This window comes from Watersipora subatra, chromosome 5 (genome assembly GCF_963576615.1).
Source record: "Watersipora subatra chromosome 5, tzWatSuba1.1, whole genome shotgun sequence".
NCBI classification, from domain to species: Eukaryota; Metazoa; Bryozoa; class Gymnolaemata; order Cheilostomatida; family Watersiporidae; genus Watersipora; species Watersipora subatra.
The window spans coordinates 47,960,017-48,070,620 of NC_088712.1; the positions used below are offsets into that span (position 1 = coordinate 47,960,017).

Consider the following 110,604-nt stretch of genomic DNA (forward strand, 5'->3'; position numbering starts at 1 on the left):
AACCAAGAAACCACACCTCATAGTGTATCATTCCAGGAAAAAAGTAAAGACAGTTTTTAATAGGGTGGTATTTATTTAAACTAAAGACCTTCATGATAGAAAGTCAATTTGCACACTTTTTAAGCTGAGCTAATTGCTTTGCTTTGTAGTTTTGCTCTGAAAGACCACTTCGTGATGAGGACTATTCTTTGTTGTCATACGCAAAAACAAGTTCATTTTTTTGTGAAATTTAGGTACAAATAACAAACTGAATATATATATATATCAAAAAATTTCCTCTTTCTGGTTTACTCAAGCTACATGTAGTTTAAATCTATATATATATATATATTTCTCAAAGTTTGTGTATATGTGTATATGTGTGTGTGTCCAGCTAAAGCTATGAAAATCTTGGAATAAAGAATCCGTAAAGCAGAAGATTTGATCTCGGAACCTCCCATTTGCCAGACCGACACCTTACTAACTAAACCACATGAGCTTGATATTTCGCTAGGCAATATACATGTATGTCCTTTCATGGGAGCAAATAGGCGACCGTTTTTGGCCTCAACACAAAATCATGGCATAACATAGGTAGCTCTTATTAGTAAGCTTACTCAAATTATCTATTGGCAATGTGCAAGGCTAATAACAAGTGGCAGGCAACTCTCATTACTTCTCATTGTTTATAAGCTGATTTTTAATACTCGGGCAACGCCGGAGAGCGCAACTAGTCTTTATTATAATATAAACAGTGGGGCCAGCTTATTAATGGTTACATGTAACGTTACACGTAAGGCTCTCTCATGCAAGTATGAGTTTTAAGGGCGCTAGAAGTAATCAGTAGTATTTTCTCAAGCACTTAAGCATGAGTATTTTAACCGATGTACCGAATATGCCCACAATTATTCCATTATGTTGCAACTTAGCTGGACTAGTGGATAGCATGTCTGCCTGCAGACCCGAAGGCTCCATGTTCAAATACAGTGCAAGCAAGACTTTTCATTCCTAAAACTTTATCACTATATTTGGACACGCAAAGACGGAAAAATGCGGAGATTTTATCACTATAATTAGACACAAAAAGAATAGACAAACAAGGAGATTTATAGATATATGCATAATAATTAATATAATATTATAAATAAGTGTATTATCTTTAATCTTTAACTACATATATTTCTCAAAGTATGTCTGTCTGTCATTCCGGCTGTAGCTATTATTAGAAAAGCTGTAGCTGGACAACAATGCTGACGCAACGTCATGGCCTACCACCATTAGAAGCCTAGCGCCTAATAACTAGCTTACTGGAATTACTAGCTAAGAATTAGTAAGCTTACTTAGTTTATAAGCTGATTTTTAACACCCGAGCAACACCGGGAGGCACAGCTAGTATTATTATTATAAATCTCAGCGTTTGTCTGTCGGCTGTCTGTCAAGTTATAGCAATAAAATTATAGCAACAACAAATCACTTTTGTACTGGTTTTAACCTGGCGACATTGAAATCTCAACTCTGCTAACAAGTGTGCGTAATTACAAGGCTAAGCCGTTCTTATCATTCCAATTGCTCTTATTATATACTGTATATCCTTCTCAAATTGCAAGCTAAATGTGCCCTATTTAATACACGGCATGCCCTCGGATTATGATGAGACTGTGCTACATTTTTTGCTTTGCGATGTGGAACATGATGCATTTTCACCCTCGTCATACGACATTTTTGTGCCATACAATAGCAACAAAAGATTTTCTCGAAATTCAAATTTGGCAGTCGGTGTGCTGAACACATCGGAATAACAAAGATGCTGATATGCTATTCACTGAAATCTCTCCCACGATGCATGAAAGAAATGCGATGTTTGCTCTGCTCTTTTTCTCAGTTCGGCATTATTCGTTATAGTGATAACGAAACCAAAAAACAAGTGATAAAATTTTAGCCGGTGACAAAGTTGAAGTTTAGTAAAATGCATTTCAAAACTTAGTTTCAAGTATGTCTTTAGCAAGCTAAACCTATTGAAGTTGAATTTGACATTGATTTTATACGTCTGTCTCGGAGGTAAAAACTTCCTACAGTATGTACGGCACATAGTACATTACCACATTGTAACATTACATTTTATTGCAGATGATAACCATTAATTACACAAAAGTTACTGTAGGTAGCTATAGTTATTAAGGTTAACATTATTTACTAGGTTTTATTATGTACAGAATGTATATAAAGTTTTGATGATTTTACCTGGGGGTGTTTGCATTAGATAAATACTGTGGGTTTCTATGCCCCTCTATATGACATTTTCGCTTTACGATGCCAATACTGGAACGAATTAAAAAGGTATGGCAAGGGTCCACATGTGTATTAATTAAGATTACTTTTTTTTTAATTTAATTTCTTTTTTTAAAGCTAGTCTTTTTACCATTACATCCTATTATTTTAAATTTGCAATTTTTTTAATTTGAAATTTTTTTAACTTGCAATTTTCAAATGTGCCATTGGGCTCCTAGTTTCAATTTCAGCAAGTCTATAAAAGCTAAATGCTTTTCACGTGGACAATTGTATTATCTGGAGTGAAAATTGCCTCTACATTTTCGTTCTGTTCGGTCAGACAAAGTATCAGATAAAGAAAATCTGATATCTTATTTTTATGTCTGTACAAGTATCGAGAGGTACAAGTATCGTCCATCAATACTTTGAATACAACGAGCTTCTGCTGCAACAGTAAACTTTTTTATACACAGATTTCCATGAACTCATCGTTTATTTTTTCTCTTAAATTGTTTGAGCTGCACAAAAATTTTTTTCTCATGATATGAAGTTTAAAAATTAGAATGGTAAATGTTGCACATGTTAAATAAAATTAAGTTTTCTGTGCAGACTTTTTTATTCGGGCAACGCCCGAATAGTATTGTTTTTATCATTTTTATTATTTTTTGTCCAGACAATGGTCTAGTATACAATTATAAAGGGAGCTCATAAAATGCATATCATACTTGGGCATACAACCATTAGAGGTCTGGTTGTAATCTAAGTCTATGATGCGTATAGCACAACTGACAGTGAATCAAGCATGGCGCTTACATACCAGTAAAATAAAGCCAGTTTTGCTAGAGAATTGTTTTTATTTTTAAAGATGGCTTAAAGAAAGAATGGTTTGAGTTCAATTTAACTACAGCAGTGGCAGCTTTGCAATGAGAATATGAAAAGCTGTACTAAAGATACTAAGATAAGTAAAAGGCTATCATTAAAGTAACGTAATACTCAAGCTAACTAGTTTTGCGTAGCATAGAATTGCAGTCTATTACAGAAATTGAATCTTCAAATATAATTTATTCAAAATTTTGGCAAATAATATATTGTTATAAAAGGTGTTAAAAAGTGAATTTATTTATTTTCAATGAGGCCTGATGAGAAGTTATAACTGCTCGAAAACGGCAATCTGTTGCAGTTCCGCGAACAAGACTTTAATTTACTTGTTTACAAGATTGAGGCAAAAAATAAAACCAAAAATAACATAGTTCCAAAATTAAAAAGGCATGTAGAAGGGTTTATGTAATGTTGGTGACTATCAGAGATTTACATAATTTTCAGATAGCCATGTTACCCTGGCAACCTCAACATCTATGATGGCGTCGGCTACCGGTACAACCATGCCTGCCACGTCTCCCATGGCTACCACAGCCATGCCTGCCACAACTAACATGCCAGCCGCCACTACCATGCCAGCCACCACCATGCCAGCCGCCACTACCATGCCAGCCACCACTAACATGCCAGCCACCACTAACATGCCAGCCACCACTACCATGCCAGTCACCACTAACATGCCAGCCCCCACTAACATGCCAGCTGCCACTAACATGCCAGCCGCCACTAACATGCCAGCCACCACTAACATGCCAGCCGCCACTAACATACCAGCCGCCACTACCATGCCAGCCGCCACTACTATGCCAGCTGCCACTACCATGCCAGCTGCCACTACCATGCAAGCAATCAGTAACATGCCAGGCACCACTAACATGCCAGCCGCCACTACCATGCCAGCCGCCACTACCATGCCAGCCGCCACTACCATGCCAGCTGCCACAACCATGGCAGCAATCACTAACATGCCAGCTGCAACTACCATGCCAGCCGCCACTACCATACCAGCTGCCACTACCATGCCAGCAATCACTAACATGCCAGCCGCAACTACCATGCCAGCCGCCACTACCATGCCAGCTGCCACTACCATGCCAGCCGCCACTACCATGCCAGCCGCCACTACCATGCCAGCCGCCGCTACAGTGCCAGCCGCCACTACCGTGCCAGCCGCCACTACAGTGCCAGCCGCTACTACCGTGCCAGCCGCCACTACCATGCTAGCCGCCACTACCATGCCAGCCGCCACTACCATGCCAGCCGCCACTACCATGCCAGCCGCCACTACCATGCCAGCCGCCACTACCAGGCCAGCCGCCACTACCATGCCAGCCGCCACTACCAGGCCTAGACTCATAACGTCAAAAGAGACAACCATAAAAAAAGAACAAACAACTGCAGACGACTTTGGTAAGTAATAAATAGACATTAGCGTATCTACCTATTTAGCTGGCAGACTACATGTACTTCGTGAAACCAACATTGGTTGCCAAGAATTGAGCTAGGCGCCTTACACATCACTGACAATGTTTACACCAGCAATCCCACCAAGAGTCAGGTTAAAACAGCAATGTAATGATACATTGACAAAACACATAAAATGGCATGTTTATGACAAAAACGAATGAAATACATTTTGTGAAATTTCCATCAACTCATGCTTCATACCTATGCAACTTTTAGACCAACTGCAACAACAATGCTATTGTAACTTGTGTTTGTTGGTGGTTTCACAGGGATATAAATAACTGGGCAATAAAATAAAAATTGAAAAGTCAATATAACCAGATTAGTATCAAAAGATGAAATAGTATAGAACTGCAATTAAAAGGAAACAAAATGGAACAAGAATAAACCAATGTTGATTCAACATAGCTGGCTCCTTACAAACTGGGTCTAGCTAACTATTAATACATGAGCAGAGGATGTATGTGTTCACCTAAAAGTATGATGGTGATATAATAAAAAATCTTGCGTCTAATATTTTCAGCGGCTTCGTCAATGAATATGTTATTATTAACAAAATGAATGTTCAAGGAAAAATGATTCAGACATTGACTATAACGTTCGCTAATTCACTTATATCACCATATGTGATTATACTGGATAACCAGACGCCACCACATCTGAATATACTAGATAACTAGATGTCACCATATCTGAATATACTAGATAACTAGATGTCCCCATATGTGAATGTACTAGATAACTAAATGTCACCATATCTGAATATACTAGATAACTAGATGTCACCATATGTGAATATACTAGATAACTAGATGTCACCATATGTGAATATACTAGATAACTAGATGTCACCATATGTGAATATACTAGATAACTAGATGTCACCATATGTGGATATACTAGATAACTAGATGTCATCACATCTGAATATACTAGATAACTAGATGTCACCATATGTGGATATATTAGATAACTAGATGTCACCATATGTAAATATACTAGATAACTAGATGTCACCATATGTGAATATACTAGTTGTCACCATATGTGAATATACTAGATGTCACCATATGTGAATATAGTAGATAACTAGATGTCACCATATGTGGATATACTAGATAACTAGATGTCACCATATCTGAATATACTAGATGTCACCATATCTGAATATGCTAGATAACTAGATGTCACCGTATGTGAATATACTAGATGTCACCGTATGTGGATATACTAGATAACTAGATGTCACCATATGTGAATATGCTAGATAACTAGGTGTCACCATATGTGAATATGCTAGATAACTAGGTGTCACCATATGTGAATATGCTAGATAACTAGATGTCACCGTATGTGAATATACTAGATAACTAGGTGTCACCATATGTGAATATGCTAGATAACTAGATGTCACCGTATGTGAATATACTAGATAACTAGATGTCACCGTATGTGAATATGCTAGATAACTAGGTGTCACCATATGTGAATATGCTAGATAACTAGGTGTCACCATATGTGAATATGCTAGATAACTAGATGTCCCCATATCTGAATATGCTAGATAACTAGATGTCACCGTATGTGAATATACTAGATGTCACCATATGTGAATATGCTAGATAACTAGGTGTCACCATATGTGGATATACTAGATAACTAGATGTCACCATATGTGGATATACTAGATAACTAGATGTCACCATATGTGAATATACTAGATAACTAGATGTCACCATATGTGAATATACTAGATAACTAGATGTCACCATATGTGAATATACTAGATAACTAGATGTCACCATATGTGAATATACTAGATAACTAGATGTCACCATATGTGGATATACTAAATAACTAGATGTCACCATATGTGAATATACTAGATAACTAGATGTCACCATATGTGAATATACTAGATAACTAGATGTCACCATATGTGGATATACTAGATAACTAGATGTCACCATATGTGAATATACTAGATAACTAGATGTCACCATATGTGGATATACTAGATAACTAGATGTCATCACATCTGAATATACTAGATAACTAGATGTCACCATATGTGGATATATTAGATAACTAGGTGTCACCATATGTGAATATGCTAGATAACTAGATGTCACCGTATGTGAATATACTAGATAACTAGGTGTCACCATATGTGAATATGCTAGATAACTAGATGTCACCGTATGTGAATATGCTAGATAACTAGATGTCCCCATATCTGAATATGCTAGATAACTAGATGTCACCGTATGTGAATATACTAGATGTCACCATATGTGAATATGCTAGATAACTAGGTGTCACTATATGTGGATATACTAGATAACTAGATGTCACCATATGTGGATATACTAGATAACTAGAGGTCACCATATGTGAATATACTAGATAACTAGATGTCACCATATGTGAATATACTAGATAACTAGATGTCACCATATGTGAATATACTAGATAACTAGATGTCACCATATGTGGATATACTAAATAACTAGATGTCACCATATGTGAATATACTAGATAACTAGATGTCACCATATGTGAATATACTAGATAACTAGATGTCACCATATGTGGATATACTAAATAACTAGATGTCACCATATGTGAATATACTAGATAACTAGATGTCACCATATGTGAATATACTAGATAACTAGATGTCACCATATGTGAATATACTAGATAACTAGATGTCACCATATGTGGATATACTAAATAACTAGATGTCACCATATGTGAATATACTAGATAACTAGATGTCACCGTATGTGAATATACTAGATAACTAGATGTCACCATATGTGGATATACTAAATAACTAGATGTCACCATATGTGAATATACTAGATGTCACCATATGTGAATATACTAGATAACTAGATGTCACCATATGTGAATATACTAGATAACTAGATGTCACCATATGTGAATATAATAGATAACTAGATGTCACCATATCGCTGGATGAGTTCTCAAACCAGTCATGTGGGACACAAAGCCAAATTCACAAAATGGATTACAAGTTTTGGTCTTCTGTAATTCCATTTTAATATTTGTTAGAATTTTAAAAATCTAGTAAACGATATCCTGACAAAAATGACAATGAATAAGTAGAATATTTTTATCTTATTAGTATTCATTGTGGCTAAAACTACTTTTCATAATTCCAGTTGACTGGTTTGTTCGCAAACTAGTTTAGAAGTTAGAGCACAAAGCAGCCAACTGGTATACCATTGATGTATAACAATGCGTCTGAGGATGCACAAACACATAGAATTACATTGGTTTATAATAGGTCCTATATAATAGTTTACAAATACTGTATTTGCTTTCTCTAGATGAACAACCAGATAATTTTACGACATTAAGGTACATAAGCTCAAATTTATGATAGTAACCTTAGTCTATTTTAGGAGCGAATTCACGTATGATTTGTCTGTTTCTGCCAAAAAAGGAAGCATTGACTCGAGATCTTTCACTTTTGCTGCAGCTAACGTTATCACCTTTTTTGTCTTCTGGAGCATTGGCTAATCTGGTCTCAGATGAGGATCCTCTTGACAGGGTTTTACTTATAACAGAATCCAATTTTAGACTAGGCTTATTCATTTGCTCACAATGAGAAACATTTTGAGGTTTAGCTGCGCGGTAAACAAGCCTCTTCACATTGGTATAGCGTACCAGATTATAATGCCGTTTTTGTCATTTCACTATACATTTTGATGTGTTTTTTTCCAAAGATGACTTCCATAGTTTTTTTTGTTTGGTTTCATATTGAGTAGGTGGCGAATAACATGACATTCTTTTGGTTGTGTTGGTACCAACATCATTGCAAGGTTTGCTACAACATACCATATTTAATGCTATATATAGAGGAGAACTGATAATAATACGAGCACCATTTTGCGGTATTCAAAAACAAGATTAATTATTGATGACGAAAAATGCTGTAAAAGTTTAGGTTCAGTTTTTTAAAAATAATATGGTTTAATGTACAAAACCTACTCACCTAGATCTCTGGTTTAAAACTTCAGTTTTTCAATACAATTTTTGTTTTGCCTCTTATTTGCAACCTCCATGCTTGTTCAAGTCTTGCAACGAAGCAGTGTTGAGTTGTGTGTTGCATATATGCAATGAAGCAATTTTACAATACGCTATATGCAATTTCTGTCTGAAACCAAGACTGCAAAGGAAAAGGGAATTTCCTCACAAAAAGCCTTTACTAATCACTGATAAAAATAAAACAAATCTGATTAACATATCTCAACCGGCTTAGTAATGAATTTTTCAAGTTTCATCATGACTTTACGGACACCCAGCATATAGTCTGTATTGAAAAAACCAGTTGATTGGTTTGAGCTCTAACGACATTGTGGAGTAAACCCATTTAGCTGATTTGTATGACTGAGATCTCAGAGAAAAACAAAAACTAGGCAAAGAAAAATTTGTCGATATATTTGTAACCCTATAAACACCCAAAAATGCAATAATCTCAATTTTTTCGTTTTCCCAGTTAGCTGATTTGAGAACTGAGACAGCGATATGTGAATATACTAGATGCTACCATATCTGAACATACTAGATAATTAGATGTCACAATATCTGAATATACTAGATGTCACCATATGTGATTATACTAGATGTCAACCAGATATGAACATATTTGGTTGACATTTAGTTATATTCATCACATTTACATTTAGTTATAGACATCATATTTCATCTTTTAGATGTTGGAAAAAATTTGAAATATGCAAGTGCCTACCTACTCGGTGCTGTTGGTGCTCTTCTCATCGTATCGGCTGGTATCTTTATTAAAGTATGGACTTCTCAAGAAACCCCCAAGATTGATCCTAACATTGAATTCATCTTTAATAAACAGAAAGTGTAGCCAATGCTCTGCGAGCTGCGCATCTACTTGCGCAGTTGACTGATGGACATGGGCATCTCTAGATAGAGTTTGGTGGGTTTAAGGATTTCAGGTGTATCCTCAGTTTACTGTTCCCTCCAACAGATTATCTCTTGGTCGCTTTATTAAAAAGCGCATTACATTTATCATTTTGGCATTGCCATGTGTTCTCCCCGTTAATAATAAAGATTTCAGCAGTGACCACAACAAGACAAAATTAGTGATATCAGCACTATTTTGAAACCATCATTTTTGATAGAAGTGCCATCATTGTTGCGGCTGGCTCAAGGTCATCGCATAAACATTATACCGTTAAAATTGTAAAGGTTGCAGGGCTTTTGTGTAGACAAAAATACTTCTTCGATCAATGTTGCTCTCATGTCACCAGATTCTGACAGTCATCAATACCCAGAAAACATGGTATTCAGATTTCTAGTGATCTAATACGAAACAACCATAGATATACCTACATGTATAAGGTTTATATATCTATGGAAACAACTGATGAGACACATTTTTAGGCCCAGAGTTGTCTACCCTTAATGCGGAATGATAATGAACTGTAACAACAAAGGCAGCAAAAGCTGCTGCCAAGGAATAAAAATATTGCAGTTATGCGAGCATTTAACGAGCATTCATAAATTACATCTATGCAAATTCATCGATGTAAATTATGAATGCATGCACATTCATAAATTACATCTATGAATGTGCATGCGTCGATATAATTTGCATCTATGCATGCACATTCATAGATATACTCATGAATGTGACAATCACAATGTTCACTCTCTTACACAAGTTATAATCGATACAAGTGCAATTTAATGAAACATGTGCTACAATGGTTCGTGTATCTTTTTATATGAGAAGACGATAGGAGCCTACAAAACAACAAAACTTAAGACTAACCACTTTATTTATAAAACGATGACAAAAATGTTACAATATTTGTTAATTCTGATAGTAAAATATGCCAAAGATCACAAAAACAAAGAGCAAAGCTAGCCAGCAAAAGAAAAGGAAAATATTTGATTACATGCTAAAACAGGAATAGTATGTGATCGTCAGCAACTGGAAGATTGCAGCAATAAATCAGTACTTGTAGTTAAATTTACACTTGACCAAATACTTGATGTTCAACTGGGAGACGTCATAGACAATATATCTGAAGGAGAGTCAGAGAAGACAACTACTGACATAACTCATCAATACTCATATGAGAATCGGTTTGGAAAAACAAGAATGTGTAGGAAGCTTTATGCATGTGAGATGGAAATGGTGTGTAAATGGATAAAAAATATGACAGATGATATATGCCTTATATAAGCAATAAACAACTGCAAGAAAATGATTTATTTGGCAGGCACGTTTTAGCTTAGCTTGTAACACTGACTGCAGCTATTGTCAACTACCAGCTATTATCCATTGAACAATCAATTTTCCACAATGACACTTCCTATTGCCCAACTCAAATTGCCGTACGGCAAGTGAGAACTATTATTACTGTCAAAGTACAAAAGCTTGTCAAAATATGCTGATTACATTGTGAAAAATGGAAAACTTAACCGATATTAAAATAACCGTTCCACACTCGTTGAATAAGTCGTCCGTAGATTGAACCATTAAATAAAGGATAACTTACTAACTAGTTTTTAATACAAAAAAAGTGTGAGATAAACTGCACACGTGACAGATGAGTTTTCGTAAGACATCCTGCAACACAACGCTATACATCATCAATCATATTCATTGTACATAGAGAGGTAAATAAGGTATAAAGCATTCCCAGCATGAAATTGACTAGAAACAATCGTATAGCAATGGTAAACATAGTAAACATATACTGTAAAACTGCTGTCACGCCTGGTTGAATGTACAGATTTGAAACTTTGTCAATGCTGTGATGAGCCAAGAAATCTGTGAATACAGCCAGATGAAACAGCCAGAGGCCCTTCAATGGTCTGCAGCACCCGCAACTGCATGTTTATTTACATTAACGAAGCTAATCAGAGAAAGCTAAAAAAATGACAAATGCGAGTGATAGCAAAAAGGAAAAAAGAGGTTGAGAAAGAGTGGCAGAATGAAGCAATGGTAAAGAGAAAGAAATAAGTGGAGGAGAAACAAAGGAAACAAAAGCAACAAACAAGAGGAGTGATAAAACTGGGATATTGAAGAGTAGGTGATCTGAAGAGCGCATAGAGGATGCAGAAGGTAAAATAAAGGTGAAAAGAGAAGACAACTGATACACTTCAAGACGATATTAGCTAGGAAAGAGTTTGGAGCTGAAATAGACAAAGGATACTCATTGTAGAGAAGAGATGTTGAAGGTACGGGGGGTTTCGAATCTACCCCAGGCCCCAGAGGAATCCTTACTCCATCTTTTGTGTCATGGAAGGTGTTTGGGTCAGGCTCCGTCCGTCCGCAACCCTTGACGCTGTGCTTGCCTTTAGGAAGTTTGGTTACGTACTCCGCGTGACCCAACTCATGCCTGCAGTTTATATAGCAGCAGGTGTGACGATACATATGCGTAACCGGTAGTTGCGTTAGACCTTACAAGTTTGACATGGTGAGCACAATATATTTCTATACTTCTATACACAATATGCATCTTTCGAGAGCTTCTTCTTGCTAGTAAGGAAATCGCCTGCTCTGCTAGAGTTGAAGGCTCTAAGATGAGAGGAGATACTTAAAGCAAAGAATCGAGTCCAGCCATTGGCCAAACTCACAACAAACAGAAACCAATGAAAACGAAAGCAGAAAGCAGCTACACTGCGCATTATAATAGCGCATTACTGTAACGAAGTTAAGTATCAAAAAACTAATAGCAAATTATGATATGGCAACAGCAGAAAAGATAAAACTTCCACAGAAGACAAGTGACGAATAATGCATGAAGGTTACGTACATGTTGCCAAGGGCGACCTCACAGAGTAACAGTAGACCATATGGGTTGCTGTGGTTTGCGTAGCAGTAATTCGCGCTTTTACTGACCATGTCCGCAAAGTAGATTCCTTTGCCGAACATATATCCCGTCTGCAATGAAAGAATAATGGCTGTTTATTTGGAGTGCTTAATAAATTAACACTAATTGTAAAAAGTTTCTATGCAATGAAATCTTTAAAACCTGCACAAATTGAGTCCCTGAAAGAAAAAAATACAATTAAATAAATAATACTGTCATAAAAAATGAATAAATCAAACAGTAAAAAGTAATAGAACGTTATATATATAATATCATATATCTGTATCCTATATTAACAATTAATATCAGCACATAACATAGTCTAGCCATGAAACTCCGTGAATAGCAGTTTTTTTGTGTTTTAGTCAGCAATAGAACCTGTCTCAAAACCAAGTTACCGCTGCAGGATGGATTAGACAGGAGTGGCGGAACTTGGTTTTGGGAGAAGGAAAATTGGCTCGTTCACCATGGGAGGTTCACCAATGCCCTCTAAACAACAGTAAATAATTTCTGCTATAACGAAAGTACAAGATCGCAACAGGGATAACGAAAGCACCCACCACAGGCGCTTCTGGAGGAGCAATCCTCAAACCCTGACTAAGAATACCAGCAAAGTTAGTAAGCCTTGATCCGTGCCAAAGGAGCTTCCTGTTTGGTAAGTCACGGAAGGGAGAATAGCCAGCCTTTTCGCCGGCTCGTTTGATCGTGAAAACCTGCGAAAATGTACCATACGTCTGCTATTAGACACTTACAACTGATGTATAAAGAGTCACGTACACAGAGCAGAACGAAACAATTATTTCTTGAAGATAAATTTACATAAAGTTGTCATAGATTTTATAAGAAAGTATCAGTATTTTTCTATCATTTGTGATTGTTTGATGTTCGAGGTGGTCTGACTGTCAGGATGTTTCAAGATTACGATCGACAAAACCTGATTGCCGTTCAAACTCTCAAAAGAATAATATGAGCGAAATGGCATCATTAGTTGTTAACTTGTTATTGAGATAGTTGATATCGGTTACTGTGTTCAAGTTGCAGTGTTATGTATCTCTATTCTGTCAGTCTCTTTGCAACTATAGACGTCATAACCGCACGGCAATTTCTTTCAAGTTGCAGTGTTATGTATCTCTATTCTGTCAGTCTCTTTGCAACTATAGACGTCATAACCGCACACTCAAAATGTTTAGAGATTTTATCAGCAAGTATTAGTATTTTTCTATCATTTGCAATTGTTTTTGAGGTTCTGGGTCATCTGATTGTCAGGAGGATGTTTCAAGATTGAAATCGATAAAACTTGATCGCGATTAAACTGCTCAAAAGAAAAAATATGGCCAAAAAACGTCACTAGTTGTCATCATTGCGATAGTTTATATAAGCTATTGTGTTCAAGTTAAAGCATAAGTCGCATCAATTCTGTCAGTTTCTTTGCAACTATAGACATCATAATCACACTTTTACTTTTCATTTGATCTGAGTGTTTTAAGTTTAACCACAATCAAGTTTTATCGATTTCAATCTTGAAACATCCTGGGAATCAGATCACCTCAAACATCAAACAATGACAAATGATAGAAAACTATCGATACTTTCTGATACATTCTACTAACAATTTTGTGCCAGTTCATCTGTAACCACTTTGATACAGGTCACAAATAAATATGCATGCTGAAGGTAAAACATTAATCAAGGAATCATTATAAATTACCATAAGGTACAAAAGCACACTTGATCACTAGCCAAATGAATGAATAGCACCACATCTAGAAATAAATGATGGAATTTTCATTAAACTGTCAAGTGTTTAAATATTCATATATATTACAAAAAACATGCTAGCCAGAGTCCATGGACAGTTCAGAGACTTCTATAGATTGATCTTGCATTTAATTAATTTGAAAGTTGTGTGCATATTGATGACAATTGAATAGAGTTGTACTAAACTAGAATGACAACATAGACTGCGAGTGTCTCATGGTAAAAATAAAAATGAGACATAAAAAACATTAATCTGCTTTGGAGGAAATGAGCCATTTTTTTGCTATTTTAATTAATAAAAGTAGATTAAAGCAATTTTATAAATCTGTAGCACTTAGAGAAAGAAGACAAAATAACATGTTTTCGCATGGTTCATTTTTGCAGAGCCAAACAACTTATTTCTGCGCTGTGCAATAACGATCCTGTATCCAGTAAACAAAGAGAATGTCAAGGGTGGGTGTTTTTGCTGTTAACCATTATAGAGCAGAATTTAACGATACAAATAGACACACTTAAATAAACCTCAGTTTAAAAGAAGTAAAGACAACTCCTAAAGAAAAGACAAGTGAATGATCTTTGTATCGACTATACCACAGACAGATCAGGCTAGATTGTCATCCCTTTAGGTCTAACAAATGACCCACAGGGCTGCTGGCTTTCCCTCATCAAATTGAGGGTACTCTAGAGGGTAATTGAGGGTAATTTAGAGAACCTCTGTCAATGACCTGAATTCAGACAAGCTTTAACATCGATGATATTTGTTTCCTGGTCCACTAGTTTAACCAGCTCCGCAATGCTTTATTCTACGAATTAATACAAGTTGAAGCAGTAATTTTAAGGAAAATCCAAAGGTCAAGGTCGGTAACTGGATGTACAGAATTATAAAATTGCACATTTCAATTTCACTATTTTATCTATTTGCAATTTCCAGTCATCGTATTTATTGCCATTAGCTGACAATTGCAGGGTCAACTTTCTTCTATATGAAATTTGTCTCGGTCAAAACGATCTTTGAACTTTTACCATTACAACCACCAAACTCATAATTAGTGATCTTCGCTGCCACTATATCATTCATAGCAATAATTTTAGCAATATTCCGATGTATCGACCAGAGTGCTACTGTAAGGTGAGTCACTAAACATCTAATAATTGCATTTGAATTTCATAAGAATGTGCTCAGGGTGAGAGACTAAGTACCTCATCAACATCCAGTGTATAGCCTGAGTGAGTTTTGGCATGTGTGTTCTTAGTATATTTATTAATGAGGTCAAAGTCCTCACTCTCCCTGTCTACATGCTCGATCTTAGTCTTCAGTGACTCATAGTGAGCATCAATCGGGTCCTTTCCTTCCCCACCCGCACTTGACTTGAGTAGATTGTAGGCACACTCTATCTCCTTTAGATTGTCCAGCATCTCAACCTTAGCCTAAGAGAACCGTTCAGAAAAAATAATTACTAAAACAAGTTTGACTACCCATGCATCCATCATACTTCAATAGTAATAGTGGACCCCAGGTTACGGCATCCCTGCCTTATGGTTTTTCCACCTAATGATGTGGAACAGGAAGTGTTTCCGGCCCCTCTTTATGGCATTTTCTCTACCAAACGACATCAACATGTATCTCTGAAATTTAAATTTTACCGGCTTTTTACTGGGTCTTTCTTGTCGAATTAGTTTGAAAAAAAGTTTTAATAAGGTCGGCTAAAAGTAATAGTGAATCAAAAAGCGCCAAGCTGGAAACCGGTTATAAAAAATTAGGAGATGACGTAAATATTGGTAAAATATTAAAACTTAGCTTCAAGTGTGTGTTTATTAGGCTAAATTCATCTAAAATAAATCCAAAATTTGATATGTTACGTAGTGTCATAAAAGTCAAGTGTATCGAACGCAATGCTGTCCAAGTCTCTTTCACACGGCAGTTAGCCACTGCATCTGTCTTGAAGGTGAGAACTCCATACAGTGCTGTACGTAGTAATGTTACCTTTTATTACAGATCACAACTGCCGAATATCTAACTATAGTTACTAAGGTTACTATACTATTTTGTTACTAATTTTTAATATGTACAGTACTTATACTGTACTGTATAAAAATTTTTGATGTGATTACCGTGGGGGGGGGGGGTGTATTAGATAGTTGCTATAGGTTCCTATACTACTGCATACGACACTTTTGCCTTGTGATCCCAACACCAGAACAACTTAATGTCGTATGGCGGAGATCCACTGTGATATAACATGGTAATATAATCGCTGTATAAGGCAGTATGACGGTCCACTGTAATATAACATGGCAATATAATCGCTGCATAAGGCAGTATGGCGGAGGTCCACTGTAATATAATCGCTGTATAAGGCAGTATGGCGGAGATCCACTGTAATATAACATGGTAATATAATCGCTGTATAAGACAGTATGGCGGAGGTCCACTGTAATATAACATGGTAATATAATCATTGCTCAGATATTACCCCATATAAGTAGAGAAAGTTTGCAAAAAGTAAGTAAAGTGCAAACAACTGTTTTAATCATGAATAATTCGCCTGAGGAATAGTTTAAAATTGTTTGGTATGCTTACATGCATGAGCTATTATATATTGTAGTGCAAAATATGTGGAAATGTGATTACAAGCTCTTGAAAGCTAAAAAACGAACAGTTAATCGCAGCCATCACGAAAACGTCGTAGTTTGGAATCGCTTTATTTCGATGACGCTCTCAAACATTGTGGTTATTGTTTCGACACATGATGCTATCACGTGAAATTAAAGGCCAATAAAAGGCTCAATATAAAACGTCTCATAGCACTAGTTTATGACAAACACTTCGGGCTCTACCGAAAACCCCGTGTCAAATATAGATGCTCGCTACTTTACAGTACTGTTTCGGCCTGGTCTAATTTGAGTATATTAAGAGGCTCATTGGTGGAATTGTTTTACTTGGTTTCTTTTTTGAGTAAAAAGATCGCAGGTGCAGAGGTCAGGATGGTCAAATCCTTGTAATTTATAACATTGGTTGCTCCGCTTTATTACAATATTATTAATAATAATATTATTATTAAAGGTTTACTTGCAACAAAATTCACATTACAGTTATTTGGTATCAAAAGATTCACCATGCCTTACTCTGCTGTGTTGTAGGTGCAGTGCAAGATATGTGGAAATGTGATTACAAGCTCTTAGAAGCTCAAAAACAAACAGTTAATCTCGAAAAAGCCAAACTACAAGCCGTAGTTTGGAATCTCTTTATTTCGATGACGTACTCAAACATTGTGGTTATTGTTTTGACACCCGATGTTATCACGCGAAATAAAAGGCTCAATATAAAACTACTCTAGAACTAGTTTATGACAAACACTTCGGGTTCTACAGGAAAGCCCGTATCAGACATAGATGCTCGCTACTTTACAATTTCGTGTCAGCTTGGTCAAATCATCAAGTCGTAATCTGATCATGTGACCCATAAATCCTGCCAAATAGCATGAACAATTTCTGTAGCATTTTTCAGCTATCACAGGTGACCAACAGGCTCGTCATGTTTATCAGAGGATGATATGCACTCCTTCGAGCTAAGGTTAAAAAATTAACGAATTGTTACGTTAGGTTTTGAGATATCAGTGCTCAAAGTGACAGCATTACGATGATGATGAAACAGACGCGTAAAGACAATAGACACGGTTTTATTGAATGCGTGAAGTATATTTGTGAAAATATTTCGACGAATGAGGTAGCATGAAAGTGTGAACAGAAGCCATTGTGTTCAGCTACATCCCATTTGAGGCATTTTGGAAAGGGATTCCAATCTACGACGTTTTCATGATGGCTGCGATTAACTGTTCGTTTTTTAGCTTTTAAGAGCTTGTAATCACATTCCCACATATTTGCACCTACTACACAACAGCGTAAGACATGGTGAATATTCTGATACTAAATAACTGTAATGTGAATTTTGTTGCAAGTCAACCTTTAAGATGAGAGTTTTGCACGAGTCTAAAATAATCTAATATTCACAAATTAATAATTCAAGCAATATAGTCATGCAGGCATCGCTGTCGACTTTATGGTGCAATGAGTAGACCAAAGTGTAAACTTTGTTTTAAGCTATATATAAACCAAATATAAATAATTACTGTAAAATGCTTAGGTCACATGTCCATGTCACATGTCACAAAAAGGTCACATGTCCATAACGCCTGATTCTAATAGACTTCTCAAGTTCTCATGAATGAAGCTGATGGGACACAAGAAACAGGAGTTGTGACAATTTTAAATCCTTATTATACACAGTTCTGCACAATGTTCAACCAGTTGAACTTGATCAAATGGCATCTATGAGTAGCAAGAATAGACATGACTACAATGATGAATAGGCATGACTACAGCTATCAATAGATATGATCTTTGCAACAAATAGCGAGTGAGTTGTGTTGACATACATTTATCAGCTCTGTGGTGTTGAGCACTGGGGGTTTCTTCATGCCAAAGTCATGAGGAATTAGAGTGAAGAACTGATTGGACATGTCAAGAACGCGAGCTGGTGAGGCTTTCTCCTCCAACAGCTAAAAGTCAATGAGAAGAAATTATTACATCCAACTTGATGAACCAGTAGAAAAGGTGGAGTAACTTTACAATAAATGCAAACTAGTACAAAGGGTGTACAAAGGGTGTTAGGGAGAGAGCCACAAACTAACATGAAGGTACAAGCCAATCCTTTATATTCCAAAATCCTATCACTTGATGTTATCTACTTATTTCTGCTGGTGGCACAAAACTAACTAACCACCTACTGACCAGTTGACCACCTACTGACCAGCTGACCACCTACTGACCAGCTGACCACCTACTGACCAGCTGACCACCTACTGACCAGTTGACCACCGACTGACCAGCTGACCACTTACTGACCAGCTGCCCACCTACTAACCAACCTTGTGACAGTTAGTAAGAATTTGGTAGGCCTGTGTCAGATTCTTCTTTGATATCTTTCCAAGTGGCATCTTCTTCATGTCGATCTACAGAATAAAATATATTTACTTTGGCGACTCATTGTTTCAGACTCTACAGCTTCAGTTACTTCCTGGTAACTGAAGCTGGAAGTTACCTCTTTCAGCAGCAAATAAAGATGAAAATATCTATTAAAATGTTCCAAAGAATATAAACATATATCAATTGAACGACTAAAGAAAAGATGACTACAGGCTCGAGGTAAGGGAATGAGCAGCTCTAATTGGTTGGCATATCAAGATAACTTATCGAACTATTAGCGCAACACCATATTATTTTGTTACACTAATTACCTGCTAATATGTCATTTTATTCTCGCTCATAACTGGTTAATATTGGGATATTTGATACTTGAGAATTTAATTAAGGTCAAGTTAAACCAGCCCAGCACTGCTCAAATAATTCACAATATTTATATGTTTAAAACCTTCCTGTAGGACACTTCGGTCTGTAATTAAAATATGCAAATACTCAACATTTACCAAATGCATAAAAATTTATATATAATTTTAGTTTTAATATATAATTGTAGTTTTAATACATAATTTGCTCAGTAGCATGGCATAGCAATAGAATACATAAGATAAAAGTGGATCTGACCTTAGCTTTACATTTTCAACAGCATTGTGAGAAATGAGGCATGGCTAACAACCTCACACCAGAAACGCAGAAGAGAATATATTGTCCATTAGCCTACCTCAAACTCTAGCATAGCCTTCTTCATGCTCTCAATATCAAATATCAGCTTGATAAGCTCCTGCACTGCCTTATCCAACTTGCTCGTCTTTCCTGATTCCTTTTCAAGAGCAAGAATCTTCTCCTCTTCATCCTGTCAAGAAATGAGCAGTTGTCCGTAAAACTCTTGTCACTTTTTACGAGTTCTCTTTAATCTTTTATGAAAAGAAATCCGAGTTATCAAAACTTAGCAGTTTGGCATCTTCTTTGCATAAATTTTTGTTTTCGTGTCTATGACATGCCAACACCTTTCTTTTTATTTTTTGTGTGGTACCTACTATAATGTTAAACATTTGAACAAAAATTAATTTGGAATTTCACATTATAATTCTAGTGCATAAAAATGTAAGAAAAGAGTCGTAAATACTACCACCACATTCTTAGATTAGTCTTTGATTTGCATAGACGTGATATGGTGTGTAGTCTACACAAGGTGGAGACAACTACTGCCTTTTTGTGTGGTACCATATGTAAACCATTTTTTCTACAAAAATGATTATGGACTGCCCAGTAACATTATATAATAGACTAGGACTGCTTTCGTAATCTCTATGAGTAGAGCCTCATTGTTACATTATCGTTGGTTCAAGTTATGACTTCTGACTAATATGCCCTATTATAAAGTTTCTTTGTACTTTCCGATATGAACTGCCCAGATATGCAATATGTGCTCGATATACGAGCGGAATAGTAAAGACGATTTGAATGTAAATTTGATAGAGTGACGACAGTGGCGCCACATCAAACTGTTGTGTCAAAGAAGTACCATGGCTTTACAGTAAACACTTGTAGACTTATAGCTTTATAAAATTCATTATGGCACTGTAAGTTAGTTGTACACATTCCACTAACAGATGATAAAATAGCTGTTATGATGAAAACACTTAATAGTAAATGTCACTACAATGTAAATACTCCATTCCAAGAATGTTTACATAATATGGTTTTTGTGTTATACGAAGCATAAAATATCTGTAGATAGCCTAATCCGTTCCAACATCTTCATCTGTTCCAATCACTCATCTGTCAGGTGTAAAGAAATTTATCACAGTTTTGCGATGATCGGGCACATGACGGCACGTGACAGCTAAACCACAGATCTCTCACTGGCAGCAGGCAGGTGTATGCCACTAGAAGCATTACTAAAAGCGGTGGCCTCCGTCGTATGCTCGCCTAACACAAACCTCCTTTTACAAAAATTCCAGAAAATGTAAAGATTTATTGTTAAGTAGTATTTGCACCATATTACGTAATAAATTCCACATGACGTAAAGTGTGAAGTTGGAGTAACTTGATTCAAACAACAAGAGTTCCATAGTTAACCATAAAAGTATCATTTTCCCTCTTGGTAGAGAGAATGACACATAGTGGTATCTGGGGTATCTTTTATATATTTTTAGTGTTTTAGACATTTACAATATTTTTTCTTTTTTAATAATAAAATAAAATGTTCGCTAGCCATGCTGTTTCTATAATGGTGACCTTCACCCGTACAGTGCATTTCAGGAAGGTTTTGCCTGCGGCCTTTTGCAAAATTTGAACAGCGCTAAACTATTGCGATGCCGCCGGTAACTACTGGCGGTACCCGGCGCGTAGGTTCCCATTTCACCGCTAATAGCCTGCGGTGCTGCCGCCGGTGCTTTACGACGTATATGGGAACCAGGCTTAAATAAATGTAAAATTACCGTAATCATGGACCCTACACCAAGTGTACCATAAATGGTAAGAAAGAAAATTTGTTGAAACAAACCAAGTATGAAATAATCGATAAGTATGAAAGTGGTATGAAATTAAGTGATGGTACAAGAATATGTCTGTACTAAATGGGTGAGTCGGGGAAGATGCTGGAACGGATTAGGCTATCTACAGATATTTTCTGCTTCGTATAACACAAAAACCATATTATGTAAACATTCTTGGAATGGAGTATTTACATTGTAGTGACATTTACTATAAAGTGTTTTCATCATAACAGCTATTTTATCATCTGTTAGTGGAATGTGTACAACTAACTTACAGTGCCATAATGAATTTTATAAAGCTATAAAGTCTACATGTGTTTACTGTAGAGCCACGGTACTTCCTTGACACAACAGTTTGATGTGGCGCCACTGTCGTCACTCTATCAAATTTACATTCAAATCGTCCTTACTATTCCGCTCGTATATCGAGCACATATTGCATATCTAGGCAGTTCATATCGGAGAGTACATAGAAACTTTATAATAGGGCATATTAGTCGGAAGTCATAACTTGAACTAACGATAACGTAACAATGACTCTACAGGACTGCAAACAATTTCATCAAATATGCTAAAAGTCATTAACACTGTTATACTCTGTCAAAGTAAAAAATATAAGCTTTTCAAGAACAGATTTCTATTGTATGGCAGGTAAAAGGGAAGTGAGTCATATTCATTTAGCACATGAATCTGTTATTTTAAAACTGAACAATTGGAAGACTTAAAAACTCAAAATATTTGTAATAGTTAAGTGAGAATAGTAAACTAATATGAGGAAGCAACAGAAATTAGGCAGCTGCATTTCTTAATAGGTATTTCTTAATAATATATATATGTCATACAGTAAACACTTCTACAACGTAAATAATCTGTTCCAGGAACATTTACGTTACAGGGATTTTACGCTATATCAACAGTAAAATACTTGTAAATTGCTCAATAGATTTTAAGATATTTCTCAACTCATCCCTTTGTCATATAAAAAAGGAAAAACTAGACTTAACTATTTTATTTGTACTGTAGTTGCAGTATTACTGGTTTGCATCAACAACTTCTCTCCTTTTTCTGATCAATTTCACTGGTTTAATAAACAATGATTGCGGTAATTTTACAAACAATTTGCTTATTTTTTTTAAACAGCAAAATCTATTCTGCAAAGCACAACTAACAACCAATACCTATACAATAGAGCGACACACAAAATATTTTTACTATAAAAAGAGTGGTACTACCAGTTAGTAGTTTATTTGTAATTACGGGTTAATTTTAGGATAAAAAATAACTTTCGACAATACTCCAACTCATGACATTCAGATTGATAGACCGACGTTGTAATACCTGCACCAATCAATCGCTTTTTAGCATTTATGAGCAATTGGGCAGCTACCTATTCTCTGTTTTGTCGACAAATCTGACGAGCTATCACGACAAACTAGAATGTCATGGAAGTTGTATATGTAATAGATATATAACACTATATGCACGCATATATTTCGCTCGCAAATGCCGCGAGACAGGTTACCATTCAAATTAAATTTGAGAACTCGTCCGACTCGACATTTTACGTTATATGGAATCTTTTATGTAGTATGAAGCAAAAGCTTCACACAAATTCTTTACGTTATCTGGAATGTATGCTATAGAAGCGTCCACCGTATAACGCTAAAATAACTCTCAATAATCTATTTCTGTGGTAAGTTTAACATCATTGCTACTCTGTGCTTATTTCAATAGTACAAAATACCACTTTGTTTGTCACTGAGGCAGTAGGGGGTAGAACATTGGCTAGACAACTCCAACAACAAAATAAGCAACTCAGGAACCACAAATGGTTACATTAATAAATCATATACCTGGCCATAGTCTATTTCAAGAGGGAAAAATTTGTTAGCCTTCTTGACCATGTCTTTACTGCCAAAGACATTGCCTGTCTTCTCCAGAAACAGTTCCTAAAAGTTTACAGTGAGCAAATGCACTAAGTTGACACAGTCCAAGGGGAGATAATAGAGAAGTAAAATAATAAGCGGAGAAGCAAACGACTCATCTTGCGCGATTTGCAATAGCAACTCAATAGATATAGCAGCCTGATGACTGATTAGATTGACAAATCCCAATGACAAAGTAGATAAATGAAAATGCAGCAAGGAGCTTACGATGAAGATTATTGTTAATGATCAACTTCCACAAAACTCTAGTAGAGTTTAACAGAAGGTATCAGTAATTTTCTATCATTTGAGACTTTTTTTGATGTTTGAGGTGATCTGACTGCCAGGACGTTTCAAGGTTAAAATCGACAACACGTGATCGTGGTTAATACGCTGAAATCAAATAATACGCTCAACGTTCAGATCAAGCATAAGTGCGATTATGACGCCTATAGTTGCAGAGACCTACAGATTAGAGACAGGTATCACTGTAAATGATCGACAATAGCTGATATCAATTATAGCAACGATAGCAAATAGTGACATCATTTCGCACGTATTTTTCTTCTAAGCGTTTTAACAATGATCAAATCTTGTCAGACTGGATAAAAGACTGCAATTAATATTAAGTTGACAGTTTGACTGAACCAAAGGCTAACCTTCATTTAAAAAAGTGCTAGTACTTCTACCATGTTAATTTAGGTGTGGGTTTGGAGAGGAGTGTAAATGCACCGCAGCTTCAATTTTATTCCGTTTGAAAACTATTATGAAACCCAATACTTTAGCTTTCACCTTCCATCCTTAAAGAAATACATGCAATATGATGGTCCGAATGTTTGATACGAGCAATGATCTAGACTCATTAATGTATGAATAAAAGATAACTGATGCAGAAAACTTTTAATGAAAAGGGATTTTTTACATCAATTTTATTAAATTAATATACATTAATTGAATCGTCAATGCAGTGAACTTTCCAAGAGAAGCTGTCAGCAGTAAACTAACAATAATAACAACCCACACCGTAAAGTTACTATAAACTTAAGGTAATCCATTGCCAAGGTTAGCAGCAGTTGGTCCTTATCGGCAGCGCATCATGAGTTTCATTAACTCAAAGCAACAAAAAAGGCAAAAAAGGATTCTGTAGAAGTATAAATATTATTACCAAGAAATGTCTTGTCTCACTTACTGATGCGCGGTGACAAAAGGCCGAATCTCACCTTAAACTTTAAAATGCACTCATGCTTTGATCCAAGGTTCTCGACTTTGTTTCCTCCGATCGTTGTGCCGATTCTTCCCCAAGACCTGAACAGCCAGTATCTGCAAGTACGCAAAAACAAACATACACAGAATGTTATACAGCGGCTGATATGATTACAACAGACTACATCAGGTGAACATGTGATACTCACTTTTGCTGCTTGTCATGTTGAAGGACTTGCAGTTTGTAGTAGGAGTTGCATCCACTCTTTATGTCAACCATGGATAGGACTGCATTCAGAGGCTGACCTTTCTCCTAAAAATCATATGTATGCATACAAATGCTAACATATCGCTATGACAACACAGTTACTTGTATATCGTCAACATATCACACGGGCTAATGTATCTCCTTATTAACACGATGCTGATATATCTCCATGACAACAAAATTGTTGAGATGTCTGACCGAAGACTGAATTGTTGAGATATCTCCATAACAACACAATAATTCAGATATCTCTGTAACAAAATAATTGTTGATATATTTTCATGACAACACAATTGTTGAAATAACTCCATGACAACACAATCATTGAGATAACTCCATGACAACACAATTCTGGATATCTCCAAAAATATTGTATAGCAATTGGTATGTTTGCAAAGCACTATAGTTGCTGATTGAGTGAGATAATGGCAGAAACAGTAAGGTAATGGCAAAGTTAAAATGGACAGTGCAATAAGCTTCGGCACACCAAGAAAGCTTTGAGTCACACCAGTTACTTGTGGTAAATTGAAAAGAAAAGCTGAAGAGAGTAGTTAACTCCCAATAAAGAAATGGAGGAGAGCAGCTTCTGCATTGTGAGTCAGGATTAAACATGAAGTGATTGGTGCAATTTTCACCCAATGATATATAACAATGCGCTTAAAGATGTGATTGCGTCAAATTGTAGCTGATTTTAATAGAAAGCATCGATGTTTTTCTATCATTTGAGATGTTGTTTGTTGTTTTAGGCGAGCTCATTGTCAAGATATTTGAAGGTTATAATCGAAAAAAATTGATCGCAGTCAAAACGCTCAGGCCAAAAAAACATGTCCAGACTTGCCCAAAATAATGTAACACGTGATACAACCTGTCTCTATCTCTTGTATTCACATCGGCTATTGCGATAAAAGTCTAGTCCTACACGGCTTTATTGGTATATATTTTATTTTGTATTTGCTCATGATTGCTAGGATAAAATTTTAAATCTAGCTACAAATACATTATTATAGATGTCTCAAATGTCTCAAATAAGGATATTAACAACTTGTCATATTAGCTTTCTCTAAATACTGTGTGAACATCTGAGTGCCGACTACGATTCTGCCAATCTATGGTAACTAGGTCGTCAAGTTAACTTATTTTATCGCGGCCTTTGTCTCAGTATAAATCAACATATGAATTCTCAGGTTTTTAGCTGTCAGTTGTCTGCTTAACTTATCTAAATAATAAGACAACTCTAACTAATATCTACAGAATAACATATACAACACTACATGACATTTGCAAGAGAATCTGTACCTGCAGTATGTGCGCTTTGCTAGCGAGTCCACTGTCGGGGTCAACAGCTGCTCCTCCTTTCACCATTTGCTTCTGCATACCTGAGTCTTCCTTCAAAAACTGTGACTCTATAACAAAAAATATACTCGTTTTTGCAATGCTTCAGTTGAATACAAATAATTTTAATAAATACACTAGAGTTGTCTTCTCCCATATATCTGTAAGAGTCATCAGTCATCAATGTGTGTAGGAACTAAAAGATTCAATTGACTAATGAGTGTACAAACTAACAAGCTTAGCTGGTCAACTGGAAATCAATAGCTCTCATTGGCCAATTACAGCTGTTTGCAGGAACTAACAGTTGTAATCGGTCAACAAGTGGGTGAACTAGTCGTTTTAATGGGTCAATGTGTTAGGGAACGAAATTTAAATTGGTCGTTACATTGGAGAACCAAGTTTTGTACTCTTTATTTACAAGATTGTTCTAGCTCTTTGGCTTTTTGATCATAAAATAAAAAATAAAAAGTAACAAACTTCCACAAAGACTTGAATAGCTAGCAGTGCTCGGATTATTAACCCCGATAGGAAAACAAGGTAGGAGTTGAATTATCTTGAAAAAGCTTCTAAAGGAAGTAGTAACGTACACTGAGTAGCCTAGAGCTTTTCAGTTAGGGAAGTTCATCTTTTTGCAAATACTTAGGCTACTCCAACGAAAATGATTAGAAATCATCCTTGACCTTCACCACTTGTCATACCCCAGAATGAAAAATGATTATAGATACTTGCTCCGATAGATATCACCTGATATACAGTAGACGCCCTTACAACATAAATAACCCGTTTATGCTATAGGGTTTTCACGTCATACAAAGCGTAAAATACATGTAAATAACCTACTCCACTCTAAGATCTTCCAAAACTCACCCCTTTGGCCCTTAAAAATAAAAAACTTAAATTTAGCTACTTAGTATTTTCTGTTTCAGTTCCATCAACAAGTTCTTCCAATATATGAAAACGCACAGAAAAGGCTGCAAAAAGGTGATAAAATCTTAGGCACCACAACGCCACAAGCGAAGTCTTGCTATGCATTGGGAGTATATACAAACTAATAAAAAATGCAATATACTAATATTACACAAAATATATATAATAGATACTTCAGATACTCCTATATGTTGTTTCTTCTCTAAAGTGCAGCAAGAGAGAAAACGATAATTTTAAAGGTAACTATGAGACTCTTATTATTCAAATCAAAATTGAGAACTTGCACTGACACTTTACGCTTTATGAAATTTCTTACATAATATGATGCAAAAACTTCACATAAATTCTTTACGCTCAGTGAAGTTTATGTGAAAAGAGGTTTACATTATGCAAGATACTATGTGACGACAGGCGATAGCTGGGCCAAAGGAGAAGAACCATCAGGATCGGCCGGCGATGCTAAGTCAGGAGGTCAGCTCGGCCCCCACAAGCTGATAGAGATTCAGACAGGCCTTGCCAGGCTAAGCCAAGAAATGACCGAGCCAGTACTCAGCTCAGCCAGCCGTTGGCTGGTAGGACAGCCGGGCCGACCACCAAGCCGGCAGAAATAAAGACCAATCTGCGACCGAGCCTGCAGATGACAGACCGACCTGTGACCGAGCTAGCAGATGAAAAACTACCTGCTACCGAGCCGGTTCTGGAAAAACCGACTTGTTCCCAAGTCGGCTTTCCCGAAAAAGGGGTGAAGCCCCTTTTCGCAAAAGCCGACTTGGGAACAAGTCGGCTTTTCACCAACATTCAGATCAAATGAGCCCGGATGACGCAAACAAGCCAGAGCACGGGAAAGACTCATTCCATGCAGTTGATTGTATGTGTACTCTTAACTGTATCTATTATATATTTGAGAAATCTACATTAGCCTTATATACTGAAAGTTGTGCGGTTCTCTGCGTAGTAGTAAAGGGTCGCAGTAGATTTCTTTATAACTACTGTCCATACCCGACACTGTAAGGCCTGCATCATTGCATAGTGAAGATTTGAAAGGGTAATGCAGAATAATATAAAATTCAATAGTATGAGACAAGTAAAAGAGTCTTCTCGAGTCTTATTATGACAATCAAAGGCCAAGTTGCCTTACTGATAGAGTTACCAAAGAATTAGCTCTATGGCTTTCTACAAAACCTCAAATATACTAAAACTATCGATGACACACGGTAAAAATCGTATTAGCTGTAAGTAACTTAAGATCCCAATGACCTATGGAAACGCTGACATCAGCAATTTACTAGCTCTAAGGCTAATTTCAAAGCTCACCAGCTCTAGCCTCGGCAGCCCTCACAGCAGCACTTTTAAGAGGTCGTTTGGCATCAACTACGCTAGTGAAAGCCTTTTCCAAACCTTTTCCCCAGTCAGAGATCTTATATGCTTTTACCAATTCAGCTGGAGAGCCCTCCTTGCACGCTTCCAGGAAACCTGCACAAGAGAATGATGCACTAGAATCAACCCCTCAACATATGTTACTCAAACGGGTAGACATGCAACATGAAGAGTTGTGTCCTCTCTCTGATTAACCATAGACAACTTCCTAACAAGATAAATTTCAGAATGAGAGAACTCATTATTTCGATACAATTCTCCATTCAGGCATTTAGTAAGCCTCTTTTTTCCGGTTATTTTCACTTTTGGAACTTCATCTGAAGGCCTTACGGTAGACATCATGCTTGTGCAATAGCAACTAACTATTTTCTGGGTAACAAGTAAAGATCTGGCTACACATATGAAATGCGTCATTTGTGTAGCTAACAATGTTGATGCATCACGTCTACAACCGACATATGGGTCTATGTCAGAACCGATGAACCTGTGATTGGCTGAAATAATTCATTATAATAATCTCAATTCAATTTTTTTTGTTTCCAACTTAACGAAATTGCGTACAAGGTTCTCAAACATCACTTGGGGATTCCAGTAGCGGGCTACACAGAGTGAAGCATGCGACCAGCCTTACCTTCATCGGAGCATTAAATAAAATATGTCCGATCATTCCCAATCTCTGATTAGCCTTAGATGTTATTGTATCGACCATATATTCATGCATATAAGCTTATCTCGTAAAACAGCCCTGAAATCAGGGAATTTATAGGAATTCCCATATAAACTGACCCTATAAACCGTAACACGTGGTATGTACCTATCAAAGCAAAAAACTGCAGAACTGAAGCGATTTTTGTCGGCTTGGTGCAAAACAATTCTGATTGGTGAGTAGTTGTATAATTAGCCTATCGTGCCATCGCTCAATTGAAAGGAAACAATCATCTGCTTGCGTTGAACCAATAGAAAACATGTTTGCATCTTACATTATCCTTGGTTTCGCTTTGCAAAAACACTATTTTATAGCTACGGTATTTCTTCTTCGCAATGATCAGATGCATTACAGCTACGCAGGTTTTACAAATTGTAGATCGATAGACTTATGATGATTATCTATAGCAATAGCAGTGGTGAAAGTGAGTATTTATTTTTAACAGTAATAATACTGTCGTAAGCTATCAAGCCATAATAATAGTGGTAATTCGTCTGACCCGGAACACTCAGCTTGTCAACCACGATAGTATGAAGAGGACAAAAAAGTTTCCCAACTCATTTTGCAACACATTAGTGGCCTTTTTATGACATCAGATGATGTAAAAATTTATGCTAATTAATTTGATCAAAGGTTATAACAACATATGCTCTAATGTCAAATAATGCAATTGCATGTGACGCACGTGAAACGCTAGCGAACACGTGTATGACTAACCAATCATTAAGCATGATACTATCAAACAAGAGCTGCTTTGTGTGGGTGCTTTGTGCAAGCTCTCAACGACAGACAGCTTTGGAGAGACAAAGTCTACATGCACCGGTCCCGTAGCCATCACTACTGTCCCAAACAGACTGTAAGTAAAAGGCTATCACCAACATGTTTAGCAAGGTTCGATTTGTAGTTGTTAAAATTAAGTTAGCATGTCATCTTGTTTGCTTTCAATCAATTGCTTTGATAAAAAAATTTATGTTCTAGAATTGGTTTATATGCGGGAATATACGTTAAATGTATTTCCCACCAAAATCGTCTGAAATGAAAACATCCAAGTACTTAGAACTGTTACTAATGTTGATATGGCCATTTAGGTGACTGGACTGCTACTGACCTTCCTAGAAAACCAGACATTTTGGCATTTATCAGTATTAAAATCCATTTTTCTTTTAATGAACTTTAATAAATATGAATTTTAATTTATATTCATTTTAACGAAATTTTTAAATTTATTAAAAGATTAGTGTGTGCTGCTGATAACCTCATATGTAGGATCAACAAGCGCTGCCAACATTCCAAAAGATATAACAAGGAAACATAATATTGCCAGGCACTATCGAGATGGATTTTAATAACAAGCCAAGGACGAGGTTTCTTTAACATGACTAACTTGTGACGAGCTAATACCGAAGCATCCTCTTGTCACAACTGCCTCCCATCCAATTACACAACCTTACAGCATTAAAGATGAACAGGCACCAAATTTTAATAAATACTACCGGAAAGTATCTATATTTTTCTATCATTTGCGATAGTTTTTATGTTTGAAGTGATCTGACTGCCAGGATATTTCAAGATTCAAACTGGCAAAACCTGGTCACGGTCAACCCTTTGACCAGGTATAGGCCCCCCAAAAACAACCGAAACTCATGTAATTTATTTTCGAAAATTCAATAAAATCGATATTTGATGAACATGCATAGCTCAAATCTTAAGTTTATTTCTATGAACAAAATTTTTTGCACATATACATTCATTCACATGTCTACTACTCAAAAAAAATACAACCATGTGCAATTGTCCCTGTATGAAATGCTTGGAAGCATTTTTTTCGGTAGAGTCAAACGCTATAACGTAGCCGTGCGAGCCACCATAACGATCGTTTTTTCTGCATAATCCAAGTATATTAAAAGTCCAAAAATTTCACACCACTTCTATCATTTGAATTATTTTTATTCTGATCAGACAAAAAATCACTAATGATCGCAGAATAAAATAATCTTTTATTTTACCGTTTTGAAAGTCGAGCCGATGTTGACTGGTTTTTCCAACTTTTAATCTTTTCCAAGGAATCGCGATTTGTTTAGCTTTTAGCACAAAGCAACGCCTCTCAGATAATCGTTTCCTACTGTAAACCATCGACCCATATATTGTTGATGATAATTAAAACTTACTAGTGTTCATATCCTTTGTTTAACGTTACTAGGCGACAGCTTTATAAACGTCTACCGAAATAGACATAAATGTCGTTTCCAAACGCAACCGGTAAACGACATTCTGGTTGTTTCCCCTGCCAAAGGGTTAAACCACTCAGATCAAGCAAAAGTGTGATTATGACATCTATAGTTGGAAAGAGACCAACAGAATAGTGAGGCGTAATGTTGCAACTTAGACGCAGTCGCCGATATCAAATATAGCAATGATAGCAACCAATGATGTCATTTCACACGTATTTTTTTTTAGCGTTGTAACCACGATCCAAGTTTGTCAATCTTAATCTTGATGTATTCTGGCATTCAGATCACCTCAAACATCAAAAACAATCGCAAATGATAGAAAAACATTGAGACTTTCCAATAAAATTTAACAAAACTTTCTGAAAATTGATCTTTGTCTTCAACACCGTAACACCTGAAGCGTGTGGCGGGTCTACCATAAAACCTGAAGCATGTGACAGGTCTACCATAACACCTGAAGCGTGTGACAGGTCTGACCTTCTGCTAACACCGGAATATCCAAGTCTTTTATTTCCTTCATTTTCTTGCCCATCTTATCTACATCTTCTTTGGTGCTGATCACCGCTGACACAGAGCTGTCTAACTTGTACACCATCTTGCCTCCCATACTGCTGATCAATGCCTTAATAGCCACTTTATTCCTTTCTATGCTGCCTAAAACAATAGCTTCAGGACTTCAGGACAACCATGACTAATTGAGAGCATGCGATAACTTAGCATCAGGCCCAAAAATAGCAACTAATTGAGCATGAGATCAGCTAGCCTAAAGTTGAATATTAGTATCTACTTGAGCGCATAATTGTCTAGTCTAAAATATGATGAAAAAAGAAACTAATTTGCAAATGTCTAGCCTGAGGTCCAACAGCAGCAGTTAATAGAGGATTATTCTGCTCAAGCTACAAATGTGATGAGAAGACAGGCAAATAGAAATATTAATTTTCAGATATTAAACCAAGAATGTTGCATTGAGAACTAAACTAAATGAAATGTAAATCAATTGATCCCTCGATTTATTAAAGTTATCTTGGTCTATGATAATATAATCCTCAAGTATCGTGAATTCTGGTGCATAAGTCAAAAGTTCGACACGAAATTTTAAGCCTAAAAATTCATCCTTGACTTAAAAGGCGGCGATATTTTTCATGCCACAAATTCTAGTATATTCAAACTTGAGAAAACCATAAAAAATAAACCAAATAAAAGTAATATGATATGACATACAGAGTTTTATGTGTATAATAGTAAAATACTAGTAATGCTATTCGACATGAAATGGATCAAACACTAAATCCCATTCTTTACCATTCAAATTGTCATAGCAAAGGTTTACTTGTGGAATAATTCGTAGTATCTGTATACAAGCCCACACTTCGATAATCCATGTGACACATCCGCCATCATTCATCCATATTTTTATGTACAGAAATCATGGTGCCCTGCAGTGTTGCTTTTCTTTTAAATACATATTATTAAAGGTGACAGTTTCGTTCTATTGGCGAAGCAGGCAGATGGTGAAAAGTTGTTTGTTGCGCAATGCGATGTTCATCAGAAGTATCTTCTCTCGTTCCTTTGATAATTGTAATGCCGACGATAACAAAAGATCTGGGCGTTTTTATTGATGACGCAATTTACTACTGAATGCTATTTTTTTAGCCACACATCACCTGTCTCTGATGTCAACTGAAATATTTTGATCAAGCGGTTTGTGCCAGAGAAGGGGTTGACTTGTATGGCAAGTACATGTCAAAACCGGGAACTTAAAATCAAACTTATAGACCTCGACTTCTACGGCGGCGCCTCAACTTGTACGCTGGAACTTACGGCACATAACTGAAGATTTATGTCTTCAGGTCTACCTGACTCAATGATAATATATATCGACACAAACCAAGCTGCGGCGAGTTGCTTATGAATTACGATCTTACATCCTAGCATGCCACCTAAAGAGCAGATTTAGAAAGGCCTATTAGCATTTTTTAATCTTGAAGCCAACATTATGAGAAGACGACTCTAAATCTGGACACAATGTTTAGCACAATGTGAAAGATGATGACGATGGTGAGTTCGGACACATGAAAACAACTTAATAATAATATTATTAATATTAGCATTAATAATATTGCAATAAAGCGGAGCAACCAATGTTATAAATTACAAGGATTTGACCATTCTGACCTCTGCACCTGCAATTTTTTTACTCAAAAGAGAAACCAGGTAAAACAGCTCCACCATTGAGCTTCTTAATATACTCAAATGTTAATCATCTCAAACTTATGCAAAATGTAGATCGAGGATATGTACAGGTTGTACCTTGTGGGAAAAAGGTTATGCCAGCAAGAGCTTCGTGGTTAACTTGGCTAGCAGCGAGGGTGGCCTTAGGAATTACCCGCTCTCTCTTTGAATACTTGTACGTTTTGAGAAAGGCTACATCCTTGTATTCGGGAGGCACTTTAAAAGCGTGCCTTTTAGGGGTTCCCGTCTGGTAAGAGCACCTGGTCCACTCAGAGAGATTACCAGTGCACTTGTATGCATCTGTCCTGTAATTGTAGCAAAGCTAAACTAACTTGAGTAAAAACCAGGATAACTTCAGTAAAAGTATACCTATCACAGTGTTCTAAGATATATATTTCCTATTACATGTATTAGCATTTAACCATTGCTGCCTGGTCCAGACTTCTGCAATGAGTTGTGAAGTTTCCATTGAGCTATTGATTGAGCCATAAAATTACTTCTACCAATTTGCTATTAAACAATTTAGGCTATTAACAGTGATAATTTTTACACTTTTTACATTAAACGGAATCCTCATGAAGCAAGGGTTCAGTTACAGTAACCTAAAAACTTTATAAAAACAATAATCCCACGACCAAACGAGCGGATGCGAAGTTAATGAGTTTTTATCCCACGACCAAACGAGCGGATGCAAAGTTAGGGAGTTTTTATGATAAATGCATGTGCACACAACTTACGAAAATTATTCATCAACAATGAGACGAACCCTTCTTTGAAAATATCATCAACAAATTTAACCATCGTTTTGTAGATTAGTTAAAGTATAATAACGATACAAAACACATATAGGCCTATTTAAATATGTTACCAAGTCTTTGTAAATTATCGAAATTCTCTAAAAACTTACCCATCTGATCGGATTATACACAAATAGACAGATTTATTAAGACAAAAATTGTCACAAAACGCTTGAAAAGCTTGGTTTAATAAAAGTTAAGACCGGAAATTGAAACGGCGGTCGACAGATAATAGAACGATCAAGTCGTGCGCATTTCGCGAAAAAATAACGTGCACTTTTCACCAGTCTATAGCATTGTCGAACTGCCGAAGGTTTCGGCAATTAACATAGGAGTACAGAAATCGTTTCATTTTTGCCGATTTCAATTTTTTCATTTTCTTATGAGATTATTACAATAATTAATTATAAGTTTGGATGACTACAGAACAATGACTACGTAGCACAGATTTTCTAAAAATCTAACGCAGTGTAAGTAAAGGGAATGACGATGATATTTTTTCTAACGGTTCTAATGAGATTATTACAATAATTAATTATAAGTTTGGATGACTACAGAACAATGACTACGTAGTACAGATTTTCTAAAAATCTATATAAATATCACAACTTCGTGATATTGATAGCTATGACGTTTTAGAATGTAAACAAAATTGTGCATTGGTTTTATATTATTACTATATTAATAATATTGGTTATTCTAATAATATCAGTGCATTTTACTTCTAATATTGGCCAATATTGCATTTCTCCTTTTGCAGGAGGAGAGATATAAACATATAATCTTTTCCTTTCATTATTGCTATTTGTTGTATATAATAACACCAACACCCAGTACATTACAGCTACCATTGCAGTTATCCTATTTGACTGCTAATATTGCATTTCTCAACCATCAGTACCCTTTCTTTTTTCCACTATCACTTTGGTCGTAGGCTGTATGACAGTGGTATTTCTAGTTATAAGTACCTTGAGTCAGCATTTCTGCTGTCAACATGTGCAACCAAGAGAAAAACAATCATATTTCTGTTGAAATAGTGAGAGATACATATTGATAGAAAATAGCTGACGAGAATCTGAATGACTCCAGCATATGCAAATCTCTAATATTCTATGCGTGGGGAATCCAGAAAAAACCCTTAATGCTAAGCAGGCCAGTTAGTTTAATATGTCACTTAGATGTGAAAAGATATACACCCCAAGGTTGTTATTGCTCTTCCATCACACTTCTTGACATTGGCAGCAAATTCAACTGTGAGCAATGTGAATAACCAGGTAGGTTACAAGAAGCATATGCGTATAAAGGTATAATATATGATTGAAGTATGGCGAGTCAAATTCCTAAACTGTACACTGAGAGTAAAGGTTTACAGGTAAAGAAATAAATACAGTGTGCAGTGTATAGGAGAGAGAAATCAAGAAGTAATGGTGACAACATAAAGACAACATTGCGTAAAGCTATACACTCAGCCAGAGCGACCTTTTCTGTCAATAGGTACAGGTGCTTCACCGTAATGTTAAAATGAAACATTTATGATAATAATAAATAAATATTAAATGAAGTAAATGAAACATTTACGATATGAATGAATAAAGTTCACACACTACATAATGGCGCGAAAGAGATAACTCATATGTAATACGATAGAATAAATGACACATACTTGAAAACCAGCTGGCCATCTGTGCACTCGGGGCACCTGCTGAGCGCGCCAAAAACAAGGCAATCAGAGAGCCTGTCAAGCAAGTCACTTTGTCCATTCACGACATTCTGGTTGTTGTATTCAAGGAGACCCTTCATGGCATTTGTGGACACCTCCTTCTCAAGGAGGTCTCTATACTTCCAAATGGCTTGACTCTGCTCCTGGAAGTGAGTGGACTCTTAATACAACAATCTCTATTATCTTATGTTATTCGTATGTTAAAGAAAAACATAGGAACTCAATATATTATGTCTGAATAATCTAAATAAATGGTAAATTACCATAGGCATTATGATGCACTGCCATATAAAGGTATAATATATGATTGAAGTATGGCGAGTCCAATTCCTAAGCTGTACTCTGAGAGTAAAGGTTTACAGGTAAAGAAATAAATACAGTGTGCAGTGTATAGGAGAGAGAAATCAAGAAGTAATGGTGACAACATAAAGACAACATTGCGTAAAGAACGACTGCGATAAAAAGGGCAGTATGCTCTATGGCGGTAATTTTGAAACCCATTGGTGACGTGAGAAATCGTCAGGTGTGCCATGACAAATTATCAACAAAAGGCCTCTTCTTCGAACTGCATCATTGTTATTATTGGCTACTGTCCATCTATCTATTCGCTTTTTGGTCATAAAGCACAGAGAATAAGTATTGGCACAAGTATTCTGTGGCGAAGGAAGGTAATCGATTAACGCAGTTGACCAGATCGTCAGTCTGCTAAGCATAATCTCATAGGTTCGAACCTCATGGACAGTAATTTTTTCTCGGATTGGCACAACTATTTTAAAGCCTAGGAAGGTGGGCAGGAGTTTCACACGTCTTTTTACCAATTCTGCATAGATATTTATGTTGCATTCATGAAAACAGTCGCAAGTTTCACACTTCATGGGTGTATAAATACAGTACATTAAAAACTTATTAGCTGAGTACTGTATATACTCATGAATACTTTGATCTAATGAATACGTCGATTTCGTGTATATTTCAATCTCATGTATACGCCGATCTCTTGTATACGCCGATCTTAAGACAAAAAATTGCATCATTCTAGGCATTACTCATGTATTAGTCAACCCTACTATTCAAGAATATTCTAGAATTATTATATTGAATTTTGTTCTTCCGGAATAAAAAACAAAACTTTCTATCTGTATATTAAAAGCTTTTTGCACTACTCAAGACGATAAATATAGCTCTTTGACATGTTTTAAACGATGTTTGGAATGACTCGTGACACTCATCTTGGTACACCGACAATCTAACCCTTCCGCGACACAACCGCATTCCAAAGTTGAAGAATAAACTTTAGTAGGCTAAGAGCTATGGTATCGTTCGTGAAATGACTGCGTGCTTAACGGGAGTCAAATGGTGTCTGTTCTCAATCCGTGTTTTTTACTCCGTGGCTAATAAACAAACGAAAAAGCAATCGGGTGCGTGACAAACGGTATCTATGGATCAAAGTCTAATTAAACATTGATCGGAATTTACAGTTTTAAAATTGCGCTCAAAACTTTCCCAAATATTTTACTAGTTAAATTTAAAACCAACCAAAAAAGTACAGCACAACAATGGCGGCTGCCATGTTGTGACTGAGTGTGCTGTTGTATTCACTGGGAATTCTAGTAATTCTGTGAAATAACTTTAACATTTACAAGACAAAGCACCTTTATTATCAATGTTTGTTAATGCTTGATACCACGGCATGTATATTGCGTGTATAATAACCAGGCTTTATTTTCATATTCACATTCTATTCAACTCAGTGGCAGGCGGCAGCATGTCCATAAACATTACTCATGTATAACTCAAAAAGTTTTACCTTTATATCATTTCGCGGAAATTTTTGTGAATTACACATGAGTATATACTGTGTATGCATTACTGCATTCGAGTGTCATTTTGTTTGATGGTGTGTTCCAGGACTTTATAAACATAAAAAAGCACCACAGCTCAAGGTTGAAAATTACCGCTCTCTAATATAAATGACATCATGTGGTTAAAGGTTTTAGGATTGTCACATCTGAGAAAGATAACAATTTTCGCTAGTTATAACCTGACAAGAACATAAGAGTTCTTTATGAAAAACAACAGGATATTACCATGGAGTAATAATCATAAAGCTATCCGTTCATAAACACTATAATGAATAACGATCAAAGAGATCTCTGACCATAGGCACATATTTAATAGCAAATATAAGTGCATCTGGCTATAAATGTCTATCACAAATGATATATGAGAGATATCTAGTATAGACAGAGACAGCTATCATGATTTAAAATCACAAAGCTAGCTGCCCACAGACGAGTACCTTGAGCAATTTAGCCTCTTTGGCATCTTCAACTTTTGCTTTCTTTCCGTCTACAGCATCCTTTGCTGGCTCAGCCTTTCTCTTCTTACTGAGAATAAGAAATTCATATACAGAACAAATAATACACACTAGAAACTTGTTTATAACCCAAATCTCGAACAAAAAAAAGATAAAATAATAACTTGAATGATTTCAAGCGCAATGAAAAACTTAAATAAACTCAGATCTCAACATAAGTTGCCTTTTTAACTAATGCTATATATAATATAAGATATATAATTATATATTATATAACATATATATATAAAATTTAAATTATATAATATACAACAAGCAAGAAAACCTATATCTACGGTGTCAGTGAAGGTTGAAACTTGAAACTTCTTCACACAAAAATAAACAAGCATTCAATATGGCTACAATTGCTCAAAAATCAAAGAAGCGAAAGAAGAATGTCATTGGAAACTTACAAGATATAAACTTTTGTAAAAAAAGCTACCTTATACAACACATGCTTACTGTGTGAAACTACTTTGTATAACATATGCTTATTGTGTGAGACTACTTTGTACAATACATGCTTACTGTGTGAAATTACTTTGTACAATACATGCTTACTGTGTGAAATTACCTTGTACAACACATACTTACTGTGTGCAACTACTTTGTACAATACATGCTTACTGCATGAAACTACCTTGTAAAATATATGCTTACTGTATGAAACCACCTTGTACAATACATGCTTACTGTGTAAAACTACTTTGTACAATACATGCTTACTGTGTGAAATTACCTTGTACAACACATACTTACTGTGTGCAACTACTTTGTACAATACATGCTTACTGTATGAAACTACCTTGTACAATATATGCTTACTGTATGAAACCACCTTGTACAATACATGCTTACTGTGTGAAACTTTTTTGTACAATACATGCTTACTGTGTGCAACTACTTTGCACAATACATGCTTACCGTGTGAAACTACCTTGTACAATACATGCTTACTGTGTGCAATTACTTTGTACAATACATGCTTACTGTGTGCAACTACTTTGTACAATACATGCTTACTGTATGAAACTACCTTGTACAATATATGCTTACTGTATGAAACTACCTTGTACAATACACGCTGTGTGAAAGTCACTTTACATTTTAGACAAAGGGAAAAGCGATTTTCATACTATTTTTTAAAAATAATTTCAAATACTTGTAAATTATTACTTCAAATACTGTACCTCGAGTGAAGCAAGCCAAAGGCGCTTTAAATTTGAATTTTAAATTTGAATAAATATTTACAGTTTTATTTGTTGTGATCAAAATAGTTTTGTATCACAATAAAATCTCAAACTGTATGGCTAAACTATGTTATTAAACAAGACTTGAAATTCAAATGCCAACTGTCAGATCTGCAAACAAACTTATAAAATAAATGTTTGCTTGCAAATCTGACAGTTATAAAGTTACATATCTTGTTATAAAACAAACTCACTTATAACATAAGCAGGTGTATTCTATCAAATATAAATGTGTTAAAAGAATCAGCTTGAGAGAACTTGAAGACTTCAAGAAACATTAAAATGGACTTGATAGCATAAAAGGTAGCATCAACTAATGCACTGTATTACTAAATAAACACTAATAACCATCTTTAATCCAAAATAATTATCTTCGATAATCACTAATAATTACTATCACCCAAGTGGTGCACATTGCACAGACTGTCATGGATGCTTGGCGACTCATCGCTAATTCGACAGCTGAAATGTTTCCCGATATATCTGTGTTGCTTCGGCAATGCCGTCAGCTGTTGGTACACGTAGTCGACGAACAATCAGCGAGAGGGGACAACCCCGAACATATAGCGATACAGTGTCAACTGGCCTTTAGCCACCCTTGAGCTTAAAGGTTGATTTGCAATAAAATTCACATTACAGTTATTTGGTATCAAAAAATTCACCATGTCTTACTCTGTTGTGTTATAGGTGCCAAATATGTGGAAATGTGATTACAAGCTTTTAAAGATGTGGTTGCGTCAAATTTGAGTTGATTTTAAAAGAAAGCATTTTTTTCTCTATCAGTTGATATGTTGTTTGTTGTGTTAGGCGATCTCATTGCCAAGATATTTGAAGAATAAAATCGAGAAAATCTGATTGCGGGAAAAACGCTCAGGCCCAAAAAACATGCCCAGGCCCAAAAAACATGCCCAGGCCCAAAAAACATGCCCAGGCCCAAAAAACATGCCCAGGCCCAAAAAACATGCCCAGACTTGCCCAAAATGATGTCACGCGTGATTTATCTGTCAATATATCTCGTATTCACATTGGCTATTTGCGATAAAAGTCTAGTCCTACGCGGCTCTATTGGCATATATATTATTTTGTATTTGCTAATGTTGGTTAGAATAAAAATTTAAACCCCGCTGCAGATACATTATTATGAATATTTCCAAGGCCTCAAATAACGAAAATTGAAAATTTGTTTTACTTACTTTCTCCAAATGCTGTGTAAACATTTGAGTACCGACTACCAATTCTACCGGTCTACGGTAATTCTGTCAAGCAAACTATGTAGAATAAGGTCTTGTATCAGCACAGTTCCGCCGCTACCCACACTAACAATATACAGCCTCCCGAAAGCCTCGCCCACATTATGTCCGTCGCCTATCCTTGGGGCGGGGCTTTATATCATTGCCCACACCGAGAATGAGTTTCTTACAACCGTAAGTAAAATAAGCAAGCTGCGTCTTTGAAAATAATATACATAGGGATAGTGTTTTAAGGATGAGAAATCTGCTGCAAACTGGATTTGAACTCACATTCTCCAGTTCTGCGGACATCCATATACCGTATCCAATTCACTACAATATTCTACAAATCATGTTTTGCCTTATCTTCAACAATATTATTTTATTATATAATTTTTACAAGCAAAGATTTTCATCTCGGCATAAAGCTTTTATTAAATATATTCATCAAATCGTGGCCATTCACATAGTTTCAGCTGATACAATAAGACAAATTCATCTAATGCAGCAAACTCAAACAAAACATCATGGTTTATGCAGCACACATTCAAGTCTCTCTTTTCCCTTTAATGGCAATTTTCACACTGACAAAGCTGCTTCGGCTGGTAGGGCGACATAAACATCCTATAATCAATAAAACAAATGCAATAAATATATGTCATTCATAGATATGTCATTCTAAAGCGTATCTACTGAAAGCTTTCAAATTGGGAGTTTGATAGATTGCGAGTGTAATTTTAAAAACAAATAAATGTTTAATAAAGGCACAAGTACGCCAAGCCAAAGATTCGAAGCTTTGGTTCTGGAAGTTAAAGATTTGCATTGATCAATCGATTTTCTTCACTTTCTACAAGTGAAAAGTGAACATCTAAAGTCAAATCATAAATCTAATTTACTAGATAAAACTGCCACAGAAAATTTGAAGCAAATGTAGCTAGGTGAACCGATAAAAAAATATAAAACGATGATTAGTGATAGCAAAAAGTTATAATTTTATTAATTAGTACATGTATTAATGAGTACTAAAATATTACCTTTAGTATATTCATCAATCTAAGCCATTGTATTGCTAGATGCTAAAGATTAAAAAGAAGCCGTCAAGAATTCACTGTACATACGTATCTCGCACGCGCAGGAAATTACATTTTAGCCTCAAACAGGGAAATATAATCTGAATGTAAACTCAACAGGTAACTCTATAGGAGACTCAAAGTAAAAGATAAATTTACCTCCATTCTCCGATCTTCCCCCGTAGAACTTTAACCACCTGATGCCCAGAAAACTTGGAGTCACCTTCGCAGTAACTTTACAGCAATTTTTACAATTATGTTGTTCGCCAATAAAACGTATCGATCGAGTAATTCATCAAAGTAACGACATTAATTAATTTAGTAAATATCGATGTCCATGCGATTTAATAATAGAGTAAAATCCCTAAATTTGAGATCACAGACAACACGTTTTACGAGTGATAACATTTATTACGACCTATATAAAAATTTCGCGCTGATGATTGGCTAACGAAGCGACCTCATACTTATCGCTCGTGGTTTCTTTTCAGATGTATTGCTAGTGACGTCACGAAAGAAGCACCCGCTGGAACGTGAGCTTTTTAAAAGAGGGCCTCATTCAAACGCATATATCTCTGGACAGGGTTGGTCTACAAAGACAAAAATGGCATCAAATTGTAGCTGATGTTTTAGCCTTTTATGTGTCTTAATTTCATTAAACCGAATTTTTTGACGCAACCACATCTTTAAAAGCTCAAAAACGAAAAGCCGCCGTAGATTGGAATCTCTTTATTTCGATGACGTAGTCACGAAATTTGGTTATTGTCTTGTCAAGTGATGTTCTCACGTGAATTGAAAGGCTAATAAAAAGCTCAATATAAAACTTATTGTAACACTAGTTATGACAAACACTTCAGGTTTTACCAAAGACCCCGTCTCAAATATAGATGTTCGCTACTTTACAGTTTTGTTTCGGCATTATTCAATCGTCAAGTCGTAATCTAATGATGTGACCCAATACTTCGCAAATAATTTCTGCAGCAGTTTTCAATTATCACAAGTGACCAACAGGCTTGTCATGATTATCAGACAATGATATGTACTCCTTCAAGCTAAGGCTAAAAAATTAAACGAATTTTTACGGTAAGTTATAAGATATCACTGCTAAAAGTGACAGCATTACGATGACGATAAAACAGACGCGTAAGAACAATAGACATAGTTTTAGTGAATTTTGTGGCCAGTCAACCTTTAATCAGAAGGAAGGAGACACATAAGCTGACACATTCTGAGTGGCAGAGTATACACCCCGCTGACACATTCTGAGTGGCAGAGTATACATCCCATGTCTGCTATAGCATATATGGCATCACATAGCACTGCGCTATCTAGATAACTTCAAACAGATTTCTGTGCTGAGAGGTTTGACTTATTCCTAGCCTTAGCACTTAGGGCTTAATGGGACATATGCGTATCTTTCATAACATTTATAACACAACGTATCACTATGACTATTAATGTTGCTAATGATGGGGATTTGGAGTCGTGCGCACATTGAGCTACCATGTAATAATTGTTTTAATGGACATTCACATGTGGCGGATTAATGCGGCTACTTGATTAAAAAGATGAGGATTTCTACGCTAGAGGTCATAGCGGTGCGTTCGGAACTGCTCGAATCCAAATAAGATCGACTCGAATGCGGAAAATGTACAAAATGGAATAGCTTGCCCGCCATTTATTGACTATCATACACAAGTGCCGTTTTCAGCTTTTGCAAGCCTGAAACAATCGGTAAATATTTATGAGTAACAAAAACATGTTTGACTTGTGGATTTCCGCCGTTTCCATCTTGTGGATGACGCAAAACTTGGATTAACTGCTTCATAGTGAATAGCTTGGATTAACTGCTTCATAGTGAATAACTTGGATTAACTGCGTCATAGTGAATAACTTGGATTAACTGCTTCATAGTGAATAACTTGGATTAACTGCTTCATAGTGAATAACTTGGATTAACTGCTTCATAGTGAATAACTTGGATTAACTGCTTCATAGTGATTAACTTGGATTAACTGCTCCTTAGTGAATAACTTGGATTAACTGCTTCATGGTGAATAGTGAATAACGCACATCTGGTGTTTAGAAAAAAGTCCGTTTATAGGAATGAAACTACACATTACATATGCATATGATAAACTAGCCTTTGTACCATACCTCTTATCCCCTTTTCCAAGTTTGCTCACTATTTCATCCTGATCCTCCTTCGACAAAGACTTGAAGCCTGGGATCCTGAATAAAACACTAATTAGGCAACATATCATTCAGATAAAATTCTCTAATCACTCTCCTGAGGCTGACAAAGACACCAAACTGACTTAGATCTGCAAGCATGCTAGACCTCTTACGAGAGAAGATAAAAGTTTTAAAGGGTTCAAATAAGCTGCCAGACTACAGCAACTAAAAAGAATATTTGTATATTAGACTGCATCAATAAATTATGCTAACAGTTAGAAGGCAGACGAAAAACGAAAGATTTTTCTAAAAGTTTTGGTTATGCAGATAAAATTGTTAGACAAACAAAACTTATGCCAGAAGACCAGTCGTAAGTTTTATAAGAGGTAGAAATGAACTTTGCAGAAAACTGTACGTACAAAATATTACAATGACAATCCCAGTTGAGCATCAGAGAGTTAACGTAAAAAATGAACCTCTGCAGAATAGCCCAAGATCCAAATAAAATCTTTCATAAAAATATAGGAAATAATATGGAAGATCAGCTCGTTGGTTAGCCATTTAAATTTTCAAAACAAAAAAATAATTTCTATTGCAACCAGGATCAGCCAATGAGAAGCGAGGGATGTGAAATTAATCTGAACAAATATGAACATATAAGACTCATGGCTGGTTCACATTATATCGCCGTATGTAAGTGTTAATCACACAATACTTTGGTGATAATCTGTGATAACAATGTGCACACTATCACAACCCCATCTAACCCTTCCGCGACTCAACCGCATTCCATCAGTGAAATGTCTGCTATCAAATGGTGCGACATCAGTGAAACGGTTCCCATTATACAGCGCGGTCGCAAAAATAACAAAATACTAGTCCCGCAGCATCGGCCATAAAAGAAAATATGGATCGAGCAATTCGCGACAGTCATTCACAATCGCCGAAGTGGCACACATTGCACAGGCTGTCGCAGATGTTCTGCAAACTATCGGAAAAGTTCAGCAGCTACAATCTTTCCCAAAGTATCCGCGTTGCCTTGACGATGCTTTCGGTTTACAGTGCACATAATTGACAAATAATCGTTGAGAGGATAAGACCGACATATGGCGACATATGGTGAACCAGCAATTAGTGTCAAGGGAAACATGCCAAATAAATACTTGTATAGCGTAACTTCATTATTATGCATACTTGTCTGGGTTCATTTCAGAGGTAAATCCGACATCAGTTCGGCAGGTGTTAAAGCAATCAATGTGATGCCATAGACTTTGTGGACCATATGCTACAGCTCTCTCACTTGTGTAGTCCTTGACAGCAAGTCGTGCCTCTCCCTGTTCACGACAGGCTATCATATTTAGGCTAGACGCTATACCGCAGAATAGCAATGAGGTATCAACAGAATAGCAACAGAATAGCAACAAGGTGTCAAAAAAATACGATTGTACCATATTCCTGTAAAAGCCAGACATGACATTTGCAACTCTCATTATTGTAACAAAATGATCTTGGCACAAATTAATAAAACTAACTAATAACAGTAACTAATAATACTAACTAATAACACTAATTAATAACACTAACTAATAATACTAACTAATAACAATGACTAATAACACTAACTAATAATACTAACTAATAACACTAACTAATAATACTAACTAATAATACTAACTAATAACACCAACTAATAACACTAACTAACAACAATGACTAAAACTGTTCAAACTAAAACACTTAATGAAAATCCAAACATTTTGGAGTTATAAAAATGTAAGTTGAACAGTCATTTTCGGAATGTACCATTTACAACTAGTTAAAAGTTCTAGAATATGATTGCCAATTTTTATATACAGTGGAGTCTGAATAATTCGGACCTGGATAACTCATAAATCTGCTTAATTCAAACATTTTTTAGGTCGCTGTCCTTTCATATCACTTACCATTGTAAATAGTTCAATTTGAATTAACTCTGGCTAATTCAAACTAAAAGATATTAAAAGTGTAAAAATAAACAGAGCTGAATACATTAGTATTAGTCGCAATCACAGAATCAAGCGCAACTGATGTGACATATATTCCTTGGTGATTGTGAGAGGCACGTCAATATAATAGGTCATGCTCCAGATTGGCAGTTAACACATGACCTTGATAGAGCAAGATGCGCTACTGGTAAAGCCGTTTTTATTCTGTAAACTTGAAAAAAAAATTGAAAATGGACTCACTGACAAAAGATTGCGCACTATGGCTATGCATCAAACTTGAGCAATAGCGAACATTTATTTTATATATAGAAGTGAACAATCAAAGGCTAATCAACAATCGCAGTTCCAAGCTTTATTCAGAGCTTTTCTACTTTTGCAAACATGTCTTCAGAATTGAAACACAATTACAAAACGAAAACTTACCGGTCAAAGGTGATCAGAAGATTTTGACATTGAAAATGGTGTACAGTGTAAAGTTCTGAAATGAACTCTGAATTCACAACTTACAGACTCTTCCATTCAATAAGTCTATGTATGTAAATCTTTGTACACGTCTTGTACATTGAAATAAACATATATGATCAATAAAATACATGAGTACTTTATTCGTAATACATGAATAGTGCGTCTATACTTGAAATAATCATTCATACTTGGACTACAAAATACAACATTCAATTCTACATGTACAAGTATAGGATGCATTGAGAACTCACAGGGCTTAACAGACTATCAACAGTACGTTATTAATATAATGTTATTTACAAGATATAACACGGCTCTTCCAATTCAAACTCTGGTTAATTCAAGCTATTTGACTTGGTCTCTTCAAGTTTGAATTATGCAGACTCCTCTGTAGTAAGAATTAATTTTTAAATCAAAATTTTAAAAAGAAGATTAACATTAACTAAATTTTTAAAATTACAATAGATCAACTTCAAACCTTGCTTATTAGGTCCTCACAACCTCTACACTTGCTCTTCCCCGATTTGGCATACTCAGCACTGAAATTGCTGTACTCATCCTGGGCTGTTGCACCCTTTTTGGACTTGCTGCTGCTGCTGGCACCTCCACCTCCTGTGGGTAGATAAACGGTGTTCCACAACGACAATAAAGGAGTCATAACCATGCCATCACAAGGCCACACGTGACAGTAACAAACAATAAAAGAGTCATAACCATGCCATCACAAGGCCACACGTGACAGTAACAAACAATAAAAGAGTCATAACCATGCCATCAAAGGCCACATGTGACAGTAACAAACAATAAAGGAGTCATAACCATGCCATCACAAGGCCACACGTGACAGTAACAAACAATAAAGGAGTCATAACCATGCCACCACAAGGCCACACGTCACAGTAACAGGCAGTCAAGCCTTGACTTATGACTACCTTAATTCGTAAAGATTTCAACACATTTGAGCTAAAGTTTCGCAATTTGCATAAATCACCAGACGACTCATTATTTCAGACTTGAAATCTCGAACCACGATATTATTATGCAAAAAACTTATAAATTTTTTTGATTCGCGACACAATATGATTTGCGATATATCGTAAACCATCTATTTATAAACGATACGCGATATTATTTTGATGAAAACTTGTAAATCTTTGTTAATATTTATTTGTATATTTTAACATAAAAATAAACTGTTTTGTATTCATGATAATTAGAAACATTTATTTCATGAATGACTGCGTGTGTGTGTGGAAGGACATGGAATGAGTGTATTATAAAACTACAAGGTCCATGCGTTTTAGTTCTAGCATCGATCTCTCTGAAAATGCTCAGACCTGTGTGAAATTAATTACCATTAAACGATTATATTGTTTATACGATCGGCAATCTCTTTAAATGGTGGCGATTTTCGAATTGTCTACCTTCAAAATTGCAACAAACATTTAAATCGGCTACTCATGGAGCTCTCATCAGAGAAGGTATTCAACCAAGATAAATTTTAACATTTGACTTTTCTGGCGTTTCTCAAAAAAGTGCAGTTTTATAACCGATAGAAATGCACACAGTTTCCTTTTCAAATAATATTAAACATGACATCATAATTCTAATTCTAAATAATAATTATGTTTAATACCAAAATAATTCTTAATTCTAAAAACAAAAATTTTAAAAACTAGTACGAGTAATTATGGTAAAAAATTGAAGAAGGTAATGCTTTTCATTGTACAAAAATAGGAACAAATAGAATTACGCGAGCAAAGGAGTAAATCAATAATGGAAATCATGATTTATGGAAGAACCAAGATTTTTTAAATTTTGCAAGTCGGTATGTCTTGACATACAGTCTTGTGTTGATGTGGTTGTAACAAATCTGTAAATACTACCCTGTCATGAATTAGTGTGTGATGGAAATAATTGACTGCGTGTGTAGTACAATGTTATGGAAGGCCCTTTGAAGTTAGGACCTATGAGCTTATATCCTAAACCTCAAAGCAGGATTAATTGCGAGGTAGCAGATGCAACCAGTAAGGTTTTACCTCACTATCTTTTTGTTTATGGCCCACATTTATACTTGTAGTGAAACTGCACTACACTAACTACCACAACTACATGTAATTTGCACAGCATAATTTTTAAATATATTTCTCCAAGTTTGTGTATTCGCTCGTCATTGTCTATATCCAAATATGCTATTAAAAAATCTAGGAATAAAGAACCCGTACTTGCAGAAGATTTGATCTCAGACACTCCGTTTGGTCAGTCCGACGTCTTACCAACTCAGCCATGTTCAACCAATTCTTACCAATTGAGCTTGATATATTTGCTAGGCGATATATGTCACTATATGGGAGCAAATACGCTACCACTTTCCGTCACAACGCAGCGTCATAAGAAGCGATAAATTTCTATTAGTAAGCTTACTCAAACTATCCATTTGCAATGTGCCAGGCTAATAGCAAGTGGCAGGCAACTCTCATTACCTTTTATTGTTTAGAAGCAGATTTTTAATAACCGGGCAAGGCAATGGGTAGCACAGCTGGTTTTATATGACTGTTGAATGTAACCATTTGTCAAATTAACCGGTGTCCCATACTGAAAAATGAGTTTACCAGCATATTGATCCGTGATACAATACACAGAAAATTTGCGTGAGTAAAAAATCAAATTGATAAAAAAAATCATGGACATTGAAAAAAATCTGATTTTTTGAAATTCTTTTGAAAAAAGTCATGATTTTTTCAAACCTGCACCAACTATAATGTTACTGTTAGTAGTATAATAAGCATAGTAATACTGTACACTTCAACTCATCCTTGCTATCACCAAGCATGCACTACTATAAAATTTTGTAACTTAAAATGCCAAAACAATGCGATGTATCAATTTACTTACCTGATATCTTAGAATTGATCTTCTCCTGATCCTCCCATCTTAAACTGTCAAACCCAGCAAATTCTGTTGATGAAACTGGTTGAGCTCTCTTCCAAAAACACCCATAATGAAACCAAGTGGCTTGCTTTCCATCAAAAAATCGTGACTAACAAAATAACAGATGAAAGTAAATAATCTCTAGAGCTGTAAACTATGTCGACACAAGGATTGAGTCTAATTGCACTCTAGCACGACAACTAAAGAATAATCTGAACGTACTAAACAAATACTTCGTTGGGGACAACCCAATGAGTGTACGTAGTTTGATGGTCTCGATAAAAACACATTAATTGCAAGCTTGTGTGAAAGGAGTGTATAGTGATAAGCATTTTGCGCACTTTTTTCATGTCTCTTTCATTTACTTACACAAAAAAGCTTGTATACTTTACAAAGAATTACAATAAGCTTATCATTTGTGCAAAACATTGCGATAGGGTGGCTTAGGCCTTTTCCATTGTTGAAGTAGATGCGAACACTTCCAATTTCCTTTGTAAATCACTCTTGCTAACTATCCAGAGCATTGATGATGTATTTTTTGTCAGGATATAAACAAAAATTGTTGTATGGAAATATCACCAAAACAAAATACCAACAGGGAGTGGAGCCAGACCGCAAGATATACACACAATACATACAAACATCCAGATGCCCAGGACATCAAAAGATCTAATAATTTAAAAAACACCAACAAGCAAATTAAAAACTCCAAAGTGGAGGAATCCATCACAGAAGATGATTCAATCGCCGTGTCAGAAGACTAACAAAATAAATTATACTTTTGCCAGACATGACGTAGATACCATGGGTTAGTCACAAGCTCAACCCTACATGTTTACATCACGTACACCAGCTGGAGACTTGTGCAAACAAGATATCTCCAAACACCTGACATAAAGCATTGAACTTTAACACTCAACCTACTCTCCACAGGCCAGCCTTGCCACATGCTAGACATATATAAAATAGAACAGCTCCAATGACCCAGCCTCTTTCCCAAGGGCCTGCTGTGGTTCTCTATCCATTGCATCTGCAGAGCCTTTTTTCCCTGCCCATGGAGCCTTTTTTTCCATCATCATCTGAGCCTCTATATGTAATGACTGTCAAGACTCACAGCCGTACGGAACTGAGCAAACGAACATGGACGACCATTCGAGTAAGGGTGTAGCTTTTATTGGCTGTTTTAACCTTTTGTCATTAATATTAATATTTATATTATTGTTTTAGAATTTTGTTAGTTGTGTATTTTAATTGCTTGACTTATAAAATAGAAAAATAACTTTTACTGGTAAATATCAACATTGTTTACAATAGCTTAACACCTTCACTAGTACCTGAACCAATAATAATAAAATTAGTTCACACAAGCTAAGTAAATGTAGTTAAGTGCACAAACTAAACATAATCAAAATAGAATAAGATAACAAAATAAAGCAAATTCAACTCTGGTGTTGTGTATGGGTTTGAATTAGTGATGCATTCCACTTCTCTCTAAACACACACAACAACATTGCATTCGCCGTCACGAAGTTCACTGAAGGTGTAATCTTTCAAAAGTTCCTTACAATCTGTACTGATTAGTGATCTGCATGTTAAAAACTGGCATCAATAGAGAGTAGACCAAGTTCATTGAGAAGTGTGAGTATGTTTCAATTTTCATAATTGAGTATTATAATGAAGGTTCGGGGAACACTAACCTGGACCATTACTGCCAGTCTTAGGGAATCTTTAGAAATCAAGTTAGAGCATGATTTACATGAAGCTCTATTACTCTTAGCATACTCCGCTTTATATGGAAACTCTTCTGACATTGTGTAGAGCTAATACGGAGTAGCTGGCTACGTTACGTTTCAAATAAAGCTTACAACTAGGTATGTTATGTATGGGCGTGAAGAAAAAAAACCGCCGATGTTGAACCGCAGCGCCGAGATAGCGAATTACCTTGCCTCCCGCACGAAAGTAACTTTTACCACTCTACCATGTGGTTTGAAGTCGCGCGATTAGACTGCTACAGTGCTACATTAGACCGCGCAAGTCTCGTACGAACGAGGTACGGTACTGGTTTGCTTAAAAATTATTAGAAAAAAAACATTTGTCGCATATAGTACATTCCTCTCACAATTAATTTAAAGTTACGTAGTACTATAGTTTATTACAATCAAGTAAAATGAAAATATTAATATATTCTAGGCCAGGACAGTAGGACACCTTTTTGATATTAATACGTGTGAGATACGTGTACGCGTGTATTAGGTAATATACGATGAGATTACGCTAGAACATTCGCCGCGTTAGCAGATACTGTACAACAGAAGGACGGCCCTGGATTTTCGAGGATGTGTAAACCTAAGGCTAACACCTTGTTCCATGTCAATATCATTTAATTGGTGTCCATGAGCTTGGAGCGCGTAAAAATCTTGTTCAAATTGTTCACGTTTCGGTTTTTACTGCAGTTCTGCTATTTTCTGACGCATATTTTCAATTGAAGGACAAAGCTGTTACCAGACGCTTTGAGATAATGCAGTTGTTTCACGCATTACACATAGTAAATGACAAAATGTCAGCCTAAAACAAAAATAGAACTTTGTAGGTACATGTTATGGCTATAATAAACTCTACAGAACTTTTGTATCATATTTTAATCCAATGAAAGAGGTACTTCAACGTTTAATAAATTGAATTGAATATCAAAATAGCAGTAAATTACTGTGTGTTTTTATTGTATACGCTGTTATTACAGCAAAAATGAGAATAACATGTTATGCAATAAATAGGGTAAGTTATCAAGTTAAGATCTACGAATGGGTACTACCCGACAGTAGTATATGATGATCTAACTGAACTAATACAGAATATTAAATAGTTGATGGAGACTGTATCTCAAATGACTATTTGAAATGTTGTGATGAACCAGTCCATATTGTCCTAATATACAATGAGTAGACAATTGATGCATATTAAACCCATTTGCTTGGGTTGGAACCATCAACACCTTTCATGCAACAAAATAGTAATTTCACAATTGTTGAACACAATGTTTCGAATGTCCCATATCGTGATATCATCAGTGTCTCTTGAGCAGTGGCTTTAACTGCATCACAATATTTTTGTATTTGGGTCGAAACCATCTGGATTTGCTCGATGTACATAAGCATTTTTTTTAATTTAATTTCATTATCAAGATTTATTTTCTCTGCTGCTTGTATGTCACTTTATTCCGAGCCTGATTTATCCTGGAGCTAGTTATACTGTGACTATCTGCGCATTGGATATGGGACATGATCAATTGTGGCTGGATGCCCTCCCTAACATCACCAATGGTCCTATGATTCAAACCTTTGACATACTGATTATATGCTAGTTCACTAATCGCTGAACCACGGCTGCTCCCACGTGACAGTTTCAGGCATGTCGTGCAAATCAGAGTTTGTACCAATGGTATATGTTTCTATTTGTAATCATTGTGTGCAATTAGCCTTGGGCTGCTGGAGATGTAGCCTCGCCATGGTGTGTTGCTTTGATGGAGTCAATTGCTACAGGTTTAGCTTGCTGCTGTGTCGAAGTCTTGTTAATTTTTTCTCTTTCAAGAATCTTCTCTGGTAAACCTAGTGTGATTTCCTCATTTAGGATAGTAGGCTATAGGACTTTTCTGAAAAAATCTCATTGGTTTGGCGGCATCTTCATATACTTTTAGGGGTTTGAATGTTCCAGATAAAAATAGGTGAGCTGATGGATAAAAGAACAAGATCCTTTGCCCTTTTGTAATAGCTTTTCTCTATAGCTCATTTTAGCATGTATCCTATTTTATGTGTGACCATAGTTAGAGGTTCCTGTTGATATCACTGAACTTTTTAGCCTTCAGATCATCTTCTCTGTACTTGAGAAGTCACTCCTGCAGTAGGTGTGGTCTGATATTTTAGAAGAGCATTGAAAATATCAGTGCTGTTCATCCTTCGCTTCGGTATCAACCACTTTTTCAGTGTTATCAATAGTGTTCTGGCAAAACCATACTCAAACCTATCCATTGCCAAATTGAACTAGATTAGGGATGACAATACAATAAACCCTTGCTACTTCGCAGCTCATACTTCGCGATTTCAATACTTTGCGGTTAAAAAATGTTCATTACATACATACATTAATAGTAAAAAATACCTTGAAAAATTAAAAACATAACTATACATACATAAATCTCATCAATTACAGACATGAAACTTCCTTCTCACAACAAACCTAGTTAATCACCTGTACGAATATTCAGACCAGATGAAGTCCAAACTACACCCATACTACATGAACACATTCTCTAGCTTAAAACACTGGGGCTGAAGTTGAAATATGGCATAGTACACAAAACTCGTATTATATAAACCAAAGCAACACTATCGATGAGGAGGATTCGAATATTGACTTAACCCGGGCTAAGGTTCATAATAGAGTTCAACACATCTGATAAACTATGCATTAAAACAAAACACTTGTTTCTAATAAGAAGTTTATTGCAGTTCACATGTCGTTTTAACTACATGTTGTCTCAAAAACTCTTCAAGCTCATTTGAGTTTTTGGCTATCACCTTGGCTGTGTGTAGTCTTTAAGAACAACCATAACCTCACTCAACCAACTTTTTTTCAAGTTATTCACTCTTCTTTCATCATTCACTTGATTGACTTACTAGTAACTAGAATTTCTGGTATACATAAATTTTTCACTGATTGATCAGTGTCCTCTAATATTACTCCAATACTTGCGCATTTATTCAGTTTCTCTGCTTCATCTTGTATTGCACTTGCTATACGTATATAGTCTTTATTTCAGTTTATCTCTTAAGGACCTTGTAAAGTCTTCATTATATTGGTAACTTGTTTTAGTCAGTTGGAAGCAACATGAGTACCTAACCATTATTGTTAAGCACTCGAATTTAGAAAGTGTTCTCAAAGAATGTCTTGTATCAAACTTCAATGTTGTTTTTTCTGACCAATTTAATAACCTTTTTCAATCTAGCTTGGAAGCCAAACACATGCTAGTAGCTACTCTTTGCTTCATCAGCTGTCATGTTGCTTCTGTTTTGCTTTATGATAACCATTGAACCTGTCACTGATCTTCCATATATTAGCTCTAACAGTGAGAAACCAGTTGGTTTTTGAATAACCTTTTTATACAGAAACAGTGTGGCACATCTAGGTTTGAGTTTTTCTAGCATTGATTTTAAGCCATCATTGAATCCCTTTACGAGACCATTGTTCATAGTATGGTATGGATTGTAGGCAATAATTTCGATACCATAAGTTGAGTATTTTATGTTTTGGAAAATTAATTGTGTGCTTTGACTGTCGGTGACCTTCACATACTTACTCCGCTACCAATATCTGAAAAGGCCACTACCTTGAAGTGGCTTTAAAGTACATGTGTTGTGTAGCGTAATCAGGATGTGGGTAAGATTTTTTATTATGAGAATTTCTCATAAAGTTTGGTGAATTTTCAAAGTTTCTCAAATTTTAGCAGGTAATAATACAACCTCTTATCTATCTAAAAAAAAATTTAAATCGGCCCATTGGTCTATGATATATTGACAAATTTGTAACGTCTCATTGGGATACAAATACATGCGACAAAAACCAACATGATAGTCATTAGACACTAATGAACCTGCTAGTACAGCATGATGTGACACCCATGATGTTTACTGACTTGCAGTAATATAGTACATATTTTTGTGCTATGTATACTTCATACTTCATCTCTCTTAGCTTGTCTCTTGTCTTCAGTCATATTGTAATAATACATGCAACATCACTGACTGTTGTTTCCGGCTTGTTCTTCCTGCTCCGGGCAGAGCTTTTGGTAACTACTTTTTTCAATTTCATTTTTATTAAAGAAAGATTTGAAATGGTGCATATTAGTTGCACCAGTAGCATATTATACTAGGTAGCCTACATAGCTATTATAGTACTTTATTCTTAAAGCACTCTAAATAAAAACATTATTGTTCAGTTGATGCATAGAAATTAACACCATATCCATTATTAAATTGAAAGAGAGTTTCATTCAAATAAAATTGCATCAATATACAGATGCCGTAGTCGATAAATCTATCCATATTTATTGAATATTTAAAACTTATTTTTAACCACTTGAACTTAATAAAAATTAGTAACTTTTGTTGTGTCTTGTTAAATTGTTGATAGCTAACTTTTGAAACACTAATGATAAATATTTTATAGTATATGAACATTAAATATTTACTAACAGCAGTTGTAACCTGAGCCTAAATGATATTTTTATTTGGTGTTGTACTATTTGGAATAATTAATAATAATTAACTATTAACTAATAATAGCTATTAATAATATTATTTTATATTCATTATTAATATAATAATTACTCTTTAGGTAGTAAATTTAATTTGGTGTTGTGCTATTTATAGTAATTAATAATAATATGACTATTATTAATATTGTATCATATTTATAAATAATGTAATAATTACTATTTAGATAATAAATGTAAATGGTAAATTAAAATCGAATAAACAATGGATATAATGTTATACATTATATATATTAAAAATAAGTGTGTGAAGTTTTGTTAGCTATTATATTTAAAAGATACCATTCAATTTCATGTAAATATCAAAACATGGTTTAGAAATATTTATATTCCTCTTGTTAAAAACAAAATTAATTAGCTTGTTATTAATGTGTACTTTATCGTAATTTACTATATTACTATTGACTATCTATCATTATTTAGCAAGAAAATAACAAGTGACAAGAATATTTCAAAAGCACACATAGCAAAAGCATGTAGTTTGCACTATATTATATAAAAACTTTTTAAATTAAAATATACTACCAGTCTTGGTATTTGTTTACATCGCAAATCAATGATGGAAATGTAGTTATACGTACACTAAAGAGTAACAACTGTGACGATCATTCCTGCTCTTACAAAGTCTCATCAGTTTTACTATATTTAAAAAGGCGTAAATCCAGTCTGTTGTTAAAACCAATAGGGACAATTCACAATGATTTCTTCTACAGTTTTCTGTATATTCTATTTTGTAAATAAGATTTATGTTCGTTTTCATTGTTGAAGATGGAGACCGAGATGATTTTAGATTAAAGGCTGCCGGCATGATAATCATAACCGAATATGAGTATCATGTTCACGATGTAAATTCTTTTGCAACGCTGGTGTTTCAAGACCAATTATTATTGTAAAAAATTGCTAGAAGGGTCAAATTTTCTATTTTACTAAAAGTTTGTCTGGATGGATTAGTGAGGTACATATAATAATTTTTACATGCGAGCCTATTACTATCGCGGCAAATTTTAGGTACCAGTGTGACACTGTTTTGTAGGTGTTGATAATGGTAAAACTGGTGTTTGAAGATTTAAATTCTTGCGAATTTCACACATATATATATATATATATATACTAAAGCTGCACAACTATTATAAAAATTAATCGCCATTAATAACTGGTCTGAACCAGTTAATCTTCAATTAATCTTAGAATTAATCTAGCAAAAACCTGCATATTCAAAAACACATAATACAGCTACATATAAATTAATTATATTTGAGACAATTATTGTTAACAGCAGTACATGTTATGTACAATGTACATAAGTTACAATGTATTAATTATTATGAGTATGAAAATAGTCCATGAAAGTCTAAAATTAAGCCAGCAAAAAGTTGAGACAGCACAGTTTATTCACATTATCCGAATGAAGAGATGCCCTTTTCTACATACAATATTGCCAGCTTTAAAGAATAGCCGCTCACAGGGGACAGTAGTGGTGGTAGTCAGTTACAGTAGTAGTTATTGTCTGCAACAGCTGGCGATGAATTCTGAGCGGTATGAGAATTAGTTTAAATGATATCTTAATGATGATGTGCTGCGGTGGTAGGCAAATTCTTTCTGGCATATATTGCACTTCACTTTCTTGTTTATGCTTCCAACAACGGCTGAAAATGCGTCAGCTAGTACGGAGGACATTTTTCTGCTCTCATGTTCCAATAAAGTGTCAATCTTATATTACTATTATTCTAAAGCTGAAATATGATTGTGATATTTTTGAAAAATTAATATACATGTATAATTTACCTAAAAAAGTTTTTAATTATGAACAAAAACTAGACTAAAATATTAAATAATACTGAAATCGCTTTTTTCGCTATCACTTAGAAACATGTTCCAACAACTAACAACATGGCCGCTTACAGCTAGATGGGCATGGCGCTTTTCTCGTTGTATAAACAAGTTTTATGTTAGTGACTCACTTAGTGTTCTCATAGTTGAGTGCAAAATAATTGTGGTTGTATCTATTTGGTTAAAAAGTGTTGCTTGTCATATTTATTTGTTAGTAAATTAAATGGTATTGATATGCTATGTTAATGTTATATTTTGGCAGACGCCGAGCCACAATTTTATTTCTGATGTTTTATAAACTCGCATATAATTACTCTTATATATATTTTGCATATTGTGTCTGTCTTTATTATGTGTCTTATCGCTAATACTTTGTTAGTTTGGTCTAATTAAGCCAACGTGTTAGCGACTCTATTAGTAATTTATTATTGTACGGTTTCCTACCCGGTTCCATTATACAGTCCGGGGAAAATGTATGTATGTATAGGGAGCGCTCTCGCTAGGAGAACAGTGTAGTCGCAGTTCCACGACTAATAGAAATTCTTTCGGAATAAAATAAACGAAAAATCATACTCACTTCTCTTACAATTTATGCAACATTTATTACAATCTAGATCGTGCCTGAGTAAAGACCGGCAAAATCCTTTACAATATATTAAACAATACAAAAGAACCACATCATGATCATCACTTCAGTCGCATTTTATTTGAAGATTAATTGGCTCGACTCAGTTAATCGTGTATTTGTATTGATTGCGTTAATCGTTTAATTAACGCGATCATCGTGCAGCTCTAATATATACATAATATAATGTTACATAATATATCTATTATGTAACAAAAGTTGTTTTGCTTTAATTTGAGAACATTTTGTAATTTATATTTTATCTTTATCCGGAAAACAACAACGATAAAACTGAATGCTACATGTACTTCCTGATGCACTACTATCACGACCTCAATGACTAAAACAAAACGTTCATTTTAATTTCAATTTAATATTCATTATATTGTACTGGTAATAGAATAAAATGTGGAGATTGCAAAAATAAAGAATATTTTAGTAAAAATGCGCCCAAAGTGTATTGTCAGTCAAATCTTAATAGGAGGCTTTGAAGTCTGGCAATTCTCACAATAAAAACTCTTACCCATATAATACATGTGACCCTTTCTACTTGGTGGATCAATCAGTTCTATGAAATCTATTGCATATTTCTTAAAAGTCTGTAGTGTCTACGATTTAAACCGTATTTAATGACATCTTTGTAAGGGTAGGCCATGTGAAACTTTCGATGCACTCTGTTCACTCGTGTTTTAACTCGAGCAGCAAAGTTTATAAAATGCTACTGAAAATATCTATCACAATGGAACTCGGAAACCAACCTTATTCCACTTATTTGCAAGATTCTATTTGGATTTCTAAATCACAATTGCTTTGTTTATGTGTAGAGAAATAAATGAGGTAGTGAGTTATTCAATCAATTTGTCATTGATCTCTTAGCTTTGAACTTGGTTGCCATGCCTACCAGTAGCCGTCTGTGGTTAATTGAACAGAAGAATTACAAGCTAAAGATGCTAAAAGTTTCCTTTGAGATATAGAGTGTTGATTATCCTGCGTATGCGTGATGGCTACTGCTCAATGTAGCCTATGCCTACCTTTTCTGTATAGTTTATATTCTGTATAAATGTATATGCGAGTTACTAACCCTCACCGCCTCAACATTATTATTGCCCCGATGGCTATATTTATACTTAATAACTCTATTTGTTTTGTATAGAGGAAGGATATTTCTACAAATAAATTATTCAACTGCTATGGCAAAAGATTTGCATGGAAAAGTTATTACAAGGAGTGAATATAATGGTATCATCTCCTTCATAGATTCATGCCCACCAAGGCAGTCATTCAAGCGTCTTCAAACACAATATCCTCAGTAAGTATAGTGGCTGGTGACAACTGCCATGTGCTTTAATGTAGGGCTTGTATGCAGTAATCAGACAATGGCTTTTAGATCACACTCTTTACAATTGATTAATTTAAAAGATGCTGTCAAGTTGTTTTTTATTATGAGTAGTAATTTTCTTTTTTAACGTAAATATTTATATACACAATCCAAATGATGCATAACTCTAAACTAGTCTGCTAAAAATACATAACCCCTAGGAACAATATGGATAGGCTTTCACTAGGTTTTACTAGTTAGATAATTTCAGTTCCAATGCTTCTCACTTGATCAGAATTACACCAACATTGGGAGTGACTATACTTTTTTATACTAAAAAATGCTGGAAACGAATTTCTTAGTGTTTATGCTTGTATAATTCTCTTTCTTTCCTCTACAACACTTCTGCACTGAAACAGTACACCAGTTATTATGTTGGTGAAACTTTCTGTAGTTTATTCTCAAACTGTATCAACAGCTATCAATCTTAACCTCTTTGATTCATCATTATATTTTCCAAGGTAATGCTCTATTCTGCTACTTAATGATGCCTTGTCCATTCTTGTGTCCATTGAAGTTATTTTTTGTACAAATGGTATTATAAGCACTACATTTCCATGCTTCAAATTAGTTCGGAGTTGTTTCACCTCCACATCATAGAAACAATGAAATCCGAACACATTCAATGACATTTTGCTTCGCTAAATTTGTGCGAAGGCATTTGCTGTAAAAGCACTTTGACAGCATACAAACATGCTGATGGATCCGAACTAATAATACTCGGCTAAGCTCTCCCCAGAAAAGGTGAAAAACATTTCAGCATACAACCCACGCAGGTCTCTGCCAAAAAAACATTCTACTGCTACTCACTACTGTCTCTGCTTGACTTTTTGTATTTACACGAACATCTACAGTCCAAGGATGGGTTGCCCGTACAAGGATGATGAAATAATTATGTTTTAGTGCAACTAGTTGACTAAGCATGAATTGAAAACTGACCATGACCTGAAAGCGAGTCTGTTTTAACAAGTTTTGTTTTGAGGGATACATCTCAAATCTTTGTAAGATCTATAGTGCCTCACCGAACCCTTAAAACAGTAGGGTGCGAATTCGTCTGCAGCCGGCAACTCTGAACCCATTTGAAGCATGGAAGCACAGCGAATGATAAGCATAAAATCTTAAAAGTCTTATGGACAATGCTAGTTTCTTAAAGACTTATCCTGAGCTTGATGGCTACTTGTAAACCCTTCAGATGGAGGTCTATGTATGCTTCTAGGGTATAAGCATGTTCCTGCAGATCTTTACATATTACTGCTAATTTATAAATAAACACACTGAGTTACAGTACATGAAGCTGTTAGTGCGAATCAAATCATGAAATATAGATTTTTTTTTACCCAGAATCGATAGCTGGACGTTATGGAGCATCGACAACAGACATTACACGAACAAAATGAAGAAGAATACAATCCTTCTCAAATCGGAAAAGAAGTTCCTCAATCAAATCTATATGCCGTTAGTAATAGTTATCTCCCTCAGTTGTTGATGAGGGGTGATACTGCACGATGTGCCTTGATTAATGCAGGTTTATGTTGGTATTTGATATATTGTGCGCGTTTGATGTTTAAAGGAATGATAACTCTTAATTGAATGGGCTTACATTCAGGCCAACAGCTAGTGTGTATATAGATGTATATTCATCATAATATTCTGTTAGCTAATCTACTTAGGAGCACAGGTAAGGAGCTAATAGCTATATTTGTTAACTTTATAGATACATGGAGTCGTCTCCTGTCGACAGTTCAGCTCTGCTCCGTATTGCCGACTCGGTGAGTTATAAATTTGACTTCTGGCTGGTTCACCTTGTATCGCCGTATGTCAGGGTTGTCTTCTCGCTGATAATTCGTTGACTATGTGCATTGTAAACCGTTGGCATTGCTGAAGCAACGCGAATATGTCGGGAAATATTGCAGCTATCAAACTCTCCTTGTATTTTGCCAAGAATCTACAACAGCCGGTGCAATTTGCACCTTTTCCGACAATGGTGATTGGCTGTTTCGGATTGATTAATCTACTATATTTCTCTTTACGATAGTTGATAGTATTTCGTTGACAGCATTGTGTAATGAGAGCATTTTGTAGCAGAGTATTTGTGATTGTAAACGCGAACGGGTTTTTTGATAGTGGGACTTTTTTATCACACACAATCGCCTATGTATTGTAGGATTAACCCCGACATACCACCATACAGTGTGAACTAGCCTTTAACATTCATTCAAATTGTTCAAGTTCGGTTTATGTTTATTTTGATCTTTTCTGCTGCCATTGCAGCAGAAGAGATCAAATAATATCTGCTGCCATTGCAGCAGACCTACGATAAACCTACCTATTATTAACCTACTTGTGGCGAGTAAAGCAACTTCTCTTAATTTTAGGTGACACTGCGTTGTTGCACTTTGTTTAAAGGTGCTTGTTCTAAGAATTACTTTAATCAGATCTATCATGACAAGATATTGTGATGTCAATACTTGACTATTAATAAAGATCGCATGTAAGATTTTTTTAAAGCAACAGTTTTAGCTTTTTCACCTCTTTTCTGCTGCCATTGCAGCAGAAAAGATCAAATAATATCTGCTGCCATTAATGATAGTTGTTACTAAGACCATGGATCAGATACATAAGCCTTCACATGTCCTTTTTGGATGTAGTCAAGTGAGAATATTATCAATCATGCTTATTCACCTTTAGCATGTAACTAGCACGGGTACTAGAATAATTACCTATGAATTTGAGTAACCTACCTGAAAAGCTAGATCTTTATTGAAATTTTCACAAAAATAATGCCCTCGTTTTGGGGCCAGCTTAACAATCAACAGTGCTAGCAAGTGCTTCAAGCGTGAGTATCTTAACCAATGTAATGACTATTTGCCCAATGCATCCATTGTATTCCGTGTAGCTTAATGGTTAAGTTCGCTGCCCCGAGATCTCGAAGACCCGAGATCAAATTCAGTGTTGTAAGAATTTTTTATTGCTGGACTTTAATTGCTATAACTGGATATAGGATTTATGAAAAAGACAAACACAGATTTTTATATAAAGATGGACTGTTTTTAGTATTTTTATAAGGCTACTATTTTATATGTGATACTGCATGACATGGGTAACAGCAATTGAGGTACAGTCACTGTTTATAAGGCTACTATTTCTTATGTGATACTACATGACATGGGTAGCAGCAATTGAGGTACAGTCACTGTTTATAAGGCTACTATTTCTTATGTGATACTACATGACATGGGTAACAGCAATTGAGGTACAGTCACTGTTTATAAGGCTACTATTTCTTATGTGATACTCCATGACATGGGTAACAGCAATTGAGGTACAGTCACTGTTTATAAGGCTACTATTTCTTATGTGATACTACATGACATGGGTAACAGCAATTGAGGTACAGTCACTGTTTCTAATCACTTACGCATAGCAATTTTTGTCAAGTTGGAGCAAATCTTTGTTTCGACGTACATAGTATTTTTAATATGCCTTATGTCAGTCCAAGTTTCTTGAAGCAACGCAGTTTTCACATTACGTTGTTTGGTTCTACATTGCTTCAATTATATTAAACGGTGTTTCATACATATCATTCCTTTTCTTATTTTATAATCATGGATTCTGAAGGCATGTGCGATTGGTAGTAGGGATGAACAAAATCTTTACTATAATAAGAGTCGTGTTCGTTCGAACCCACGAGTAAAGGCTGGGAAAAAGATTGGATCATGCAGGATTCGAACTCATAGCAAGTAATAGACAAATGTGAGCAAAGATCTATTGATCAATTCCTTAAAAGACCTAAGAAGTTGTTTCGCAGTCGTCATAAGAAAGAAAGGTACAGAAAGGAAGCTTTGAATAAGGGAAAAATGAAGAAGCTGCCATGATAAATAAAAATTAAATTAAAACATGTAGTTCTGTCTTAATGTTGGTGCATTTCTGATGTAGTGAGAAACATTAGAATCGAAATGGTCTAACTAGTAAAACTTTAAACTCTATTTCAGAGAAATAAAAATTTAATTGAATATATGTAAAATAAAAAAATCAAATAGAGTTTAATGTTAATTTCTATTTCACCTAATGAATGTTAAGCTAGCTTTGTAGTTCTAACATGACCTTTGCTCATATGCTAATTCCTGAATTGTTAAGGCTACACCTCGTTTTATCTGTTTTTAACGAAGTAACAATCAAACATTTTTGATCGCTACTAGCTCTTTTCTTACATAGAATTTAGTTTGTACATTTACTCTGTTGTTTTGGTTGATATAATGCATTTATTTTAATCCTATAAAGTATATAATTACCAGAAGTATTTAGGCTCAAGATTTTTGGTTTGTAGGAAGAAATAAACGAAATACAATACATTTATTCCTGTAATAATATTTTTTCTAATGTACGACAGCCTTGACATGGCAAGGAAATGCTGGAGAATATTAACTTCATAAGTCGAGGTTAGACTGTTTATATTTGTCTTGAAGACATACTTAATTTTTAGACTTAATTCAATTTGTTGACAAGCCGATAAAAAATGCACTATGCAAAAATGTGAAGTCTATGCAAATATTTGACCTTACTCTCGCCTCAATGAAAATAATTAAAATAAAAATGTATAATTGAAATTTTTGAAACTGCTTAACAAAAATTAGCTGAAAAATGTAATGTGTGCAACCAGTTTTGTAATCAATGCTTTGACCTTGAATTAAATAAAGCAAAACATTTGAAGCCTATTAAAGTATCTGAGCAGTTTAAAAAACCTTTAAATTTTAGAATTCATAAAATAATTTATAAGAGACATGTAGCAGCTGGTTGTTTTTACTAAATGGCAAAGTTAAGCTCAAATTATTTGGAGATATCAATTGTATAAATATTTTATATTTATATACAATTTGTAACTACTGTTCTATAACTAATAGTGGAGAATATTAACTTTATTAGTCGAGGGAAGTCTGTGTATATTTGTCTTGAAGAATACTGTTTTAATTTTCAGGCACAGTTCAATTTTTGTGAAATCCCAGCTTCTCAAAGATCTCTTAATAAATATGCATTGAGAACCGAGAAATAATCTATTGCTTACAATTAACCTGCAATGATTTTTTAGCCTGTGTCCCAATTCACGTGTGTCTCTAGCAACCATGTTCTTTTGAAACTTGTTTTATTTTCTTCTATTTCATCTGTTTTAAAATGCTGAAAAGTGTCCAAAAAAGAAAGGGTCTCAAGCTATAAAAATCATTGTTGTAATTTTCATGAAACTGAACTTCGTTCGATTTTATTAATTTCACTCCGAGCTGACTTGAAGACTGGTCTGCACGCATCCTATATTTTTTACGGTTTTTTACATTTGTTTTAGGTTGACATTTCTCCTGCTCTCGTCGCAAAACGCCTCCTGGAGCATGAATTTTCTAATCTAGTAGGTGGAGAGAGACCCAGGAGTTCTACTACAAGCGTAGATGCTTCTACTTTTCCACAGAAGAGAGTGCAGCAGACAAAAAAAGACTCTGGTCCTGGACTATCAGGCAGCGTCAGGAGGGACTTGAAATCAAACCCTGACAGAGCTGAACTTTCGTCTAAAATGACTAACAGAAATTGTCAAACTGACACGTTGACTGCTGGGATTCATACAGATAGCCATCATCATGACTTCAGGCCACCTGCAATGAGTGTTACTAATAAACAGCAATGCAGCAATTTACCACCTGCAGCAGAATTTACAGACATTTATAACATGAACAATTTAAATGACTTGTTAAATGCTACTGAGGTATCACAGACTACATCGGCAGAAGATGTTTCCAAGATTGCTTTCACTAAACACCCAAAATGCAATGGACAGATTCCAAGCAGTCAATATTTACAGCCTTTGCAACTTCTCAGCGAATATGCTCTTCGAGATCAAGTAGGATTAATTTCATTCTATTGATTGCTTTTTGTTTAGATCTTTCATGTCTACAAATAGATAAGATGTTTTAAAACTTTATGGAATCTTCTACCCTTTCTTTCTACTCTTTTTAAAGACCGGACAGTATGAATTGCACAGTTCACAAATTTATTTTGATTGGGAGTAATGTTCTCATGAATTAATTTGTAACGAGTCAGCGCATGAGCAGCAGCGCATGTCAGTGATAAATCATAGATATGTACGGTCTACTTGCTTGGCCGACTAGAAAGCCTTCACCCTGATAACATTGCTTTATTGATTTTTTTGCTGGAGGTCTTGGTAAAGTGTTCATGAGAATAGCCTAATATTCTTTTCAAAAACATGTTTCAAGGCAAATAATTATGCATAAATTGTTCTTCTGCATAAATTTTTAGTGAATTTATATCGCTATTGTGAACTTTAATTTTTTGGTTTCCGTCATACATATTTAAATATTACAAAAACAAGTACTGCATGTTCTCCAACTTTTGATTGCTCATGAAGTTGGAAAACAGTCAATTTTTTGATTTTTGTTATTTATGTAAAGTAAATCCCTTGATAATTTGCAGCTGTTTTGCACCCAAATTCAGCATGGTTTTTCACCCTCCAAGAGGGTGAAAAACCATCTTAGAGGGTTTTTCACCCTCTAAGATGTCGAACCAGTTAAAGGTTGGCTATTTATCTGTAAGCTTTTACTTTAACTTGATCCAGGAAAAATCTTTGCTAAATTGTTGATTTTCAAAAGCTATATGAGTGAAGTTCATTCATAAGAATTGTCATATCACACTTCCCCGCCTCAACATTTTTGTTCCTCTCAATGAGTTGAATAAGGAAGACAGTTTGTATTTTCTTTTAGATAAAGCAACTCAGCGAATCAATGTTTTCACACAAGCTCACCTATAAGCTATGGAAGAACTATGGTTGTGAACTAATGAACTATTTTGCATATTTTCTCTTCAAGCTACTGAACCCCATTAGTTGTTATAAAAGAGTTTTAACAACTAGAATCATGAAACAGATATTGCTAGACTAGCTTGTTTCTCAAAGGCTACATAGGTGAAGGTCATTTGCAAAAGATGTTTCAGTTGCTGCAGCAATTTTTTACAATGGAAAAGCTTAACAAGCAGCTACTTTACGTTATTGTTTTTTAGGAAAGCAACTTATGTAACCAAATGATTCGGTTGTGGACAATATTTTAAAAAACTTGCTCTTGAAATATTAATTTTCTTGAATCTAAAGTTTTTTGTTTTATGAATTTTATAGGGCATAATTTGCAAAGCATATATATGTTTTAAATGAAATTATTGCCAATAAAGTAATATATATACAATTTATGTAAAATGGGGAGTGGCGCGACTTCGTAGTTAATCATTCACAGAGGCCAGCGTTGTACCCGATTAACCCCAGTAAAGAGGGATCATTGTATTATATGTAGGCAGCAGTTAAAAGCATTTGAATACACACACTATTACATAATGGTAGACCGAGGGAGGTATTTCTAACATGGTTTTGATGTAAAGCGAAATATGAGAAAGTTACTGCTGTATGAGGCTTGTAAAATCTTCACATCAGGCTAACATATATAGACTTATCTTCCAACATGACTCCTCCAGTTGATCTCCTTCTAGATGCATTTTTTTTCTAGTCACTTTCCACTTCTCTAAGTTTCCTGACACTAACGAGCGTCTTCTTCTTCCTCCTGTTTCTTATCCTATGGTTGGCGTTACTCCAGAAAACTAAAAGATTATACATTTTTAAGATATGACGATGTTTCTGGTACTTGGTTCTGTTGAAAAATACATTGAGTTTGCGTAAAAGGCCAAAACATTTTTTATTACACTCCTTATTTTGTCAATGAGTTTGATCCTTTTTAGATAAAGCTTAACTGGATTCTAAGACACGACTCCAATGTGGAAGAGAGCTGTAGACATATGGCAGAACTGTTTGTTGTGATCGGGAGCAGCTCATTCTCCTATAAAGGTATTCCACTGGATTATTCATTTTAGTCTATCTCCTAGTCTATCATCTTAGTCTATCACTTGAATTAGTTTTATTGTCAGAATCATTTCGGCTGCTGGGCATCAAAAATATACTTGTCATTATATATTTATATATATATATACATATTTCTCAAAGTATGTGTGTGGATATGTGTGTCATTCCAGCTGTAGCGCACGCTGATTATTTTCCCGATGCGGCCACGCGTTACGATGCCCCTGTTAAAAAACATTTTCCGTAAGGCTCAATTACTATATCTGGGGTCAAAGCCAATTTTTCTCACGCGGTCAATCATATTGTCTCCGTCGCAAGAGCTTTGACACTATCTCTCCCTTTCGGTCAGACAAAGACAGTACGATAGCTCAAAGACAGTACGACAGCTCATTTTTACATTTGTACCGGTATCGAAAGGTACAAGTATTCCGAGAGTACCGATATTCAAAGTTTTGATGGATAGCTTCTGGTGGAACAGTAACCTTTTTTATACACAGGCACTTCTATGCAAGAATTGGTATTATTAGTTCTACTTATTTAGGATTTTTATTTTGTTTTCTCAGTTCGTATTAATTGTATCATTACCGAATCATTTTTTATTGTAATCGTAGCAAAACCGACTTAATTTAGCTATTACTTGCTAATTATTTTGCATTTATATCTAAACCTTTTTATAGTTGTTTTATTTTTTTGATTTATTAGACCTGCACGAAACATTTTTCTCATGATATTCCTCATCCTATCAATAATTTTACAGCAGTTGGCATTATTATGACTGCTTAAAATAAAATAATCACTCTCAGTTGTATTATTGTTTAATAAATTATAAACAAATTTTCTATTGGCTTAACCAAGGCAGATGATTGTTTCCTTTCATTTAAGTACAGACATGATGGGCTAATTAATTAACTACTCACTAATCAGAAATGTATTTTAAAAACCACACCATTCGGCTTTTGGTAGTTTTGCAAACACTGTGCCAAGTGGCACTGCACGGCTCGTGACACTCAAGGAGTGAAGCGGACTATTTACAAAATTGCAGGTTTGCTCATAATTACTCATTTTGCCTGACTATGTATATTTAAGACTAAGTTTGGAATAATTTCTCAACGAAGCCATTTATCCGCAGTATCCACAAAACTATCCGCAGTAGACTGCTAACTGCTTTGTAGCTTAACAGGTAAAATTTAATAAGTCATTCTATTAATCTAAGGTGCACTTGTTGAGGCAAGCTTTAAAAATTATTTCCTCTCTGAAAGTATATAATTTCGGGTCTTTTTTCTCACACATACTGCGTCTGATCTCATTCAACACGTTTGAAAAATTATCACTACATTTCTTACATTCCCCACTCAACCATTTCAGACCCTCAAAACATCATAATTACTGATTTGGCATTCCCATAAATATTCACGACTACTGAAATGCCCGATGTTACACGGGTAAAAAACAGTTTATAAAAAATTGGCATGGTAATGTAGTTGCCTGTCACTTGCCATTAGCCTGGCACATTGCCAATGGCTAGTTTGAGTAAGCTAGTACTTTGAGTACTTAATAATAAAAAGAGCTGTGCGAGTAAGTGTGAAATGATGTTGAGCCAGGCAGAGCAGTTGACGTATTTTCACCCACATAGTGACATATATCACTCCAAGAATCCATCAATCATGCGTAGATTAATTGGTAAGATATTTGCCTAGCAATCTGGAAGTTCCAAAATCAAATCCATCAAGAAACAGATATTTCTTTTCTAAATTTTAATAGCTATAATAGCTAGACACACAAACTTTGAGATTTATTTACATATTAGCTGTACTACCCGTCGTTGCCCGGGTAATAAATTCTTTGGACAGAAAATTTATTTGTATTTAACATAATTATAACAACATTTGTCATTGTAACTTTCAAACTACATATCATGAGAGAAATGTTTTGTGTAGTTGAAATAAATTAAGAGAAAATAAAAACATCTGTGAGTTTTATATTTCATAACACTAGAAATTCCCGTGTCATACAGCCCACGATCAAAGTGATATCAGAAAAAAGAACGGGTACTGATGGTTGAGAAATATTAGCAGTCAAATGGCACTGCTGTGCAATAGGATAACTGCAATGGTAGCTGTAATGTACTGGATGTTATTATGTACAACAAACAGCAATAATGAAAGGAAAAGATTATATGGTTATATCTCTCTCCTGCAATAAGAGAAATGCAATGTTAGAAGTAAAATGGCAAGCTGCTGTGTAATATACACAGTTTGAAAGTTGGTTGTGGTGAATGTAGAATGGTTTTGATAGCGATCTGTAACAGAAAGCGAGCATCAGCATTCACGCGTCTGGAAGTTTTTTGCAAACTGGAGCAAAATAAAAAATGTTCTCGTCATAAAGGGGCATTGTAGTTCGGCCCTAGTTTGTACATAAGATGAAAAGATTTTGGCTAACGTTCTAAATTAATGAAACCTTTGGTAATTGGACAAAAAAGTATAGGCTGATAAACTGTGTACCACAATGTCGTACCTGTAAATCGGTCTACGCCTCAAACAGTCTACGTTTATTACAGAAACCTTCGGATAAATAAATTCGAATGATTATTCTTATAATTAAATCTTATAATAATTTTATAAATCGAATAACTATTCTTATAATTAAATATTTTTGCAAGATATTAAACACGGAAAGATATTAGAAACCTTTGGCAATTGGACAATGCCAAAGACTGGTGAAATGTGCACATTTTTCTCGTGAAATACGCACAACTTAATCGTTATAGTCTCGGTCACACGGCTTTATCGACGTTTCGTTGGCCGGTCTTAATTTTGATTAAAAAAACATTGTCAGGTTTTAATAGCGATTTTAGGCCAAATTAATCTGTCTAGTTATGTATTTTCCGATCAGATTGGTAAGGTTCAGGATATTGTCTACAAATTTCAAAGACTTGGTAATATATTTAAATAGGTTTATATGTGTTTTGTATCGTTATTATACTTAAACGATTCCATTGAAAAATGATTAAATTTGTTGATGAGATTTTGGTACAAGGGTTTGCGACGGTGTTGATGAATAATTTTCATGAGTTGTGTGAACATATGCATTTGTCATAAAGCTCCCAAACAATCGCTTCGCTCGTGTTTGGTCGTGGGATGAAAGAAGTGTTTTATTGAAATAAATCAGGAGTGAAAATGTAATGGTGTTTAAATGTAAATGTGAAATCATTAGCAAGTAATGGCTAAATTTAATCTTTTTTGCTACGATTACAATGAAAAAAAATTATTTGGTATACAATTATTTGATTTTAGTTCGTTTCATTGTTGGCATGCAAAAATTGGCATGCAAAAATTGGCATGCCAATTTTCGCATGCCAACACACAACGCGAAAATATCGTAGGCTATTATTATAGATGTACATAGAGTACATGTAATGTAGTATAGTAATAGTAATTATCTAATGCAATCATTTCCTGGTAAAATCATTAAAATCATCATCATTAAAAAATAGTAACAAAACGATATGTTAACTTTGGTAACTATAGTTACCTACAATAACTTTAGTGAATTTTGTGGTTATTATTTGCAAAAAATGTAACATTGCAATGCACTACATGCAGAGTTCTCACTTTCAAGGCAGACGTGAAACATAAACACCAAATCTAACTTAAATGAATTTAGCTTACTAAAAACATACCTGAAGGAAGTTTTAGTATGCATTTTAGTAAACTTTTAACTAAAATTTTGTCACTTATCTGTTTGGAATCATTATCCATCGTTTTTTGACGTCATCGAGTCGTTTGCACATGCGCTCGTTCATGAAAAAGCCACCTTGTTTGTAAAAAAACGATCGTTTTTCTTTGATTTAATAGTACTTTTTGGTTTTGTTTTAATAATATAATAAAAAAATTGTAAACAGAAGCATCGTTTTCAAAATTTCATTGCAAAAGCTTCGCGTTTTTAGCGATAAAATCGTATATAAATATGGCCGACAACGATAAAATGACGTCACGAAAAAAACGAAGGATTGTTCGAGCGACGAATATCTCTTAATAATCAGTACACAAATTGCCAATTTTTAATTTCGAGATAAATTATTGTTGCTACCGTTCGGCAGAAAAAATTCGCCTTAACAAAAAATCATCATCTTTCCTATAGTTAAGCGAAAAATATTTTATACCAGGGGCATCGTAACACGTATGCGCAATGCTCAAATAATACCTCATTTAGCCTGTGCATAAGCTATACGATATATGATAACGTCTTGGATCAATACGCCTTGGATAGCTCAGTGGTAGAGCGCGTGGATTTAATACTTGCAGTTGCAATCCTGAAAATCTCTCCCTGCACACTAGTCTACTAGGGTACTAATTTGTATATAAGTCCAGTTACAGTTGCATCATAGATAAGTTTTTCTTCACTAGAATACCCGCTGATGGACAAGAAAATCTTAGTTTCAAATCGCATTGACTACTTGGAAACATACTTTAATTTTCAGCTAGTGGTCTCACTTCGCGCCATGCAAGAGAACGCTGTGCATTGCAAATCCTACACAGACTGCAAGGGGGTGGTGACTGCATTCAAAGCTCGGGGTCTTCTAACACTGATGTCAAAGCTGAGGTTTGTCCAGGGTGAGTTCAGCACTTATAATTTCCTTTTGGTAGGACACACCCAACTCAAAAACATGGCTAAATGTTGTTAATTGTTGGTTAGTATATCCTATAGGTAAGCTCAATATTTATTAGTCTACTTTCGTAGTAATATCCATTTTAGTAAATCCCACTTGATCCTTGTGTGTGTGTGTGTGTGCGCGCGCGCGCGTGCGTGTGTGTGTGTGTATGTCTGTTAGTCTGCGTAAACACTATGCGTCTGGTATATACCCTTCCGCCTGGTCGCTGAAAATATTTGTTTTCAAAAATCCGTCCGCTTCCTACAAACTAGCCTTTTAAACACTTATATGCGGGCTATCTGATTAAAATCCCTTACAATGCCACGCTTACTGCTAGTAGATACTAAGCGCTAGTAGTATGTTGACTTATGCTCACCTCAACATATACATCTTTTGACCATTGTGTCCGTTTAACCACAGTACAGTCATACCTCGACATACGAGTGCCCCAACATATGAGAAAATGGAAATACAAGCAAAACCTTGGGCAAGTTTTTGCTTTGAGCTACAAGAAGCCTTTGAGATATGAGCCAGTTCTCAGTGGTCAAGTATGTGCCAGGCCGTTTGCGTGAACAGCATCGCTTGATTTTTTTCGTCGAATCAGTTTCAGAAAAGTTTTAATAAAAACGGGGGAAGGGAAAAGCGACAAGCCAAAAATTAAGGCGACAGAAAAGTTAAAGTTGAGTTTAATAAAAGATTAAAATTTAGCTTTGTGTGTTTAGTAAGTTAAATTCAAAGTTTATCTTATGGTACCGTCACAAGTGTTTAGTGTACAGAACACGTCGCTCTCTAGTCTTTCTCATACCGCCATTAGCCACTGTCTGTTTCGAAGGTAGGAACTTCATACAGTACTGTACATAGCAATGTTACATTTTATTGCAGATTATAACCACTAAATAACTATTTGTTACTTGGTGAGCATACATACTGAATCACAACAATTATAAACTCGTTTTTCCATTGTAAAATCCCATTTTTGGTGGTTTTTTCAAATTTTTATTTAGTTATTTTATATATGAAATATTGCATTGAGATACGAGAACATTGACATATGAGCTCAGTCCCAGAATGCATTAAGCTTGTGTGTTAAGATATGCCTGTAGCCATTAATGCCTGTTCTACTTTTAACCGTAAAAAATAATTACTGAACTAACTTCATAAACACAAGTTTCAGTCAGAATGATGAGCTGTTTGCATATCCTGTCAGTGTGAGACTTTACAATCTTTTATTCAATGACAGCTAATCTTGCTGCTAAAATACTATTAACATACTTTATTACTTATGAACAACATCTACTCACTAATAACATACTATGAACATACCTTATTACTTATGAACAACATCTACTCACTAATAACATACTATGAACATACCTTATTACTTATGAACAACATCTACTCACTAATAACATACTATAAACATACCTTATTACTTATGAACAACATCTACTCACTAATAACATACTATAAACATACCTTATTACTTATGAACATGTACTCACTAATAACATACTACAAACATGCCTTATTACTTATTAACAACATCTACTCACTAATAACATACTATAACATACCTTATTACTTATGAACAACATCTACTCACCAATAACATACTATAAACATACCTTATTACTTATGAACAACATCTACTCACTAATAACATACTATAAACATACCTTATTACTTATGAACAACATCTACTCACTAATAACATACTATAAACATACCTTATTACTTATGAACATGTACTCACTAATAACATACTACAAACATGCCTTATTACTTATTAACAACATCTACTCACTAATAACATACTATAACATACCTTATTACTTATGAACAACATCTACTCACCAATAACATACTATAAACATACCTTATTACTTATGAACAACATCTACTCACTAATAACATACTATAGCATACCTTATTACTTATGAACAACATCTACTCACTAATAACATACTATAAACATACCTTATTACTTATGAACAACATCTACTCACTAATAACATACTATATGCATACCTTATTACTTATGAACAACATCTACTCATTAATAACATACTATAAACATACCTTATTACTTATGAACAACATCTACTCACTAATAACATACTATAAACATACATTATTACTTATGAACAACATCTACTCACTAATAACATACTATATACATACCTTATTACTTATGAACAACATCTACTCACTAATAACATACTATAGCATACCTTATTACTTATGAACAACATCTACTCACTAATAACATACTATATACATACCTTATTACTTATGAACAACATCTACTCACTAATAACATACTATAGCATACCTTATTACTTATGAACAACATCTACTCACTAATAACATACTATAAACATACCTTATTACTTATGAACAACATCTACTCACTAATAACATACTATATACATACCTTATTACTTATGAACAACATCTACTCACTAATAACATACTATAGCATACCTTATTACTTATGAACAACATCTACTCACTAATAACATACTATAAACATACCTTATTACTTATGAACAACATCTACTCACTAATAACATACTATAGCATACCTTATTACTTATGAACAACATCTACTCACTAATAACATACTATAAACATACCTTATTACTTATGAACAACATCTATTCACTAATAACATACTATAAACATACTTTATTACTTATGAACAACATCTACTCACTAATAACATACTATAAACATACCTTATTACTTATTAACAACATCTACTCACTAATAACATACTATAAACATATTTTATTAGTTATGATTCTATCAGATAGCAGTTTATGAGCTTCCATTTAGCAGATTTTAAGTTTTCGCCAGGGCACAGGTTTCGATTAACTCTGGAAAATGTGTGATTACTGTACTAACATTTCTGGTTGGCTATAGAAACTGGTTATTATAACTGATCTACCGTTTAACATTTAATGATTCAGGTAATTTAAAGCTAGTGATCGCAGCGATGCACTCATTGTCTATTTCAGTCAAGAGCCATGAGACAGCTACATTTGCTGCAGGCTTAGTTATAGCTGTTCGTTTTTGTATCTCGTAGGGAGCCTCCAGTTCACGAGTCGAATGGAACACAAAAGAAAGAAGCTGAGAAAACAAATCCTGACTGCAGTAAACAGTCTAACAGTGGTGAGTACAGCTAGTACAGACATACCATGTTAATCTGTCCCAGTATTTACTTGCTATATCAAAGCTATCGTATGGTGGATCAATATCTATCTAATTCCTTCCCAAGCCCTTGAGCTTAACAATGAATACTTCAGCCAGTTACATCTTGCATTGAGGCAAATACATTATACTGATAAAACTATGTAAATGATTTCATAAACTAATTAATAAAGCAGTTGTAATCAATAAGGGATGTTAATTTAATGAAATATAGTTTTAAAAGTTAATTTGTAGCTTTCATGCTACAATGTTGTGAGAGATTTTTGATGGCATCTGTTAAAATTTCAATTTAAAAATTAACATAAAACCGTTATTTAAATACCACCTTTATTTGAACGCTACCTCTAATTGAGCGCCACCTCTAATAGAACGCCGCTATAGGAGAAGGGTAAAAAAATGAGCACCACCCTTTAATCGAACGCCACCTCTATTTGACCACCACTTTGACATTTTTTTATCGTTGAAAACCTATAAATGAAAGTGATTAGTAAGAAAGTGTCCACAAAGTCGTACTAATGACTTAATTTTATAATAATTATAACAATACTTACAATAATTATGATAATACTGATCTGATCTTGCATCAATAACCATTAATTCTTTCATTGTTGTTGTCGTGGTTGCCATGATTTTAATGGCGGTATAGCTGAGAAGATCGATTGTCACAATCATCAGAATACACTCTGATTCGAAATCACTAAGGTCTAAATCCGATCCATTGTCTTCAGATTCATCTATAATGTGGTTTACAAACTAATATGAAGACTTCAACGCATTTTGATGAACGATGAGAATACTCTTAAAGGCCTAAAGGGTTAAATGTATTATCCCAAAATTCTGACGAGCTAGTCACAAAACGCAGTGCCACCTTCTATTTGAACGTCCCTTCTAATGCAATGACATTACAGTAGGCACTCCTACAACGTGAATAATCTGTCCAGGAATATTTACTTTATAGGCAATTTACATTATAATCACAGTAAACTACATAGAAATTGTCTAATCTGATCCAAGATCTTTCCAAACACACCCCGTTGGCCATACAAAGAGGCAAGACCTACCTATTTAATTTATGGGCTGTGCCGTAACTGCAGTATTATTGGTTTGCATCAACAACTTCTCTCCTTTTTTGGATCAAGTTCACTGGTTTTATAGACCATAATTGCGACAATTTTACAATAAGTTGATTAACAGCGCACATCCTTGACCGTCATTGACAATGGTTTGTTTATTTTTTTAGACGGCAAAGTCTATTCTGTAAAGGAAAACTAATAATAAATATTTTATACATCTACAATGAAGAAAACAAAAATATCCTTTTACTATACAAAATGTTGGTGTCTACCTGTTTGTTGTCTATCTGTATTTAGGGGTCAAGGTTAGGATAAAAGATAATTTTTGACAATCCTCGAACGTGTGACATTCAGATCGGTAGACCGACGTTGTAACACCTGTACCAATCAATCGCCTTCAAGTATTTATGAATGATGGTGCAGCTACCTATTCTTTGTTTTGTCAACACATCTGACTATCTACTACAACGAACTAGAATGTCACAGAAGTTGTATATATATAATATATAACGCTATACGTACATCATTTTTTATTACAAGTGCAGCAAGATAGGTTACCAATGAAATCAAATTTGACAACCTGCCCCGACTTGACACTTGAAATTTTATGTAGTTCGAAGTAAAAACTTTACATAAATTCTTTACGTTATCTGGAATTTGCGTGATGAGAGGTTTACATTATAGGAGTGTCTACTGCATGGGGAAGATTTGAAAAATACAACAATGCTATAGCATTCAAATAAAGGTTTTAAATGTAAAAAAGGTAATTTGAAATGTCAAGTCCAATATTGACTCAATCAGTGTTAATGTCATATGTCAAAAAGTTTGTATGTGAACTGTTAGGTTTGGTTGCAGTTGGGTCGTGCATGCATGGCTTTTATTGGCTAACTATATAATCATAAATATAAGGTGGATAAAATCTCTTTTTTTCGAGCAACTTTCTATGCCACTTATTTTAGTCCTCTTGTATTATTGAACGACAAACAACTCATGGATGGCCTCGTTATTTTTGTAATACCTTTGTTGATATGCTCTTCATTCCTTGAATTCTTTATTGGATATACTGTATATCCCCGCATATAAGCCGATTCTCGAGCGCAACATTTTGTTTCTAAACATTGGGGTTAAACAAACTACCCTTTAATTTGCTTTTTTGGAGGTAAGAAAATGATATCACGATGGCTGCGAGAACCACACCTCATACCAGATGCTCGCTTATCTCAGCAAGTGCGTGTATGCACAGCAAATGACACCCAGTATGGGCCTGTTGCCATGGCATTGCATGCCAATATTGGCAGTGAGTATGAATTCAAGCTGATAGAGGAAGCGAAGAGACATAATTTGTGCTATCAAGGTCAGTTGGAGGCTTCTGTTTATGTGTGATCATGTGAGGATATTGTTTAAAGGTTGACTCGCAACAAAATTCACATTACAGTTATTTGGTATCAAAAGATTCACCATGTCTTACTCTGCTGTGTTGTAGGTGCAAAATATGTGGGAATGTGATTACAAGCTCTTAAAATCTCAAAAATGAACAGTTAACCGCAATCATCACGAAAACGCCGTAGTTTGGAATTCCTTTCCGAAACAGCCCAGATGGGACGTAGTTGAACATGATGGCTTCTGTTTACACGTTCATGCAACCTCATTCGTCGAAAGATTTTCACAAATATACTTCACGCATTCAATAAAACCATGTCTATTGTCCTTACACATCTTTTTCATCATCATTGTAATGTTGTCATTTTGAGTAGAGTTGCCCTGATTTTAATATCGGTATCGGTCCCGATATGGGTGTTAATTATCTGAATCGGTATCGGCCGATCTTTTTTTTTAAATCGGAAACTTCAGATACTTTTTACAGATCAAATATTTATCAAAAAATCGTATTTTAGCCTGCTACACTGATAAAAAATCATCATTTGCAAGTTCCTTACTTTTACCTAATGAATTCTGGGCCTGTCACACAATCTATTTCATATATATAGCCTAATAAACATCCACACAGCGGAGGAATCTTTTGGCTTTAGTCAGGACGTAATCACAAAGTGCGGTATTTCTCAATTACAGCGATATGATTTATTGCAGCCAATCACGAACAAGAGAACAATGATGAGAAACAAGAATGCGGTGTAATGTTTCTATTTACTAGCATTACGAAAGCAATTTGAGCAGGCGATGCATAAAGTTATCCATCTCTTTCTTGATCCTGATGATATAATGTATCGTTTGAATCGCATAAATTAACCTCAGTGGCTTATAGATATTTAGCTTGTCCTTCATCATCTGTGGCAAGTGAGTGCTTCTTCAGTACTACTGGCAACATCGATAGTGATAGAAGATAAAGACGTCTCGCTGAGATAATTGAATCACTAACGGTAATTAAACTTGTACAGGCGCAGCAGTTCGTTCAGCAGTAGGAGAGAGACTTAATTATCACCGAGAAATGCTATTACTAGATGTTACTAGATATTACTGGATGCACGGTATGGCAGTATCTGAATATATATACATGTATATCTTTTTTCCATAAATACAAACAAATAAATACATCAATATTTATATTTTCTTTGCATTATATTTGCATAATAAAATTAACAATTATCTATGCAACACAAAAGATCTGAATCGGATTATTTTTCACTAAAAATCGGTATATCGAATCGGTATCTGAATCGGCTGGCGAAATTAGAATCAGGGCATCTCTAATTTTGAACACTAATATCTCAAAACCTAGCCTAAAAATTTGTATAATTTTTTAACCTTAGCTTGAGGGAGTGCATATCATCCTTTGATAAACATGAGCCGATAAATGTCACCTGTGAGAGTCGAAAAATGCTGCAGAAATTGTTCGCGCCATTTGGCAGGATGTATGGGTCACATGATCAGATTACGACTAGATGATTAGACCATCCTGAAACGAAACTGTAAAGTAGCGAACATCTATATTTGGTACAGGCTTTCAGGTAGAACCCGAAATGTTCGTCATAAACTAGTTCTACGATAGGTTTTATATTGAGCCTTTTATTGGCCTTTAGTTTTACGTGATAACATCGCATGTCAAAACAATAACCACGATGTTTGAGTACGTCATTGAAATAAAGAGATTACAAACTACGGTGTTTTCGTGATGGCTGCGATTAACTGATCGTTTTTGAGCTTTTAAGAGCTTGTTATTACATTTCCACATATTTTATACCTACAACACAGCAGAGTAAGACATGGTGAACCTTTTGATGCCAAATAACTGTAATGTGAATTTTGTTGCGAGTCAACCTTTAAGGCGATGAAATGATATAACTGTTGAAGAGATTATTAGTTGCTTTCCGTCTGTTAGTTGTCATCTCTTGTCTGTTAGTTGTCATATTTCATCTGTTAGTTGCCATCTCCCGTCTATTGTTATCTCTTTATTGTCATCTCTATCCGTTAGTGTCGTCTTTCTTCTGTGAGTTGTCATCTCTCACCCATTAGTTGTAATACTTCATATGCTGGTAGTCATATATCATCTGTTAGTTGTCATATAGCATTTGCTAGTTGTCATATATCATCTGCTAGTTGTCATATATCATTTGCTAGTTGTCATATATCATCTGCTAGTTGTCATATATCATCTGCTAATTGTCATATATCATTTGCTAGTTGTCATATCATTTGCTAGTTGTCATATATCATCTGCTAGTTGTCATATATCATCTGCTAGTTGTCATATATCATCTGCTGTCATCTCTCATTCGTTGCCTGTCATATTCCATCTGTTAATTGTCATATAGCAATCTTTTCATATCTTATCAGTTTTTTGCCATAAATATTTCGAGTTCAGTCCAACTGTTACATCCAACTGAGCTCCAGTTTTTGGTGCGCTAGTGCTATGATGTGCCTAATCTTCTGATTCCACTAGAATTGTGTAATGCATAGTCAGTATTGAAAAACTACACAATTATACAAATGCTGTGTTTAGTGCATTGCGTTGAAAGGTTGAGTTGAAAGGTTGTTGAATTTGCACAGTCTCTCTTATATTGATATTTCTAATTTCTCATACATTAATATAGTGTTTCTAATATATATACATCCAATTTCTCTTAATAACTATATCAACTGAGCATCTTCCGCAAGTTTACTTCTTGCATACTGTAGTCATTTTTTGTGGCAGACGAACACATTCTGAGAACAAAAGGATATGATAAAACACCAGACATTAAGTTGACTGTGCCTATAGCTGTCGAAGGCAATGTCGTAAATTGGATAGAGAGTAAAGCCTCATATGGTGACGAGGCAACACATGAGAAGTACTTACAAGATCAGCTGTGGAGTTACTGGAACAGGTCAGCTCTTAAATCTAGTCTATTCTGGTTGTGATGTTTGTTGCTTCTATGAGCTAGTTATCACGCTGCGAGTAACACTCACACACCCAGCCATGACAGTCGTCCTTACCCGCAATTAATGACGCGTAACAAAATGATAGTAACCACCAGTGTAAGGGCCATATTTGTAATGCAGAGAAATGATACAACTGTAAATATCTGTTGACGAAAGTGTTAGTTGTCACATCTTATCTTGATTATATCATGTCATATATCATCTGCTAGTTGTCATATACATGTATCATATGTTAATTGTCATATACTATCTGCTAGTTTTCATATATCATCTGCTAGTAATAGCCACACACATGGGCAATTATATCAATAGCAAGAAGTTTTGTTATAACAAATCTTACACAATGTTTTATAAAATCGTGCAGTTAGAATCAAACAGGGCAGTAATATTCAATTACCTTATATACATTTCTCAAAGTCCGTCGTATGTCTGTCTGCATTCCGGCTATCGCTATTAAAATCTTGGTATTAAAATTCTGCATTCCAATGGATTTGCACTCACAACGAATGCGTCAACAATTTTCTTATCCAGACCACTGAGCTAGAATGGCATAGCGAACAAAGGTGTTTTCATATACCGCATACCCCATGCGCATGCCAAGTTAAGAAATATTTTAATGACCTAAGTGTATGCAACACGATGCTTCTTTTTTTCATTAGGACCAATTTATTCCGTCCCTCCGCAATAATTGATCTCGAACTTAAAATTTGGCGATTTGCGTACTGATTATATACAGTGGAACCTCGGTTCTCGATCAACTTAGTTTTGGACCAAAGATTTGGAGATTTGTTCCTCACGGATTTCGAACACAATCGGTTCTCGATTAAACCGGAGCTAGAGGAGGATTCTCCTTCGAAGATGTGAAGTAAATGTGCCATTGCTGTTTATATTTTTTTACCTTTTTTTTGATGTAACTGATCTGTTGCATTTTTTTGCTGTTTCATTATCAATTTCTGAAATTTTTGGTATTGTATGTTAACCTTTAATTTTTTTCATGTTTCAAGAGCAAAACATACGAAATGTTTACTTTTGTTTTCTTTTTTCATCGTCATAACTAAAAAACCTTTTATTAAAATTAAACACGGTCTATATCTACCGGTTTTTATTTATAGTATACAGTACAGTTTATGGTGTAAAATGTTGAAAAAATACTTTACCGAAGTTGTTTTCTCACCTTGAAATGGATAAAAATTTACATACATTTATTCTAATGCAAAAAATTGCTTCGGATCTCGAACAACTCGGTTTTTTAACAACCTTCTGGAACGGATTATGTTCGAGAACAGAGGTTCCACTGTACGTTATTAAAAGAAATACATCAAAGTTATGAAATTTTAAATTTACAGCTGTTTGAAAACTTTTACAGTTGTTTGATTTATTTTTTATTTAGTTGTCCTGCAAAAAACCTTTTCCTCATGATATAAGTTTGAAAGTGACAGTTGTTTGACAAAGGGAGGGAAAGAGAGAATAGAATAGGCAGAGAGAATCGTATCTCTTTCAGGCGTTGTGAGAGGGATTTCGGCGATTAGAATATCAGCATCTTCGTTATTCCAACATATTTAGCACACCGACCGCCAAATTTAAATTTCAACGCACATTTCTGTTGGCATCTTATGGCAAAAAAATTGCCGTATGGACGGCACTAAAAACATCAGATCAGGTCCTACATTGTAAGGCGAAAAAAATGTAAAACAGGGATGTCCTATTTCGGGGTTGCACTGTATTTGGTACACATATCCATCCATTAACATTGTTAAATATTTATGTAAGCAATTGTTTTGTACACCTTCAACATATGATTACTTGGTCGTATAAAATTCTTATTTTACTTTTATGCCGCACATAGTTGTTGGGGTATTGCAGGTTCGGTCCTGGATTGGTCATCTATTGGTTTGGCTACAGTAGCGAAATAGTGGATAAGACAGCTGGCAGTATTTTGATTGGCTGCCAGTTCCCATCCGCTTTCACAACAATGGATTGCTTGAAAGCAAAAGTTGCCTAGACATTTACCATATATAATGCCTTCACATCTGTCATTATTATGCAATAACGTTGGTTTGTGGTAGTTAAGACTCATCTCTTGATCTAATAGTTGAAGTTTATTACAGTACTGTTTCCAAGGCTTATTAATGTTTGTAAAATAGTCGCAAGTTGAAGGTTTATGGTACTATCCATGGCTCATTACATTTAGTCAAATTTTTTCATTTTCTTCTCTAAGTTTTGTGTGTTTCGGTAGAGTAAGCACGGAGTATTTATTTTGCCAGATTATGGGATGTGCAATTGTTGATTAAATTTATATTTTTATATTTTAAGAAGGGTTATTCATTCCTGAATAAATATTAATGAACTCGCAGAAAGTTCCACCGCTAATTCGAAACTTCAACATGTACTTATGCATACAAAGCTATTTTCAAGAACACATTTTCTGCATGCTTGTCAAATGGAAAATGTTTTAAAAAATACCAGATTCCATCTTCAATGGTTCAGCTTTTATCCAACAGAAGAGACCAGCTAGGTTCTGGTTTCACTTGTTTGGTTTACAGCGGTTGCATTATATCAGTTTCTACCAATCATCCAAGGACCTTAACCATGATCTTGATATGAAATTATTCTATGCTTTCTTGCTTTCAGGTTAGTAGTATATTCCTACCAACATTTTATTACTTTTGTATAATTATCTTCACTAACGTAGAAGAAAATCATGTTTAATAAATTTACCACTACAGGAGTTGTCTTTCCAAGTATTAACCTTACAGATTACCTTAAAGGTTGACTTGCAACAAAATTCACATTACAGTTATTTGGTATCAAAAGATTCACCATGTCTTACTCTGTTGTGTTGTAAATGCCAAATATGTGGAAATGTGATAACAAGCTCTTAAAAGCTCAAAAACGAACAGTGAAATGCTGATCATTGTTGACTTTCAATAGCCTGTGCTATGCAGCTCTTTGTTTCAATTGTCAAAAGTCATTTTACCCAGAATTCCAGACTTCAGCTTGCATTGCATACTCATCATAAACTTACACACACCAATAAAAAGAAAAGTTGATACAACTTTCCAGTCTGATACGCAGGTTGTCAGTTTCATGTCCTAACCCAAGAGTTTTTCTGCTTTAGAGTAGAGAGTAGTCCTGCTGTGTATGACATTCTGTTTGCTCTGCTATATTTCCAAAAATTACACAAAAACTTGAAGCAAAAGGCTGAAGACAGGTTTGTTTGATCTCATACCATAGGCTGTTTAAAATTTGCATAGCAAGCATTATGACCAGTAGCATGTGAATGGAGTATATAACTATCTTCATGTAGAAACTAGCCGAGACCTGTGTAGCAACTGCAGGTCATAAGTAGTTGGAGTTAGCTATCCTTGCTACTAGTTGTGAAGGCTGAATACGCTTGGAAGCTGGCCTTGTGCTACAAATAATAATGGTTATCTTTGCTTTATCTAGTTCTCACGATTATTATCAGAGATGTGGTTGTCCAATTCTTCTTGTCGCCTTCTTTCTTATATATATACTAGCTGCGTTGCCAGGGTAATAAAAAAGTCTTTGAACAGAAAATTGATTTGTATTTAACATAATTATAAGAACATTTACCATACTAACTTTCAAACTACATATCATGAGAGAAGTGTTTTGTGTAGTTGAAATAAATTAAGAGAAAAATAAAAACAACTGTAAAGGTTTTCAAACGTTGTCAAGCAACTGCAACTTTCAAGCTATTAGCCTGTCACATTGCCAATAGAAAATTCCACTAAGCGCTAGGTTGCTAGGTTTCTAATGCGGATAGGCCATGACATTGCGTCATCATTGTTGTCCAGCTACACTATTCTAATAATAGCTATTATAGCTGGACATACTGGAGTAACAGACACACTTTGAGAAATATATATATATAGATAGGAGATATACATGTACATATATATATCGGAGCATATGGAAGAGCTTTCATTTTTTCTTTGGAGAAACGATGAGTGATGATATACGATATTTCTCAGCATGGAGGTGAATCAGTAATGATTCGATCTACATTGAGCCATTTACATACATATATACATGTATATATACAGTCAAACATGGATAACTCGCCCACGGATAGCTCGAACACATGGTTAACTCGAACGGTTTCTTTGGTCCGTTCCCACGTAATGACAAATTGCTATAGATAACTCGACCTCAACTCTGTTAACTCGAACAGTTTTTTGCCCAACGGCTACCAAGACGGTTGTTATCGCTTAAGAAAATCACTTTATTCCAAGTCATAGAGGTAAACCTCAACTTTTCATAAATCATAGGCGTTGTTATTACCACCGTCGGCAAAATATTTTTGTCAACGACTTTTCTAAATGTTTGGTGAATTTTGATTTTTACCAAACATCCGCTTAGCGATCGCCTTTCGGAAGCATGGAAAAGTGAGGTGACCTTCACATAAACTTCAAGAAAAATCGGCAAAATTGATCTCGGTTAAAACGCTCAAAAGAAAAAGATGTCTTTTCTTCTGAGCATTTCAACAACGATCAAGTTTTAAAAATTTTAATCTAAAAAACGTTCTGGCAATAACATCACTTCAAACAACAAAACAATCTCAAGTGATAGAAAAATCTCCTATACTTTTTGATAAAAAAGTTTTTAACTTTACATTAGAAGCATTTAATTTGAAACAAGCCATTTATGCTTTTGATTTCTATTATAGTTTGTATATGTGCATGTATCTACTAATAAATAAATAAATACATGGACTTGTGACAGTGCTCTGTTAACTTGAACGCTCTGATAACTCGAACACTTTCGCTCGGTCCCGTGAAGTTCGAGTTATCTATGTTTGACTGTATATATATATGTTTATACATGTATATATATGCACTAGGGGTGTCTAGAGACACGACGACTTTAACATCCTGTAGGTCGGCTTTAGAGGGGCAGTCTCCCAAAGCTGATCTGGCACCTTTAGCCCCAGTTCTTAAAAGCTAGGGGAGCACACGATAGACGCCTACATATCCAATATGCCCTTTTTCCTTAAGTCATTTATACTTGTGTAACTACACATCCCATGCATCAATAAACACAGAGGACCGACATGTACCCAGATACAAGTGCAAGTAAACATACCTATTGTCAAAATTTTAAACCTCTAACCTATCTTCACTAAAAGCATCAAGGGAAGTACCCTCCTACTTATCTTTGTTTAGAAGCCCTTCCGTGAGGGCACAAGAGTCTAAGCCCTAGAGCCTTTCCATAAGGTTCCCGTTACTTGAAATAACAGCTCGACCCCATAGGCATTTCCTCCACTATACACCCACCGGGGTGAGAGTCCGCCATACATTAACTAAGTAAGAGTCTCCTTGAACAAACACCATATCCAGTTCACTACAGTTACTGGCAGCAGAAGACTCCACAATCTCAGAGGCACTCAGCCACCCCCCCCCCCCCCCCCCCCCCCCGACCAACATTCGAATCATGATTATCCTTGGCCTCATTAGGGTGACTGCTGATGCCGTTCACGCTAGCAGGTATACCACTACTTTTGCCAATGTTGCCACTTGCAGTAGTTTTGCCCACCATGGCCAACTTACCAACATTTGCAGTGGCCTCATTTTCCGCTGCAGTACTGGCAGTGAAAGAGGAATCCTGCCCAGTGCTTCTACTAGTCGCAGCGTTCATCACCTCAGAAATGTGTTGCAAAACGCAATATATCTGCCTTCCTTTTTCAACTTATTTAAAAAGGTTCTCTTCTTCCTGAAGCCTAGCCAAAGTCTTCTCATAGGCAGCTCTGGCTGTCAATCACCTGTCAATGTCTGTCTTTCTCTCATTGACTTCCTCTTGTGACATAAAATCAGACTTATGGCTGTCCAAGAAAGACTTCACCTTATCAGCCAATTGCCGCGTCACCATTTTACCTTTTGCTATCACTACATAGCTGGTGCTACTGACAGGCCCTTTTGCCTTTGGCCCTGTCTTCACACAGCTAGTAACATCAGCTAGTAAATGCTCTCATCTTCTCAGTCCTTCATCCCTTTCGACAATGAAAGGATCTTTCAGTCCTTCGACTATGAAAAAACCACTTAAAACAGGATATTACGGTGGAAAAAAGTGTTTTCAGCATTTGTAATTTAGTGCATACGCTAAAAAGTAACAAACACCTATTTAGTTGTTAAAATCTGCAATAAAATGTCATATTATTATTTATAAAAACTTTTGTAAGTTTTTACTTTTGAGACAGACATAGTGGCTAACTGCAGTTCGAGAGACTTGACAGCAACACATTCGGTACACTAAACTTTGGTAACGCTATACTTAACCTTTGCAGGTGAAATATTTTCAATTCATGATAGCAAGTTAGCTTTATTTTCAGTTTAGAAATAATTGTATTGGGCTGATATATCATGAACTTAAGGTTTGAGAAGCAGTTATATGGTATTTCTTTGAACAATTTAGGGCATTCCTAACTGCACGCCATTGTCCAACAAAGTTTAAAGATTACTACGTAAGGCAGTTATAGTATTTACCCTAGGACACTTATGTATTCGCCTCATCTAACTTTCGCGTTTTCGCGGAGTCATCCCCTCACGAGAATTTCATGTGCGAAACTAAACTATCATAACGAACGAGCGAAAACCCGAAATTAAATAGCTTTGTTCATTGATAGTCCAAGAAACAAATGGCAGCAAGCGATCAAATTGCATCATCGATCTCACCCACACCATTCTACCTGCGGTTCACAATTACAAACTAGGACCAAATTGAAATTTTTTTCTTATCGGTGAACTAAACCTGAGGAATCTAATTATGTTTGTTCCACTGCATTTATTTTCACATCACTATATTTTCGAACTCATCAGAGCTGCGAAATTAAGTTGCAGCGAAATTTCACTCTGTATGCTACTCACGAAACTAAATACTAGCGAAATATAAGTGTCCTAGGGTAAAGCTGTGTGTATACTTGTCAATAATCGGAAATGTTTGTTAAATTTTTGAAATACATTTGAGAAGATACTTTTTCGACTGTTTTAAAATCTTCTAAAAATTGTCACTCTCTCAAACTGCAGACGATCATTCACACGTGGCAACCAATCAGAGCAGATTGAGCGCAGTTTCATTTTATTTCGCTTTGTTACTGCGAAAATAGCTCCCAATTGTTGAACAAATCATATGCAGCTTAGCCCTTGAGCTAAGCTGCATATGATTTGTCCAGTTAACCTTTGACCAATATTCACAGCGTAGTGTCGTAGCGTAACGTCGTAGCGTCGTTACTAATAATCAATTAACACAACGTTGGTATGAGCTTGTGTAATTCAAAGCCGCAGTGTAGTTCAGTTGATGTGCTCCCCAGCGAAGAATATTTGTAGAAGGATAATCGGTTAGTGCACATGCAGCCTTGCATTTAGAGACAAAGATGTTAGACTGTGCCAGGAGGAACAAGCCGACATATTCGCAGATTCTCCAATTTCTTTACAACAACAATTTCCGCTTTAGGTATGTTTGTGTATATTAACATCTTATTTACAGTTTATAGAAAAACTAATAAAATAGAAGCTATTAATGCATAATTGAATTTAAATGAAAGAAACTTAAATGGAGAATAAAAGCATTTACATGTAAATAATACCAGTTTACCGCTTGCTTGGCTTTCAGCATAGTTGAATTTCAAATTAAGAAGACCGGCTGCAATGTGTTCAAGACCAGCATTAGTAGTCAGCTTTTGGACCAGCGAAAATTGTGATGAGACTTTCAGTTATCGGGCTAATCAGGGGAGGCTGTTCGATCCCTGGTCCATTGTTTGAAAGGGTCGCATATCCATACCACTTTTTTTGGGTTCTGACCAGTGAAAATGGCTAGTGGAAACAACTTTGAGAGAACCATTGGAGAGAGAGAACACCCTAGAAGACAACAAGTCAGATTGGTGCAATGCAGGATATTGCTAGGCAGTCAATACTTGTAGAAAGATGTAAAGAAGGTTTTAGTTCTAAGTTAGGTTTTAGTTTTATATTGTGCACCAGAGTGAATATAAGCATACATACGGATTACAGAAGTATTTATACCCTAGGGGGCGGGGCTTAAGCAAGTTGAAGAGGGTAAAGTGGATGTGTCAACTATTTTAACTGGCTAGTCATATAAGAATTACAATGATTCGTAGTTAGTAAAAACACAAGGTTATATAGTGGCTATTTCTATTATACATACCTAATGGTTACAAACACAAGAGGAATAAATAAGGATATACCTATATTTTATTGTTTCAGTCTGCATCAAATGAAATGTGTTATATCAATGCCATCACAGATGAAAGGTTCAGAGTGAATATAACCGATGCACCCATGCTGACACTGATGGGTGGAGAGTGGTGGGACAACAGAAGAACAGCTGCATAAGATAAGATGCCCAAAGTCATCTTACTCCCTGCTTGAACTTCGGCATAGAACTCCCAACTTTGCCACTACATATCAGCATACTAGGATGCCTGTAAGTAAGCTTTCAGGTGGCAAACATTTAAACTTACACCAGTAAGTTTAAATGTTTGCCATAACTCACTTGGAAAGATGAACTGGCACAAAATTGTATCAGAAAGTATGGGTATTTTTCTAGCATTTGTGATTATTTTTGATGTTTAAGGTGATCTGACTGCCAGGATGTTTCAGGATTAAAATCGACAAAACTTGATCAGGGTTAAAACGTTGAGTGCGCGATTATGATATATATAGATACATAGAATAATATATATGCAATATATAGAATAATACCATACATGCAGCTTTCTGTTTTATCATCACGAACTGTCACCTTATCTGTAAGTTATATTTGTTAGAAAATTATTATTTAAAAAAACGAGTTCCTCTAATGACCTTCACCATGAACCTGCTGTCAAACATGAACTTACACAAAATTTTAGTAGACTTTATCAGAAAGTATCAGTGCTTTCCTAATGTTTGTGATAGCTTTTTATGTTTGAGATGGTTTGACTGCCAGGATGTTTCAAGATTAAAATTAACAAAACTTGATCATGGTTGAAACACTCAGATCGAGTGAAAGTGTGATTATGGTGTCCATATTTGCAAAGAGACCAACAGAATAGAGACATGTAATGCTACAACTTAAACACAATAGCCGATATCAACTATAGCAATGATATCAACTAGTGATGTCATTTCAACTAGAGATGTCATTTCAGCATGTATTTTTCTTCTGATCATTTTAATTGCGATGAAGTTTTATCAATTGTAATCTTGAAACATCCTGGCAGTCAGATCACCTCAATCATCAAAGACAACTGCAAATGACAGAAAAATACTAATACTTTCTGATAACATCTACTAACTTTTACTGTAAGTTTATACTTCTCTCTACCTTATACATGAGTTAATCAGGAGAAGTAACAACCTGCGGTGCTAACAAGATACAGACTGGATACAAACCTTTGCTGAACAGTCTTTCCATCAATTTCAGAGCGAAGACCCTTCTCCTCCATTCCACCTAATGTGTACATAATTCAATGTCATCTACATGAACAGATGAGAGGAAAGTGACAGACAATGTTATTAGTTACTACGCAAGATGATAGCCATCAATAACAAACTTACTGCTGTTTTGCATGTCGTGTTCCTAACACACCATAAACATGCAGAAAGAGAAGAACTTGTGAGCAGATAATAGTCAACGTGGTGTAAGCAATTTTAGTAGGTTCATCGCATATTTTGTGATAACTCTATTGTTAATGTTTTTCTTCCATTCATACCTTTTACTGCAAGTTTTTAACCCTAAATGCTAAAACTACTGTAGATGTCGTTCACAGAGCTGTGTCCAAATCTTTTTTATTTGAAATCACATTACATTGGTTGAAAACTATCATCTAAAAACATTAGTTCAAATGGCCTCTAAAAAATCTAAATCATTTGCCCAGTGTGCATGATTCAAAGGCCAAATCACTTATTACTAATTTGGAAAAAAATTGGCCAGTTATTTGGTACAAAAAATTTTCAGCAGGAGAGGATATAAGCTACTATAAGTTTCGTAGTTTCTCTTCATCAGTTGATGGAACAATGACGCTATATATACTGCACTGCATGGTAATAAGCAGATGACCAATGAAGTGCTTCCTGTCTTGTACTGTATCTATGCGTGTTGGGTATATTTCATGTATTTTTATGCAAGAACGACAGTAAACAGAACAAATATTAAAAATAAATAAACATTATGCTTTCGGCAAGCAGAAAATAATTAAAACTCATTTTATCACATTTCAAAAACAAAAAATTTGATCCAGTTATAAAACTGGCTTTGGTCACATTATGAATCGACTTTTACCAAAAACCTTGTACTGCAGCAGACATTGCAGAGATGGAAAATGCCCTGAGAGCAAGTTAAAACAATATTTATTCAATTTCATTAGTATAAGGAGTTAGCATACAGTATATAATTTGGTTTACCACTCTAAATATAGTAACCCTAAAAGTCATAATAGAATAATAATTCAATGTCATTATTATATGATTACATATATTTTGAGACTTTTCACTATTTTTTTTAAATCAAGTAGTTGTGAATCGCGGACTACCTAAAAGTTATCATATAAAAATAAAAAATTCATAATTAGCCAAGGTAGTAACATCAAACATTCATATTAAAAGATGTAACTATTCTACCATTACTTTCATCAACCATGAGCAATGCGTCTGCTGCTTGAAAATATAGTTAACAGACCACAGTACCTAGCATTAGGTTGTGCGTTTACATACCAGCATGGTAATACCCAAACTGCTTTCGATGATAGTTTCACAAAGGCTAAGCTGCATAGGATATTGCCATTATGATAACATTCTCGCATATACCAAATAGTATACTGCATGCATCTTAATATAACACCAAATATGACTGCTAGAATTTCTCTTTTTGTGTCTAAGTTTGATTTGTCACAAGAATATAACTCGTTTCGAAATGTGTGAGAGAAACAAATCAAAATGCTAAAGATGAAATCCATTACTCCGATCTTTGGAGTATTTTTATCGCGAATGCTGATAGATCAACAGTTCTTACAATCAGGGCAGCCGACTCTAACTGCTCCTCCAATTGTAGCTCCGGAACCTAGTTCATTCTAACCCTCTTCTGTAGAAAATTAGGTTTCACATCATCTGATGGCCATTTGATATTGCGATTTTTTCCTTTAGCCTTCGATCCTGTTGTGGGCAATCGAGTTGCCAATGCTTTTTCAGGGTTAAGATTATACATGGAGCATTGGTTAGACCAAAACTGCGATCGAAAAGCCTAATCATTGCTAAAGCTTGACAGCGTTGCTTTGCATGTAAAACACCAAAGCTAGCAAAAAGTCTAAGTATAAACGCACTGATGCATGAAACAATGCCGCTTAGGTATTTAATTTGGTTATCAAATTCAAATCCTAAATCAAATCGTTTTTATCAAATTCAAATAACATGCATTTACCCAAATCAATTCAGTTGAAAGCTGATTCGAATCACTGCAAAGAGTATTTATTTCATTTATTTGAGGAGTCAAATACTGGAATCAGCACTTATATGGACACAGCTCTGTTAGTTCACCTTGTTTCACTCAGATGCTTCCTGTCAAATACAAAGTACATGTATTTACTTGAAACTTAATAAAGCTTTTATTTTTCATATAAACCTTGTTCATGTTTCTGAATGATCACAGGGAGATGTCACATTTGTCTTTGTGGTTATTTTTTACAATTGCAACTGAGCAAAATACAGTTTGCTTCTCTTTTTGGACGCAATAAAAATTCACTTTGGCATCAACAAAGTGACCAGCTTTACAAATGCATTGCTTACTGTCTCCTCGCTAGACGAGATTCTATGTGAGAATCGGGTAATCGTATAGATAACTGTGAGAAAGAACTCATACTAAACAGTTGAATCATACTAAAGAAATATAATTAAAAGTTACTGTTGATACATGCTCAGTCAAAACAGTACGTAAACACTAAGTTGTTGAACAAAGTCGCTTTTATATAACAACAAACATGTTCATAAAAATAATATAAATAAAAATAATAACATGTATAAATACTAGTAAGAACTCAATAAAAAAACAATACTAAAGAAATATTATTTATGAAAAGTATACATAGTGGTATTTTGTTCCTAACAGTCAAGCCAATAAAAAGCAGCGTTATAGCGTGTCGCATCACGCTGTCTTCAAATTGAAAACAAGCAACAAGGTTGCAGTTCTTTTATAAAATCACATTAATCATGCATCAGATTATCTCACAGAAAGGAACAGCAGTTAAAAATGTAAGCTACTGTACTTCACTGTAAGAAGTTCAAAGGAACCTGAAATTTCGCTATCGATCAAGATAGCGAAATTACACCTTAGTAATTCAACTGAGATAAAAACTTTCTCAAGATTAAGATTTGAAATGCTTACCAATGATTATCCTAAACAGTGGTAATCATCCTCGTAAGCATATTGACAAGTGGCTTAAAATACTACTTACTCATGGTACGCAAGACTCATGATTGCACAACTGGTCAGTAATTAGAATTGGCTAATTCGTCTCATTGACCACTCATAAAGTGCGTTTACCACAAACATTTGTTTGCTAAGTCAAGGACACTAGTTTGTACTAAGAGCTATCTTTGTGAAAAACTGTTAAGCTTATCCTGTTTTTAAAATATAACAAATTGCGCTAAACTAGGTTTACGCTGGAATTTGTTCGTTTCTTCTGTCAGGTGCTAGATAAAGACTCTTTTTATATATGTAGGATTCATGCAAGTATATTGGTAAGGTTACTGTTGGGAAGTATATGTATATTATGGCCTGGTATAATGGTATGTTATTGGACAAGAATGTAACTTCCTTGTTGTATGTTTTGCTTTTTACGACGTTCAACTTGCAGGAACACCATCTTCAAACATTACTGTACTTTTCAGACTACTAACCGCACTCCTATATAAGCCGCATCTGCTTTATTTTCAAAAACCGATAATAAAACAGTACATAGGCCGCACCTTTTGTATAGGCCGCAGAACTCATGACGGTGCTTTTTAACACGGCAGCAACTTTGCTGGTTAAAACAAAGCAGTGTTGTTAAGCACTGTTCCGTATTAACCGACGCCTTTCACCCCAGTGCCCAACGGAACAGTGCCGTTATGCAGTTTCGTTTTTTTCTTTCACCGTTAGTGGCACACTAACTGGAGATTTCGGTTAAGGGGCCCTAGCGGTGAAAGAAAATACCACAGAATAGCCGCACCCTTATATAAGCTGCATGGCTCAAATCATCAGAAAAAATTAGCAGCTAATAGTCCAAAAAGTACGGTACTTGCTAGAAAAGACTTTTTGTAAGCCAACCAATATTTCTAATCAAGTTTCAGAATTAGTTGTCGGTAAGTCAAGTTAGTTTCTTCTGTATTGTTGTGCAACTCACACATATTGTATTTGGTTTTTTCCTCTGTCTCTCCACATCATCACAAGTCCTTCTCGCAGTCACGTTCTCCCAAGCTTCTCTTCTGAGCATCGCATGATACGCCTGATCCGTGTCAAGGTTACAAAATCATACGACACTCTCGCTGAGTTGTTATCTTGTATGTTTATCCTTATTCACTTCATTCAGAATTACTACTATGAGATCATACAGAACTGAGAGGAGTTCAACATATGCTGCGTGAAAATACACTTGCCATGGAAAGTTAGTGATACCAACTTACATGTTCTCAATAGCAGATGCTTTGTATCCAAAAACAGCCAATGACTATGCTATGATATATTCTCTAAACTAGATGAATACCCGGCATTGCACGAATAAAAAAGGTTTTTGCCTAAAAAATTTATTTTTAATTGGCTAAGTTTCTTTACTTGAGAAATTGGAGTAACTTGAGCTTTTTTAAGCTCTCAAATAAGAATAATAAATAAGAATAAGCGTAGAAATAATAAGTAGGCAAAAGATTGAGTCATGCCCATTAAGCTTGATAAAGCATGAATATTTTAACCAATCGGCATTAAAGATTGTTATGTGTAATAAATATGATGTGCTAATCCATTGTATGACAATGTGACTGTATCGTCTACTGGTTTAGCACGCCTGCCTGCAGGTGAAATTTTTTTCCAAACAGGTTTACATATGGCTGTAAAATTTCGGCTCCTGATTGGTTTTAGTAATTGAGTTTTAGTAACCAAAACCTACATCATTACATTAAAAATTAATAGTTATAATTAGAAAGGAACACCAAATTCTAAATGAAGTAGTAAAAATTATGTTATCACTCAAAAAGTGCTGTTAAAATGTAAAAGGGCACTCACTTAAAACTCCTTGATTTAAACTATTTTTAATAAAATTTTGGAATTTTGTGTTCCTTTCTAATTATAACTTAATTTTCAATGTAATGATGGTTTTGGCTACTAAAACTCAATTACTAAAACCAATTAGGAGCCAAGATTTTACTGCCATATGTAAACCTGTTTGGAAAAAAAATTCCGTTGCATGCAGACCTGTAGCTTCAGAGTTGAAATCCTGTAAGAAGGCTTTTTTTGTTCATAAAACTTTATCGCTATAACGGGACAAATGACAAACACTGAGATTTATAGATTAAACTTAGATGTGAGGTGCTAAAATTTAGCTTCAATACTGATAAATTGTTATTCAAGTTTCTGCTACATGAATAAAATTAGCAGAAAATACAAGAAAATAGCAAGGGGAACAGAAGCATTTTATAAGTTACGCAGATGTTATTATAAAACCCTATTATCTTATGTCCTTGAGTAATATCTCTTGGTCTTTAATCATCTCATAAATGTGAATACTAATTCTCGAGTATATGACCAAAGTTTAGACTAACCTTCTAACACTAGTGTATAAAATGGTATATTAAAATAAAACCAAAACAATTTAATATGCACACCTAATATTTTAGCTACACGCTGAGAGACTTCGTGGATAATTTTAGGCTATCATTAATATTTAGCTAGTTCATTTCATTTGAATCAGCCAGCTATCCAAACACAATTGCTCAAATGATGGTCAGGTGATCAATAGGTTAGGTGATCAATAGGTCAGGTGATCAATAGGTTAGGTGATCAATAGGTTAGGTGATCAATAGGTTAGGTGATCAATAGGTTAGGTGATCAATAGGTTAGGTGATCAATGTAAACTTCTGATTGCTTCAAATCTGTACAATTGTAAATATCTCTTTTACATTCATCAGTCTCATTTAGTCAGTTCTGTGTGTACAATGTTAGACCTGCCTGTTCTTATAACAGATTATCAAGTTATTTGAGAGCATTTATGAGAGCTCATCGATACATAGAGTATCAATATATTGAGTGTATTGATACTATTTAGAGACTTGAGTTTCCTTGTGAATTCTCTTCTTCATATTCTTCTTCTTCATAATTGTCTTGTTTCTTCCTGCCTGTCCAGACACTTCGAATGCTTATTCGCTTTGGTCCAAACCTGTTTCTGAACTCAGCTGGAGCATAGCCTGTAATAGTTATACAAGTGTATATTAATATTAAAATTATATAAATAAATAGTTTGTACGCATTAGTTATATGAATGGAATAATAATATTAATAGCCGGTAACAGTGATATAAACTAATATGATATAAATATAATGTAAATAAATAGCTTTTAATCTATGACAAACATCAATGTTTGTCTATCACGTCTGTCCAGTTAGTTAGTGATAGGTTTCAACAATGAAAAATCACCTTCATACTGGATTTGAACTGGCGACATTCAAGTCACAAGTCTACTAACACCCGTCGCTCATTCCGTAAACTGTATATCCTTTTCGCAATTGCAAACAATAAACTACTAATTAATACAGGGCACCCTCAAGTTATGATGTTCCTATTACAAGATTTTTTGCCTTTCTATACGAAGCACAATGTTTTTCGACGTTTTTCCGTCATACGATATCAACAAAAAATTCTCTCAAAGTTAAAATTTGGCAGACGGTGTACTGATTATGACAAAATAACAAAAATAATGACACGCTATTCGCCAAAATCCCTCTCACAATACCTGAAACAGATACTATGCTAGCTATCTCAGTTCAGCATTATTTGTTATAAGTTGGAGTAAAAACAAAACTGAAGACAGAGAAGTGATAAAATTATAGCCTCTGATAAAGTTGAAGTTTGGTTTAGCAAGATACATAATGAAACTTAGTTTTAAGTACGTGTCGAGTAAGCTAAAATCATTTACATGTAAGTTAAATTTAGCATTTAAGTTTTACACCTGTCTTGAAGGTAAAAACTTGCCACTGTGCGTACTACATGTAGTATATTGTAATGTTACATTTTTTTTGCAGATCATAACCACTAAATATGCAAAAGTTATTGTAGGTAACTATAGTTACTAAGGTTAACATACTATTTTGTCACTAATTTTTTATATGTACAGTACGTATACAAAATTTTGATCATTTTTCAAGGGAGTTTTGGCATTAGATAATTACGATAGGTTCCTATACACCTCTATATGACATTTTGCCTTACGATGCCAACACTGAAATGAATTATAATCATATAATTGTATATCAAATAATTTTTCATCGTAATCATAGTAAAACAGACTTAATTTAGCCATTACTTACTAATTATTTCACATTTACATTTAAACACTTATACAGTCATTTAATTTTTTTTCATAACTCATTTGAACAGCACAAAACATTTTTCTCATGATATGAAGTTTCAAAACTAGAATGGTAACTGTTATTAAATGAAAAAAAAATTTCTGTGCAAAGACTTTTGTTATTACCCGGGCAACACCAAGCATTCATCTAGTAGTTTTATAAATGAAACATTTCTGCAATACTAATCAAATCGTAGGAGGTTGTTGACATGGTAAGTTGAGTAACACTGCAAGAAAATCTTATTGCCAAAAACTTGCTACCATTACCTTGTTGTCTCAAAGACTGCTCATTTTTTGTAATATTCCGAGCTACACTATTACACTTGACTTCTAGCGTTTGATTTAAATCATGGTTTTAGACTGAGAATCGCTTGGTTAGAGTGTCACCAAAGGGTTTATCAACAATTCAATCATAAAGTAGTCACCCAGGATAGCATTAGAGAGAGCAGCACTGTTCATGCAGTGAGATCTTTGACAGCATTTATGAGGATAAAACCCTTGTTTTTTTCTGGTAGCAACCAGGGAGCTATAAAATTGCCATTCACTCCTTTTCAGTATCAAAAGTGGACAGTGGGATAGCAGCAATTTGTTTTTACGTTATAGCTCAACTATTCAGTCTATTAAACCAACTCGTTCTATCAGGTTATTTGTTTCTTTGCTCCAGTCTTTTACTGTATACGATTTGTTTTTGCAAACCATTTCACTTTAGCTATATGGAATTAATTTCAACAAATTTTACTGCCTCTTTTTAACTTTAAAAAGCAAAGTTTAACTTGATAAACCTGGTGAGTGTGAGCAATCCTTCAAATATCAAGTATGATGTCTGTTTAACAGAGTCTGTGTGTTTTCAAGAGTTGCACAAACATTGGTTCTGTGATCTTTACTTAACTTTTCAGAGTCTAGTGGCTAAAGGTGTCGAGTGTCTAAGAGATATTTGAGGTTGAATGTCATTCCTGTTATCACTAGTGACCATTTTTGGGAACTCATCACTAACCTGTTGTTTGCAGGGCAGGCGTTCTAGACCATTAGGTCATGGTTGTTTTAAAATTGACTTCATCAAAGCTCTGTTACCAAAGCAATCCAACCAAGTTGAAATTTTTTTTCAATTCAACTAATTAATTTTTAAATAATGGATATTTGACACCCAATTTGTAGTGAAATACTTTTGTTTGCTCACATGAGTCTCAGTTTTTCAACAAACTTAGAAATACTAATCCTACAAGCATTTTATATTAACTGCTTGAGTTATGAGTGTATTCCAGGGCCTGTCATATAGACTGAGTACCTATTATATAGACTGAGTAGCTGTCATAGATGTGTCACAAATCAAAACTAATCTGAGGAATTGATAAATCATTCTCTCACCTTCTTGTATGATTGGCTGGCTTTTCTTTATATAAACGATTAGAGCCAATAGAATTGAGAGTAAAATCACAGAAAGAAGAAACGCTACCAGAATCATCGACCAGTCTCCATTAGCTTCCTTCGTTTCTTCTTCATACTGTTAATTAGATAGACGATGATGGTACAAATATAAATCCTTACAAATAATAAACTACTTACAATTGCTGTGCTCGGGGTCAAGGTCAAATGACTACAGAATTTTAAATGAGATAAGCCTCGAGTTCACGAGTATCACCCATTTCTCTACCATGATTTGTTATGATGCAACGAAAATCTGGTTCAAATACTTAAACAGAGATGGTTTCATTGATAATATCAATGCACTACCAAAAGTTACGCATCTATAGCCTGGTTACATATAGCCTGAGATACATAAATAGACCACGTAAAGGTTTTTCAACATTGCTGATTTATGTAAATGATCTAGGTGTAAAGCATTGAAGCATCATATGTTATAATACAAAGGTCCAGTAACTCTAGGCTGTTCTGCTGTTCTGTGAGATCAAAATTATTTAAGATTTACATATTGGCTGATTGAGCGATTTAGGTAGATTTTTCAGCATGGCGTGTGGAAGACATTTTGCTGATTTTTTGAGAAATTTTGTAGAGTACGCATGTTTGCATTGGTGCACCACATGCTAATATCCGAAGCAAAGGGTTTCTAAACTATGTTGCTCTGAGACTGGTAATTTGTTGCAATCATGATAAAACAGGTGCCAGACGTAGTACAGTTTATGTTAGACTGTGGGGGATAGGTGACTCAAGCGCAATGATGTTTTTAGATTATCCATACTCAAGGAGTCTCCGCATTAGATATGTGCATATTTTGCATAGTGATTCAAAAAGCTATATTTCACACTTTTTAATCAATTATATTGGTCTACATTGCTGGCGGCTTTTCTGTATGGTGCTGAGCTATTGACTGTTTACACGATGCAGACTACAAGTATATGTGATTATACTATTACTACTATTAATCAATGGTGTGTCATGGAAAGAGAGAAGACAACTAACACTGAGGTACTGGAACAGGAGCAATACTATCATTTTGAGTCATCCTCATCTAAATGTATTAGAAAGGGTTCAGATACATTGGGAAGAAAATAGTTATTTATATTAATTACATATTATTTTATTATTTCTGTTATAATTTTATAATAGAAAATAATTTATTACAGATTTTTAAAAATTATTCTCTGTTAATAAACTCTTTGACTCAGAGTTAACAAAAGAAATGTGCTATCAGTGAAAGCCTATATTGAAATTAGAAATACCAACTAAAAAAATGTAAAGAAAGTGGTTATAGACAGTAATAAGTGGCAGCGGTTGGCCAGAAATAAAGCGGGTTAGAGATGCTGAATTATACAGAAATGAAAAAATTTCTTGTCACACCGGTAATGATGTTTAATATAACGAAGGTCAAAGGAGAACTGAGAATATGCAAGAGCAAGTGTTTAAAGGGTTTGTTATGAAGTCTTAGAGAGTCACTCACTTCTGATAAAAGCTTTTATCAGGAAGCATAGATGCTTTTTGTCATTTAAGATTTGGTTTGTTGTTTTAGGTGATCTGACTGCCGGAATGTTTCAAGATTAAAATGACAAAAACTTGAACATACCAAAAATCTCAAATGATAGCAAATGTATATACTTTTTAATAAACTCTTTCTAAAGTTTGACATGAGTTACTTTTTAAATAAATAAATTCATTAACTAAAGTCACATTGTAACAAAGTCAGCAAGTGAGCAAGGGTTTTATTGGACAGTGTAGACTAAACGCCAAGCAAAGTAACAAGTTTTTGTCTTAGTAGAGACATATGTAGAAGTGACGACATAGAGACGTAGTAGAGACCTATATGAGCCAATGAAATATTTCAAATCTAGGCCTCAAGGATTATTGAGTGAGCTCAGATGCAGTAAATTTTAACTCGATCGACTACCCTTCTAAATGTAGTTGTATTTTACTTGCTGCACTCTACTATGGTGACCAAATCCTTAGGATTGGCCAAATCCACGCTACTCCTATATAAGCTAAGCAAAAATGTTAATGTGTTAAGAACATGCTACATTGTTAACAGTGTTAACGGTGCTAACATGTTTACAATGTTAACATGTTGTTAACAATGTTAACACATTGTTAGCAATGTTAACACGTTGTTAACAATGTTAACATGTTGTTAGCAATGTTAACATTTTTTTAACAATGTGTTAACGCGTTGTTAACAACATGCATGTTTTTAATATGGTAACAACTGAGTAGCAACGTTAAAATGTTACTTTTAACACAAAACTCAATAATGCTTTTGCCCTTCACTTTGCTTAAATTCTTTGCTTACAATGGCTAGCTGTCACTTAAAAAAGTTTTAGTGAGAAAGGTGGCATTGCGTGAGCAATTTCACCAAGATGGAGCGTGTCTGATTAGGTTACTGCAAGTAGAGAGTGTTGTTACACAATAAATGGCTCTGTGATCTTGGCTAGGCATGCCTGAGTCCAGTGGTAAGGAGTCATGCCAGCTGCTGAGAACAATATAAGGTTGGATGTCATTTTTGTTATTACAAGTTGCCTTTGTTGGGAATTGAATCCCAGCCTGTTGCTTGCAGCGCAGGCCTTCTAGGCCACTAGGCTCAGAAAGGTGGCTATAGATAGCTACCAAAGGTTGCATTTGAATAGACATACCTTCGCAATTTTATGTGAATATTTTTTCTGACTGTAACCGTGGGAGCTACGTTTGAGTGAGTTCAATATTGGATAATGTTCATTAGCGGCTAGGTCTTCATCGATTCTCCCATCTCCATCATTGTCGATTCCATCGTAGAGCTCTTCATCCACTAGCCAGTCGCAGTCATTATTCTCATTGTCATTGACCTTGACATCACTCTCTCTGCTTTCTATGCAATCAGGCCCTAGCGATCAACGAGCAACACACTGACTAGAAATCTTTGACCTTGACATCACTCTCTCTGCTTTCTATGCAATCAGGCCCTAGCGATCAACGAGCAACACACTGACTAGAAATCTTTTCGCTCATACAATTGACACAACTATAACTTGAACTTTCTTCTACGTAAATTTGCTGAATGGAAAGAATTTCTGTAAAGTTTTTGAAGTATATTACATAAGAAAGTCGACATAACGTGAAGAGTCAAACAGGTGTGAGTTTTCAAAATCGATTTGAATAGCGAGAGTCCGATAGTTAGCGTTAAAAGTGTTGCTTTTCCTCAAGCCTCAGTATAGTGATCAATAATAACGATCTTGCCTCACATGTAACAATTGCCAGCTGGCCTCACTAGAGGAACGTTCGGCGTTGCACTGGTTATAAAAACAGCTTATGAACAGTTGCAGCTAACGTACTGAGCTAATATAGTGTAAAGGTGATGTAGTGATAAGGTAATGTATTGTTGTTAAGCTGTTTTTTTACCCGTGCAATGCAGGACATCAAAATGGGAATGGTAAGAATGACTTAGCCTTGTGACTAGGTGAGCGTGTTAACAAACTTGCGGTTACAATCTTTGTGAGTTCAAATCCAGTACGGAGCACATTTTTTATTCCTTGATTTTAATCGCTATAGCTGGGCAGACGAGAGACAGATGATGACCAACAAACTTTGCGATTTAGATATATATAGATTATTACATGTTAGCGAATTTGTCTAAATATTTAGAATCAATAGCAATTTTTTTACCCTTAAATCGCTTATTCACGCAAGTGCACTGCAGCAATGGTTTTCTTGTTATATATAGTTGTAAAGGGAAACCTTTAGGAAATGCTACAAATAAGACACTCGTCACAGGCTGTCAGCAAAAAATACACTTAGATATCATGTAGGATCATTAGTATTCTGCCTACCTGAGAGTGTCAGTCTCATGCCACCAGGGTAGCCATACGATTCACTCTTTTTTAAGCCATAAACCATGACACCAAATGTGACAGTCGGGTTGTCATGCTCTAGCCTGTGTACCCCATCAGAAACTGAGAGTACTATATGTGTGTATTCTACACCTGTAGATATTTATAATTATTCTGGTATTATTTTGCCTGTGAGAAAATATGAAATACTTCGAACAGTAGCCATGATTATTTACTTGGTGAATCACATCACTTTCTGAGGTCAAATGAAGGTTGATACTGTATTGAGAAAAGAGCAATTACCAAAATATAAGTAACAGCTAAATTGATGGCCACACCTGACCTACGATAATGAATGTCTTTTGGTAATTTGGTGTATCAACACCGCATGGCTCATATTATTCAAGAGAGCACAACTGCTATTTGGCCTTAGCACATGCCTTCAAAAGCATGAGTTAATTGCCAGTAGCATATGCAAATTTTATTTGAATTAACTTGAACCAAACTGAATTTGATTTGTCTTAACTTGAGACAGCTAGACTTGAGACAACTAGACTTAAGACAACAAGAATTGACACAACTAAACTTGACTTAGCTAGATTGAGAAGCGCACCTGGTATAGAGTAAAACTTCACAACATCGATGTCTTGGGACTTGTTGAGTCCACCTCCAAGCAAGTAATCATCATCTATCTAAATGGAGATACCAGATTAAAGTAGAATAATAACCAAACAAATATCTTCAACTAGAGTATCCATAGCAACAAAAATACAGTTGAACAGAAGCTCAAGAAACAATCACAATTGCATAGTATTACAGCTTTTATATGTATTAACTTGGTGATCTCATAAGGCTTGTCTTCTCTTAACATCATTAAATCAAATAAATCCACAAACAAGAATTATGTCAGTAAAAAAATTTTTTAGTTAAACTCTCCTGCTAAACTCTTTTTATGACAACTCATATGTGATAACATAACAATGATAAGAACAATAATGATAATAATGATAAGAACGCAACAGTCAAACAGCCCTGTTTAGAGTGTAATTATTTTCTTTATTAATTGAAAATTGAAGCTGTACAAGTCTATAAGATTGAAATTTAAAGCTGGCAAGGTGGAGTGCTACTTGCAAATTTAAATAAAATGTTTGAAAAAAAATTTTTGGAAAAAATAATTAATTAATAAATAGAATTATTAAATTAATTAAAAAATATTTGAAAAAAACGTTTCACTGTTCATTTTGTTTTTATATAAGCTGCCCTTGCCATTGAGCAATGTTTAAATATTTACATAATAAACAGATCAGCCTCACAAACACCATCTTAGTTCACCTTCAGTCCATTTGTGTGAGTGTCCTGTATTAGGATGGATATGTAGTGATCGAATGGCATCTTTACTCTTCTCTTAGGTTGGAGGCAAGAAAGTGTATAGACTGAGTCAAATTGTATCAGAGCTGGTACAAGACTCATAAAGGGATCTCCATATTTTATATCACCTTCTGCAGAATAATCAATATAACAGAAATCAATAATCAATATAAATAATCAGCACTCAGTCCACAGACTTGATAAAAAATAACTCTCTAACAAATTATATTTATGCAAATATACTATTTGGTAGTTGGCAGCTTACTGCTTACAATATTATTTGCATACAAATAACATTTTGTTAGTTTACAAGCAACTACTTGTCTGGCAGCAAGAAACTATCTCAGAAAATCCTTTTAGATTGCTCTTGTGCTAAGGGAGACAAACTCGACAGAAAGCCTGAGGCAGGCAACGGCAAGCCACCCCAGCCAGTTCCCTCTCAATGAAACTCATGAAATGTTTAATTCAAACAACTGGAGAAGATCATGACATGAATGGCCTGCCTATAGAAAAATACTTTTAATTAATCTGCCTTTCATATTCACTCATCCTGCTTTCCTCATGCAAGGTTATTCATATGCTGTGCACATACACATGCTGTCATGCAATGCTTATCTCTTCATTCTTCCTCAGATTTCATATTCATGCTGCTGTTTGTCAGTGTTTAGCTTACCTGTCCATGTTGCATTCATTCCTAAAGTTAAAAAATTCAGTTCACCATCAGCTGTAAGCCAATTTTTGGGTTATCCGCTCCTGTTAAAAGTTGAACTTGGTCGTTATTATCTATGCTCGTGTTAGTGACAGTGTTTTCCTTGTCAGCTATTCACTATGTGCCGCATATCATAGTGAATTAAACACAAACTTTCTCCTATTTTGGTCTAATCATTTAAATGAAGTTATTCCTTCTTTATATTTTTTAATAAATAAAAATAGGCATTTTTCAATCTGCTTTTTTAAAACTAATACACAAAAAAATAAATCTTGATTTGTGTAAATTTAAATAGAATCCTTTACAGTTATTCTTTTAGCTTAATCAGTGGTAGTTTTGTATTTTAGAAGTTATTTTCTCTTTCGGTAAGACAAGATAACTCAACAACCATAACCAAGTATCGATGAAAACAGCTACGCCACTGTATTGAAAAAGATTTGGTGTTGTTAAGTATTATTGAATGACTCTGATGCAGGAATTTAGCCATGGTTCCGAATGATTCATGCTGGGAGGTAATTTAATAATATTAATAGAAACACCCTCTGTTGACTTTTCAACATATTTCTGCTATCAGTAAATATTTCAAAGCTTCAGTAGATAATATAGAAAAATGGCAACATTTAATAAAAGATTATACGTAAATACTAATTGTTCAAGAAGTGTTAATTTAAAAGGTGACGAATTATAAATAAGTTTTCTAGAAGGTATGATACAGCTTTGCAGTGAGACAGAACGCAGTTTGAACCACCCTTTAACATGAGTTATCAATTAATAGAAGTTGTATTGAATAATTGTCTATCTCGCTTTAGACCAAAATGAAAAGTAGGAAGGAGTTAGCCTATAAAGTTATCCACCATAACCCTGTTTTTAGTACTGAAAATGACATAAGATAAAAAAATAAAATAAAATAAACAAAGTGAATCAAGGATAAATGTGTACAATACAGGAGCAGCTAAGAAACTAATGACCTAGTTGAAAAAAATATTACTAGGTCAAACTCATATGGTCTTCAACATTCACACATTAGATGTGTATGTACAAGTTTGCGGTACTGTAAGTAAAGTTGTTTCAGTTGTCCGCTTGAATATGAATATGAACATACAACAGAAGTTATGACAATGTTTGCTCATCAATTTCATGTTATTATAATATGCTAAGATTTGTTTTTGATTAGTATAGAAATAATCAGAAACCACTCACCAGATTTGGCGTATTGCGTCAGCAGTGCTGATGTGCTGCACTCTATCAGATTGTACTCATCAGAGTCCAAATTCATGACATGCGTTTCTCCCACACCTATCTCAATAATCTTTTTGTTGTTATAGGAGCCTAGTCTAGAGATTTGGCAGACTGTCTTATCTCTAGCACCTGTGTGAACATGTCAAAGGTGTTACTAGTCATACACTCTCATACACTCATACCACTGTACACTTGTACACTCATACACTCGTACACTTGTACACTCGTACATTCGTACACTCGTACACTCGTACACTCGTACACTTGTACACTCGTACATTCGTACACTCGTACACTCGTACATTCGTACACTTGTATATTTGTACACTTGTACATTCATACACTTGTACATTTGTACACTCGTACACTCATATACTCTTACCATAAAAGTTAGAGGTACATTAGTGTTTATAAAAAAAGAGGAAACGTTATGTGTAGTGCAGAGAAAAACATGCTTTTTTATGAAAAACCTGGTTTTTCATAGAAACAACACGATAGATTGGTAATACGATGAAGTGTGTAACCACGTAACCCTTGTTAGCCTTTGTAGTCATCAAAAGGTTCCTTAGTCAAAGCAGCATACTAGTAACACCTCTAGTAATTTTTCAGATAAGAAAGCAGAAGCTATTATTTCACTATTCCTGTCATCTTGAGGTGACAGAAAATTGATCGGACAGCCACAAGTTGAATATGTTTTATGTATCAAGGACAAGAACACTTGACCAAAGCAAAATAAGCATAGAAAAATTCATACTCGAGACAGTTCTAGAACAGCCACCCCCAGTAAAATTACCCCTCGGACAATTGCCCCTGACAATTGCTCCCAAGACATTAGCCCTTAAGAAAATTGCCCCTGTGAGAAAACTGTAACCATAGGACAACTGTGCCTATAGGACAACTGCCCTCTGGATAATTACAACAAATACAGTTAAAAAGCACCAATTTTTTCTTTAATAAATTTATTAAAAACGATGTTTCAATGCAGTAAAAATGTTAACTAGCCTAAGCTTAAAACCTAATAAATGGTTTCCAAAATTATAACAGCTATTAAAAAAATATCATTATGTACTACAACGGTAAATTGTATGTTGTATATCTCAAAAAGTCTAACATATGGCAGTGTTTAAAGTTTATTTAGAGGGGGCTGTAGCTCTATGAGGGCAGTTATCCAAGGGGGCAATTGTTGGTGGGCAACTGTCTGGGATGTAATTTTATTGAGGGGGAGGAGGGGCAGTTGTCTGGGTACCATTCAACGCTTATGACAGAAGTGCAAGCAATGAAGTAAGTAAGGAGCTATTAAACACTTCACTACATCAATTCATATCACCAACATGCACACGTCGGTTCAAATCACAGCTAATTAGAAATCTGATGAAATGTTAGTTAAAATAAATATAAAATCATAAATTACAAATAGCGACATCGTTTACCAATAAGTCTATAAACGTCTCCAGATGATCGTCGAATGATTGGACTGGTTATATATGTTTTTCCTAGCCTGCTGATTGGTGGTATCATCTCATACATGTGATCTCCAGTGATGCCAGACACAGAACCTTTTTTGTTGCCGGACATGACAGCTACAGGACAGTCACTTGTTACCTGTTTTATGAAATTGATTTAAATATCATTTAGAGATTAGAGATATTCATTTAATTTGTAATAATTATCTCTTTGAGATGGTTTATTTTTATTCACATTTGTAAAAATTTTGAAATAATTAGTTAGCTATATTGAAATCTCTCTTAACTTGAGCATTGTTGTAGTTGATTAGCTGCTGAAAGATTAGGCGTTGCCAATTAAGAGAAGAAAGGGAATTAGTCTCCTCAATTAATCTTTAATTAAATGTTATCCTCTCTTGAACATAAAAATTACATTGAGTAAACAACTCCCTCAATAAGCTCTATACCTTTACTGTTGAGTCAATCAAGTAGCAATAGCATAATGCTAAATAGCTACAAGCTCCTGCAGATAAGAAAATTGTTATATTTTGTCATTGTCTAGCATGTCAGCTTTTAAACAGAGGCAGCCAAATCGGATGCTGCCGGCCCTGAGCTGAGTTCAGCTGCCACCAATTCTTCAGGGTTAAGGCTAATTATTGATCTTCCTGCTCAGCCTATGCTAAATGTTTATTTTACTTCAACTATAGGTTGCAAGATTTTTGTCCATGATTTTACAGAATAATTACAGGTTTTCAACTTATTTCAGCTAGTGGGATATGAACAAATTGTATGTAATCTCTAAAAATAATTTTAAAAATATTATCACTAGCTCCTCTAACAATGTATAACTTAATATTCATTTTTTAACAGACAAAAGTATTTTAAACGTTATATGTCAAACCATTTATTTAATTTATTTGACTAAATATTACCCTTTTTTGTTTTATCATTCTTTTATGGCATAATTTGGAAAATATTTCCGTTCGATATAAGTTTATTGTAGGGTAACAGTAATGCTAGAATGTTTTTATAATGATAATAATCAACAGTATTAATGGCAGAGTACTCCCAAGAATGCTAAATAATTGTTACCTTTGTTCCTGAGAGATCAATGTCTGCTAGTAGAGAGATAGTCTGATGACGCTTGACTACTAGACTGAGTTGTTGAGCCTTCTCCTTTAAGAGTTTGGAAGGGTGATAGTAACTCGCCTCAGATGGAAATTCAAAACTTAAGCTAGTATCTTGATTTGGGCAAACTCCTGTAGTGACTGCAAACCAATACACAATATTTAGTTTTTTCCATACTTAGTGCTCTTGGCAGCAACTGAGAATAAAATGTTTGGCAGCAATTAAAAATTACGACATTTTTAGGTAAGATGACTTCTGCACAGATTTCTAACACTATTAGTAATGATAATATGATTATTCAAAACATGCTGCTGTAGTGTCAGTCAAGGTTTAGTGTCAGCCCTTATCTTTTTAATTACAACCAATATTGTAGTTGCTGTGAGCACAGTCTAAATTTAGATCTGCATTAAAAATCAAGAAGTAAAAAGTTTTTTGTATTAAAAGTACCTTGATATATATATGACTAGCTAAAGCAAGGCATGAATCAAAAGGTTCTCTCATTACAGGAAAACAGCAGAATCATCTTTCAACAACAACACACTAGTAGCATAGAAATGGACAGAGACTTATCTAAAGGAAAGACGATTCTTGACTAAGATCGACGCTATCTTATTTATAAAATGTAGAAAAGTTTTCTAGTGGTCGTTCATTGTTGGTCACTGCTCGCTATATCATTAAATGTTTGCTATTTTGATGTAGAATGGACTCCCTTAAATCTTATTGTAGCGAGTTTGATTAATAACACAATATGTCTTCTAATAAGGTTCTTCCCTTCATTATGATTGTTCAAGATTGAGTTACTACAACAGAGGATTGCTTTACAGTAACACGACACCACACATCCTAGATAAAAATTTCTCAGAATAAAAATTTATAGCAAGCACAGCTGTTATAGAGTATAAATGGCTTGAAAATGAGCTGCTATATTACCACAATGATTTACTTTAGGGAACCTAACATAGTGCTGGATAGCTGTTGTACATTTTTATGCGTACTAGAACTTGTATAGCCTCATAACATTAGAAGTACATAATGAAAATTGTCTTTCATGATTAGAGCTTTTGCAGGAATTGCAAAAAACTAATATATTATCAGCAAATTATTAGGGACATACATGTAGGAGTGTTCAAAGCAACAGTGGCCATTGGTAACCAAAAGTCAACAAGCTTTCTTTTTTCTTAATCTTGGCAGATGACAAGATTTTCAAAAATTATGTTTTAGTGTCGTGCTACTTGATATGGACAGTTACAACCACCATTCTAATGCCTGTAACGCTGGAGCGATAAATGTGTTTTTAGATATTTACTGTTTAAAATATTCAAATCGTATTTCCAATCTACCTGACATCCATTACATTCTCACTTACCCAAAAAACCACTACATCTTGTACCATGGTACCGACACCTTGACAATTTACATTATAGAACAGTGTTATAGAAAAAGTGTTTTTTTCTTTCAATACATATAATTTACTTTACTACTTTTTGTTTTTGTCTCATTGTCTAATTTGCTCTAAACGGCAGAGACCGGTGTAAATACAGTTAATATCTGTTGATGTCAACAAAAGGGTTATAATCTCTAATCTGTAGTATAGTTGTT

General features: G+C 35.0%; 4 protein-coding genes across 4 annotated transcripts in view; 2 read left to right on the top strand and 2 right to left on the bottom strand.

The window, feature by feature from the left end:
• The first annotated feature begins 3,605 nt into the window (after positions 1-3,605).
• LOC137397426 (hepatitis A virus cellular receptor 1-like) lies at positions 3,606-9,502 on the top strand. Its single transcript, XM_068083715.1, has 2 exons — positions 3,606-4,536; positions 9,342-9,502. The coding sequence occupies exons 1-2, from the start codon at positions 3,606-3,608 to the stop codon at positions 9,500-9,502; spliced, it is 1,092 nt and encodes a 363-aa protein (XP_067939816.1).
• Positions 9,503-10,427: 925 nt separating this feature from the next.
• LOC137396903 (poly [ADP-ribose] polymerase 1-like) lies at positions 10,428-51,804 on the bottom strand. The gene is made up of 22 exons (XM_068083202.1): positions 51,601-51,804; positions 49,868-50,012; positions 47,451-47,584; positions 45,717-45,856; positions 44,505-44,579; positions 38,742-38,829; positions 36,386-36,585; positions 34,004-34,230; positions 32,171-32,347; positions 28,694-28,852; positions 26,417-26,523; positions 25,062-25,165; positions 24,870-24,969; positions 23,578-23,673; positions 19,945-20,076; positions 19,172-19,255; positions 18,680-18,802; positions 15,444-15,671; positions 13,046-13,198; positions 12,429-12,556; positions 11,826-12,011; positions 10,428-10,688 (listed from the first exon to the last, which is right to left on the bottom strand). The coding sequence occupies exons 1-22, from the start codon at positions 51,712-51,714 to the stop codon at positions 10,616-10,618; spliced, it is 2,973 nt and encodes a 990-aa protein (XP_067939303.1). The 5' UTR covers positions 51,715-51,804; the 3' UTR covers positions 10,428-10,615.
• Positions 51,805-59,846: 8,042 nt separating this feature from the next.
• On the top strand, positions 59,847-83,741 carry LOC137396291 (uncharacterized). The gene is made up of 10 exons (XM_068082487.1): positions 59,847-59,995; positions 61,406-61,519; positions 61,779-61,833; positions 65,400-65,945; positions 67,841-67,946; positions 72,439-72,571; positions 75,698-75,783; positions 78,055-78,249; positions 81,046-81,217; positions 83,136-83,741. The coding sequence occupies exons 1-10, from the start codon at positions 59,877-59,879 to the stop codon at positions 83,272-83,274; spliced, it is 1,665 nt and encodes a 554-aa protein (XP_067938588.1). The 5' UTR covers positions 59,847-59,876; the 3' UTR covers positions 83,275-83,741.
• Positions 83,742-96,525: 12,784 nt separating this feature from the next.
• The window catches only part of LOC137397428 (uncharacterized), a 19,993-nt gene continuing 5,914 nt past the window's right edge, over positions 96,526-110,604 (bottom strand). The window contains exons 6-14 of the mRNA XM_068083716.1: positions 108,970-109,118; positions 107,866-108,037; positions 106,397-106,564; positions 104,452-104,618; positions 103,733-103,811; positions 103,120-103,272; positions 101,950-102,176; positions 99,239-99,374; positions 96,526-96,712 (exon numbers count right to left, since the gene is read on the bottom strand). Of these exons, the coding sequence (XP_067939817.1) occupies positions 96,570-96,712; positions 99,239-99,374; positions 101,950-102,176; positions 103,120-103,272; positions 103,733-103,811; positions 104,452-104,618; positions 106,397-106,564; positions 107,866-108,037; positions 108,970-109,118 (1,394 nt within the window). The 3' untranslated portion in view covers positions 96,526-96,569. The remainder of the gene's footprint in view (positions 96,713-99,238; positions 99,375-101,949; positions 102,177-103,119; positions 103,273-103,732; positions 103,812-104,451; positions 104,619-106,396; positions 106,565-107,865; positions 108,038-108,969; positions 109,119-110,604) is intronic.

What these genes read in the sequence shown, in the direction of transcription:
- LOC137397426 (XM_068083715.1), top strand. Translation starts at nt 3,606, where the DNA reads ATGGCGTCGGCTACCGGTACAACCATGCCTGCCACGTCTCCCATGGCT. An exon ending in AACAACTGCAGACGACTTTG is followed by an intron (nt 4,537 to 9,341) that starts GTAAGTAATAAA and finishes TTCATCTTTTAG; the next exon opens with ATGTTGGAAAAAATTTGAAA.
- LOC137396903 (XM_068083202.1), bottom strand. Translation starts at nt 51,714, where the DNA reads ATGTCAGAAGAGTTTCCATATAAAGCGGAGTATGCTAAGAGTAATAGA. An exon ending in GTGAGGACCTAATAAGCAAG is followed by an intron (nt 45,857 to 47,450) that starts GTTTGAAGTTGA and finishes TGTCGTGAACAG; the next exon opens with GGAGAGGCACGACTTGCTGT. An exon ending in TCTGAAATGAACCCAGACAA is followed by an intron (nt 44,580 to 45,716) that starts GTATGCATAATA and finishes TGTTTTATTCAG; the next exon opens with GATCCCAGGCTTCAAGTCTT.
- LOC137396291 (XM_068082487.1), top strand. Translation starts at nt 59,877, where the DNA reads ATGGCAAAAGATTTGCATGGAAAAGTTATTACAAGGAGTGAATATAAT. An exon ending in AATATGCTCTTCGAGATCAA is followed by an intron (nt 65,946 to 67,840) that starts GTAGGATTAATT and finishes GATCCTTTTTAG; the next exon opens with ATAAAGCTTAACTGGATTCT. An exon ending in CAGTAAACAGTCTAACAGTG is followed by an intron (nt 75,784 to 78,054) that starts GTGAGTACAGCT and finishes GCTTTTTTGGAG; the next exon opens with GTAAGAAAATGATATCACGA.